Source organism: Choloepus didactylus, chromosome 1 (assembly GCF_015220235.1).
Source record: "Choloepus didactylus isolate mChoDid1 chromosome 1, mChoDid1.pri, whole genome shotgun sequence".
In the NCBI taxonomy this organism is placed as follows: domain Eukaryota; kingdom Metazoa; phylum Chordata; class Mammalia; order Pilosa; family Megalonychidae; genus Choloepus; species Choloepus didactylus.
In genome coordinates, this window is record NC_051307.1 from 125963698 (window position 1) to 126081870 (window position 118173).

Sequence of the window (118173 nt, forward strand, 5' to 3'; positions counted from 1 at the left end):
CCAGACTCCTTTGCCCCTAGGCTGAGGACATGAAATCTAGATTCTGTCATTCACAAGTCAGATTCAAAAGTAAGCAACCTGAATACATAGCATCTGCTTGTTTTGGAGCAGTTGGCAGCTGGGATATGCAGCTTTGGGTGGGAGGAGTTTGTTTGTCAGGCCAGATGCCTATGTGAGTTCCTGATGCTCAGCCCCTACCTTGTTTTTTAGTCTTTCCAGTGACCCTAGGAGCACCCTAATGTGTCTTAACAAATTCCATTCCTGCTTATGTTAGGCAATCATTTTGTTGTTTACAAATTAATTTAAAATATTTAAAAAATTATCAAAATTATATATACATAGGTTTAAAAAAAGTGTTATTATAAACATCAGACACCTCCTCATCTCTCTGCACTTCTAGTCCCATTACCTAGAGATGTTCACTTTCAACAACTTTTGTTGATTCTTCTGGTATTTTCCCTTCCTCCATATCTAAATAATAAATGTATCTCACTTTTTCTTAATTTATCTCACACACACATATATATATATCTATTGACTGAAGATACGGATTTCTCTAATTTACACTCACCTCCCTTCCTCCCCCCGATCTTAATAATACCTTTATAAAATATTTATTTAAGTTAGTGGGCAGTGCTTATTATGCAGATATTGTTTATTAATAAGTCAAGCGGTGTGCTATAATTATATTTATAATTACATTTGTTCATCCTTTTTCTGGAGTTAATTGTCTTAACTTTTTTTTTATTTGCTTGGTTTTCAACATACCTTTTCAGATTTTCTGGCAAATCACTCAAATGCTCATCACTATTACTTTTTCCAATGTTCAAACAAATCTGAGACACTGGAGCCCTTATCTCAGGAGTCTTCCTTCTTTCTGCTTCAGACTGTACTGGTTGCTTTCAAGGTCCAAATTATGGCTGTACTGCTGGGACTCCACTTTGTAGGTTTCTTGTGTTGGATCCTCCACTTTCTGGGAACCATGTCTACCCCTTTATTGTTTTACTGCCGTATTTTCCTGGAGCACATTTTCTAGTAGCTTCTGGAAAATAGGCCCGTGGGAGGTAAATGATTTGAATCCTTGCACTTTTGCAAATTTTCTATTTGATCTTCACCTGGACTGCTTAGATATAAAATTGATTATTTTTCCCTATAGCATTTTCCTATGAGCAATACTTCTTTTTCAATAAGGAGTAATTGTTAATTGTTCGTTCTTTTTAAAATAGTCACTTTTATGCACATAAATTATTTAATTCATGATCATTACTAAAGTGAATATAACTTGTGTTTGTATTTTTAGGTGGGCGTTTTCATATCTGAGTATATTTTGCCAACATTAAAAGGAGCTAAATATTTTACAATTTCAAATTTGTGAAATACCCTATATACCACCAAATAAGGTGGATGTCATTAATTGAGAGCTTTTTGTCTATCTTCTTCAAGGCCTGAGAAAATGTGAACTATGAGCACAATTGGATTCATGGCTTGATACACGTTGCCAGTTGGGAAAATCAAAACTCTGTTTTGGAAATTATCATTTATAACGAAAGCCACCAGGCAAATGCTGAGATTTACAAGTGTTGTAATGACTTCTCTTATGCTTCTAGTCACTGTCAGAAATCTTGGCTTCTCATTAATTCAAATGTTGAAATGAAAAGTTAAAAAACTTGAGCATTCAGGTTGAAATATTAAGATGGAAAAAGTGATATAAAAAGTATTAGGTAACAACGAGTAGTTCCTATGAAAATAAGCAAATAAGCTTAGATCCCATAGAAATCTCTGGGTCAAGTTATATAAACATCTCCATGAAAAATAGCAATCCTTAAGCAACCCTTAAGAATTTTGCAGTGGAAGACATGTAATTATGTAAATTCTACAATAATGATAAATTAGGAACTTCTCACTAAAATTTTCACTCTCTTTTCCTCCTCCATTTTTTCACCATCTTATTCAGGTGTTGAATTTCATGTCTTGTCAGCATCTCTGCCATTTAATTGTGAATTTCAGGAGAATTGGACCTGTGATTGATGCATCTTTGTATTTACCTCAGCAGCTACCATTTTACTTTGCACACAGAAGGTTAGAATGTCTATGTAGTTAAGTCTTTAAGTGAATCTTTGACAATCTACCAGTTTCAACAAAGTGACCTTATTTTTTCAATAAAAGGAAGAGAAATAGAAGTTGCAGGGAAAAAGATATTAAGGTAAACAATGAGATAATAATGTACAGAAAATGTGGGTAAATATAAGGACACAACTTTTAAGAAATTATCTAAAAACTTCACAATAATGTAATGCCTTTGAGATGTTCGGAAAGCACTTTTAAATAACCCAGGAAGGATACTGATTTTGACAAAGCAAGGACTTGATTCCTGCTCTTCTCTTATTAGGATTAAAAACAATACCTTCATAATAGCCATTCAAAGAATTTTCTTTCAGAAAAGCCTTTCTAAACATATAGGCCTTTAAAGTCCCTGTACTCAAATACCTGATTTTAAAAAAGCCTTATAAAATTGGAAAGGTAATTTTTTACCATTATAGCAAAAGATTTAAAAATGAATTGAGGAATCTTACCTGAAACTGATATGCTAATTTGGGGAGAAAGGTAAAAACCAGAATGCCCAAGAATGACTTAGGTCTTGGATCCTTCATCATAGTCAAATACATGAAGTAATTTAATTAATCTGGGAAACCCACTTTGAGACAGGACAACCCTTTCACCATTTCATTGTGTTTGTTCTTCTAGCAAGAGCACTGGGCCTATTACAATGTCTTGTAATAACACTGAACTAAAGCATCATAAAATTCACCTCTAGACTCAGTGTCTACTCAAATCTCCATCTTTTATTGCTTGTGTCTTTCTCTTAATCTCTTTGGCTGTAGGGAGGATGCAGTTTCCTTGACAGCATGGCTTGCTTACTTTGCACAACCCTAAAATCATGTCATGCCCATATGGCATTTAGAAGCATTCTTTGCTATTGATTAAAGTGGGACTTTTTTCTCTTCCTTATGGATTTTCTATTTGATTACTTACAAGATGTCATTATATGTATCAGAAGTTCAGTGGGTATGAAATTATGTGTGTCTGAACCAGTTAGAAGACGACATTTAATGTTGCTCCTGGATCAATTAGTTCAGTTGGAGGATCGAAGCAATGAAGGAGGGTTCAGTTCCCATTATGGTTATTGATTTGTTTTCCCTTCAGAAAGGAAATCTTTTGTACCTTGACATAAACTTCTCCCCAATTCCAGTTAGGTCTGGTGCAAATGTGTGTGAATGGTTCAAACCAATTTATTAAGAAGTCTGAATAAGCAGCTAACATCTCCAGTACCCGACTCTGGATCAATAACATAGCTTTTATAGGAGAACAGCACTTTACCAAAGCCAGTAGTTACTGAGCAACAGGTTGAGGTTTAAAGCTAAATAAAAAATTACCAACTCTTTATTTAGTCTATTGACTGCATCTAAATTTTCTAAACTTAGAAACTAAAATACATTTTGTGTACCCTTAAACTTTTTTGTTTCTTCTCCCCCTGGACTTTAACTAAAAGGGTTAACTGATAGGTACTTATGTTTATTTATTAATAAGTTATTATTTATTTATAAATAAAATCATCTATTGCTAAAAGCATTTCCCTTCATGCTACTTTGTGCAAATTACATAGTTACACTGACTTTAAAAACTAGTTGTCTTCCTTTCTAATTTCTCTGCTCCAATAAGCATGCTGTAATATGTTCAAATTCAGTAGTAAATTATTAATAGATGTCAAAATATCAATTTTTTAAAGATTAGATACTGGAATAATTTAAGTGAGTAGAAAGGAGTATACTGTAGTTCAAATGATATCAGTTGTTTTCAAGTTTAGACTGTTTAATTATATTTCTAGGGGGATTAACAAATTAAATGCTACCTTTCTTTTTACTCATGTTTTCTTCTGATTAAGAAAAGAAACACTGGTTTTCAAAAATTAGAAAATCATTAAAAATAAAAACAAAATGGATAAAATGGTCTCCTCATATCCTGTGATAACAATGTAACTTGATATGACATTTTGGAGACTAATCTGACAATGTCTATTTTTTGAAGCACATAATCTATAGCAAGCAGTCACCTTCTAGGAATTTATTTGAAGAAATAACTGCCTGAGCAAGTCAAGATATGTCAAGATACGTGTAGCAAGAATGTCAACAAAATACCTGCCCATTAATAAGGGTATAGTTCAGAAAATTATGAATGATTGATTATTTACAACTTGACTCATTCAACAAATATTTATTGAGCACCTACTATGTGCTCTAAGTGTACCTACTATGTGCTTTATCTACTCACTTGGATATTGCAGTAAACAAACAAACCAAAAAATCTCTGCCCCCATGAAGCTTATATTCTAGGGTAGGAGACATAAAATAAACACACAAATATGTAAAGTTTATACTATGTTAGGAGGTGAACAGTGATATACAATCAATATAACTATATGTGTGTAGGTATAAATATATACAAATATGTCTGTGTAGACTTAGAAAAACATCAACAAACACCCACCCCAAACTTAGTATAGCTCCCAATCTAGTGTGAGATGTGAGGAAGCAGAGGGAAGGGGAGAATAAACATCAATGAATACATATACACTGTGCTAGAATTATAGGCAATTTCTTTTTATTTTTGTGTTTATTTTCAGTATTTTTCAAATTGAGTAGAAGTATACTCTAACTATTCAGATAAAATATTTTTAACTCTTTGATGGATTTATTTTCAATATTTATTTAAATCTCTGCTGACAATAAAATAATCTTATGGCTCTTAAAATGTTGGGAGTTCAACACCATTGAGTATAAAAGTACAGCTAGGGATCCTCATATGAGAAACATACACACAACAAATTTACAGGAAATAATTTATTATCTGGAACACTTAGGAAATGCTACTATGAAGTAAAAAGACAATTTTCTTTTTTTTTTCTGCCCTCAGTGTTTTTTTTAAATAGAGAAATACATTTTTTTCTTTATTAGAGAAATTGTGGGTTTACAGAACAATCATGCACAAAACTAATTTTCTTTTAAAAAAACAAACAAAAACTACTTTTCTGTTTACTTTATAGTAAGACCATCTAAAATAATCATATTTAACAACACTTTGCAGATAAAATTTGTATTTATTTTTCTATTTGTGTATATTATATTCTCAAATATCTATCCATGATTAAAATACTCAACTAAATCTTGGCTAAAAATATTAATATAGTTCATGAATCATGTTGAGTCTTTTAATGGGGAAAATCGTTTTCTCTCTTTAATATATGAAGAAGTGCTCTATCAGCATTCAGATATTAGGATTTGGTTTGGATTTGATTTATTGATTTTCACACCCTTTTGCGTAACAGGCAAGGTATCTCAAATGTGAAGTACATACAAATGATCAAAACACAAATTATTTATTTAAAAATTATGTAAGACAGCATTCCTTTTGATGATAAGCTAAGGTGTTCTGTAAAGATACTAATAAACATTCCTTTCAAAAATTAGTAATATTTCAAAGATGATAGAAGTAAGAATATTGTTAGGATTCAAAATATAAAAGGTGTAATAAAATGACTCAACCAGTTAGAATGAATTTATGCCTAGAGTGATGGAGGTTGAATAAGACATTAAATAAATTTTAAAATTAATTTCCTTAGCTAGGAATGTCAGTGATCAGAAGTTGTTTATCATAGGCAGGTATCTGATGCCTCTCAGTTGATAATTTTCTAGAAATTTGTCTTAATCTCCTTAAGAATAATCACACCGCCTAATGACACTTCACTGTGCTAAGATGGCATTTTCCAATTTCATTACTTGAGCATTTTAATTTTTGTAGTAGTTTTATTATAGATCCTTGGCTCTACATTGGGAGCTATGTCATCCTCTATTGCTCTGATCATTCAATGGAGAATTTCTATTAATGCTAGAGTTGATAAAATCCTGGTGCAGTTTTAAGTTTGATAGAAAGTGAGGGTCAAAGAGTGGATGTCATCCTTATCAATAATAAAGATGATTGATCTGTGGCAATTTGCAGTGTTTGTGGTAAGGGTAGCCTAGCCTAATATTATAAGGGTTAGCTTCATTGCCAAAAATGAACACCACTTGGGAATAAGTGTTCTTTGGCTTCACATATGCACAGGTGCACATTTCCAATCAATTGATTTCAGGATATGGGTATCAGCTATATATGAATATTAGCCCATAGTTGGGAATAGGTGAGGCAAAGTGATTCAGTCTATTTAAAAGTCCAGTCATTCTGGATGGTTTGGTTTATTTCATGAATACCACTGTGGCTATGTTCATTGGCAGGTGTATTTCAGTTTCACAGTTAACAAATAAAACTTTAAATGCCGTATTCAGGGGATATTTATAAGTGTTCCCTGCTGTCTACATTATTTTCTACACATCATCAAAATTTGACAGGTAGCCTTGTGCTGAATACTTTAAAGGAATGAGAAAGTTCTTTTTCACTAAGAAATGCTACCCACTGGGATGACTATAATTCTGAATAAAAGCCAGAGCTTTAATTATGGATGATATTAGGAATATTACTCATATCCTGATATGACAAAATACCTTAGTTGGCTTACTACTGAATACATTTAGTATGGGTTTACTGAAGAAGATTCTGATTTCTTTTTGGGATTTTGCTTTACTTGATCTCAATAACAGTGTAACAATAATGATAATGAGACCAAACATAAAAAAAGCATATACTATGACAGACTATGCTAACTGGTTTATACCGTTATTTTATTTGATAAACATGCACCATCTTTTGAGGTAGCCAGTACCATTATTCTCGTTTTATATGTGAGGAAATGCATACTCTACTTGTTAGTTTTCTATAGCTTCATAACAAATCCCCACACACTTAGCATCTCAAAGCAGCACCCATTTATTAGCTCACAGTTCTATAGCACAGATGTCTGGGCACAGTGTGGCTTGGTTTCTCTGCTCGGGATAACACAAAGCTAAAATTAAAGTGCTAAGAAAATAATAAAGAAAAAATAAAATTAAAGTGCTGGCTGGGCTGCATAGTCATCTAGAGCTTCTCAAGAAGTAGCCACTTTCAAGTTTATTAGGATGGTTGGCAGAATCTAGTTCCTTGGCTATAGAACTGAAGTCCCACTTCCCTGCTGGCTTTCAGCCAGGGGTCACTCTCAGCTCCTAGATGCTGTGGCGTTTATTGCCATATGGCCCCTCCATCTTTAAAGTGGGCAATGGAGAATGTCCCTCATGTCAAATCTCTCTGATGCGTTGAATCTCAGACTTCTCCGTCTCTGACCTCTAGACTTGGTTTTAAAGTGCTAATGTGGTTAGGTCAGACCCATCCAGATAATATCCCTTTCTTAAAGTTGACTATGCTGTATAAGAAAGCCTAACTGCAGGAGTGACTGTCCTGTCATATTCTGAGTTGATGACCACACTCAACAGGGAGAGAATTCTGCAAGTGTTGGGTCATTGGGGGGTGATGTTAAAATTCTGCATACTACACCTTGATAGCATAAAAAACTTTCCAAGCTTACACAGCTAAAAACTGGTGATACCAGGGTTTGAAACTGAAAATGGAACGAACAATAGTTACACTAACCACCTTGATTTGCTTGAGTTTCTGCTTTATCCAGGGAACCCTGAGGAAGAAAAAGAGGCCAACTGAACTACGTTGACGTAACAATAATACTTTGCAGTAGCAGTGAAGCCCTCTTCCCCTGCAAAGAAGAGAAAATGTGGCAAGCAAGTCAAGGCCAGCAATAAAGAGTGCTGACAATCACCAGGTGGCCTGGATCTTGCACAAACATCCTGTTCCTGCAGCTTGCTGATTAACTGACTGTTGCCTGCCCAAGGACACTCCTCCAGGTTAACCCAAACACTCCCTCCCTCCCCCTCTCCCTCACATCCTGTTCCTTTAAACAGTCATATAAGCTGCTCCCACAGCCCATCCTTTGAGCAGGACTCCTGTTTGGTGCTGCTCTGCACTCAAGCTGTTTTTGCTCAATAAAACCTATATTATTATTTCAGCAACAGAGTCATCTGGTGTTTTTCCTTTTGGAAAGTTGACACTTAGCTTCAGCTGTTCAAAGTGTAACAAAATCATAGCTATCTGACTCTAGAATTTTGCCCATCTTTCCATAGAGGCCCTACATATTGAATTTAAAGCTACAGATTGTGACATTATATTACTATTGAATAGTACAGTTCAGAGTGGTCCTAAATATACTATATTATCTCTTGCCTCATTCTAAACTCATTTTTGTTTTAAATGTCTTATTTTATGACCATGATATATGTATTTACTTTAAAAAGACAGAGGGCATCAAAAGGCTTATTTTTGCTTTTTATTTTGAGATAAAGTTAACTTACAGAAAAGCTTCAAAGTTTTGAAACCCCATTACCTATTACTCAGGCTCTGTAATTGTTAACACTAGGGAATATTTGCCTTATGATTTTCCCTTTATTGTTTAATAAAAGCTTTACTGAGATATAATCTACATGCTATAAAGTTCGTCTGTTAAAAGTATACAATTCAATGACTTTTATTATATTTACAGAGTTGTGCAACAATTATCCTAATCTAATTTTAAAACATTTTCGTCATCCCTAAAAGAAGCCTTGCACTTATTTTCAGTCATTCTCATACCCTTCCCTCAGCCCTAGGCAACCACCAATCTACTTTGTGTCTTCATAGATTTGTCTACTCTGGCCATTGCATATTAATCAATATGTGGTCCTTGTGACTGGCTTCTTTCATTTAGCATAATGTTTCTGAGGTCCATCTATGTTGGAATGTGTGTCAATACTTCATTCCTTTTTATGGCCAAATAATATTCTCCTGCATTGATTTTGTTTATCTGTTTATCAGTTGATGGACACTTTGGTGGTTTCTACTTTTTGGCTATTGTGAATAATGATGCTTTGAACATTTGTGTACAAGTTTTTGCAGGAATATATGTTTTTATATCTTTTGGGTAAATATCTAGGAGTAGAATTACTGGGTCATATGGTAATTCTACATTTAACTTTTTGAGGTACTACCAATCTGTTTCCAAAGTGGCTGTACCTGTTACATTCCCACCAAGAAATGTATGAGGGTTCCAATTCTCCATATTCTCATCAACACTTGTTATTGTCTGTCTTTTTTATTTTAACCATTCTTGTGGGTATGAAGTGGTATCTCATGGTTTTGATTGGCATTAACCCAATGATTAATGATGTTGAGCTTATTGGCTATTTGTATATTCTCTTTGGAAAAGTATCTCTTCAGATCCTTAGCCCATTTTTAAATTGGGTTGTCCTTTGTTATTAAGTTGTAAGTTATGTATATATGTAAAAGTTCTATATATATTCTAGATGCAAGTCCCTTAGCAAATATGTGAATTACAAATATTTTCTCCCAATTTGGGGGTTGTCTTCACTTTACTGATAACGTCCTTTGAAGTGCAACATTTTTAATCCTGATGAGGTCCAATTTATCTTATTTTCTTTGACTGCTTTTGCATTTGGTGTCATCTAAGGTATCATCTAAGAAATCATTATCTGATCCAAGGTCATGAAGATTTGCATCTATGTTTATTTCCAACAGTTTTATGGTTTAGTTCTTACATTTAGACCTTTGATCCAACTCATGTTAATTTTTGTGTATCATATGAAGTAGGAGACCAATTTCACTCTTTTGCTTGTAGACATTTAGTTGCTCCAGAACTATTTTTTTAAAAAACTATTCCTTCTCCATTGATTTGTTTCACAACTCTGTTGTAAATCAACTGACCATAAATGTGAGGATTTATTTCTGGACTCTCTTTAATATTTGGTTCAATTTCTTCTTAGTGTGTATATGGGGTATTTCTATTTGCCCCTCCAGATCCATTCTCCAGTCTTCTCCACCCAGCTCTGGGTCCCGGAATACTGACCCTCGTGGTTTCGGTTGAGTTCTGCCAATGAGGGGCATGGGCAGAGCCCAGCAGCATGGGGGACAGTTAGGTTGAGGTATTTATTTTCCCATCTTGCACCCTGAGAGGTAGCTGCAGGTTGACTGTGTCCCTGTCAGATAGTCTTGCCTGGACTAACTGTTCCCTTTTCTTGTATCTCTTGGACTAGGGATTGGGACAGCTCCCTACTGTTGCTAGCCCCAGAACAACCCACTATCCTTTTGTCAAGCTCACCTAATTACCCAGTTTGAGTATACCATCTTTTTAAAGACGGGATCTTGACTAATATATCATGCTTTCCTTTTTTTCTTGATTTACACTCTCATTTTGGTGGAGCACTTTATCAAAGTCTCAATAGCTTTCTGAAAAACAATATATAGACTAAAATTTTGATAACTGAAAGTTACTTTCTTTTTTTTTAACATTTTATTTTGGAATAAATTCAAAGTTATAGGAACAGTTGCAAAAACCATACAAACCCCATACACAGAACTCCAGCATTCCCTGACCCCCCCGATACCCCCCGATCCACAAACTTTAACATGTTGTCCCACTGCTATTTCTTTCCCTCCCTCCCTCCCTCTCTCTCTATCTATCATCCATCATCTATTGCTCTGTCTTCTGAACATATGAGAGCTAGCTGCACACCTCCTTGAACAAACACTATAATTCTCATATACAATTCCCATGAACAAGAACATTCTTTTATGCAATCCCATTAAACGCAGCTAAAAAGTACAAGAGATTCAACAATTATACAAAGCTTACATTCTATATTTCCTTTTTCCTTATGTCTCAACTATGTCCCTTTGAGCCTCCTGTCCTCCATCATCCGATCCTATCCAGGGTCATCCTTGGCATTCAATTGTTGTCTATTTAGACTGTTTTTTTTTTTTTTTTCTCAACTGTGGAAACATATATACAGCCTAAATCTTCCCATTCCACCCCCTCCCTAGCATTCCATTAGTGGGATTAATCACATTTAGAATGTTGTAATGCTATCACCTTCCCACCCTCTATTGCTAGAAATTTCCCTTCACCTCAAACAGCAACCTTACACTCATTTCTTAACTCCTCATTGCCTCTTCCCCCATTTCTCTTTGATACCAGCTTAACTTCTATAGGACACATAGACTGTGTTCCTATACTCCTCCATATACCCACCTTTATATAGTTCTTGTCAAAAATTACGTATTTTACATTGAGTTCAAAACCACTGATTTGTCCTTAGAGTTTGTGTATTTTAAATCATATAGGAAGTAAATAGTGGAGTTACAATTCAAAAAATTATTGACTTCTATTTGTATTCCATTGTGGTTGGAGTATGTGCTTTGAATATATTCAATTTTCTTTTTTCTTCTTAAATTTATTGAGGCTTGTTTTATGTCCTAGCCTATGGTCCCTTCTGGAGAAAGATCCGTGATCCCTAGAGAAAAATGAGTGTCCTGGTGATTTGGGATGTAAGGTTCTATATATGTCTGTTAAAATTCTCTATATCTCTTTGACCTTTCTTTGTTTCTCTGTCGGTAGGGCTCTCTTTAGTATCTGGAGTAGAGAAGGTCTTTTATTGGCAAACTCTCTCAGCATTGGTTTGTCTGTGAAAAATTTAAGCTCTCCCTCAAATTTGAAGGAGAGTTTTGCTGGATAAAGTATTCTTGGTTGGAAATTATTCTCTCTCAGGATTTTAAATATGTCATGCCACTGCCTTCTCACCTCCATGGTGGCCACTGAGTAGTCACTACTTAGTCTTATGTTGTTTCCTTTGTATGTGGTGAATTGTTTTTCTCTTGCTGCTTTCAGAACTTGCTCCTTCTCTTCAGTATTTGAGAGTCTGATCAGAATATGTCTCGGAGTGGGTTTATTTGGATTTATTCTATTTGGAGTTTGCTGGGCATTTATGCTTTGTGTATTTATATTGTGTAGAAGGTTTGGGAAGTTTTCCCCAACAATTTCTTTGAATACGCTTTCTAGACCTTTACCCTTCTCTTCCCCTTCTGGAACACCAATGAGTCTTAAGTTTGGATGTTTTATTTTATCTATCGTATCCCTGAGATCCATTTCGATTTTTTCAATTTTTTTCTCCATTCTTTCTTTTGTTCTTTCATTTTCTGTTCTGTGGACTTCTAGGACTTTGAGTCTTTGTTCAACTTCCTCTAATCTTGTATTGTGAATATCCAGAATCTTTTTAATTTGGCCAACAGTTTCTTTTATTTCCATAAGATCTTCTATTTTTTTATTTACCCTTGCAATGTCTTCTTTATGTTCTTCTAGGGTCTTCTTTATGTTGCTTATATCCTGGGCCATGGTCTTCTTGATGTCCTTTAAATCCTTTCACACGTTTTCATTCCTCAATTGTAGTTCTTTGATTAATTGAGCCAAGTACAGGGTGTCTTCTGACATTTTGATATGGGTGTTTGGACTTGGGTTCTCCATATCATCTGGTTTTATCATATGCATTGAGATTTTCTGTTGTTTTTGGCCTCTTGGCATTTGCTTTGCTTAATAGGGTTCTTTTGAGTTGTTAAAAAAAAAGTGCCAATCTAATTTTTCAGAAACACAGGTTGGTGGCATACACTTTCTCTAGCTAACCAGCAGATGGCATCTGTGAGCCACCTATACCCCTCAAGTCAGCTCCCCCAACCTTGTCCCCACGGTGTGTGGGGAAATAATTCTTGTGGAGGTTCAGTTGGTGAACTCAGTTTGGGTGTGTTGCTAGAGCCGTCCGCCCTGAATGTGGGGCATGTGTCCGGGTGGCCAGGGAGGCAGGGCAGTCTTAATAGTCAATCCCGCCAGGTGTTCCTGGAGATTCAAGGCCATCACAAGAGTCTAAGCCTTCATTTTGGATCCATCCCAGACCCTCTCTCTCTCGCTGACTCACAAACCACCGGACTTGGCGCAGCGTCCCTGGGTTTTCCAAGTGGGCCCTCTTTCTCAGCTGTGATCTTCCAGGACCTCTGCTGAGGGAGGGCTGTGCTACGTCACAACTGTGCGCCATCCCTCAAGGGAAGCCCCAGGCTGCCCTGCTGTGCTGGGGCGCTCTCAGCCTGATGCAAAAATGGTTAAATGCGGCATCTCCACAACCCCCTCTCTTCTCACAGTTCCTCCTTCCCAGCTCTGGGACAACTGGCGGGGATCTGGGCTGTGGGCACAGCTCCAGGCAGGAGTTTATCCAGCCCTCCAGGGATCCAGCTACAAGCCGCAGGGCTTCTCCCGCCCTCCAGCTCTCCCCTGCACTCCCATGGTCCCGAGGGTGTCTGCTGAGAGCTATCTTCCACGGCCGAGACCAAGAGGCCAGCTCAGCTCGCTCCTGTCATGTTTCGCTGCATGGTTTTCACCATCGGCAACTGTGGCCGCTCCTGGGTTTTTCCCTTTTTTTTTTTTTTTAAAGAACTGGTCTGTCTCCAGCCACCAACCCCCGGCTTCCCCACACCACAGCATGGCTGTGGGTCTTCCAGCCAGATTACTCACTCGTTTTGGAATGCAGACTCCTGGTTACACCAAGTATAAGGCCCCTGTGGTGCTAGGAGGCCTCATTCAACTGGCGCATCGCTGAAACTGGTACTCTGGGTCACCTTCTGGTTTTTTTTCTAATATTTTTCACAGAGATTTTTTTGTCCTGTCTCACCTAGCCGCCATCTTAGGTTCCCCTGAAAGTTATTTTCTGATAACTGAAAGTTATTTTCTGTAAAATTTTGATAACTGAAAGTATTTTCATTTTATTCTCATACTTGATTAAGTTTGACTGGACAGAGTTCTAAGTTGAATATATTTTTTTCTCTTGAAATTTTGAAAGTATATTTCCCATTTTTCTTCTAACGTCTCATGTTGTTATTGAGAAGACCAATGTCAGTTTGATTTTCAATCTAGTTTATAAATTAATTTAATGATTTTTCTTCTCTGGGACTTTTATGATTACCTTTTTATTCCAGTGTTCCAGAATTTTGTAAGTTTGTGCTTTGTGTGGATCCTTTTTCTTTCGCTGTGCTCAGTACTCAAGATACCCTTGTCATCTGGGAAATCTGTGCTTCAGTTATGGGAAATGTTTTTGTTTGCATTAATTTTTTTGCTTTCTATTTTCAAACACTTTTATTTTGGGTGTTGGACTGCTTGCATCAGTAATCTAATTGTAACTTTTCTGTCATATTTTTTGTCTTTTAAAATCTACATCCTGTGAGATTTAGTAACTTTACCTTTTAGAACTTGTATTAAAATTTTTGTTTCTGCTATAATTTTTTTATTTCCCCAAATTTTCTATTATTTTTTCAATATCTCTTTTTAATAGCTTCCTGCTCTTGTTTCTCATTTGATCTCTCTGGGAAAACTGATTAAAATGTGTTTGTTTCTTTTTTCCTTTTATACCCTTTTCTGTTCTCTGAATTGTCTTTTATCTAGGGTTTCATTGTCTGTTTGCTTTGGCTTCTTTGTTTTTACCAGAGGCCCAATGCCTGATGATTCTTTATTATCTGCTCATATTTACTAACTGGTCAAAAATTCTGCATGCCTGGGTGGGGCTTATCTGCAAAGCTTACTATAAGGTGGTCTTCAGGAGTTATCCAAATGTTAGTATATAGAGAATTTTTCCTCCTTGGGCTGTCCCCCTTCCCCCAGAAGGCAATCTTCCTTGCTTTTCCTTGGGAATGAGGCTTACTGCCAAGCAGAGGAAAGGACTTAGGAGGTTTCCCTGTCTTTTACTTAATACCCCTGGTTTTAATATGGTGCCTTCATACATCATCAGGTGCCTCAGCTACAGCTTGTGGACTTGAACACATAGTCTTATCCACCTTACTGAACATTGAATTGTCTACCAAGGAAAGGGAGGATATTTTGCCTGGCTGCACTGGGTGAGAGGTGATATCCAGGTCTAAGTGCCATGTATAATTTCAACAAATCCTCCTGTTTCTAACTCCATCTTGCATTCTTTCCATCTGAGGTAACTGATAACACCAATTTGTGCTTTTTTCTGTGGTTTTGTAGCTTGAATTGAATTGTCTTGTTTCTGGAAAAATATGTTGCCATCTTTTTTTTCTACCTTTGTTTCCTGTGCTGCTCCCTTTTCTTGGAAATGTATGCCTTTAAAAATTTCTAATTATTGTGTTTCTAATTGCAATTTTCCAATTGTCATTTTAATGGGGTTTTAGATATATATATATTCATATACACATAGAGGAAAAAAAGAGAGTGGGACGTGCTCAATTCATTGTGTTTAATCAGAAATTTGGGGGGACATAATACATCCAAACTGGCACAGGTGGTGATAAGACAAATATGTTGATGATAATATTTGTGGTATTCGTTTTCTGCAATTATCCTAGATTTGCTCCAGAGCAAATGTCCCACAAAAACAGAATATTATACTGTAATTTGAAGACCAAAAAAAACCATTGGTTTCAGAAATTTTGTCATCATATAAATAAAAAATGCTTAAAATGATCAGTGATATCATAAAATATAAACATTATAAGAAAACAGTAATATATAAAATACATACTATTTATTTCTGTATATAAAATTCCCAGTATAATTCTAGCATGTCCTCTAAGACCCCTAGGATACTCAAAAGTAAGTGTAGATTCCATGTGATACCAAGGGAAGAGATGGCTAGTTGGTGCATGAGCTATATTTCCTAAAAAATTTAACTTGTACAGTTTGTTCAAATACCATAATTACACGGAACTTTTAATAGGAAGTGAGACCTGGTAGGTTTGCATAGGTTAGAGTGAAATAATTACACATCCTAAAGTAATTTGGGCAGAGAATAAAAATATATATGCAGGGCCTCCCTGAGGAGCTGGGGGAAAATGCAGAGGTGTTGGGCTTCCTCACCTGGATTGTTGCTGATGTTCTCACAAACATTGAGGACTGGTGGTTTGATGTGCTGAGCCCTCTATAACGGGTCTTGCCCTTATGAGGCTTGTTACTGCAAAGGAGAGGCTAAACCTGCTTATAATTGTGCCTAAGAGTCTCCCTCTGGGTGCCTCTTTGTTGCTCAGATGTGATCTTCTCTCTCTAGCTAAGCCAACTTGACAGTTGAACTCAATGCCCTCTCCCCTATGTGGGATCTGACTCCCAGGGATGTAAATCTCCCTGCAACACAGGATATGACTTCTGGGGATGAATCTGGACCTGACATTGGGATGGAGAACATCTTGACCAAAAGGGGGATGTGAAATGAAATGAAATAAAGTTTCAGTGGCTGAGAGATTCCAAATGGAGTTGAGAGGTCACTCTGGTGGGCACTCTTATGCACTATATAGATAACCCTTTTTAGGTTTTAGTGCAGTGAAATACCTAGAAATAAATATCTGAAACTATCAAACTACAAGCCAGTAGCCTTGACTCTTAAAGACAATTGTATAGCAATACAGCTTACAAGGGGTGACAGTGTGATTGTGAAAGCCTTGTGGATCACAGTCCTTTTGTCCAGTGTATGGATGGTTGGGTAGAAAAATGGCGACAAAAAACTAAATGAAAAATAGGGTGGGGGGGATGATTTGGGTGTTCTTTTTTACTTTTATTTTTCATCCTTTTTACCACTTTTTCTGGTACAAGAAAAATGTTCAAAAAATAGATTGGTGTGATGAATGCATAGCTATATGATGGTATTGTGAACAATTGATTGTACACTTTGGATGATTGTATGATATGTGAATATATCTCAATAAAACTGAATTAAAAAAAAAGTAAGTGTAGAAGAACTAGAATGCCAGACCATTTAGTCTCTAATATACCTCATAGTCTCAAGATTCTAAGAATCTCTGACTTCATGTATTGATATCTGTGGTAGTTTGAAGCTGTTATGTACCCCAGAAAATGCTATGTTCTTTTACTCCATCCTTATGGGTGCAGAACTATTGTGGTTGGGACCTTTTGATTAGGTTGTTTCAATTGAGATGTGACCCAGCCCATCCAAGGTGGGTCTTAATCCTTTAGTGGAGTCTTTTATGAGAAGACAAAAGACAGAAAAAGCTCAGAAAGAGTTTAGAGAAAAAGCCCCCAGAGAAGCTGAGAGACAAGGACACACCCACAGAAGCTGAGAGAGTCACTGAAGACAGAAGCTGGAAGCAATGAAATCCAGGGGCAAAGGACAAGCAGACACTGGCCATGTGGCCATGTGCCTTCCCATGTGACAGCGGAACCCTGGATGCAGCAGCCTTTCTTCAAAGAAAGTATCCTCTTGTTGATGCCTTAATTTGGACATTTTCATGGCCTTAGAATTGTAACTTGTAAGCTAATAAATCCCCATTTGTAAAAGCCAGTACATTTCTGGTATATGGCATTCCCACAGCTTTAGAAAACTGAAACAACATCCTAAATAATATCTAAATGTATGTATATACTTCCAGCCATGCCAGATTAACTCCCAGGAATAGTGTGCATGCCTGGGAGCTTTAGTCTATGAAGAAAGAAAGGAAGAAAGGTCCATGGTGCTTGATTTTTAAGCCATCAGTGATGACTTCTTCTTTCATATCTGTTTTGATCAAAGCTCTTTTGTTTGCATGTGACAAAAACCTAGTTAAACTAGCTTAAGCAAAAAAGGGAATTTACAATAAGGATATACAGTGTCTCCCAGACTCACGTGCAAGTGTGATAGTCAGGCCTCTAGATCTAAAGGCAACCACTTTGTGGATGCTTCTGTCTCTCTCTGGCTTTGTCTTGCTTCTACATTTCTCTGTCTGACTGTCTCTCTCTCTAGAACTGCATGATTTTTCTTTGCGTCTTTTTGCATCTATCTGTGTAGCTGTTTTATTGCCTCTCTGTCTGTGGACTGGCTTTCTCTGTTTCTCCCTGGATGTGGTTAGAGCAGTAGCTCAGGTGAGATGTTTTTCAGTTGTCTCGGTTGCTACTAGAATTCAAGCCAAATGCAAAGAGCCCCAATGCCCCATGCACTAAATTCAGAGGCCATCAGTAATTGACAGCAATCTCTTTGCTAGATATTTATTGAAAGCTGCCACTGATACAAGAAGAAGACTGGTGGAGGGTGGGAGGTATTTCTCTGTCCCCAAAGCAAAGAGATATCAAAAGATTACAGTCTTGATCCATCCTGCAATTGCCCCATCTTAGAGAGCCACCTACTGGGATGCCAGCAGAGAGAGATTATGGGGTGGAAAGTCTGTTGAAAAGGAGGAAGAGGTCAAACCCAGGCCTGAACTCCTATGCAAGGGAAGCATAGAGGGAATCTTGACTGCATTATAAAGACAGTATTTACTCACCTGTCTCTGATGGGAATCAGTTGGCCTGGCAGTGTTACAGAAAACAGTAACAAATGAAAAGAGGGCTGCCATCTGGTCCAGAGCCATTTAGAACTTCCACCTTCTTTAATCCACCTCTTGCCCAATGCCAGAGATAAAAATACATGGAAGTTGGAGGGGGACATGTGGGAAGAACATATTATACCTCTCTTCCAAACCACATGAGAAATAAACAGCTTGAAAGGGTAAAAGGAAAGGAAGAGTATTGAAATTAGATGTAAAACAGAATTTAAGAATAATCAATACTGACTACACACCTAAAGACACTCTTTATAAAGAAATTTTTTATAAATGGACTAAAGACACTTTATAAAGACACTCTTTACAAAGACACTTTTTATAAATGGACTAAAGAATTATGGAATCTGGACAAAATATCTTCAAAAGAGTCACTGTCCAGCAGGAAAATAATGTCCAACATGGCACAATTGGAGGCATTTAAAAAAAAATTTATGTTCATATACCAATAAGTTGAGACTCATACATAAACAGGTTTATGGCTACTTTGGAGTTTACATATATTCAGATCAAGAAAAGAGAAAGGATATCAAGGTGCTCTAAATCCTTTTCCAAATCATTTTCAAGTTCTTGGGCAAAATATTTGGGTCAGGATTGGGCTGGTTTATGCCAAGTACCTACCCATAATCCAATCAGATGAAATTGGATTTCATTTCAAATTGAGGATGAGGACGGATGGCATGTGTAGGGGCCCACTGTATAAAAATGACTCTGGAACCATTCATATAGATAGTTCTCAGAATAGATGAAACATGGTCTGAGAAGACATCCTTGAAAATATTGTTCCTACCAAATACCCATTAGTAGCCTGGCAAGGACAGCATCATAATTAAAGGATCAAGCCTATTGGAGGTAGAACTGAAACCAATAAACATTTGTGCCCCTGTGCTAAGCAATTTTGGGATAAAGTGAAAATAACTTAGCAACTGGCTCCAGGAATAATTCCCACTGCAAGCTAAGATGGTGAATCCACTAAAATAAGTTACTTATCAGAACTAATAATGTACTCATAATTACTCATTTAAAAGTCCTCGCCTTGGCTGTGCCCACCCACCCAAAGCTGTCAGGTTACAGACTTTGCCCATCCCAACCTTCTTGCAAGAGACCCCTTAAAATCTCCAGCCTAAAACCTAAAACCCTTGAAATAGTTTTTCTTCTAAGATACTACTCAGCTTCTGTCAAGGTAATATTCACACTCATTGCACTAAATCTAATAAACTGAGCTTTGCTTGACCAATAGGCTCTTCTGGGGGTCTTTTTGTGGTGCCAAGAGCTGACATTAGGTGGTGTGATTTCTGATATTTCTCCTGTTTTGAATTAATTTCCACATTTAATTCCATCTACTTTCCAGAGGGTTATATGGGTTCGACATTTGCAAAGCAATAGATATATGTATAAGTGTGCGTGTATCTATCTATCTACCTACCTATCTATGTATCTCTATATATATTTTTTTTTACAGAAAAATATTGAAAAGATGAATTGGTGACAAATTGTATCCTGAAATGTTGGTCAACTTTACTTAAAATATGAGTCATCCTTTTAGTCAAAATGTAACTTTAATATTCATAAAAATAACAGCATTTTGGACCACATTGGTGATTAAAGAACTTCCCATGAGAAATTTCACAGGGTTAATACCAAGAGTTAAAGAACCACAGTAATCAAAAGCATTGTGAAAGCTGCCGCCTTTAGCAGTTTAATCTTCCATTTAGATAATATCAGAGAACTTTTTACAGGTCTTTTATATTCCTCCTTATCATTGCCTGCCGTCTTAGTAAATATTAATAAAGAGAAAAATCTCTGTAATTTTTCCGTTTTTAATGTGGCACTTTTCATTTTTTACATGTTCCAGAACTCCTACAACAACACTGAATACAAAGTTCAGTATTTGGATGTTGCCTTTATATAAACCTTGTTTTTACTAACAATACAAATATATTAATGGCCATATTTAAAATCTGATGCCAGGACAACAACAAGTAAATAAAGTTTGCTTCAGTTGGTGCTAATATGGGGCAAAATTTCATGTGGAAGTTGTTCTGTGTATATTTAAGGAAGAAAGCTGATGGTATTGCTTCTTCTTATAAGTTATTATCAGCAAGATGAACAGAGAAAACTGTGTGCAGGTCGGATTTTGAAACATATTTCCAAAGCATTACCTAAACCACAAAATTTCTCTCTTCCTAACTACAGCTGCATTGTAACAGCATCATACATTATTGCATTAACTATTACTGACAACTGGGGACCATAAAATATTTAGCAAAAACTTTTTTAAAACCTCAATTTACAGTGTCTGGTTGGGTGACCTTTGGCAATTGAGTAAATTTATTTTTAACCACATTCACCTAAATTGCAATATGGAAAGAATAATATCTACCTTGCAGGTTGTTATGAAAATTAGAGAAAATGCCCTCTACCAAGCCTAGCTCTCTATAAATGGTAATAGTTGATAATCTAGCCAACACAAAAACGAAACAAAATAAAACTCATTTTGCAGGCACACAAAAGCTAGGAGGGGTTGACTCATTTGCCAGTAAAGAATTTGAGAAATTTGTTGTAAACCTGGAAGCTCTGAGTTAACTTATCACAAATGAATTATCTGTATAATGAAAGGCAAAGAAAGAGATGATTTCAGCAGTTAATTCAAGTCAGAGAGAAAGCTGGTAGAAGATGACTATTTTGCATCATTCATTAGGAGAATTTTGTACTGTGAATTTTGCCAATCAGATTTTGTATGGTATGACAGAAAAGGAGATATCAAGATAGAAACTTCTCTTTTCTGCATATTCTTTAAATATTATTAAGATAAAGCTAATTGTGGAAGATAGAGAAAAGTCTAGAAATATAACTTTAAAAATTTAGTCACATAGGACATATAGGAGAAGCTTGTTGCAGAGATTTACAAAGGAATCTTTTTCAAATGAAGGACTTTTTTTTGGAATTAAAAGTTCTTTAAAGGAACCAGCTTGTAATAAAATTATGACTCATAAGATTGAATCTTCTACTGATATGTCAAGACACCAAAACACACTTGTTTTAAAATCTCAGACAGGCATAACAAGTCCATTAAATATTTGTTCAAGGAGGTGGTAGCTCAGATTCAAAATGATTATGTGTGTAATTGGAGTGCCAGCTTGATCTGCAGCTGTGTGCATGTTGGAACTAAGACAAGACCAGGCATGACTGGAGGACAAGTGGGACTGGTTCACCAGAAACCTATTTATATTAGGAATGAGGTGCCTTTTGGAATATAAATCATCCTAAGGGGAAGAGGATTCAGATAGATGGGACTCTGTCCAATGACAAAGCTTCAGTCACCTGACAGGCAATTTCGAGTATAGCTTGATTTATACATCTTAGACTATCTGCTTCCCTCCCAATCATGACTCACTTTCCTGTGGTTCATAAAGGTTCGAAGGACTATAAATCTTTTTCTGAATCCCAAATTTGTTTGTATTAACAGATCTTTGTATTACTTCGATACAAGCAGCCCTTTTGTTTACCCATGTGTCATAGAGTGTATTGAAGTGTGAGTGGGGGGAAATGACCTCAAGCCATCCACCCACTTCCATTTCTGCATGAGTTCCAGAATGCCTTTGCTGAGCTGAGGACTCCAGGGAACCAAGATGCCTTTGGTTCCTCAAGAGCCCCAGGCAGTGGTCTGGTGGGAGTGGCAGTGGTGACCATGGAGATCTGTGTGGGCTTTGAGAATCAGATGTTCTCAGATGTAAGACACCCCTGTGTGGCTACACAGGCACACTAGAGGCCCCAGAAGTGGGTATCAAGGCAGAGTCCAGATTAGGACAGGAAGAAAATTGCTGACATTCATTCTTTAAATAAGTAATTGTTAACTGGCTAAATTTCTAGAATACTTGGATGCTGGGAAGTGAGGCAACTTTGCAAGAGGCCGGAGATCCTTCAATAGACAGTGGAAGGTGAATGCCTGAGAATTATGACATACACTTCTTGATGTCATCTAGGAGGTGGGGTTTTTTGTCTGTTTTAATCACTGCTGTATCACCACAGTGTACAATTGGGACCTACACATAATAGAAACTAACAAATATTTGTCAAATTTGTTGAATGAATATAACCTCATTTATTGTCCTGGGACAATAGTCAGGTAAAATAATATATGCAAATTATGTGAATGGATATTGTAAAGGAACCTCATTTCCTATTGTGAAATTCCTTGAAGTCAAAGGAAACAGAATCTTAAAAGTTATAATGAGATATGATGGAAATATTTCAGAAGACATTCACAATTTTTATGACACTGAGCCACACTTTGAGATAGGTTGGGTGCCTCTGGCATGCAAGCCCAATTTGTACTGAGCATTACTCTGTTTCAAGAAGTAATTTTTGAGTGGATAACAAATTATGTCCATCAAAATGATTCAGTAGTATCCCTGAAACTTTGGAGCCACTCCTGTAAAGGTATATTTTATTTCATAAAACTGGTGAGATTAAAATGGGAAAGACATTGATTTGTATCGCAGTTCTTGAGTCAAAATTGAGATTTATCCTGACTAAGCAGACCTCACACTGAGTAAAATGTTCACTCCTCCTCTATTTTCTGAAAAAAAATTGTGCAGGATTAGCATTATTTCTTCCTTAAATATTTGATAGACTTCACTAGTGAAACCATTTGGGGTAAGGATTTCCTGTGTGAGAAAATATTTTCATTACTACTTCAATACTTTACTTATTATAGGTCTATTGGGATACTCTATTTCTTCTTGAGTAACTTTTAGTAATTTATGTCTTTATAGGAATTTGACCATTTTGTCTAACCTGTCCTTTTTTGCATAAAGTTGTTTATAATAGTCCCTGATGATATTTTTAACTCCTGTAGTACTGTGCCCTCTTTTATTTCTGAGTTTGATAACTTATGTTTTCTTTTTCTCCTGGTCTATCCAATGAAAGATTTATCAATTTTGCTGAACCTTTCAAAGAATCAACCTTTTGGTTTCATTTCTTCTTTTGTGGTTTTTTTAAATTTCCTATTTCATTGGCTTATGCTATGATCTTTATTATTTTCACCATTCTTTCTTCTTTGGGATTTAATTTGTTCTTAATCTTCTTCCAGCTTCTCAGATTATTCATTTTTATATCTTTATTCATTTTTAATATAAGCCTTTAAAACTACAAATTTCCCTCTCTCATAGCTTGAGCTGCTTCTCATATACAATCTTGAGAAATGAAATGGGTATAGTTAAATACTTTCATTTGTGACTCTAGTTACAAAAAGAAAGAAAAGGGGGGGTTCCATATTTATTTGAATAATGTTCCATTTTTGATTAATATCTTATAGTTAAAATGAGCAGGAAGAATTTAGTGGGCAGCATTGCTCATATATCAGTGAATACTGGTAACACTGCAGCCTAGAGCATATGTTATTTTTAGTGCACTGCTTTTGTTTTCATGATCTTCCAGTAATAGCACCTGCAGAACCAAGTCCAGGAAGAAACAACTGAAGAGCGTAAAAACAGTTGTTTTTTATGAAGTCTGCCTTGATTGCTTCTGTACAGGTTGTGGTAGTAGTATCTGGGCAGAGGTAGTAAAATGACAGTATGGATGAATCCGATAGGAAGAAGAGGAATTAAATCGTAAAGCTTCCTTTTATCATGTCATTACTTTACTTTGAATACCATGAAGTTGGAACTTGCTAGTGCAAAATCTTTTTGCACTCTATTTACAACACAGCAACCAGAAGGACATTTTAAAATATAAGTCAGATCATGTCACTGCTGTGCACAAAGCCTTCCAGTAGCTCCCACTTCATGCAAATTGAAGGCCACAGTCTTTACAATGGCCTAGTAGACCCTCCATGTCTGGCCCTCCACTGACTCTTGGATTTCATCTTCTATGAATCTTGCCTTATCCCTCTGCTCCAGTCACACTAGCCAGACACCCTCCCAAATATGGGCTTTTGTACTCACTGCTCCCTATTCTGGATCACCTTCCCTCCAGACATTCATATTGCTTGGTTTCTTACCCTCTTGAGATTTGTTCAAATGCCCCCTTCTAACAGACTCATTCCTTGATCATCTCATTTAAAATTGAAATCACTACTCCCCTCCCAAAAATCCAAGTTCCCCTTAAGTGCTTTATTTTTCTCTTTTGCATTTATCACTCTCTAACAAGCTACTTATTGTGCTAACTTGGTTTAATGTCTATCTCCCTTTTCTAAAATAGAAGCTCCATGGAGGTGACAATTAATTGTCTTTTTTGTACCCTGCTATATCAAGAACAGTTCCTAGTACACAGAACAAACTGAACAAACTTTTTGTGAATAAGTGAATAATTGAATGAATACTGCGATGCTCATTCTAGAAATTAACTGTGTTGAAATAGCTTGTCAAACAGCTGACAGGATAAAAATACTTTTATAAATCTCCTGAAAGGGAAACCTTATAGCTAGCTTCTATTCTATAGAAACTTGAAAGTGTGATAGGCATTCATTTGCAAATGCAGCTGTTCATTTCTCCAAATCATATGTGAGCCTCTACCTAGCCCCAGTGGTTAAAAAAAACTCAATATTATTCCTTGTTGGGTCTGTCTCCCCTTTGCCAGGTAACAACAAAGTTTGACAATAGAGTTGGCCAAGGTGTAGAGCGCTGGTGCCCTGGGTCCAGGCCCCCTGGTTCACAGTGCAGCCATGCCCCAAAAGCCTTGTTCTCTTCTGTGGGTGCTGCAAGAGTGTGAGCCATGAGCTCCTAATACTCACAAAACCCCCAAACACTTTCCCCTTCTAAGTTGTGGGGACTCCCTTTCACCCAAGGGCTTCTATCACCTCTTCCTCACTCCTCTGGAAGATTCCTGCATGATCTTTGTTTAAAAGCCTCTTCAAAGGTAAAAGCTGGTCTTTCTCACATGTGTTGGGAAAAGGAGATAATGAAAGCAGTCAGTTTGTCTCTTTAAAAAAGCCATTTGATAATGATTATCATGGTCAGTTTTACTAAAAGAAAGTTCTGAGGCAAGTTGGGGTCTTTGCTCAGAGTTAAATGAATGGTAGAACAGGATGCATTTGCGGAAGCAAAGAAAACATTAGAGTTTGAACAATGACAATGGCTAAACAAATCTGATTCAAGTGTTTTTTTTTTGAAAAACCATGTAATGAGAAGTGATAATATGGACAAAGATTAAATCACAAGGGGAAACCAATTATTTGTAGCATGAAAGTAAATATAATTTAAAGGAAAAATATTAGTGTTTTAAAGAAAAAAACTTGTTAAATACAGTGCGAAAAAGAAATATGTTTTTTAAAAATACCATCCACATCCCCTTTCTAGAATACTCATAAAATAATAAATATTATGAGGAAAGATGCTACTATATGTGACACTGTTGTTTTCATATGTGTTCAGTTCTCTGTTGATTTAGTACAAACTCCCACTCTGTTCCAGTTTCGTTTTAGCATATGTTAGGTCTGAATGAATAATGGGAATAACAATAATTTGTGTATAGTATTTACTGCCATTACAGTGGTGGACTGATCTAAGTGATTTATAACTATTTTCTCAATCACTTTAAATTCTCCTTGAGTGGGTACAATTATTGATGAGGAAACTTGCCCAAGGTCATAACCTACTAAGTAACAGAACATGGATGCCAGCACAGACCATCTGACTCCAGAGTTCCCTGGGCTGACCATTGCAAATACACCAATCACTAGGTTGTTTCAAGATCATCCTTTGACTCGGTGTTACATATGAAATGATGGTGTGATTAAGCATCAAAATAGGTTCTGCATTTGGTACCAGGGTGCAAACTGTTAGTTATTGGTTTGTAATAAGACAATAAACAGAAAGTACAGAAATTGGGAATAAGTATTTCTAATCTATTTAGCAATTTCTATTCCACAATATCCAAGCTCATGAGCAGTGAACTCTTGTTTAACAGGAGATGGATCACTGCAGATGCTGTTGGGCATGTGTGATGATTTGCCTGTGTTTTGGCTGCATATTAACCAACTGTGATATTTTAAAGTTAGTTTGCCAACTATAACCCCAAAGTGTATACAAATATAGAATATATAAACATTTAATACTTATAACTTGTTATTTTTAGTTATTTTATTTTTTAATCAAGATTTTTTAAGGTTAGGAATTCAGTTTTACAGAATAATCTGTTTTTTTAAACACTTTGGGAAGAGCCTATGCATAGACTTTAAAATTTAGAGTTTAAACATTGCCAGCTATATTGAGAAGTAAAAGTTATATATATATATATATTTTTTAACCCTGATTTATAAATGGCCTTTTTTTAAACCCCCATTCACTAGATTTTATTTTTGGCAAGAGTAAAGACACCTTTTCTGAATGTGGCAATAAAAAGTAAGGAATTCCCAAGAAAGGTAGACCAAAAGATGCCATTCTTCTTTTGCTTGGAGATATCCCTCAGGTATGGAGTTTAGTTTGTGGCCATAATTGACTGAGAGGTGCTGAAACCTCAGTGATTTGTGGAGATGTGTACTTAATGAAGCTACGAAATTATCAAAACTTGCACAGGATTTATCCTCAACAAAATACTAGCAAACTGAATACATCAGCATATTAAAATAATTATACATCATGGTCAAGTGGGATTTATCCCTAGTATGCAAGGTTGGTTCAACATAAGAAAATCAATAATGTAATGTACAACATTAACAGAATGAAGGAGAAAAACCCATATAGTGCTCTCAATTGATGCAGAAAATGTGTTTGACAAAATACAGCACCCTTTCTTGATAAAAACTCTTAGAACACTAGGAATAGAAGGAAACTTCCTCAACATGATTAAAGTCATATATGAAAAGCCCACAGCTAACTTCCTACTTAATGGTGAAAGATTGAAAGTTTTTCCTCTGGGATCAGGAAAAAGATAACGATGCCCAAAGTCACCACTGTTATTCAACATTTTACTGGAAGTTCTTGCCAGAGCAATTAGGGAAGAAAAAGAAATAAAAGGCATCCACCACTGTTATTCAACATTTTACTGGAAGTTCTTGCCAGAGCAATTAGGGAAGAAAAAGAAATAAAAGGCATCAGAGTGGAAAGGAAGAAGTAAACTTTCCCTATTTGCAGATGATATGATTCTATATACAGAAAATCCTGAAAAATCCACAACAAAGTTCCTAACACTAATAAATTAATTCAGCAAACTGATGGGGTACAAGATCAACACCCTAAAATCAGTAATATTTTTATATTCAAGCAATGAATAATTGGAAGAAGAAATCAAGAAAAAAATAGTCCATTCATGATAGCCACTAAAAGAATCAAATATCTACCAATAAAGTAACCAAGGATGTAAAGAACCTGTACACAGAAAACTACAAAACACTGCCAGAAGTAGTGAATGAAGACCTAAATAAATGAAAGGACATCCTGTGTTCATGGATTGGAAGACTAAATATTGTTAAGATTTCAATCCTACCTAAAGCAATTTATAGATTCAATGAAATACCAATCAAAATTCCAACAACATTCTTTGCATAAATGGAAAAGACAGTCACCAAATTTATATGGCATGGTAAGGGGACCCAAAAAGCTAAATTCATCTTGAAAAGGAAGAATGAAGCTGGCAGACTCACACTTCCCAATCTTAGAACTTATTACAAAGTCACAGTAATCAAAACAGCATAGTACTAGCACAAGGATAGATATGTAGAACAATTGAATCAAATTGATAGCTCAGATATCAACCATCATATTTATGGCCAACTGATTTTTTTTTAATTCAGTTTTATTGAGATATATTCACATACCATACAATCATCCATGGTGTACAATCAAATGTTTACAGGATCTTCATATAGTTGTGCACTCATCACTCCAATCTATTTTTGAACATTTTCCTTATACCTGAAAGAATAAGAATAAAAAATAAAAGTAAAAAAGAACTCCCAAACCATTCCCCCCAACCCACCCTATTTTTCACTTAGTGTTTGTCCCCATTCTTCTACTCATCCATCCATACACGGGATAAAGGGAGTGCGATCCACAAGGTTTTCACAATCACATTGTCACCCCTTGTAAGCTACATTGTTATACACTCATCTTCAAGAGTCAAGGCTACTACTGGGTTGGAGTTTGGTAGTTTCAGGTATTTACTTCTAGCTATTTCAATGCTTTAAAGCCTAAAAAGGGTTATCTATATAGTGTGTAAGAATGTGACCTCTCGACTCCATTTGAAATCTTTCAGCCAGTGAAACTTTATTTCATTTCATTTCACATCCCCCTTTTGGTCAAGAAGATGTTTGCAATCCCATGAAGTCATATCCTGCATTGTCAGGGAGATTTCTACCCCTGGGAGTCAGGTCCCATGGTGGGGGGTGGGCAATGAGTTCACCTGCCAAGCTGGTATGGACAACTGATTTTTTACAAGGGAGCAAAGACCAGTCAACTGGGAAAGAACAGCCTCTTCAATAAATGGTACTAGGAAAATTGGATCTCCACTTGCAAAAAAAGAAGGAAGACCCCCTACTTCACACAATATACAAAAATCAACCTAAAATGGATCAAAGACCTAAATGTAAGAATGAGACTATCAAACTCCTAGAAGAAAACATAAGGAAACATCTTCAGGACTATGTATTAGGCAATGGTTTCTTAGACTTTACACCCAAAGCACAAGCAACAAAAGAAAAAAATAGATAAATGAGGCTTCATCAAAATTAAAAACTTTTGGTCCTCTAAGGATGTTATCATAAAAATCAAATGGCAATCTAAATAGTGGGAGAAAATATTTGGAAACCACATAGCTGATAAAGATTAATATCTAGAATTTATAAAGAAATCCTTCAACTTAATAATAATAAGACAAACAGCCCAATTAAGAAAATGTGCCAAGACTTGAATAGATATCCCTCCAAAGAGGATATACAAATGGGAAGAAAGCACATGAAGAGATGCTCAACATTGTTAGCCATCAGGGAAATGCAAATCAAAACCACAGTGAGATACCATTTCACACCTAGTTGAATGGCTCCTATTAAAAAAATGGAAAGTAACAAGTTTTGGAGAGGATGTGAAAAATATGAACACTCTTTCATTGTCTGTGGCAATGTAAAATGGTGCAGCTGCTGTATAAGACAGTCTGGTGGCTCCTCAGAAAGCTAAGTATAGAACTACCATATGATTGGCAATCCCACTACTAGGTATATATCAAAAAGATTGAAAGCAGAGACTCAAATAGATTTTTGCACACTGATAGTTCATAGCAGCATTATTCACAATTACCAAAATATGGAAGCAACCCAAGTATCCCTCAACCAATAAATGGATAAGCAAAATGTGTTGATATATATACAATGGAATATTATTCAGCCATGAAAAGGAACAAAGTCCTGATACATGTAACAACATGGATGAACCTTGAAGACACGTTAAATGAATAGGCCAGAAACAAAAGGGCAAATAGTGTATGATCTCATTGAGTTGAAACAATTAGAATAAGCAAATTCAGAGTTAGAATCTAGAATATAGGTTACCAGGTGATGGGGTGGGGATAGAGAATGAGAAGTTAAGGCTTAGAGGATACAGGGTTCCTATTTGGAATGACGGAAATATTTTGGTAATAGATGGTGGTGATGGTAGAACAACATTGTGAATGCAATTGAGAGCACTGAAATATATATTTGAATATGATTAAAAAGGGAAATGTTAGATTGTATATATGATAGAATAAAAAATTGATTTAAAAAATCCACAGAACTGTGCTACACAGTCAGTGAACCCTAAGTTAATCCATGGTTTTTAATAGTACAACTTTTAAAACGTGCTATCATAAATTGTAATGAATGTTCCACATCAATGCAAAGTGTTGGTGGTGGGTGGTATATGGGAATCCTGTATTTTATTCATGATTGTTCTGTAAACCCATGACTTCTCTAATAATAAAAAAAAAAAATAAATAGGATTTGTCTGCAAAACAAAGAAATAGTTTGAATCTAAAAAAATTCTTTAAGAGAATGAATATTGAAATAAAAAGCTGACAGAAGCAGAGGTTCACTATTTTACATATAAACATTTACCTTACGGGCGACTTATAATGTGGCACTACATACATTGGCTAAAGCTTTGGTAAAGAATAAATTAAAGATCTTTGCTTGGAAATTTTGTGTGACTCTGCAGCAAAGAGGTGGCTTAAATATTTTCCAATGACACTGTAGCTCCACATATTCAGGAAATGGTTAGTGATATGGAAATTCAAGTCAGAACAAATAGAGCTCACAATGTCTTTTTCATTGTAGTGCAACAAATACAGGTATTACTAATGCTAATATGCAAATCTTTAAGCATAGGTGTGGTTTGATCCTGAGGGTGATTATATTATCAACAAATGTGGTTTCAAGTTTATGTTTTGTATGGGGATACATTTTGATGGCATAGTTGTAATGACAGAAAAATAATTTGGAGTAGTTACCCAGTTTAAGGAGCTAGTGACAGAATGTAAATCAACTGGTTTCCAACATTGATAACGTCTTGCCTCTTGAAACAAAAGTCAGCTGAACTAAACAGTGAGCTATGTGGTGAAAATTGTGAATTACAAAAAGGCCAATCCTTTAAATTCAGGATTATTTTCTTTTTTATATGATAGTAAGGAAGCTGATCAGAAACAACTATTGAATGCTGACATAGATGGTTATCAAGGGGAAAACTTTTATCAAAACTGCTTGTATTATAGAACAAATTCAATGTTTCTACAGTGTAAGAATCCAGCTTTGTCTCAATTTTTTAAAAATGTGAATCGGACAGCAAGACTTGTTTGTCAGTTATCTTCGATCTTTTTAATGATCTTTAATTTTTACATACAAGGAAGGAACGCAACCTATTTTCCAATGGAAGATAAGATCAAAGGGCAATATGGAAGTTAGAAGCTTGGAAGAACAGAGTTTCTATAAATTGTTATGGCATGTTTTACAGTTTAACAATTATCTATGAAGTAGGTGATGAAGTGCATCTGCTAGATGAATTTCCATAGATTACTTTTAGAGGTAGAAAGTGAGGAATGGGGCATGTTTGCTTTAGGATACGGATATACATGAATCACACAATCAATTGCTGTTCTAGTCACATTGGCTCTTTGTTCTGCTTTATCTTAATTGACTCCCTTCTGTTTTATTTCTAGAGAGACTAAGTATAGCATAGATACAGAATGCATAATTTGGTATTGGTTACTTTCCTTTGCTAAAATCATTCATTTTGGCATTTTTCTTTTTTGGAAATTCCTATTTTCTTCCACTTCTGCCAAATGTGGTTGGATAATCCTTTGTGAGGATGATGTTGCTGATAATGATGATGGCGAAGCTGATAATACTTCTGTAGATGATTATAATTTACAATTCTAAACTATGTGTTTCTTTTGTCCTCTTCCTGGAATAGCAAATTTTACATTCTCTATTCAAGTGCACCATTTGACTCCTTGTCACCAAAAGTGATGCATTTAATCTTTTGAGATATCTTGGTATAATGCCACAGAAGCTTTTAAAATAGCATTTTAGTGGAGGATGGTGTTCTGGGTATAAGGAACTACATTTATGTACAAATTATGGCCTCAAAATATCATTTTTTATTTTTCTTGTTCTTTCCTCTGAGACCTCCAGTCAAAAAAAAGTTTTATTCATTTAATTATTTAACAAACTCTTATAAGAGTTTGTTACCTATGAAGGTATATACTCTCAACAAAAAAAGAAGAAACATTCAGGCTGATCTCACAATTAGTTCAGGTATTTGATGTCAGATCCTAGATTAATGATCTTTATCAGAAATAGCAGAAATAATACTATTTAGAGATTTTAAAATAAATCATAGTTCTAAATATTTGTTCACTTCTCTGAATTAGAGAATACAGGTCTATCTCCCACATTCATCTTGGGATACCATGCATACTTTTCCTTCCCTCCTGCCTCCCTCTAGCCAGCCTAATGTAAAACAACCTGTCTGGGGGTGTTGGCTTTTACTAGGCTTAAATGCTTTCTGCAATAGAGATGACAAACCTTTCCTAAGATTCCCATTCATTACAAATAATTTTAATTAAAATAACTGAATTGTTGGGAAAATAAACATTATGTATAACTAGATAGATAGTATCAGAATATATTACTCCTCAAGAAAAATTAAAACTATTGAAACATGGAATTATAGTTGCTAATCATCTGACCTTAAATAGAGACATTATCCTGGATTATTTGGGTGGACCCATGTAACCACAAGGGGACTTGAAAGTGGAAGAGAGAGACAGAAGAGACATTTGGAGTGATTCAATGGCAGATAAGAACTCCACTTGCCATTGAGGCTTTGAAGATGGAAGGGGGACATGAGTCAACAATGTGGTGGCCTCTAGAATCTGGTAAAAGCAAGAAAACAGATTCTCCTTTACAACCCCAGAAAAGGAACACAGCCCAGCCGACTCCTTGATATTAGCCTAGTGAGAATTTTGACTTTCACAGAACTGTAAGATAATAAATTTCTGTTGCTCTAAGCCACTGAGTTTATGGTTATTTGTTAGCAGCCACAGAAATCTAACACACTTGTAAGGCATTTTACCATGGGCTATTCCCGTCTGCTTCCCTCCCCACCTCAGTGGTGCAACCAAAAACTGGCATTACTACAGACAATGAAGAGATTTGACTGCTTTTGGAGTGCTGTTAGAAGCACCATCCCCAGAGCACTGTCAATATTTTGTTAGAACTTAAAGCTCCCTGGAAAATCTATTTTCAGATTATGGTGCTATTTGATTTGACTCAGAGTTCAGTTTAGCAAGGAAGAGGAGGAGAAGCAGTAGATTGTGAGTGGGAGAGTAACCTCAGGGGATTACAATAGCAAACAGCTGATAACACCTCCATTGCCTAAGGCTGTAATTTCAACTGGGGCAAAGAGACTGTCCAGGAATTTATAAGAAAATCTGGAGACCATAAGAAACTTCAAAAAGCTCCAACATATTCCATGCGATCTAAAAGTCTGCATGCATTTACAAGGCTAGGCATGTGCCTGGGAAAAGACATTGGAAAGGAGAAGACACCAGTAACTCAACTTTGGCTAACCTTGAGGATCTGGGAAAGCATGAAGTGAAAGGTACAGCTGTCTTGTCAAGTGTCTTGTCAAGAGAGAGAAGCTAAGAGAAACAGAAGCCCAGAAACATTGGGAGAAAGCCATTTTGAAAGCAGAACCAGGGAGCAAAGGAACAACAGACACCAGCTGTGTGACTTCCTAGCTGACAGAGGTTTTCTATACACCAGTGACTGTTCTTCAGTGAAGATATCCTCTTGGTGATGCCTGAGTTTGGACACTTTTATGGCCTTAGAACTGTAAATTTGTAGCCTAATAAATCACCTTTATAAAAGCCAATCCATTTCTTGTATTTTGCATAATGCAGCTTAAGCAAATCAGAATAAGCTGTTATTGCTTAATTAATACAGAGTTTCTGTTTTGAGTGATAAAAAGTTTTGATAGTGGATGGGGATGATAATAGCACAACATAGCAAATGTAGCTGTGGTGGGCTGAAACTGTATGTACCCTAGAAAATCATGCACTTAAAGCTAATTCATTCTTGTGAGTGTGAACCTATTGTAACTAGGATTTCATGAGGCTAATTCAGTTAAAGCATGGCTCAGGGTGGGTCTTAATCTTCTTCCTGGAGTCCTTTCTAAACAGGATGATTACAAGGAGAAAGAAAGCAAGAAACTGAAAGTAATGAATCCTGGGAGAGAAGGGAGAGAACAGCAGATGGTGCCACGAACCTTACCATGTGACAAAGGAGTCAGGATTGCTGGCAGCCTGTCTTCAGGAAGAAAGCATTTGTCTTGATGATGCCTTGATTTGGACATTTACATGGCCTCTAAACTGTAAGCTTGTAAGCTAATAAATTCCCATTGTTAAAAGCCAACACAGTTCATCGTATATTGCTTTCAGCAGCCTAGCAAACTAAAACAGTAATTAATGTCACTAAAATGTACACTTAAAAGTGGTTAAAACGGAAAATTTAATCTTATGTTATGTTACCATGATGTAAAAAATAAATGCAAAAGGAACTTTCACCCCAATTCTTTCAGGAATTCTAGGAGACAATTTTGTAGTCTGGAGGAACAGTACAGGGATCCTCACTTCCCAAAGCTTTATTAATTGCTAGAATTACATAAAATGAAGGGGTGAGGAAGGTTACACAAATGCAAGCCAGAATCGAAAAACACTAGCACAAGTTCTTGAATATTGTGGCTGCTAAATAAATGTTAGCTCCTAGAAAAGTATCTGATTCATATGTAGTGACTCTCCTACTACAGCTCTTCAATCAGAACTAAATAATGTGGGTGCTCTTTTGAGTAGATGACAGAAGTAGAGAGAGTTAAGTATAGGGAAAGCAGAGGCAGGGAGTTGCCATCTCTTTTCCCAAAGATTAGAATTGGAACAATAATGCTTGATAAAAGTAATTTGCTCTTTATAAATTTATTTCCCTCATACCAGTAGGTCATTTCCTATTGTTTGTTGTTGATAATTTACTGAGAGAATAAAACACTGTTTTAGTTTTCTCATTGCTAAGGCAAGCACTATGCAATGAGTTGTTTAAACAACAGGAACTTATTGGCTCACAGTTTTGGGGCTAGAAGTCCAAAATCAAGTCATCATCAAGCTAATACTTACTCCCAGAAGACTGTGGCCTGCTGGGGCTGGCTGCCTGCAGTCGTTGGTCCTTGGCTTTTCTGTCACATGGCAATGCACATGGTGGCCTCTCCGGCTCCCCTGTTCTCTTCTGGGTTCCCATGACATTCAGCTTCTGGCTGGTCCCTTGGGCCTTTCCTGTAAGACCTTCAGTAATAGGACTAAAACCCGTTCTGAGTCAGCTGGGTCACATCCTCACTGAAGAAACCTCATCAAAAGGTCCCATTTACCATGCATTCATACCTAGAGGAAAGGATTAAGTTTAAGAACTTATGTGTTACATAACTCCAAACTGCCAAAGACACAAAGCTTTTTAAAAATGTATTTTAGACAGATAATGGTTTTAAAAGCAGGGGAAATATATCTAGTGATTGAACAGGTGTGCTTGCAAAAGAGAAATAAATGAACATTTTAAAACACAATTTTTCATCAAAATGAGTCACTTCTAAAAACGATGGGCAATGTACCCTGTGAATACTAAATATAAATTCATTTGAGAGGTATTCTAGATCTTTGGGTTATCTTTATTTTCCTTTTAGAAAGCTAAAGAAAGAGTCCATAATTCCCCTGAATAACACAGAACAATATGTAGCTACTTGCTTGAATTTCATAGCTCTGTGTGAGAATAAATATGCATTCTTATTAGTTTCTTTGTATAATCCACAATTTGGGCAACAAGGGTTTGCTATGTTGTTAACTTTCTGTGTTATATATTATGCACAGGAAATATCTTTTGCCTAATGATGACTTTATGGGCAATAGATTAAGAATGTGTATAATTGGGATTATAAATCTGAGTTGAGATTTTGATTTAAGTGCTTATAGTAGAGTTTGATTTAGATCAAATTTGATTTAATATTTAATAAGAAATCTATCAGAATATTTGTATGAATGTATGTATGTGAACACATACTCTAATGCTGAGAGGAGGGTGAGACTGCTATCCTGTTATAATGGTATTGTTGTTAGAAGACCGAGGAATACCAGAATCCATCCCCAGAAAGATCATACCTTCCACCGTTTTCTGGAAGGAGATACGTGAAGAGGACAATGACCAATTAAACAAAATAACATTTTATTACAAATTACAACTCTGCTTATAAATCCATTGACAAAGTCTAGTAAATGGTGCTGAAATATAGAATTTATGCCTGTGCTGGGTATAGGAGTGGCCGTCATTCTACTGAGCCCAGACTTGACATCTGGAAATGAGCATGCCTATGACACAGAAAGCTACACCTGCCAACATTCCACTTGCCTAGCTCTGAGCCACCCTTGATCGTCTGCCACAGACCTTCCCAGATTATTCCAAGCTAGCTGCCAAACAGGATAGTGGGAAAGATGAAGCATGTGTGTGTATGTGTGTGTGTGTGTATGTGTGTGTGTGTGTGTGTGTGTGTGTGTGACACAGAGAGAGAGATAGAGGTGGGGGGGGGTGTTAAGGGGGTGAGGAAGTGTGAGAAACTGGGACTCTTACCATTTCCCAAGAGGAAGGATGATAAGTAAAGGCAAACACAACCTGCCTTGAAACTTCACCAATAGAAAATTCAGCCTAGTCAGGATTTGGTGTCCAAGTGAAGGAAAGGGAGGTCAGAGCTGCTGGTTTTCGTCTGACTTGGTCAGGGGAGGCAGGGAAGGCCTGGCTGGAAAAGAAGCCATGAGCCTCCCCAAGGCTAACATCTGTCACATGGAGAAGCTGATGACTCAGTGAGATTTTTTGGTGTTCACAAAATACTTTTAGCCATTAACATTTATTTCTTCAGACTCATGAGATATAATTTTAAAAAACGTTTTTTTTTTTCCAGCAATAAAAATCTGACCTCAAGGAGGACACACTTAAATATCACTCATCCATTCAATACTCATTGAGAAAAATGCTTAGTACTTTGAGGGGTCATTAAGAGGGATTAAGATGAATCCTGCCCTTGAAGAAGCTTGAATTTTAGTAGAAATTGCAAAAAATAACTAAAATATAAACTATAAAATGAAAAATGCTATAATATCTGTATGTCTCAAGGACACAGAGAGTTTAGAGAAAATGAAGTTTTTCATTTTTAGCAACAGTAGATTCCACTATGGTTTTATAAAGTAATACATTTTGGAGTGACCTTTCAGAAATTCCAAACAGGATTCATAGAATTTGCTTTATTCCAAAGAGGAAAAAAAAAAAAAAAAAAAAAATAGATGAGCAAATATACACCTCACCTGCATGATTCAAATATTGATTCATCTGTTCCAAAGCTCTAATGAGAATTTTTGTTTCATGCTTGCAATTAGCCTTTTACAAAGATGGGCATCCATTAACACAGTTTGGCAATATAATGACAAGCAATTAGTTATAATTGTTTTATTCTGGAAGGAAATAATGATGGGAAATAAATGAGTTCTGAAGGAGTTGAAAAATGAACTTGCTAACTTAACTTTAAAATTTTAGTATCAGGAAATCATTTAGGAATCTTCTTCCTTGGATGTATAAAGGACTTGGAGTAAATAACTTTTTCTTGCTTTTGCTCCTCCTAGTTAACTTTTCCCTACTCTTTCCCATCTTTCTTAACCTATATATTTCCAGTTTAAACATTTATGTTTCTACTGGAATATAAGGGAAAATATCAGTGTGCTTTCAAGAACCTGTAAGTTGAGGAAAATTCTGTACAAGATGGGACTAATTATACTATTTGAGAGATTTGAACAATTAGTTGGAAGTTGCAGAAAGCAGATTGCTCAATATAAGGAAGAACTTTCTAGAGATTATGGCAGATCAAAAGTAGCTTTATCAGATTTTCTGATCTCTCAAATTGTTCAAATGTGAACTGGAAAATCTCTTCTTGGATGTGGTGGAAATGATACAAGGATTCACTGGAGTTTGGTGAGAGGCTGGACTAGTTGATACACAAGGTCGCTTCACACACTGAATGTGTTTCTGTCACAGAAATTATTTTCTAACAAAAGAGCTATTTGCATTATGTTCCTCTCTCAGAAAATTGTAGATTAATCTACAAAAATTAATCCCCATGACAATTTTGAACTGAATGATCCAAATAAACATGAACATACACATATGTGCCATTCAGGGAAAGAATGAATTTGGGGCACAAAATTAGATGTGAGATGCTAAATTGCATAAGGACATTCCTTTTATGCCTATTCCTTCCAATATATTGGAGAACTGAATATTTCAGAACGATGAATTTGACTAAAAGTTTAGAATGGTAGCTAAGGTGTGGTTCTGTTGAGTTAAATAGAATGTGGTCAGAAGTCAGCCATATTTGATGTCTATGCACAAAATTACAAAAAGATATATAGCTCTATTGCTGATTAAAAAAAAAAAAATCCCTGCAGATTTTCCAATGCAGTGTCTGCCATATGCTAAGGCCATGGGAGAGATTGGTTCAGATCTCTGGATATTATAGAACACAAAAATAAAGGTTAAACAGGTCAAATGAGCAGATTTATATGAATAGTAGCAATAATGTTACTGGACAAGTCACCACTAATGACCACTATGACAGCTATCCCAATCTCAGTGAGCAGAAAGATTCAATTTTAGGTTTAATGTTAAGTCCGTTAACCTCCCTCCAATCAGCTCCCCTCTGTCACTGGCAGACATCACCAACTTAAATTACTACCCTCTGTCCACCCTGACTATAGAATAAGTACCTCTTAAGATCAGAGCATCAGAGATTCCAGCCCAACACAGCCTATCTCTTAGGAATAGGGTAATACACACTTTGAGATTCTGACTTATCATTTACCAGTAAGTGTACCCCTTCTACCTCCTTACCTAGTGCAGCAATCCAGCACCTCTTACATGCCACGTATTAAACCCATGATTTTCCTTGCAGTTATGTTTTGCCCATTTTCTGATTGGATGGTTTGTATTTTTGTTAAGTTAAAGGATATCGTAATATATTCTGGATATTAATCCTTTATCAGATATGTGGTTTCCAAATATTTTCCCCCAATGTGTAGGTTGTCATTTTACTTTCATGATAATGTCCTTTGAGGACCCAAAATTTTTAATTTTGATGAAGTCCTATTTATCTATTTTTTTTTTCTTCTGTTGTTCGTGTTTTAGATGTCAAGTCTAAAAAACCATTGCTTAACACATGGTCCTGAAGATGCTTTCCTATGTTTTTTTCTAGGAGTTTGACAGTCTGGTCCTTCTATTTAGGTTTTTGATCAATTTTGAGTTGATTTTTAGATATGGGGTGATGTAGGAGTCTTCTTTATTTTTTTTTGGCAAATGGAGATTCAATTTTTCCACCACCATTTGTTAAAGAAACTGTTCTGTCCCAATTGAGTGGTCTTTGCCCTTTTGTCAAAAATCAGTTGCCTATGAATATTGTGTTAGGGTTCTCTAGGGAAACAGAATAAACAAGAGATATCTATAAATACAAGATTTTATAAAAGTGTCTCACACAACTGTGGGGATGCACTAGTCCAAATTCCATAGGGCAGGCAGCAAACTGACAACTCGGAAGAAGGTGTTGGATGAACTCCTCAGGCAGTGAACTAGCAACTCCAATGAACGTGTTTGATGAACTCCTCAGGAAATGCTTTGCTGGCAAGCCAAAGAAGAAGTGAAGGTCCTCTCTCTGTCTTCCTTAAAAGTCTTCAACTGATTGCATTAAATCCAGCTGATTGAATTCTCTCATTGCAGAATACACTCCCTTTGTTGATGTAATCAGTCACAGCTGCAGTCAATTGACTGATGATTTAAGAAAACAGTCTTCTGATTTATTAACCAGCCACAAATGTCCTTGCAGTAATGGTCAGGAAAGTGCTTCCTTGATCAGACACCTAGACACCGTCACCTGGTGATATGGTTATGGACACAACCACAAATATGCTGGCTGGTTTCTGAGCTGTCAATTTTATTCCATTCATCTATATGTCTGTCCTTGTGCCATACCATGCTGGGTTTTTTTTAAATTTTTATTGAGATTGTTCGGATACCATACAACTATCCAAGGATCCAAAGTGTACAATCAATTGCCCACGGCATCACCACAATTATTTTTTTTTTTCAATTTTTAGAACATTTTCACTACTTCAGAAAAGAAACAAAGACAAAAAAAAAGGAAACTTACATCCTCCCATATCCCTAGCCATGCCCTCTCCTCCATTATTGATTCATACTTTTGGTATAGTACATTTGTTACTGTTGATGAAAGAATGTTGAAATACTACTAACTGTAGTATGTAGTTTGCAATAAGGTATATATTTTTTCCCTATATGCCTCTCTACTATTAACCTCTGGTTATAGTGACATACATTTGTTCTAATTTGTGAGAGAGACCTCCAACATTTGTACGTCAGTCATGGACATTGTCAACCACAAGATTCACCGTTCTACACATTCCAATCCTTCAACCTCCAACTTTCCTTCCTGTGACAGGCACGACTCTGAGCCCACCCCCTCCACCACCTTCACACACCTTTTAGCACTGTTAGTTATTCTCATTACATGCTACCATCACCCCTGTCCATTTCCAAATATTTAAGTTCACCCTAGTTGAACATTCTGTTCATAATAAGCAACCGCTCCCCATTCTTTCGCCTCATTCTATATCTTGGTAACTTATATTTCATGTCTATGAGTTTACATATCATAATTAGTTCATATCAGTGAGACCCTGCAATATTTGTCTGTCTTATTTCACTCAATATAGTGCCCTCAGGGTTTCTACATCCACCCATTTCTTTTAACATGGTTTTGTTCAAACACTATACTTTCCGTCTTAAGTAAACAATCGTTCGTTACCCTTATAGTCACTCTACGTATTTATGTATTGAGCACATCACCACTCTCTACATAAGGGCATTTCTTCTGTGAAGATGGAGGAAGGCTCAAAGAAGGCAGAGAAGCCAAAGAAAAAAGGCGAGAGAAAGAGAGAAAAACAAACAAACAAAAAATCTTGATAGCTAGAAGGTGACAAAAGGAAAGATAGCATTAACCTAAAGTAGAATAGAGAGTCAGACAACATCACCAATGCCAGGAGTCCCATACCCTTCCCCTATTCCCCACCCCCCCCCATATGCATTTAGCTTTGGTACATTGTTTCTGCTACATTAAAGGAAGCATAACACAATGTTTCTGTTAATTCTAGCCTCTAATTTGCATTGATTGTATTTTTCCCCCAATCCCACACTATTTTTAACACCTTGCAATGTTGACCTTCATTTGTTCTACCTCATGTAAAAACATATTTGTACCTTTTATTACAATCGTTGAGCATCCTAGATTTCCCTGAGTTACACAGTCCCAGTCTTTATCATTCATCTTTTGTTCTGGTGTCCCATATGATCCCAGCCTTCCTCTTTCAACCATATTGACAGTCATCTTTGTTCTGTGTACTTACATTGCTGTGCTACTATCTCCCCAAATTGTTTTCTAAACCTCTCACTCCTGTCTTTTCCTTTCTGTCTGCAGTGCTTCCTTTAGTGCTTCCTGTAGAGCAGGTTTCTTATTCACAAATTCAGTCATTGTCTGTTTGTCAGAGAATATTTTAAGCTTTCCCTCATATCTGAAGGATAGTTTTGCCAGATATAGGATTCTTGGTTGGTGGTTTTCCTCTTTCAGTACCTTAAATATATCACTCTACTTCCTTCTTGCCTCCATGGTTTCTACTGAGAAATCCACACATAGTCTTATCAAGCTTCCTTTGTATGTGATGGATCATTTCTCACTTGCTGCTTTAAGGATTCTCTCTTTATCTTTGATGTTTGATAATCTGATTATTAAGTGTCTTGGTGTAGGCCTATTCAGATCTATTTGGTTTGGGGTACACTGCGCTTCTTGGATCTGTAATTTTATGTCTTTCATAAGAGATGGGAAATTTTCATTGATTATTTCCTCCATTATTGCTTCTGCCCCCTTTCCTTCCTCTTCTCCCTCTGGGACACCAGTAACACATAAATTCTTGCTTTTCATTTTGTCTTTAAGTTCCTGGAGACGTTGCTCATATTTTTCCATTCTTCTCTCCATCTGCTCTCCCATGTGTAGGCTTTCAGGTGCCCTGTTCTCCAGTTCTGGAGTGTTTTCTTCTGCCTCTTGAGATCTGCTGTTGTATGTCTCCAGTGTGTCCTTCATCTCTTGTGTTGTGCCTCTCATTTCCATAGATTCTGCCAGTTGGTTTTTTGAACTTTTAATTTCTACCTTATGTATGTCCTGTGTTTTCATTATATGGTTCATCTCTTTTGCCATATCTTCCCTAAACTTTTTGAATTCACTTATCATTAGTTGTTTCAATTCCTGCATCACAGTTGAAGTGCAAGTTTGTTCCCCTGACCGGGCCATAACCTCATTTTTTTTGGTGTAGGTTGTAGTTTTCTGTTGTCTAGGCATGGTTTCCTTGGTTACCCCAATCAGGCCTCCCCAGACCAGAATGGGCTAAGGTCCCAGAAGGAAGAAATATTCAATATCTGGTTTCCCTGAGGGTGTGTCTTATAAAATTGGTACACCCTCTGATGCCTCCGGTCACTGTGCTTTTCTGCCCAGCAGGTGGCGCCTGTTAGCCTATAATTCTTGACTGGTGTAAGTTCTGCATGAAAGGCAGGTAGTAGAGCTGGGCCCCACCCCTTTCCTCTTAAGAGAAGATAGACCCCCTACGTGGAGGTCATTAGCATTTCAGTGGTCTCTCTTTGCCGGTGCTATACCATTGTCTGGGTCACAGTACTGGAAACTGAAAATGGCTGAGGCTTTCTCCACTGAGTCGAAAAAGGAACAGAGCTAGTCCAAGGTGACTCTCTGGCTCTCCAAGGTCAGTCATCACCCAAAGCCTCTGTCTACTTGTTGAGAATTCATACATCATAGTGATCAGTTCACACTCGCTAATTAAAACCCCATTTGGAGCTCAGCTGAGCTATATTGGCTTGCTGGGAGAAAGCTTCTCTCTGGCACCACGAGGCTTTGTAGCTCAGGCTGTGGGGGAGTTGTCTCCCGATTTGGATCCACAGTTTTTACTTACAGATTTTATGCTTTGATCTCGGGCATTCCTCCAAATTCAGGTTGGCGTATGATGAGTGCCATACCATGCTGTTTTGATTACTGTAGCTTTGCAATAAGTTCTAAGACCTGGAAGTGTGGGTCCTCCAACTTCACTCTTTTCCAATATAGCTTTGGCTATCTGGGTCCTTTTCCACTTCAATATAAATTTGATGATTGGTTTCTCTATTTCTTCAAAGAAGCTCATTGACATTTTGATTGAGATTGCATTGAATTTATAAATTGCTTTGGGTAGGACTGACATCTTAACAATATTTATTCTTCTAATCCATGAACAAGAAATGCTCTTGCATTTATTTACATCTTCTTTCACTCCTTTTAGTAATGTTTTATAGTTTTCTGTGTATAAGTCCTATAAATCCTTGGTAAGATTTATTCCTAGATGTCTGATTCTTTTAGCTGCTATTGTAAATAGAATTTTTTTTTCTTGATTTCTTTTCCCAACTGTTCATTTCTTGTGTATAGAAACAGTACTGATTTGGGGGTATTGATCTTGAACCCTGCCTCTTTCGTGAATTCATTTACTAGCTCTAGGAGCTTTGTTTTGGATTTTTCAGGATTTTCTGTAGGATGACGTCATCGGCAAATAGGGAAAGTTTTTCTTTTTCCTTTCCAAATTGGATGCCTTCAACTTCCTTTTCTTGCCTAATTGCTTTGGTGAGAATTTCCAGCACAATGTTGAATTTCAGTGGCAACAGTGGGCATCCTTGTCTTGGTCTTGATCTCAGAGGAAATGTTTTCAGTCATTCACCATTAAGTAGAATGTTAGCTGTGGGCTTTTCATATGTGCCTTTAATCATGTTGCAGAAGTCTCCTTGTGTTACTTTTGTTCTAAGTGTTTTTATCATGAAAGGGTGCAGGATTTTGTCAAATGCCTTTTTTTGTATCAAGATGATCATGTGATTTTCCCTTCATTTTGTTAATGTGGTGTTTTATATTAATTAATTTACTTATTTTGAAATCCCACCCCCCTGCAAATCAGGAATAAATCCTACTTGATCATGGTGAATAATTCTTTTAATGTACTATTGATTTGGTTTGCATGTATTTTGTTGAGGATTTCTGCATCTATATTCATAAGAGATGTTTGTCTACACTTTTCTTTTTTTTGTGATATCTTTATCTGGTTTTGATATGAGGATGATATTGACCTTTTAAAATGAATTAGAGAGTGTTCCCCTCTCCTCAACTCTTTGGAAGAGTTTGAACAGAATTGGAGTTAAGTCTTCATGGAATGTTTTCAGCTGTGAAGCCATCTGGTCCTGGGCTTTTTTTGTTGTTGGAAGGAATTTGATTACTGATTCAATCTCTTTACTGCCAATTGGTTTCTTAAGATCTTCTATTTCTTCTAGAGTCAGTGTAGGTAGATTTTGTGTTTCTAAGAATTTTTCCATTTCATCTAAATGGACAATAAATTAGATTCCCTAATTTATTGGAGTACTATTCTTCATAGTATGCTCTTATGTCCTTTTTATTTCAGTAGGATTGGTAGTATTGCCCCTATTTTCATTTCTAATTTTCATTATTTGTATTTCTTTATCAGTCTAGCTAAAGGTTGGTGAATTTTATTTAAGTTATCAAAGGATCTACTTTTGGTTTTTTTAATTTTCTATTTTTTTTTGTTCTCTTTTATTTATCTCTGCTCAAATCTTTATTTCCTTCCTTATGCTCACTTTGGGTTTAATTTGCTCTTGTTTTCCGGGATCTTCCAGTTTTGAGATTAGATTTGAAGTCTTTCTTCTTTTTCTAATGTAAGCATTTAGAGGTATAAATTTGCTTTTTAGCACTGCATTTCCCACATCCCATAGGTTTTGGTACATTGTGTTTTGATTTTCATTCACCTTAAGATATTTATTAATTTCTCTTGTGATTTCCCCTTTAACCCACTGGTTGTTTAAGAGTAAGTTGTTTGATTTCCACATTTTTGTGATTTCCCATTTCTCCCTCTTATTATTGATTTCTAGCTTTGTTCTGCTGTGGTTGGAGAATATATATATTGTATAATTTCAATATTTTTGAATTTATTGAGACTTGTTTTGTGACCTAACATATGGTCTATCCTGGAGAATGATCCATGTTCTCTTGAGAAGAGTGTGGTTTTCTGTTTTTGTTGGGTGAAATGTTCTATGTATTTCTATTGGGTCTAGTTGGTTTAGAGTATTGTTCAAGTCTTCTATTTCCTTATTGATCTTCTGGCTAGTTTTACCCATTTTTGAAAGTAGTGTATTAAAATCTCTTACTATTAACATAGAATCAACAGTCTCTTCAAATCTGTCAGTATTTGCTTCATGTATTTTGGGACTCTGCTGTTAGGTGCGTATATGTTTACAATTGTTACATCTTCTTGCTGAATTGATCACTTTAACAGGATGTAATGACTGTCTTTGTCCCTTATAACTGTTTTTGATGTAAAGTCTGTTTTATCTGATATTAGTATAGTTATCCCAGCTCTCTTTATTACTACTTGCATGGTATATTTTTTCATTCCTTTCACTTGAATTTAATGGGAGTCTCTTGCAGACAGCATATGGCTGAGTCATGCTTTTTTATCCATTCTGCCAATCTCTGCATTTGACTCGAGAGTTTAATCCATTTACATTTCAAGTCACTACTGATAATGCAGCATTTTCCTTGGCCATTTTGCTCTTTAGCCTTTATAATCTTATACATTGTTTTTGTCTTTCATCTCTTCCATTATGCCTACTTTTATATGTATTTCATTGTGTTGTGCCATATATTGAGTGCTTTCTCTTCTCTATCTGGATATATTTTTCATGTATTTTTCTTAGGGTTACCATGGGATTAAAATTTAACATCCTAAATATATAGAAATCATATTTGGTTTGATAATAACTTGACTTCAATAGCATACACATAGGTTTTTCCTGTACCCATCTGTTCCCCCCAGTTTTTTGAACTTGTTCCAACTTATCAACTTTATACATTGTATGTCACAAACCACAGATTAATCATTACTTTGTATGCATTTGAATTTTAGCATCTGTATATGCTACTAAAATAATACTGGCATTTATAATTACCCAAATTGTTACCTTTACCAGAGATCTTTATTTCTTTATGCCCACTTTGTGCCTCTGTCTAGTTTCCTTTTCATTCAGTCTGAAGACCTAACTTTAGCATTGTTTGTAGAACAGATCTAGTGTTGAAGAGCTCCATCAGCTTTTGAAAGAAAGGTCTTGCTGGATGTAAAATTATTGGTTGGCTGTTGTTTTCTTTCAGCACTTTAAATATTTCAACCTACTGCTTTCTTGCCTCCATGGTTTCTGATGAGAAAAGGCACTCAATCTAATTAGGACTCCTTTGTACATAACATATTGCTTTTCTCTTGTAACTTTCAGAACGCTCTCATTGTACTTTGCATTCCATAAAAGTAATCAATATTTGATGGGGTGTGTTTTTTCTTCATATGTATACTGTTTGGTAATCTATGAGCTTCTTGGATGTGCATATTCATGTCTTTTTGTAAGTTTGAGAAGTTCTTTGTCAGTATTTCTTTGAATATTCCTTCTGCCCCTCTCTCTTTCTTCTCCTTCTAGGACTCCTGTAATGTGTATATTGGTATGCTTGATAATGTTCTAGAGGTGTCTTGGGCTATTTTCACCTTCTATAATCCTTTGTTCTTTCTGCTCCTCCAGCCTGACTCATTTCAATGGTCTTGCCTTCAAATTCACTGGTTCTTTCTTCTGCCAGCTTCAATCTGTAGTTGAAACACTCAGGAATTTTTCATTTCAATTATTTTGGCCTTGAATTCCAGTAGTTTTGTTTGCTTCCCTTTTAAAATCTATCTCTTTACTAAGATCCTTATATTGATCATTGTTTTCCTGATCTACTTAAATCTTTATTTTCCTTCCTCTCCTTGAGCATTTTTAAGATCGTATTTTTAAAGCCTGTTTTTTTTGGTATGTCCTTATTGTGGTCTTCTTTTTTGGTGTTTTCTAGATTTTTATCCTCTTCCTTTTAATGGGCAATCATTTCCTGTTTTTTTTTTTTTTTTTTTTTTTTTTTTTTTTTTTTGCACACTATACATTTTAATATTTTAAAATTTAGCTCTGGGATTTACTTCCTGAGAAACCTGTTTCTTGATTTTGTAACCAGCTGGTGATAAGGCAGAGATTTTCTTTAGATTTAGCCCTCGTATCAGGAAAGTCCACCCAAGGCAAATGTGGTGTGCAGTTTTCCCTGTCTTTTCTGGGCCTGTGTTTTGTTCTAGGTCTGTGCTTGTTAGTTGTTTTGGAGTTCCCCTGTTTACAGGAGTTTAAATGCCCCCATTATTTCCCAGGAGACAGACCTCCCCCGCTGCAGTCTTTGCCCCAGATCATCTGCCTGGATAGTTTCTTACATGCCTTTCATTGTCTCAAGCTGCTTTCTCCTGGAGGACAAATTCTGGTAGTGGAAGCATGCAAAAGAGGAGTTTCCCAAGTCAGTCTTTCCCAGACAAAACAGGACCAGGGAACCACAAAATGGAAAGGGGATCAGGAAGAGCACCAAGAGCTTCTCCTGCAGTTCTACAGAGTTGAACTTTCTTGGCCTGTGCATCAAATGCAGCCCTTCAACTAGTTGTTCCCCACAGCCCTGAGGAAGTATAGCATCCTTAAGTCCCTCAGCAGCCACCTTTGTCTGGGGTGTTTTGGAACAATGGTCCTCCTCAGAGCTGGGCCCCAAGTCACCAGAAGTCACTAATCAAAAGTCATGATCAGCAATTGGCCATGGTCTTGGGGAAGAGAACTGTATGTCCCTTTCTGTCACCACTGAGCTGGCCAGAGACAGGACCCCACAGTGGACTGCCATGAGACTGAGGGTTGGGTGCTAGTAACACCAAATGGAAAGAGCAGTTTACTGGTCTTAAACTTAATTTACCAGCCTCTTCCTTTGCTCTTCCCTGGATGCTGTATAGTGTCCTACTGGCCTCTGGAGTTTCAAAATAGTTGTTTCAGCCAGTTCCTGTCTGTTTAATAGTTTTTCTAGTGGAAGGACTGAACCCTGGAGTTTCCTACTCCACCATCTTTCCAGAATTCTCTCTACTCATACCTAAAATATTTTTTAAGCGGCAAAGTATAAAATTTTTAAAACTTGAGGCATAATAAGAAAATGTGTCATAAAGCAGTTCTTTTTATAAGTACTATGGAACTGCAGAGGAAACAGGACTGATGGAAAAGATGAAGGAAGACTTTTGGAGGCAATAGCATTTGAAATGAGCTTTGAGAGAAAGATATGCACAGGGATGCAAACAAGGCAACAGTATTGAAGGAAGAAGGAAAAACTTGAACAAGGAAGGTGAGTTTATATTCAAGGAATGGTGAGTACTCGGTATGATTAAATGCTAGGATTTGTAATGTGTTGTGGGAGATGAAGCTGCCCCTAAAAACTCAAAAACACACCTTGAGTTTTTAGATTAGAACTACATTAGAAGATGTACCGAGAGTGTTGAAAGATGTTAAAGCTGTGAATCTTGGCTTTGCTATGTGTTTTAGTTTCCTAGGCTGCTCAAGTAAATACTATGTAATGGGTTGGCTTAAACAATGGAAATTTATTTGCTCATGGTTTGAGTCCAGGAAAATGTCCAAATCAAGGCATCATGAAGGTGATGTTTTCTCCCCAAAGACTGTGTGTTCTGGGGCAGATCCTTGATTCCTCTGTCACGTGGCAAGGCACACGGCGGCGTCTCCTGGTCTCTTCCTTCTCTTCTGGTTCTGTTTCAGTTTCTTGTTCCCTATGACTTTCTCTCTCTCTGTATGAAATTCATTCTCTTTTAAAGGACTCCAATAAAAGGATTAAGACCCTAATTGAACATCCTGATTGAAGTAGGACACACCCTAACTGAAGTGACCTTATTAAATGTTCCTACTTAAAATAGATTCACACCCACAGGAATGGATTAAATTTAAGAAAATGATTTTCTGGGGTACATACAGCTTCCAGCCACCACACTATGTAACCGTTGTGTGACCTTGTGTGACATTAAGCACATTATTTAACTTATCTGAGTCTTAGATATCCTTACCTATAAAATGAGAATAATAGGAACTTTATCTTTTTTTTGAGGAATAATGCACATAATGGATCAATAGAACCTGCCAGGTGCTTGATTTATAGTAGATGCACAATTAATATTGATACTATTATATTACTCTTTTTAAGCCATTGTCAATCTACTTATTCAATTTTTGCAGCCAGGTACATTCCTAACTAACATACACTTTCTGATCTTTGAGTCCCTTTTCATGTTGTACCTCCTGCTGGGACAACCTTCTTCTACCTGCTACTTATTGAAATCTACTATTCTTTAAGATCCATCTCAAATGATATTCTTTCTATGAAACCTTCAAAGTGGCCTTCCATATTTAAAATTAAATCTCCCTCCCACAGCAGACACTAATAACACATTTCACTGTATTTTAGGTTTATATGTGTGTGTCTGCATTCCTCAATCCTTCATAAGATTCTTATGGGCTGGGTCTTGGTGCTGTTAGGAACTTTGTTGCATTATTTTCCAAGCAGCATTCATTTATGGCAGCATGACCTAGAGAATATTTCTTGTATTTATTTGAATTTTGGGTCCCTGATTAATAAATATCTTGATTTTTAGTTCTTCTGTAACTAAGTTGATCTTGTAAGTAAGGAAAAAAAGTAAGGTCATAAGTTGATCATTGTTAACCTTTCTCTAAATTAAATGCAATTGAATTGAATTGTCTTCTTTCTTATTAAAATGTAGGGAAGGTAGTTTAAAAATTATGTCTATGAAGTGCTCTGACCACAAAGAAGCTTTTCCATTACTTTTTATTTTCTAAGTATGTAATGACTAGCATATGGCCTAGGGCCTTCCTAAATCTCTATTGCATAAAAGTCACTAATGAACAAGAATGTTTAAAATGAATACCCCAATGCAATGTGTCTTAAGATAATGCAAGGCACTTCTGATGGTCCTTTTCCTTTTGATCAGTTTAGGTATTTAAAACAGTGCTCTCAAAGTAAGGGACTCAAAGCCCCAGGGGTGGAAGGGATGAGTCCCTGAAGAATGGAAAAAGCTTTAGAGAACTTACGCCTATTAATTTTTATCCCATCATTTAAAAATTTATAATTTTCAATGTTTTCAAATACACATTTTATATTTATCTAGTATTACATGTAAACAATGTCTAAATAAAAATTATTAATTAGATGTGTGCTCAAAATACACTTCCTGATAGTGGTATGGAATTTTTTGAAAGCTGGAGACCACTGGTTCAAAGCAAAGCAATACACATATTTAATGGACAGTAATATTTAATCATACATTTCCTGTAGCTTTTAGCAACAAGGTTGTTGTTTTCTTTCTACACAGAGTGCATTAGGATATATTACACATTTTTGAAAAAATACTGACTTCTGGTGGTGAGCAATCTTCTGGTAACTTCAGGATCCCATCCAGCATTTTTAAATTTGGCAAACAGGAGAATACTCTAAAGCAAAAGTTAAAAAAAAGCACTAAATTAACCAAAGAACTTTATATCACTTACTCTGTTTATACATTCATGGACTTTTGCTTTGCCTGTTGTTACAAGAAAGGTGAGTGATTATCACTTTATTCTATTTTTCTTATCCTTGCAGTGGATTTAAAATAAAAGATTACTTGTGTTCATTGAGCTGATGACTCTTCCCTAGCTTGCCCTTTCATGTATCTAATAGATCCTTCAGCAGATTTTAAGTACTGATCAGAGAATTGGGACTGCATACAATCTATTTTTATAAGAGAATTCCATTTCAGTTTTCACAAAGTTCTACAAGGAAAAAAAAAAATCAATGCATGGATTTAGCCGACTATGAGAGGAAGAATGAGATCATGATATATGTGCACATTATAAAGTTATCGAAAAGAAAACGTAAAGTTAGTCCATGTTGTTTAGTGATAGTTAAGGGAAGAATTCTGTCCAGATGGTATAAAGGCAGTTGAGAAATAATATTGTGCTGAGTTATTTTCTCTTGACAAAGGACATTTTTGCACCTCACATTTAAAATTTAGTGAACCACTTCTAGGTTTAGGAAGGGATCCTTCATGTCAATCCAATTAAACAATGATCATATACACAGCAGTATTCTATAGCATCATTTTCCTGCGATTGAACAACTTTTCTAGATCTGGGGACTCTGCAGGCCCAGACCAGAGGAAATGCATGGCATTCTGATTTGCCTGGGATGAAAGATACTAAAACTTCTTAGCAGATGTGCTGAATCAACTAATGATGGTGCTGACTTCCTTGAAAGCTCCCACTGGCTGCATGCTTTTCTTAGTGCTAAATGCTTTCCTCACATTATGTCATTTAATTCTCACAAGGTAGATTTTTTTTTTTTTAATTCTCCATTTTCAGTAACTTATCCAAAATCATAAAGCCAGTAAGTGACAGAGCAACCATTCAAATCTAAGTCTTCTGACTCTGACATTCAAAATTAGCTGCCAGGAAATCCTAACCATTGCTTTTTTAAAAAAAAATCAGGACATGGTGAACTATGATCACATCAATTTCTGGAGAAAGGCAGAGGAGTTTGCCTTTGGGTGTCTCAGGAAATAGGGCTACCTTCTACCTACAAGGACTTACACTTTTAGTTCTAACCATGAAGTCCTTTCTGTTTTGAGCTGTGCTGTCTTCTTATTGGAGGATCAGAAACGAAGGAGGAAGGGAAAGAGTTACAATTCTTGGTGCCAATGAAAAAGAAAAGCTTATACTTAAAAAAACTCTGAGCGTGGTGTAAGGGGTCACTGAAGTATTGGCCCAAATCCTTAAAACAAAGCTATTCAGTGATAGAATGAATGTTGTTATAATCTTCAAAATGTAGATTTTTTGCTGGGTAACTGAACTCGAATTTGAATGAACTTGGAACTTCAGCAGAGTTCCTTAGCAGAAGTGGATGCTTAAATCTTTTCCTCATACTTCAAAATGGCCACATCTTTCTGTTCAAAGAAAACGTGTACTACCTAAGTCAATATAATGTGGCATTTTTACAGCTTAAAAGTCATTATATATATCCACCTTAGACCCAATCCAAGAGAGTTAATACTGGAAAAATAGGGCTTCATTATATTCCTCATTCCCACATAACACCATACCACATCATGGATTTTGAAGACAGATTTATAGTGAAATCTCAGGGCATATCAGATTTCAGACAATCTTAATAGTATTGTTGAAAGGCATTCTTTGAAGGGAGGCAAGTGACTGAGATGGGTCCAAAATGTTTTATAAAATCCCACTTATAAATGAACAAAACTAAAATATAACACAAATAAATTATCCCTATGCCTAGGAATGTGCTTTTTTTAATGAATGATGTAGAAATATCCAGCTAATCTCCTCTGACTGTGGGAAAAGTAATTTTAAACTTTAAAACATTATTATCATTAAATTTTAGTTCAATATTAAAGTAACGTGCTGCTAGTTTTCACTATTATGCGAAAGCAATTTGAGAATTTATTATCATAGAACATGAAACTGCTTTCAGGCAACAGTCTCAGGGGAGACAACTGCATAATGAGATTTATGTAATAACAACAGAGACTAGAATTTTTATTTTGACAAGTTTTCATCGTACTTCAGGGGTTGAAGAGTCTAATATTATATAGACCTCTGGAATTGAGTTGCTGTCATAGGAAAATGACAGTGTGAGAAAAGGAAGTGAGAACTATGTCTTTTAGTAAAATAGCATGTAGATGAAGGACCATAATCATATTACTGGAATGGATCCTAGAGATGACCTAACTCTTTCTGTAACAGATTTGAAAGGAGAGGTAGATAACCTGAGGTCACAGGGTGCCAAATACAGATTCTAGAACTCAATTGCTTGTTTTTAAACTTCTGATTCCTATAAGTACATTTGCAGTGGCGTTGGGAAATAGCTGAAGAAAAATAAAAGTGCATATTACTTAGTACACACTCCAACATTGTTTTGAGTCCACTATTATCATTAGAAATGTTCCCAATGGTGGCAAAGGAATAAAAGTAGTTTATTCTTGGCGTGTTTTCAAACATTTTCAACCGCTAGAGTGCATTGAATCAATTATCTCTTTGTATTCACTTAATGTTGCCTCGTGGCCCAAAGGAGTGAAAATAAACCCAGAGAATAAACAATTTTTGAGATTGTCACATGGAACTGGCTAGGAATTTATGTTTAGAAATAAAAAGAGGTAATGTCTGTTAAACGTTGTGGGAGAAAATGCATAGGATTTGAAAGTCTAAAATGAAACATTTTGCATATGTAAAGTCACATTGCAAGAGGAGCCTAAAATTTGCACGGTAATAATAAATTAACAAAGAGGGAAAAAAGGTATATTAAAGATTTTAGAATTAGACAAAAAGGATCAGTTCAAAGTTCTTTGGGTGAGACTAGAATTGTGAAGTGTTCAGCACATAGACAAGACAAATATTTGCTGAAAGAATATAAAGGAGAGGACAACAACTGCTAAAAAGTATGATATTCAATGAAGTGCAAAAGATGACAAAGTATTTGGGGACTTACTGTTCCCTGTAATTTTGGTGAAACTCACAAGGGTTCCTCTTGAGGATAAGGGATTCTAAAGGAGTGCACCGTAATCTGGAGAGTCCCATTAGAGTCTCAATACAGTTTTCAGCCAAGGATAAATGCTGTATTTGAGGTATCTTTGGCAATTGTTTGAAAGATGTAAGATGGTTTTTGTTCATATTTAAAACTTGTCATCTATCTCCTAAAGAGGATGGATAGGTACCAAATCTTACATAGGGCTAGCATTCTTCACTGAGACCATAACCCTTCAAGAGAGTGACAGTGATGTATTCTACAAATGTGGTTTGTAAAAAAAAACAAGAAATGTTAATATTAAAATATTTAAAGAAAACAAATGGGATACACGTGACTATGAGCTGGCTGAGCATGGGAATCTGTTTTCTTTTCCAATGGAGACGCTCAGTACCGGGCATAATATCTGGCCCATATTGGATTCTCATATGTCTTGAATGAAAGTACAAATGGTTGTGCATAATCTCAGTAATGTACAAAATGCACACAAAGAAGCATAATAACTTGTAAAGAGTGAGTATTGCCTCTAAGTGGTGATATTATAGATATTTTTCTTGCTTTCTACTTTTCTGTTTTAAAAATTCCTATATTAAGAAAATAGCATTTTAAATCAGAAAATAGCTTTTTTTATATAAAAGAAAACTAAAAAGTATCCTTAGGAAAAGTATGTTAAGCATTTAAGTTAAGTACATTTTCCTGATAAATAATGCCTCTCAATATTTTGCCCTGAAACCACAATTGAGCAAGAATCTGTGAGAATAAAGAATATAATTCAAAATCTACCGATGACACCTTGCCTTAAGGAAAAATTCCTTTATGTATAAATTGAGATTTAATACCCTAAGAGAAACACAGGCCCCCCAAAGACATTTGGGAAATAATTACTAATGGTAAAGATGATGCTATTCAGAGAGAGGAATTCTGTTCAGCTCATTAGAAAAAAGAATTCATATTTAACACACTCAAATTTCATTGCAATTGGTTCACATCTATCATTTTCATTTTCCTTGTTTCATTCCAGAACTTCTCCCTAAGTATATTTTACACAGTCTTAATTACATCTTTGATCACTTTGACTTCTATTCTTTTCCAGGAGCACTTACTGACTATGACAGTTTTGAATCTCCAACCTACCCCAAGCAGTTCCAGACCCCTTTCCCTTCCCTCTGCACCCCATTCTCCTTTCAAAACTGTTCTTTACTGATGTTAGTCAGAATACCCTATTGAATACCCTATTATCCTCCAAGTCTCTCAGATTCACCCCATCACAGAGTACCCCAATTAGCAGGATAATGTTAGGTGGGGGTGAGAACAGCAAACCACATAGGCAGTGAAACAATTTTTTTTTCTGGAAGAGAAGGGAAGGAAGCTATGAATATACATGTGTTGAATTTTTTTTTCTCCCTTGACACATTGATTTGGCAGGTACATTGTGAAGTTTGAATTGCAGTTGTACCATTGTGTATATCTTATGTGTAAAGAAAAGAGAGGCCCAGAGAAAGCATCTAGAGGATACTGGAGCTGGGTCAAGTCTCTCTTTTTTTCTTTTATGTTTTAAAGATTGTGATGTTTTTCTTTTTTTACTTAAGGTAGCAAAAATTTGAAAAATGCATTGATCTGGATTAAGTCAAGTTCAGATACTCCAAGTCAGTGATCTTCTAGTTCAGTGTTAATAGTCTATAGACATATGTGACCATTAAAATTGTTTTATAGTATTTTTATTTTAATGTATATTGGAAAACTACAGCAAATGAATTCCTATTGTACCCCCCCCACCTAAATCAGATTTCCCAAATGAATCCACATCAAATGCTATTATTTAAAAAAAAAAAATATGGAGTGATATGAAGTTTTTTTGGAAAATTTTTTAGGCATTTTTAAATTAAACAGTTAAGAAGAATATTAAGTAAATTCAAATATTATGCAAATATGTCAAGTTTTGGAGGGGCTTTGAAAATGACCAAAGTTGGGGATACCAAGACACATCACATATCCTGACACTCCCCTCTGTTTCTTCAACAAATTCCCTCTCGAGTTCAGCTGTGATGGTCTATTTTTGTTGCCCTATCTCAGCCCAGGCTCTGAGATGTATCGTAACTTGTGTTCTAGAGTCCATCCTTCCTACTTATGGCTGCTAAATTAACTTCATCTCCTCGTTCACTCCTGAGGAACTCTGCCTCTCCCACTGCTACCAGAGCTCACACCACCTCCCCATCCCGCCTGGTGAAGCAGGTGGCAACTCTTCACAAACAGGGTTCTCAAGTAATCCTGAGCAAAGAGGCTGGTTATCTTTAATATCAGGAGTTTGGGATCCTTTAAAGTTTGAGTTCATTTCTGTCATTGATCTGCTCACTAACCCCCTCCATTAGAACATAACCCTGAAGCCAAGACTTGCATATTATATACAACTGTGTAACTTGTATAGTTAGCTTTGGCCTATCAAACTGTCTTGTAGAGTCTTTCCCAGCAGATGTTCAATAAATATGACTAATGAAAAATTACTATTTTACAACTATGATGTATGTGTAATGTAATTGCTTTTACCAGTTTGCAACACAAGGAAAATGGCAAGCTTTTCTGTCAATATGGCTCCATGATTACAAATTACTTCTCTAAAAATTGATACTAAAAATATTAATTTGGAAAAGAATAGATTTCCCCTCAAGAGTGGGACATTTTGATATATAAGGTTCTTTTTCCCTTGTCATACATGTTGCTTTAGCATGAAGGATCACCTTTAAGGGCTGATCACATGAGGCACAATGATATGTATACCAAAGGTCATACATATCCAAATAACAAAGATTTGACTTGAACTTAGTAACTGGACATACTAGGGAGCGGATACCTTGGCAATCTTATAGCACTTAAATGCACCAGAGAATTATCCACTAACCAGAGGGTTTGGACTTGAATCAGTCTTTGAAGAATCCTGTCAAAATTTTCAACTTGATAGGGGTCCCCCAAATCCTGAAACGAAATGTTCAAATTCTGAAGAAAAAACAAGTAAGAAGAAAAAAGCAAGTTCTTTGTTAGCTTCTAAAAATATTTATTAATTAAAAGCATATTTTATACATTATTAAAACATACAGCTTTTATTTATCTTTGTCTTGTAAGCATTTACACATCCAAACACTCACTATTATGTTGCAGCAATTTTCAAGGAAAGGAGGGTGAAGATTCTCATGAGAAGTATGGAGTAGCATTCAAGGTTTAGGGAGTAAACAGGACCCTCAAACAGATTCTGAAATTCTCTAGCAGTGACAAATGGAGGGAATAAACCTCTGTTTGAGAATTACTGGTTTAGATTATTAGCTTATCATTAACCTCATTTGGAAATACTCAGAAATCATATTTACAAGAATTGTGTAGTAAGATAACATCATTCACAATGATTTTCCTTTAAAGTAACTAGGGATACAAACCTAAAAATGACTTGGAAATATTGCAAAGAGAGTGGATGTTTTATTTTTACTTTTAATATCAGTCAACTTGATGTAAAAGAAACTAAAACCACTTTCCACAGCAGTATGGCCATTGTAAGCTCTATTTCTAAACGTCAGCTTAACTTTTCGGTTTCTACAATTTTACCATCAAGTTCTGCCAATAAATATTTTTGAATGAAATGGGAATTGCCCTTTGAAAATTCTGAAGCAAAATACTTTACTATTTTTAAGGCAATGTATATATCTTTATCTTTAGAAAGATCATTAATGTCTTGATATTTTTAGAGATTGTGCATTGTAAAATTTCCATTTTCCAGGAGTATAAAAGTTCTTCATTTGAAAATAAAACTTAAGAAATGATAAAAGACTATCTCTAGCATCTATACCCTAAATGTCATCTCCTCAGAGAGGCCTTTGATGGACTGCTATTTCCTAATTAAGTTTTCCTGGAGTACTCTGTTCCGTTATAGTTCTTATCAATTGGAAGGTATTTATTAATTAGGTTTTTATTTTTCTTATTTATTGTCTGTCTCCAACTCCTAGATGGTGAGCTCCATGAGATATAAAACTCTACCTTTTCCAGGTTGCAATTTATCCTCGACCTTACATGCTGCCTAGCATGTAATAGGAACTCAGATATACATCATATAGCATGATGGTTAAGAGTCTGAGCTTCAAAGTAGGAAAGATCTGAGAATGAATACTAAATTCACCATATATTAACTGGGTAACTGACTAAACTAGGGAACTTACTTAACCCTCCCGAACTATTTCCTCCACTGTAAAAAGGGGATGATAGTAATAGTAACTACATAAAAGTTTTATGAAGAATCAAGAAGACAACGCACAAAATGCTTTCAGTGAAGTACTAGCCACAGAATAGTAGGCATTTAGTGGTTAGTGACACTTCCTATATAACGATGGGGTTTGCCCATCACCCTCTTATGAATATATTTCATTTATTTGGATTGTTTCGCTAAGATAACTTCTGTTTGGACTTTCCACTTGGTAAAGGAGGAACTGGCGGAGAAGGGTCATTGTGTTGGCTTGTAGGAAGAAATGTGCACCACGAACCTATTCATCCACTCTCCCATGGAGGATGACTGACCCTTGTTTTGTCTGAGTGTATTAGGTCTGTTTTCAGGTATGTGAAGTTATTACTTTAGGTTAATTCTTACAATCTGGTGAGTTTTATGGCAGCAAATATGTCCATTGTAGTCAATACTGTTTCCTAAAAATGTTCAATTGTTATGAACTGGAAAATAAAGTTCAGAGAATTGATTTGAAAGACAGTGCGGTATAGCAGAAGGAACATTGGCTTGACATCAAAATTAAAAGGTTTCGTATATCATAATATACCATAGAACTATTTGATTACATACTGAATGTAATCAACCAAGAATTAGACACAGGATGCAACAAATATGAAAAAGAAAAAAAAAACCCTACAGATAAATAAACAAATGATATAAAAAAACAAGTCACAGAGAGAACATACAAATTTTCAATAAAATATGAAAATGTGCTCAACCACATGGATAATTAGAGAATTCCACGTTTTCACATGTAGTCTCGCCTGGATATGTCATCATCTATTAGAATTTATTTAGCTATTCTCTTATTTTATATCTAGGATTTAAATGGCAGGTATCAAGAATGAATGTTTATATACACCAAAATGACTACCTCTCAGAAGAGTCCTTAGAGTGGAGATTAAGGGGAACTTCAGCTTTAAGTGTGTGGTTTTAATTTTTTAAAAGTAGAATGTATCCATCTGTTATATATTAATAATTTTAAATTAATTTTAATAAGAAAAAGAAAACACTCATCTGGAAAACAATATTCTATTTCCATCACTAACAAGCTGTGTAACCTTGGACAAATTTACCTCATAAATTCAATATGGATTTTTTGTCAAAAATCTGACTTTTTTATTATCAAAGGGAACAATTTCATTCCTAACTATTCTAAACTTTTTCCAAAGTTCAATGGTACCAGGATAACATAAAATTTAGAATATATAAGTAACAGGTCATGATGAAGAGGGATCAAAAAAAAAAAAAAGACGGAGATACCACTAATTTTAGAGAAAGCTCTAGAGAGATGTATAAAATGTTGGTATTTATGCTGGTGAATGTCCTTTATCAAAAGAATATTAATTTAATCTATGACAAAATAGGATTATTTTCTTTTAAGCTCTCACCATGCAATCCTCCCAGTTTTCCTGTAGCCATGTTTCCCTTTTGCTTTTTTCCATGACTCTTCTTTGGAGGCAAGGTACATTCCTGTCTGAAAAGCAACTCTTCTTCAGAGGGTCCTAGGCAAAAATCTCAAAGTGACATCTTTGAAGTAGGTTTAGGAAAATAGGACTGACTCCTTCACTTGGTATTTGTCCAGTTGCTCTAAACTTCCACTAGATAATAGGATTGAGGAGAGCATGTTTTGGCCCGTATTAAGCCCAAAATAGTGTGAGCATAACAAAATGCCTGCCTAATCTCGTTGAAGGCAGGTTGGGACTTACAGAAGGATCTGGACTTTGCCACTTTGTCCATTTTCTAATTGTTGAAAATCTTTTTTCCTGAAATTTGCCAAATAACTTTCCCCTCATGTGTTCCAAGTGGAATGAAGCTAAACCTTTAATTTGAAAACCACTAACTCAGATTCACAGGTATTGAGAAAATAAATTAATCAGGAGATGAATCTTTTGACCATGCATTTCCCTTTCTCTTTGCCTGCCTCAGGAAGCCTTGTGGCCATCTCTAATGGGCTTTTTCCCTTCTCCTTCTCATCACAAGATGAGTTAAACAAGAGAGAGAAAATACCACATACAAACCAGCAACTTGATTTCTTTTTCATCTGCTTTTTTTTTTTTTTTTTTTTTTTTTTTTAAGTTTACAATAACTTGAATGCAATTACTGGAAAAAAATTAGGGTCATGGATTATTAAAATTTCATTTGTTCATATTTATGCTATCTGTGGTCTAGGTTTCTATAGATGATTGTGAGTTAGTTTTAACTCAAAATTCATCAGTGTATTTATTTTTAAATTTAAATCTAATTTAGCATGTTACTGGAAAAAAAATCTGATAGTTAAAATACATATCTGCATTTTTTAATAGACTACTTTAAATTATGAACATATATTTTGATGTTTGGAGATAATTTGATGACTTTTTTTTTTTTTTTTTTGCCTGATTAAAAGGAGAGGGACAGGACTTCTATCAACTGGAAAAAGAGTCAATATGTAGAGTTAACCTTTAAACCCTACATAAATTATTTCTAGTCCAGACAAGTAAGAAAAATCACCAGTATAGTGGGTTTAATCTTCACATAATTTCCTCTTAGGGAATCTTGAAGTCATTCCTGGCTTTCTCTCTCTTTCATCTCTCAATTCAATTAGCTGCCCAGCCCTATCTTGCCCTTGAGAATCTGTCCCTTCCTTTTCAATGTCCGGACCCTCATGTCTTCCTACCTGAAGTGTAGCTACTTTCTCTTGGATCTCCCTACCTGTAATCTTCTCTTCTCCCATTTTGTCACCCAGCCTTCCTAAAACAAAGTCTTTATCATCTGGCTCATCTACTCGAAACATTCAGAAACTTCTCATTGCATACCAAATAAAGATGGAAAGCCTTAGCTTGTCAAGTAAGGCTTCCTACTATCTTATCCCAATCTCCTTTTCCAAACTCATTTCCCATTATTTTCCAGTCTCATTCGTCCTCCAAATAAGGTTTGTCCAAAATTTCCAGGATTAGGGACAGGAAGCGCTGTTTCCAGTCTGGATTTGGTGCTAGGAATTCTGTGACTAGAAATGAATAATTTTAATTTCTTCAGCTTCACTTCTCCACATGTGTAAAAATACAAGGAAGGCTAAACCCAAGGGTCTACCATGGGCTGAATTTGGTGAGAAAATGTTTGCTTGGAGTGCAAAGTGCTTTACGAAAATATTGATTTTAATACTTTCAGACCAGCCTATGCTTTCTTGTTGCCGTAAACCCCTACTCTTTTTATTGTATTACCCCAGGCAAACTTCACCCTTTTTTGATATCAGCCAGGTCCCTGAAATCAGTCTTTAACTAAATGATTTTCAGTTTCCTCCCAACTTTAGTACTTTTGTTATTTCTATAAGTCATACCTGGTACCATTTGTACACCCTTCCCCCCAATCCATTTTTCTGAAGTGCATGATTCCACTTAAAGGTGAAAAGAACGCAGAAAAGGATCCTGAAAATATCAAGAGCAAATTTTGCTTTTGTGGCAGATTTGTGACTGGGATATGATGGGAAATAATGAGTCTTGTAAAGGATTTATGAAAGGCAATAAGAGAACGAATCCAATATTTCATTATTTTGATGCAAACACCAGTTCTTTCACTAGGTGCAGGTTGACAACAAGTTGTAGTTGGCCTTTTGTGGCATTTTTTTCACAATGGACTATATACATTATGAAGTATATTACACTGTTGCCACCAGGAAAGCACCTGGCCTTGAAAGCAGGACCATCCCAGGCCATTTACAAATAAAATCTTCATTGGGAAATTATCTTCTTAATTGATTAGGATGATTGAAGTTCAAAATCATAGGACTGGAAAAATTTGAGCAATCACCTAATTGTGTGCTGTCTTTAAACCCCCCCTTCCAAATTTGGTGGCTTTCTCTCTGCAATAGGTTCCCCAGAGTTATTAAACTCTGCCCTGTATTGTTGGTTTGAGCTCTATTGATCCTCTGTTGTTTTAATTATTTCTTTTCAAAGCAACTTTCAAAGATTTCTTTGACTTTGGAGACCAAAGGTCACTTCCAGTGAGTCATATTAAATTGGATTCTCTTTTTTACTCAGACTTGGTTGGTAATTGAAGATGTATCTTAGCAGCTGAGAACTGCAGTGTAGAGTATTTGACAGTCCAAGGATGTTGGCTTTCACCTGTGCATCTGAGCTTGTTCTTTGTCCCCTCAGTGGATTTGTGACTTGTGACAGCCATCACTGAATTAACTTGTGGGGGGATTTTCAAAGAGGAAGAATCTTTTCTTTAAAAAATAAATTCTGCCAACAGTTTGCATTTTGCTTCATTTAATTGGAAGAAGTTAAGTCGGACTTGATCTACAATCAAAGCCTTGGGAAATTGCTGTTTACCACAGATTAGATAACCTTTCTTTTCTCAAGAGTTCTTTCTGAATGTGCAACTGGGGCAACTTGAGATCAACTGAAGCAGTTTTGATGGGTGTTTTGGGATCTAATCTAAATAGAGAGTAATTGTTATTAGAATGCTTTGGAAAACACTTGTACTTTAACTCAAAAAATAAACTTAAAATTAAGGGCAAAGAGCAAGGGACATCCGTTTTCTTCATGGGGGTTGAAGTGATGGGAATTTCCAATATTTCTCATCCCCTAGATCATGCTCTATTCCTTTTATGATGAATCACTTGAGAGTGACTGTTTGTTGTTAATGATCATGGAAGGTAAATGCACCTTTATCTCTGCAGAGCAATGACGTCCTCTGCATGAACAGCCACTGTGGTCATTATGTGGAACTGGCTCTGCTGAGTGCTGACCTCAGCACATGACCTGGCTGCTTAAATCAAGGAGAGAGGGAGAAGCCTTTAGACCCTCTTTACATATGCTCATCAGTTTATACCCACTTTTTATTCTTTCTTTACCTCCAATTTCTGCAGTTCTGCAGTTCCCTCTAAACCTCAGTCCTTCACTGAGAATGCCATTTCTTCTTGCCTGTAAGGTATTATGGTGCCACAGTTATTCCTCCTACCCATCATCCTAATTTTATCATTCTTTTCAGTTCCTATGCAAATTTACTACTTCTCTTCCTCTCCCTAAAGCTCCAAAACCAATGATTTTTATAGTGTGGCCCTCACATCATGTGCAGCAGAATCTCCTGTGATAATTTTTACAAATGCAGATGCTGGGACCACTCCATACTTACTGAATCAGGCTTTTGGGAGTAGTACCTGGGAATCTGTATTTTCCACACATTTCCAGGGGATTTGTTCACATGAGTTTGAGAACCAAATTGAACCCTGACGTAGCTTTAGCCCCCAAGGTAATAGACCTCACTTCCTTTTGCTGACAAATTCCCTATACATGTGACATGCAAGGTCTCCCCTCCTGCTGTCCTCCTTCCTTCCTCATTGCCTACCATTCCTCCCTCTTTGAAAATTATTCTAAGATTGCCAAAGTACAACTCCTAATTTACCTCTACTCATAATCTCTACTAATATTTAAAAAAAGGAGTCACAATATGTGAATGTAATTAATAGCACTGGATTATATATTTGAATATGGTTAAAAGGGGAAATTTTAGTTTGTTTATGTATTATTAGAATGAAAATGTTTTTTATAAAAGACATAGGACTTCATAACACAAACAGTGAACCCTAATGTAAACCATGTAAACCATGGACTATAGTTAATAGTACAAACATAACAATATTCTTTCATCACTTGTAACAAATGTACCACACTAATGCAAGGTGTTAATAATAGGATGCTATATGGGAACGTGTTTTTTATGCATGATCTTTCTGTAATTAAAAAAAATTTTCTCTAATAAAAAAGAGTCAATGTTTAGTTGCAAATAGAAATTACATAGTTAAACATAAGAACATATTTTACTTAAAGTTTAAGAAAATAATGCTATCTGAATCTCCCTTCCTTTGATAAATTAAGTTTGAGTGAATGAAGAAAGCTGTCATGTGGGTAAAATAATGAAATTGAAAGAGGGAAATGGAGTAGAAGAATATATCTAAAACCACATCTTCTAAATCATATTATTGCAAGTCTGCACATACAGAAGGAAGATAGCCAATATTTGATGATTTAAGAAGACTAAACACACACTATAGTAGGAACCATGTCTAATATTATTCCATCAGATTATGGAGGAAGCAAAAGGGACATGATAAATGCATAGTCTCTGTTATCAAAGAGTTTATAATCTACTGAAAGCTGCTTAGAGAAATCAAATGTTTTATATATCAGTGAATGCAAATAACAATTCTTTAAACTGTCACATTAGTACTCTTATAAAGTCTGATAAGATGAAAAAAGAATAGTAAAACATTCTGTAAAATTTAAAGTGAATGATAAATATAGAAAATGATACTAGCTGCTTTATTTTGATTCTCTTCCATTGCTTTTTAAAATCACTATAGTACTCAAGCAGCTTAAAATCCTCCATGATCAGGAAATAAAGGAAAGAATCTAAATTTTCAAGCAGCATTGGTTAAATAAATTCAATGATATCCATATAATGGAAAACTATGAAGCTTTGAAAAAAACATGTTTTGGGTAATGGTAATGACATGCAAGAAATGTTCACAGTATAGTAAGTGGAAAAATCAAGAAAAAATATTTTGTTTTTTATAAAGAATTTATATTTTCAAAAAGAAATTTGTAAAGAAAAAATATATGCTTTACAAAAAAGACTAGATGAAATAAAAGTTACAGTGTTATTTATGGATAGTTAGATTATATGCATTTTTTGTCAATAGAGTTTGTGTAGTTTATATCATGTAGGAAGTAAATAGTGAAGTTACAAATAAAAAATTATTGACTTCTATTTGTATTCCATTGTGGTCAGAGAATGTGCTTTGAATATATTCAATTGTTTTTTTTTTTTTTTTAATTTATTGAGGCTTGTTTTATGTCCCAGCATATGGTCTATTCTGGAGAAAGATACGTGATCAATATAGAAAAATGTGGTGTCCTGGTGATTTGGGATGTAAGGTCTATATATGTCTGTTAAAATTCTCTATATCTCTCTCTTCTTTCTTTGTTTTTTCTGTCAGTAGGGCTCCCCTTTAGTATCTGAAGTAGGGCAGGTCTTTTATTGGCAAAATCTCTCAGCATTTGTTTTGTCTGTGAAAAATTTAAGCGCTCCCTCAATTTGAAGGAGAGTTTTGCTGGATAAAGTATTCTTGGTTGGAAAATTTTTCTCTCTCAGAATTTTAAATATGTCATCCACTGCCTCTCGCTTCCATGGTGGCCGCTAAGTAGTCACTACTTAGTCTTATGTTGTTTCCTTTATATGTGGTGAATTGCTTTTCTCTTGCTTCTTTCAGAACTTGCTCCTTCTCTTCAGTATTTGAGAGTCTGATCAGAATATGTCTTGGAGTGGGTTTATTTGGATTAATTCTATTTGGAGTTCGCTGGGCATTTATGCTTTGTGTATTTATATTATGTAGAAGGTTTAGGAAGTTCTCCCCAACAATTTCTTTGAATTCTCTTTCTAAACTTTACCCTTCTCTTCCCCTTCTGGGACAACAATGAGTCTTAAATTTTGGATGTTTTATTTTATCTATTGTATCTCTGAGATCCATTTCGATTTTTTTTATTTCTTTCTCCATTCTTTCTTTTGTTCTTTCATTTTCTGTTCTGTGGACTTCTAGAACACTGAGTCATTGTTCAACTTCCTTTAATCTTGTATTACAAGTATCTAGAGTCTTTTTAATTTGGCCAACAGTTTCTTTTATTTCCATAAGATCTTCTATTTTTTTATTTACTCTTGCAATTTCTTCTTTATGCTCTTCTAGGGTCTTCTTTATGTCCCTTGTATCCTGTGCCATGTTCTTCTTCATGTCCTTTATATCCTGTGCCATGCTCTCATTGTTTGACTTTAGTTCTTTGATTAATTGCACCAAGTACTGTGTCTCTTCTGATCTTTTGATTTGGATGTTTGGGATTGGGTTCTCCATATCGTCTGGTTTTATCATATGCTTTAAGATTTTCTGTTGTTTTTGGCCTCTTGGCATTTGCTTTGCTTGATAGGGTTCTTTCAAGTTGTAAAAAATACAACTTGTAGGGTGAGTGTCTGGATGGTTAGGGAGGAAGGGCAGCTTTAATAATCAAACCTCCCAGGTGTTCCTGGAGATTCAAGGCTGTTGCAAGAATCTAAGCCTTCATTTCAGTTTTGCCCAGATTTTCTCTGCCACTGACCCACAAGTCGCCAGCATTGATGTAGTGATCCTGGGTTTTCCAAGCGGGCCCCCCTTCTCAGCTGTGATCTTCCAGGACCTCTGCTGAGGGAAGGCTGTGCTACATCGCAGTGCACACCATCCCTCAAGGGAAGCCCTGGGCTGCCAGGCCATGCAGGGGTGCTCCCAGCCTGATGCAAAGATGGCTGAATGGAGCATCTCAAACCACCCCCTGCCTTTTCGCACAGTTCCGCCTTTCCGGCTCCAGGACAACTAGCTGTGGTATGCACCCAGAGGCCACTGTCCATGGCCCAATATGTGGCATGTGCGCAGTGCCGTGGGATATACTCTCCATCACACTGGGTTTCCTGGCGCAGCTCTGGGCTGTGAGTATGGCCTGGGGCAGGAGTGTCTCCAGCCCGCCGGGGAGCCAGCTGCAAGCAGCATGGTTTCTTTCTCCTTTTGGCTCTCCTCTCTGCTCCCATGGCCCTGAGGGAATCAACAGCGGGCTATCCTCCATTGCAGACACCAAGAGGTCGGCACAGCCTGCTCCTGCCGTGCTTCACTGCACAGTTCTCACTGTTGTAACTGCAGCCACTCCTGGGTGGTTTTTTTTGTTTTTTTTTTTTTTAAAAAGAACTAGTCTTTCTCCAAATGCCAACCCGTGGTTTTGCCACACTGCAGCATGGCAGCGGGACTTTCCACCAGCTTACTCACTTGTTTCGGAATGCAGACTCCCGGTTTCACCAATTGCACGGTCCCTGTGGTTTTAGCAGACCTTGTCCAGCTGGTGCATCACTGAAACTGGTGTTCTGGGTCACTTTCTGGTTTTTATCTAGTATTTTTCACGGAGGTTTTTTTTTGCCCTGTCTCACCTAGCTGCCATCTTACTTTCACCCCTGGTTTGTTTTTGTTAGCCTGATTATAGGCTTTTTATCTTTATTTTCCCAATATTTAATATTGACTTGTATTATTTATATAATCCGATATAAAAATGTTTTTAAAGGTGGCTTCACTATATCAACAATTCCATGATCTTGAAAAAGGAAATTTTTTAAAATTGATTTTTCCAATGAATGCCTTCTAATTGATTAAAAAAAAAATCTGACCACAGCATGTACACAAATGGCATACATACACACTTGTTCTTTTACCTTCTCCACCCTTGGGCAGCGCAGCTGACTTCCTTGAATGTCATGATGTTCTAATTTGTGCCAAGTAAGGTATTTGAAAGAATCTGATGGAAGCTTTAAAATAAGAGAGAAGACAAATATCATCTGGCAATATATAATTAATTTATTTTTATGTGTAAATCTAATGCAAATCCAAGCCAAAAATTCAGCTATAGTGTGTTAATAGAAGTCATCTCAGTGCAATCTAATTTATATATTCTTATTCAACTTTGCATCCCCAACACCTGCAACTGATTTATGTTTGATGGTGAATAACAGCATGAATAAATATATGTATCCATTAATGAATCTGTTTTATACAACCTCTGATCAATTGCCCTTCAGTATTTGAATATCTCATGAGGAATCTCATTCCACTTTACAGCATTTGCAATTGTTAAGAGCTCTTCATGGAGGCAGGGCAAGATGGAAGCAAAGAGAGGTGTGGAATTTAGTTAGTCCTCTAGAGCAACTAGTAAATAGCCAGGAAAAACCAGTAAATAGTCTGGAACAACTGTTGTGTGGCATCTGTGATTGGACACACATGGTACACCAGCCTGGAATGGGTGAAAAGGAGGGGGCAGGGCCCAGCTCAAGTGGCTGCCCTCTCTCAGCTAACTTACATAAAACTGTAAGTAAAGTTCCCCAAACTGCAGAGCTGGTGCCCCTCCCCCACCAGCATGGCAGGATGAGCTGAAACAATTCACTGTGGAAAAAAGAATCAGGTTACATGGAGTGAGGGAAAGTAACTCAACCAAGTTCCAATTCAGTTTTAATTCATAAATTTGACTACTGAATACAAGCTATAAGCACAGATAAACTTGAAGCAAGCAGGAAAGAAACCTTAGGTTCCCCCCAGCAGAGAGGAGACAGGGCGTGCAGGAAAAAAATACACAAACAAATAAAAACAGAGGCTTTTGGAGATGGCTGAGCTCAGAACACCAGAAAAGAGCTGTGTTCTAAGAAAAGGGACACAGAGAACTGGGTATCAACACTGGTTGACTGGCAAAACTGGGGGGCTGGGAACCGGCTCTGAAAAGGGGCTTTATCTCTTTTTCCTTTTCTTCCCCCTCATTCCAAGTAGCTTATTACAGGAAGCCTCAGGCATTTTCAATTGTCAGCACTGACCCAAGCAAGGGTGAAGTTAACAGAGTCAGAGAGACAAAGGAGGAATTCAAGTGTAGAAGATAACATCTTAAAGGGTGTATATTCCCTAAGAAAAGGAGGGGGCAGGGTCCAGCTCAAGTGGCTGCCCTCCCTCAGCTAATTCAGACCCAAGGGCCTGGGAGAGGGAAAAAAAAAAAAACACAGAAACAACTTGAGCTTGATTTATGATACCCTCAGCCCCTGGCCAGGACAGGGTCCATGGAGAATTAAAGGGCTCACACATCTTTATACCAGTGGGGAGCTGCAGCTTGACAAGTGCCACATGCTTGGCAGGATATGAAAAGCCCAGAGTCTAGAGGCCTCACAGGAAAGTCTAAAAATCTGCTAGGTCTCACCCTCAGGGTACTGAATACAGGATACAACCTGATACTGATACAGCCTGTTCCTGAGACCTGGGCCCATCTGGTTTGGGAAAATCTGACTGGGTTAATCAAGGAAACCAGATGCCTAGACAACATAAAACTATAAATCACACTAGGAAAAATGAAGATATTGCCCAGTCAAAGGAACAAACTTACACTTCAACTGAGATACAGAAATTGAAACAAATAATTATTAATCAAACAAATCTCCTAAATCAATTCAAAAATCAAATCAGTGAGTTGAGGGAAGATATGGCAAAACAGATGAAGGATATAATGAAGACATTGGGTGAACATATGGAAGAACTTGAAAGTTTGGAAAAAAACTGACAATTTATGGGAATGAAAGGCACAATACAAGAGATGAAAAACACAATGGAGACATACAACAGCAGTTTTTGAAGAGACAAAAAAAAAGATTCATGAACTGGAGGACAGGACATCTGAAATCCTACACATAAATGAACAGATAGGGGAAAGAATGGAAAAATATGAGCAATGTCTCAGGGAATAGAATGACAACATGAAGTGTGTGAATGTACTTGTCATGGGTGTCCCAGAAGGAGAAGAGAAGGGAAAAGAGGGAGAAACAATGGAGGAAATAATTGCTGAAAATTTCCCAACTCTTATGAAAGACATAAAAACACAGATCCAAGAAGCACAGCATGCCCCAAACAGAATAGATCCAAATAGACCCACACAAAGACACTTAATAATCAGATTATCAAATGTCAACAACAAAGGCAGTATTTTGGAAGCATCAAGAGAAAAGTGATTCATCACATACAAGGTGTGCCAGTTTGGATGTATTATGCCCTCCAAAATGCCATTATCATTGATGCAGTCTTGTGTGGGCCAATGTATTAGCCTTGATTAGATTGTAATTCTTTGATTGAGCCTTTCCATGGAGATGTGACCCACCCAACTGTAGGTGATAACTCTGATTAGATAATCTCCATAGAAATGTGGCCCTGCCCATTCAGCATGGGGCTTGATTAAAGTACTGGAGCACTATATAAGATCAGACAGAAGGAGCAAGCTGCTACAGCCAAGAGGGACACTTTGAAGAAAGCACAGGAGCTGCAGATGAGAGACAGTTTGAAGATGGCCATTGAAAGCAGACTCTTGCTCCGGAGAAGCTGAGAGAGGACAAATATCACAAGTGCAACTAAGAGTGACATTTTTGAGGAACTGCAGCCTAGAGAGAAATGTCTTGGTAGAAAGCCATTTTGGAACCAGAACTTTGAGCAGACACCAGCCACATGCCTTCCCAGCTAACAGAGGTTTTCTGGATGCCATTGGCCATCCTCCAGTGAAGGTACCTGATTGTTGATGCGTTACCTTGGACACTTTATGGCCTTAAGACTGTAACTGTGTAACCAAATAAATCCCCTTTTATAAAAGCCAATCCCTCTCTGGTGTTTTGCATTCTGGCAGCATTAGCAAACCAGAACAGATTTTGGTACCAGGAGTAGGGTATTCTTGCTGCTGAGTTTGCAAATACCAAACATGTTGGAATGGCTTCTTAAATAAATAAGGGGAAGATTCTGGAAGAACTGTGAGGAGCTTGATAGAAAAGGCCTAAACTGCTTTGAAGAGATCATTTGTGGAAATATGGACTCTAAAGATACTTCTGACAAGGCCTTGAGCGGAAATGATGAATGTGTTATTGCCAACTGGAAGGAAGGTGATCTTTGTTTTAAAGTGGCAGTGAATTTGGCAAAATTGAGTCCTGGTGTTGGATGGAAGGCAGAATTTGAAAGCGACAACCTGGAATATTTAGCTGATGAGATCTCCAAGCAAAATATAGAAGTAGCCTGGCTTCTCCTTACAGCTTATAGTAAAATGCAAGTGGAGAGAGATAAACTTAGAACTGAACTCTTGGGTTCAAAGAAACCAAAAGCTGATGGTTTGGAAAATTCAAAGCTTCCAAGGGGTGGAATCCCAGAAGCTACAGCCCAACATGATGATGTAACCAAACATGGAACCCAGCTGCCATTTCAGTACAAGCCAAGATTGGAAAAGGAGTTAAGCAGAAAGGATTTCTGGAAAGTCCTATTGTCTGAAGGCTTTGACCCCTGTGTGCTTCATGTGAAGCCAACAGAATTTTTGCAATATCTTTATAGACAGAGCCATTGCTGGTGTAGACTGGAGGAGACAGACAAGGAACAAACATGGAGGTTGAGGTCTGGAGTCAAGAGGTCTTGGGCTGGGAGAGTGGAGCAGCCCACATGCATAGAAAGGGTGAGTTTGCCCTGGAGGTTGAGGGTGGGCCTTTCGCATCTATGCTCTGGAAGAGTTTTGCCACCCCAGGCCCCAGAGAGGGTGGAGCACATTCCCAGGGAATTGGGGAGAGCCTGGCTGCCACCACACTGTTCTGAAGGGGTTGAGCATGTGCCCCAGAGATGGAAGGGAATCTGGGTGCTGCCCCAGTGTTTGAGGAGGGTGGGGCAAAAAAGGTGGTCTCCCCAGTGTGTGGATATGTTGCAGCATGCACCTAAGCATTTGGAGAGGAAAGGGCTGCCACAAAGGCCTTTAGGAAGGGTTAGATTCCTGCTCTCTCAAGCCCCAAGGATGCAACGTCATTCTGTAAACGACTCTCAGACTTTGAAATCTAATGGACTTTGTCCTGCGGGTTTGAGGAACTGTTTTGGTCCTGTTAACCTTGTTTTCCTTTCAGTTTCTCCTCATAGCAATGTGAATGTTTATCTTATGAATGTCCCTCCTTTGTATATTGGAAGCATATAACTTATTCTAAGTTTGCAGATCCAAAGCTAAAGGAGAATTATGCCTTAGGACCCACCATACCTGTAATTGATTTTGATGGGATCTTGTACTTAACTTTTGTTACTGAAATGATTTAAGTTTTTGTGATATTGTGATAGGATGAATGTATTTTGTATTTGGAAACATAATGTCATTTTGGGGTCCAGGGGGTGGAATGTGCCAGTTTGAATATATTGTGTCCCCCAAAAGCCATTATCTTTGATGTAATCTTGTGTGGGCAGATGTTATCAGTGTTGATTAGATCGTATTCTTTGAGTGTTTTTAGGAATTCACCCCAACCCAGCTGTGGTGATGACTCTGATTTGATAATTTCCATGGAGGTGTTGTTCCACGCATTTGGGGTGGGTCTAATTTGAGTCACTAGAGCCATGTAAATGAGCTGATGGACAGAGGGAACTCAGTGCAACTGAAAGTGATACTTTGAAGAGGAGCTACAGCCAAGAGGGACACTTTGAAGAAAGCACAGGAGCTGCAGATGAGAAACAGTTTGAAGATGGCCGTTGAAAGCAGCTGAGAGAAGACAAATACCCCAAGTGCAACTAAGAGTGACATTTTTGAGGAACTGCAGCCCAGAGAGGAACGTCCTGGGAGAAAGCCATTTTGAAACCAGAACTTTGGAGCAGACACCAGCCACATGCCTTCTCAGCTAACAGAGGTTTTCTGGACACCATTGGCCATCCTCCAGTGAAGGTACCTGATTGTTGATGTGTTACCTTGGACACTTTATGGCCTTAAGACTGTAACTTTGTAACCAAATAAACCCCCTTTTATAAAAGCCAATCCATCTCTGGTGTTTTGCATTCTGGCAGCATTAGCAAACTAGAACACAAGGGAAGCTTGATAAAAGACAAAATGCAGATTTCTCAATAGAAACCATGGAGGTGAGAAGACAGTGGTATGATATGTTTAAGATACTGAAAGAGAAAAACTGCCAACAAAGAATTCTGACACAACTGTCCTTCAAAAATGAGGGAGAGTTTAAAATATTCTCAGACAAAAAGACATTGAAAGAGTTTGTGAACAAGGTACATGCTCTAGAGGAAATACTAAAGGGAGCACTATAGACAGATAGGAAAAGACAGGAGAGAGAGGTTTGGAGCGCAATATTGAGTGATGGTAGCACAATAATGTAAGTACACTGAACAAAGATGACTGTGAATATGGTTGAAAGAGAAAGGTTAGGGGCATGTAGTACACTGGAAGGAAAGACAGAAGATAAAGACTGGGAGTGTATAACTTAGTGGGAGTGGTCAATGAATGTGATTAAATGTCAAATATGCTTTTACATGAGGGAGAACAAATGAATGTCAACTTTGCAAGGTGTTAAAAATGGGGTGGTATTGGGGTAAAAATACAATCAATGCACACTAGGGTCTATAGTTAACAGTAACATTGTAATATGTTCCCATTAATTGTAACAGAGGCAATACACAAGGCTAAATGTCTATAAATATCCCTTCTGATGTAAGGGAGGATATGGGATTCTTGGTATTGGTGTTGTTGTCTGACTATTTTATTGTATTTTATTTTAATTATAGTTTTTCTTTTGTTCATTTTCAGTTGTCATTTTTTATCTTTTCTTTTCTTTTTTTACTTTTCCTTCCTCCTCCTCTTTCTTTGAGGAAGAAATGGAAATGTTCTTATATAGATAGTGTTGGTGAATGCATAACTGTGTGATTATGCAGGGACCCATTGATTGTTTACTTAGGATAGAATATATGGTGTGTGAATAAAACCATCTAAAAAATAAACAGAAGGACACAAGTGCTAGAGAAAATGTGGAGAAAGGGATGTACTTAATCACCATTGGTGGGGAAGTAGAATGGAGAATGGCGTAGCTCATCTGAAAGGCAGGTGGTGGTTCCACAGGAAGCTAAGCATGGGGTTGCCATATGGTCCTGCAACTCGGTTTTTGGGTCTATACTTGGAAGAACTGAAAAGAGGGACACAAATGGACATTTGAACAGTAGGGTTTATGGTGGCAGGATTCATGATTTGCAGTGGATGGAGGTGGCCTAAGGGCACACCAACTGATGAATGGAATGGTGAACTGTAATGTGTACATACAATGGAATATTGAGCTGCTACAAGCAGGAGTGAAATTGTGAGGTAAATGGACATTGGGAACAGTATGTTGAGTGAAATAAACCAGAAATGAAAAGACAAAAATTATAATGCCTCACTAATATGGAATAACTATAATGTGCAAACTCTGAGAATTGAATCTGAGAGTGTGGGTGGTCAGGGGAAGACTTATTGTAAAAGTTCCTAGATTGTAAGCTCTTACAGCAGTTGCATCTTTTCCTGAGTTGTAATGGCTATATCTAAATTCTGAGGTGCTAAGCTCTTTGTGTATAACCTGATCAGTCCCTGGAACTTTGGCTATCTGTGTGATACCTGAGACTCAGAGCCAGACTACGGCACTTATGAGTGTTAGTATTACCCCATACAGCAAATGTTAAGGAGTCTGAAAAAAGATCAGACTTCAATCAGAGACATGAACAAAATGGACTTGGTTAGGACTAAGATAAATTAGACTAAAGGATAATGGATGGTGTTTTTAAAACTTCAAATTCTGTGTGAGACCAAAGGAAGAGATATCTATTAGGTGCAAAATCTCTATTTTTTGTAACACACTATGTGATTTAGCTTGTATGGTCAGTTTATTCAAACAAAATAATGGCATGGGATGTTGAATAGGGAGTGAGATCGGGTTGGTTTGTACAGGCTAGTGTGGAGCCCCAGTACAGCCCAGAGTAATTTGGGCAGAAAATAAAAATATATTTGCAAACCCTCTTGAGGGACAGGGGGAAAATGTGGAAATATTAAATTCCCCCACCTGGGGAATTAATGATATTCTCACAAGCACTGGGGACTACCAATTTAGAAGGCTGAACCCTCGATCTTGAGCTTTGCCCTTAGGAAGTTTATTTCTGCAAAGGAGAGGCTAAGCCTACTTAAAATTGTGCCCAAGAGTCACCCCCCAGAAAACTCTTTTGGTGCTCAGATGTGGCTTCTCTTTCTAAGCCAACTCTGCAAGTAAACTCACTGCCCTCCCCCCTACATGGAACATGACTCCCAGGGGTGTAAATCTCCCTTGCAATGTAGGACATGACTTGTGGGGATGAGCTTGGCCCTGACATTGTGGGATTGAGAAAGCCTTCTTGGACCAAAAGGGGGAAGAGAAAGGAAACAACGTAAAGTTTCAGTGGCTTCGAGAGCACAAATAGAGTTGAGAGGTCTTTCTGGAGGTTATTCTTATGCATTTTATAATATCCCTTTTTAGCTTTTGGTGTGTTGGAGTGCTAGAAGTAAGTACCTGGGGCTGTTGGGCTGTGACCCAGTAGCCTTGATTCTTGAAGATGATTGTAGAACTAGTTAGCTTACACTGTGTGACAGTGTGATTCTGATAACTTTGTGGCTCCAACTCCCTTTATATAGTTTATGGACAGATGAATAGAAAAATGAGGACAAAAAGTAAATGAGTAATAAGGAAGGATGGGGTATGGGATGTTTTTTGTGTTCTTTCTTACTTTAAAAATTTTACTCTTATTTTTTGCAGGGGGTTAATGAAAGTGTTCAAAAATTAATTGTGGTGATGAATGCACAACTATATAATGGTACTGTGAAAAATTGATTGTACACCATGGATGATTGTATGGTATGTGAATATATCTCATCAAAATTGAATTAAAAGGAAGCATATCCAATATGGGAAAATACAGTTAATGACAACTATGGACTATAGAGAACAGTAATATTGTAATATTCTTTCATCAGTTGTGACAAAGGTATGATACCAATGCTAAGTGTCAAGAATAGGGTGGTATGAGGGGTATGGGATTTTTTTTTGGAGCAATGAGAATGTTCTAAAATTGATTTTGGTGATGAATGCACAATTCTGTGATAATCCTGATGGCCATTGATTGTACAGTTTGGATAGATTGTATGGTGTGTGAATAAAACTGTCTGCTTAAAAAATATTTTTTTTATTTACAAAAGAGCTCTTCATTATGAGGGCCCCAAATAATCTCTCTAACTTGCTCCAATTTATTTATGCCCTACTCTTGGAAGCTACAAACAAGAATCCCTCCACATGTGCTTGATGACAGTTGTCATCTTCTTCCCAGATTGTTCAATTATTACTCACAGGTCATGGTTTATGAATCCTTGAATACCTTCATGATTTCCTCAGGCAGAGCTCCAATTTTTTGAAATTCTTCCAGCATTGAATGAAATATTTCCAGTCTGAACATATTCCCTGTTCTAGATAGTATATTACCAACAAGAACATGTGCTAATATCACATTTGGGCAATTTTACTATGTTCTTTACTCATATTGTGGTTAGAGTCAGTCAGAGTTCTCAATAAGTTATATAGTTTATAATACTTTCAAGGTTGAACAGAAAGGAAACAGCCAAAAAAAAAAAAAAAAAAGAAAAAAAAAAGACATATTACTTGGAAGAGAATATTGTGTTAAATAAAAACACCATAGATTTATTCTTCTGCTAGCCAGTGTTATATAAATATATAGAAAGAAAAACAAACCCAGAATATTTGATTTAAAGAAATGCCACTAAAGTTGTTCAGAATAATGGAGTCCATCTCATAGAGTAGCATTTGGCATAGCTTATCCTTTCCTTGAGCTGTAAATCTGTGTGATGAACACAAATGCATAAAATATTTCCACTATTAAATAAGTTTATGAGGCTCCAGTTTAAATGATGTTAAACAGTTCTCTTTACTTCAGGACTTCTCAGAGCCTTTGATACACTAATACACATAGGGCCCTATATTATAAAATGTTCCCCTGGACTTCCAAGCCATAGAACCTTTTAGTCTTAAAGGAGTCCATGGGACTTAGTGCATTGTGTAGAGCAGACTTTAGAAAAAGCTGCCTCAAGATAAATTGAGAATAGGTGGTTTTTTAAAAAATCTTTTAGCTTTGATTTTTTATCTTATTTACTCACTGAATAACATGGTAACAATGGAACCAGTAATAAAAGTTCTCTACCTTATAGACTGCAACACTAGAAAATTAATGGTTGAGCCATTCCTTGAGATATTCTGAGGATTTACTAACACACATTCAGAAAATTAGCTCAACTTTTAGAACTATGATTTAAAAACCAATTAAGGGAGGCAGGGCAAGATGGCAGAGTGGTGAGGTCTAAGTTGTAGTTACTCCTCTTGAGCAGTTAGTAGAAAGCCAAGAACTGCATGAACTATACACCACTGAGGAATTTGAGATTGGACAAACTCCATACAACACTCATGAATGTGTGGAACAGCTGAGAGCAGTGAAATCTGTAAGTTCCCACAGCCAGGGGGCCTGCAACCCTCCCTGCCAGGCTCAATCCCAAGGGAGGAGGGGCTGTCTGTGCTGGGAACTAGGAGGGAGAATGAAAGCTACAAACATAGATAAACTGAGAGCAGACACTGGGAAATCTGGGAGCAGTCAGCCCAGTGGGGAGGAGATAGGGCTAGCAAAACAGCAAAAAAATAGAAAACAAAATAAAAACAGAGACTTTTTGGAGTTAGGTAAACATAATATGGATTCAAACAGAATCAGGTACATATGCAAATCCAGGGAGGGAGAGCCCTTGTCTGAAAAGCCAGCTTCTCTGCTTTCTTGATTGTTCCTTAATTGCCCTCAACTCTTGGTCTTTTAGCATTTCAATAGCCCATTAGATCTGCAAAGACAGTAAATAGTCCATATTGGGCCCTTCCTTTTTTTTTTAATTTTTTTCTCTTTTTCTACAACAATTACTCTAAGAAGCCCACTACAGAAAGCCTCAAAGACTTCCAATTTAGGCCCAGGCAGGAGCAGAGCTAAGATAGCTCTGAGAGACAAAGCAATAAGTCTGGCAGCAGAGAAAGTTTGCTAAACGCCATAACTTCCCAGACCTTTTGGGAGCTCAGATCCCAGGGTTTGGAATTCATTAACTAGCTTCAGTCAGCCAGTCCCAGACTGTGTTATGGTCACCTGGGGAAGTAAAGGCTCCCCACCTCCTTACACTGGTAGGGGAACTGCTAGGGTCTCATCTTCAAGGAAACTCCATACCATCCTCCAGAGACCTGGGCCTCTCTGGACTAGGAAAACCTGACTCAGGCTGACAATATCTGAGGAGATCAAACAAAAAGGCTACATAGAGGCAGGGCAAGAAACAGAAAAACAAGAGGTGAAAAACTCTGATCAACTAAACACAATCTAAGTTAAAGGTCTAGAAAAAGCTGAACTAAACAACAAAAATTAGAAAACAAAGCCAACCAACAAGAAAATCCTAGGTAAAAGAGTGAAAACAAGCTCCATAATAAACTAATCAAGAAAGTCAGATGCCTAGACAGCTTAAGATAATGAGCCATACTAGAAACATGAAAAATGGATCAGCCAAAGGAACAAACTAATAGTTCAACTGAGACACAGAAGTTGAAGCAAATACTGCTAAAACAATTCAATGAGCTGAAGGAAGAACTAATTGGAGATGTTCAAACAAGTCTAAATCAATTCAGAAATCAAGTCAATGAATTGAAGGAAGACATAGGAAAAGAGATGAAAGATATAAGGACACTGGATGACCATAAGGAAGAATTCATAAAATTGAAAAAAAAAACGACAGAACTTATGGGAATGAAGGGCATAATGGAGATGAAAAAGACAATGGAGAGATACAACAGTAGATTTGAACAGGCAAAAGAAAAGATCAGTGAATTGGAAGACCAGACATCTGAATCCATACACATGAAAGAACAGACGGTGAAAAGAATGGAAAAATATGAGCAGGGTCTTAGGGAGCTGAGTGACAACATGAAACACACAAATATATGTGTTATGGGTGTCCCAGAGAGAGAAGAGAGTGGGAAAGAGGCAGAAAGACAGAACATTAGAGATTCAAGAAGTACAGTGCGCCCCAAACAGAGTAGACCCCAATAGACATACTCCAAGACACTGATCAGATTGTCCAATGTCAAAGACAGAGAGAGAATTCTGAAAGCAGCAAGAGAAAGCAATCCATCACATAGAAGGGACACTCCATAAGACTATGCACAGATTTCTCCACAGAAACCATGGAGGTGAGAAGACAGTGGTATGATATATTTAAGATATTGAAAGAGAAGAACTGCCAACCAAGAATTCTATATCCAGCAAAACTGTCCTTCAAAAATGAGGGAGAGATTAAAATATTTTCAGACAAACAGACACAGAGAGTTTATGAATATGAGAGTGGCACTACAGGAGTAGTGCTACAGGCCAATAAGGGAGTGCTACAGGCCAATAAGAAAAGACAAGAGAAGGAGGTTTGGAGAAGAGTGTAGAAATGAAGATTAGCAGGAAGGGTAAAAAGAGAGGAAAAAATAAGACATAACATATAAAATCCAAAAGACAAAATGATAGAAGAAAGTACTGCCCTTACAGTAATAACACTAAATGTTAATGGATTAAACTCCCCAGTAAAAAGACACAGACTGGCAGAATGGATTAAAAAACAGGATCCATCTATATGCTGTCTGCAAGAAACTCACCTTAGACACAAGTACAAAAATAGGCTGAAAGTGAAAGGTTGGAAAAAGATATTTCAAGCAAATAGCAACCAGAAAAAAGCAGGAGTAGCAATGTTAATATCAGATGAAGTAGACTTCAAAAGTAAAACAATTAAAAGAGAAAAAAGACACATATATTAATAAAAGGATTAATTCACCAAGAAAACATAACAGTCATAAACATTTATACACCAAGCCAGAGTGCCCCAAAATTCATGAGGCAGACACTGAGAACACTGAAAGGAGAAGGAGATAACTCAACAATAATAGTTGGAGGCTTCAGTACACCACTATCATCAATGGATAGAACATCTAGACAGAGGATCAACAAGGAAATGGAGATATTGAATTGTACAATTAATGAACTAGACTTGAGAGATATTTTTAGAACACTACACCCCACAACAGCAGGATACACATTCTTCTTAAGTGCTCATAGAACATTTTCTAGGATAGAACACATGCTGGGTCACAAAGCAAGGCTCAACAAATTTAAAAATGTTGATATTATAAAAAACACTATCTCAAATCATAATAGAATGAAGTTGTAAACAAATAACAGGCAGAAAATCGAAAAATTCACAAATATATGGAGACTAAACAACACACTCTTAGAAAACCAGTGGGTAAAGGAAGAAATTACAAGAGAAATTAGTAAATACCTCAAGGTAAATGACAATGAAAACACCATATATCAAAACTTATGGGATGCAGCAAAGGTAGTGCTGAGAGGGAAATTTATTGCCTTAAATGCCTGTATTAAAAGAGAAGAGAGAGCAAAAACTGAGGAATTAATGGTCCACCTGGAGGAACTAGAGAAAGAACAGCAAAGAAACCCCAAAGCAAACAGAAGGAAAGAAATAACAAAGATTAGAGCAGAAATAAATGAAACTGAGAACAGGAAAACAATAGAATCAACAAAACCAGAAGCTGGTTCATCAAGAAATTCAACAAAATTGATGGACCCCTAGCTAGGCTAAAAAAAAAAAAAAAAAAAAGAAAAAAATAGAGAGAGAGAGAGAGAAAGAGAGAGAGAGCAGATGCAAATGAATGGAATCAGAAACAGAAAAGGAAACATAACTAGTGACCCTGCAGAACTAAAGGAGATAATGAGAAGATACTATGAGCAACTATATGCTAATAAACTGGACAACTTACATGAAACGGACAACTTCCTAGAAAAACATAAACAACCAACATTGACCTGAGAAGAAACAGACGCCCTCAACAAACAAATCACAAGCAAAGAGATTGAGTCAGTCATCAGAAGGCTCCCAAAAAAGAAAAGCCCAGGACCAGATGACTTCAAATGTGAATTCTACCAAGCATTCAAAAAAGAATTAATACCAATCCTGCTCAAACTCTTCAAAAAAATTGAAGAGGAGGGTAAACCACCCAACTCATTCTATGAAGCCAACATCACCCTAATACCAAAATCAGACAAAGATACTACAAAAAAAGAAAATTATAGACTGATCTCTTTAATTAATGTAGATGCAAATATCCTCAAAAAAATACACGCAAATCGAATTCAGCAGCACATTAAAAGAATTACACACCACAACCAAGTGGGGTTTATTCCAGGTATGCAAGGCTGGTTCAACATAAGAAAATCAATTAAGGTAATACACCACATCAATAAATCAAAGCAAAAGAACCACATGATCATCTCAATCGATGCAGAAAAGGCATTTGACAAAATTCGACATCCTTTCTTGAAGAAAACACTTCCAAGGATAGGAATAGAAGGGAATTTTCTCAATATTATAAAGGCAATACATGAAAATCCACAGCTAACATCGTACTCAATGGGAAGAGACTGAAAGCTTTCCCTCTAAGATCTGGAAAAAGACAGGGATGCTCACTGTCACCATCGTTATTAAACATTGTGCTGGAAGTTCTAGCTAGAGCAATTAGGCAAGAAAAAGTAATAAAAGGCATCCAAATTGGAGAGGAAGAAGTACAATTTTCACAGTTTTCAGATGACACAATCCTATATGTAGAAAATCCAGAAAAATCTACAGCAAAACTACAAGAGCTAATCAGCAAAGTGGCAGACTACAAGATCAACACTCAAAAATCCCGTAGTAAGAAATGTTGCTATATTAGGTTATTTTCTTGGGGTAGAGTAGGAACACTGGCCAAAGGGTAAAGGTTGAAACTGACCGTGTGTTAAAACTTCAACTTCCATGTGAGATCAAGGGAAGAGATGTTTATTTGGTGTAGGATCTACATTTTCTAAACAATATAACTTCTACAGTCAGTTTGTTCAAACACTATAATTATATGGAACTTTGAATAAGAAGTGAGCTATGATAGGTCTGTATAGATTAGAATGAAATAGCAACACATCCTAAAGTAATTTGGGTGGAGAGTAAAAATGTATGTTCGGAGACCCCTGAAGTGCTGGGGGAGAATGCAGAGGTGTTGGACTTCCTCACCTGGATTGTTGCTGATGTTCTCACAAACATTGGGGACTGATGACTTCATGTGCTTAGCCCTCTATCTTGGGACTGGCCCTTATGAAGCTTGTTGCTGCAAAGGAGAGGCTAAACCTGCTTATAATTGTGTCTAAGAGTCTCCTCCTGAGTGCCTCTTTGTTGCTCAGATGTGGCCCTCTCTCTCGCTGCCCTCCCCCTATGTGGGACCTGGCTCCCAGGGTGCAAATCTCCCTGGCAATGCAGGATATGACTCCCAGGGATGAATCTGCACCCGGCATCATGAGATTGAGAACATCTTCTTGACCAAAAGGGGGATGTGAAATGAAATGAAATAAAGCTTCAGTGGCTGAGAGATTTCAAATGGAGTCAAGAGGTCACTCTGGTGGACATTCTTATGCACTATATAGATTACACTTTTTAGGTTTTAATATACTGGAATAGCTAGAAGTAAATACCTCAAACTACCAAACTCCAGTCCAGTAGCCTTGACTCTTAAAGACAATTGTGTAACAATGTAGCTTATAAGTGGTGACAGTGTGATTGTGAAAACCCTGTGGATCGCACTCCCTTTATCCAGTGTATGGATGGATGAGTAGAAAAATGGGACAAAACCTAGAAGAAAAATAGTGTGGGATGGGGGGGTTATTTGGGTGTTCTTTTTTTATTTTTATTTTTTATTCTGATTCTTTCTGATGTAAGGAAAATGTTCAAAAATAGATTGGGGTGATGAATGCACAACTATAAGATGGTACTGTGAACAGTTGATTGTACACCATGGATGATTGTATGGTATGTGAATATATCTCAATAAAACTGAAAAAAAAACCCAATTAAGTACAGTAGGTGACTTTGTCATCTACATGGTGATGTAAACAGCTACTGAAAACTCCTCTCCTGAGATTCTATGAAAATAAAGGACAATTCTGAATTGTTTGAAACTCTGGAGGAGGATACAGACTGGAGAAAGACCCTGCAAATGCCAAATTGAAGAAAGAGAAGAAATATAAGGTAGGAATCTTCCATCCCAGACCAGCCATTTTTCCCCCTCCCCCTCACTTTGTTTCCATGTGGAAAAGGCACAGAATCAGCAGACTGGACCCTTCACACCAGGGACACAGATTTAAAAATCTCTCGTAACAGTGAGACAAAAATTCACTGTTTGAAGACCTGGTCGATAGGGGAGGACATTTGAAGGCCCAGGTCAGTGAGGGACAAAGAGACTGAGAAAACATTGACAGAGAGTGCATTTCTAGGCCTGGGTCTGAAAACCCTTCCCCCACCCTTGAGTGAAGCAGCAGCTAGTGGCTGTTTCCTTGCCTTTGGGATGGCTGGAGTACTCAGTCAGCTAAGGGAGTCCTCTGCCACAAGTGGGGCCCCACATTGAGGCAGAGTTTGGCTGGCAAAGTGAGGGCATAGGAATCCAGCAGTTTCAGCTCACCAGTGTAAATGCAGCCTGTGCTCGGAGGCAAAGCAGCCACTGAAGACAATTAAGTTACCAAACAGAGCTATCTGCCAGATAGACTGGAAAGTGCAAGGGAATAGAAACACTTCAAATGATGCTCCAGATCCTTTATTAGGACCACAGGAGCTGTTCTACACACCCTGCACAGAAACCCAGTCCTGTTTTGGCTGAGAAATATGGACAACCCAACTGTTAAAGCAGGGCTCCAAAACAAGTCGAGGTCTTGCTGGCAGGCAGAAAACAGGGCACCACTGGGAGCCAGAAGGTCTATATTACTGCACACAGTGAACTTGCTGGGGCTCCCAGTGCCTACCTCCTATCCCTGTGACAGGCCACGGTGGGTGCCTGATTTTGGAGGAAAACTGGGGGCAGAGACAACCTGACGACTGGCTAGTGAAAGAAACAAAGAAATACAGAGATCAAAGAAAACCAACAAGAAAAATGAAGGGAAAAGAGAAAAAGCAATCTCCAGAATAAACTAATCAAGAAAATCGATTCCTAGACAGCAAAAACTCATGAGCTTCACCAGGAAACATGAAGCTATGGCACAAAGGACCAATCTAACACCTCAACTGAGACTCAAGAGTTGAAATAACTAGTTAAAGATGTCCAAATCTTCTAAATCAAATCAACGAGTTGAAGGAAAATGTGACAAAAGAGATGACAGATATAATGAAGACACTGGGTTACCATAAGGAAGAATTTGTAAGCTTTGAAAAACAGATGCCAGAACTTATGGGAGTGAAAGGCACAATAGAAGAGATGAAAAACAAAATGGAGACATACAATGGCAGACATGAAGAGGCAGAAGAAAAGATTACTGAACTAAAGCACAGGGCATCTGAAATACTATATACAAAAGAACAGATAGGGAAAAGAACAGATAAATATGAGCGAGATCTTAGGGAACTAAATGACAACATGAAGCACATGCATATATGTGTTATAGGTGTTCCAGAAGGAGAAGAGATGGGAAAAGGGGCAGAAAGAATAATAGAGAAAATAATCATCGAAAATTTCCAAACTGTTATGAAAGACATAAAAATATAGGGCCAAGAAGCACAGCATACCCCAAACAGAACTAATTCAAATAGACCTACTCCAAGACACTTACTAATCAGATTGTCAGATGTCAAAGACAAAGAGAGAATTCTGAAAACAGCAAGAGAAAAGTGATCCATCATATACAAGGGAAGCTCAGTAAGACTAAGTGCGTATTTCTCAGTAGAAACCATGGAGGTGAGAAGGCAATGGTACGATATATTCAAGATACTGGAAGAGAAAAACTACCAACCAAGAATCCAATATCTGGCAAAACTGTCCTTCAAAAATATTTACAGATAAACAGACACTGAGAGAGTTTGTGAACAGGAGAATTTCTCTACAAGAAATGCTAAAGGGAATGCTACAGTGAGCTAGGAAAAGACAGGAGAGAGATGTTTGGGAAGAGTATAGAAATGAAGATACCAGGAGATGGAAAGAGGGTAGAGATCAGGCATTTGATGCTGAAGGAGTACAGAATGTTCAACAGGATTGACTGTACAGATCCAGAAGTGGATAGCACAATACTGTGTGATGGTAGCACAATATTGTAAGTACATTGAACAAAGATGACTGTGAGTATGGTTGAAAGAGGAAGGTTAGGGGCATGTAGGACACCAGAAGGAAAGATAGAAGATAAAGACTGGGATGGTATAACCTAGTGAAGCCTAGAGTGGTAAATGATTGTGATTAAATGTACAAATATAAGGATGTTTTTGCATAAGGGAGAACAAATCAATGTCAACTTTGCAAGGTGCTGAAAATGGAATGGTATAGGGGAAAAATACAATCAATGTAAACTAGAGTCTATAGTTAAGAGTAACATGTAATATGCTTCCCTTAATTGTAACCAAGGCAATAAACCAAAGCTAAATGTCTGTAAGAGGGGGATATAAAGAAGGGGTATGGGAGTCTCGGCATTTGTTTTGTTGTCTGACCTTTTTATTGTATTGCATTTTATTTTAATCTTATTTTTTGAGGTTTTTTTAGTTGTCATTTTCTCCCTCTTTCTTTTTCTTTTTTTCTTTTTTCTTTTTTCACCTCTTCCTCTTTATTTGTGGAAGAAATGGAAATGTTTTCATATGGATAGTGGTGTTGAATGCAAAACTATGTGATTATACAGGGAAACATTGACTGTCTAATGCAAAACTATGTGATTATACAGGGAACCATTGAATGTTCTCTTAGGAGGGAAAGTATGCTGTGTGAATAAATCTGTCTAAAAAATAAACAGAGGGATATAAGTGCTGGAGAAAATGTGGACAGAGGGAGGTACCTAATCACCATTGGTGGGGAAGTAGAATGGTGCAGCCCACCTGGAGGGCAGTGTGGTGGTTCCATAGGAAACTAAGCATGGGGTTGCCATATGGTCCTGCAACCCTGTTATTGGATATATACTTGCAAGAACTAAAAAGAGGGACACAAATGGACACCTGCATAGTAGGGTTTATAGTGGCAGGATTCATGATTCACAGCGGATGGAGGTGGCCTAAGGGTACATCAACTGATGAATGGAATGGTGGACTGTGATGTATTCATACAATGGAATATCAAGTTGCTAAAAGAAGGAATGAAGTTGTGAGTTATGCAGCTAGGTGAATGGACATCAAGGGCAGTATGTTATGTGAAATAAAAAGAAATGAAAAGACAAAAATTATAATGCCAGATATGAATGTCAGCATTACCCCATACAGTAAATGTTAAAGAGTCTGAAAAGAGAACAGACTTCAACTAGAGATATTAACGAAATGAACTTGGTTAGGACTAAGGTAAATCAGACTAAAGGATAAAGGATGATAGTGATGGTTTTTTAAATTTCAACTTCTGTGTAAGACCAAAGGAAGAGATGTTTATTAGGTACAAAATCTCTATTTTTTTATAATACACTATGTGATTTAACCAGTATGGTCAGTTTATTCAAACAAAATAATTACATGGAATGTTGAATAGGGAGTAAGATCTGGTTGGTTTGTACAGGTTAGTGTGAAGCCTCAATACATCCCAGAATAATTTGGGCAGAGAATACAAATGTATTTGTAAAGTCCCCTTGAGGGACTCGGGGAAAATGTGGAAATTTTAATAACTTCCCCACTTGGGGAATTCCTGATATTCTCACAAGCATTGGGGACTACAATTCAGAAGGCCAAGCCCTCAATCTTGGGGCTTGCCCTTGTGAAGCTCACTGAAAAGGTGAGGGTAAGTCTACTTAAAGTTGTACCTAAGAGTCATCCCCAGAGAACCTCTTTTGTTTCTTAGATGTAGCCTCTCTCTCTAAGCCAACTCTGCAGGTAAACTCACTGCCATTCCTCTTATGTGGGATATGACTCCCAGGGGTGTAAATCTTCTTGGCAATGTGGGATATGACTCGCAGGGATGAGCTTGGCCCTGGCATCACGGGATTGAGAAAGCTTTCTTGGACCAAAAGGGGGAAGAGAAAGGAAACAAAATAAAGTTTCAGTGACTGAGAGATTTCAAATGGAGTCAAGAGGTCATTCTGGAGGTTTCTCTTATGCATAATATAACATCCCTTTTCAAGTTTTGTTGTGTTGGAGGGGCTAGAAGTACGTACCTGGGGTTGCTGGGCTGAGACCCAGTAATCTGGATTCTTGAAGATGACAGCTATATCGTTTACACTGTGTGACCGTGTGATTGTTAAATTCTTGTAGCTCCTACTCCCTTTATCCAGTGTATGGACAGATGAGTAGAAAAATGAGGGCAAAAAGTAAATGAATAATAGGGAGAGATGGGTGGTATGGGATATTTTGGGTATTCTTTTTTACTTTACTTTTTATTCTTATTCTTTTTCGTGTGTGATAATAAAAATGTTCAAACATTGATTATGGTGATGAATGCACAACTATATAATGGTACTGTGAACAAGTGATTGTACACTGTGGATGACTGTATGGTTTGTGAATATATCTCAATAAAATTGAATTTAAAAAACCAGTAAGCTCAAATACATTTCAGAATGGTGACAAATATATCTTCTGGCCTATTCTTGGTTGTTCTGTTTATATGTTTATGGACGTTTCTTTACCCACATGTTATGTACTTTTGAAATAATTTTCTTTCTTCCATCACAGAATAAAAAGTTCCTGGAAATTAAATTCCTTAAATTCCTGAGGCTGCCACACACATTGCCACATTGCCTCTTTATGCTATTTTGATGAGGTACTTGCTGGGGAAAAAAAGAACCTAAGTTAAAGCTATAGTTGAGAGGATCATTTCCATTTTTTAACTGACATCTAATTTTATACAAAAACCTTTTTAGCTTTTTTTAAGAAGTTAGATTGTTGATTTTGGTACTTCCAACATTGTGGAAAAACTAGCCATTGCATTTCTTTGTTTCTATGCAAATTTGTCAGTTTGGTGCAGTTGTGTGAGTATTGTTTCCTCCTAAAGGAAAATATTTATGTCAGGCCCTATTCTTTTTTCCTTTCTAATTCTGATGGACCAACTGATTAATCCATTGGCTCAATAAATATTTTTGAAGATTCATTTCATTTCACTCATTTATTCAAAAATATATTTTGCATCCCTGTTATCTGACTGACACTCGGTTAGTCAGTAAGGATACAAAGTTGAATAAAATATGGTATTTGTGCTTGAATAACTCATATTCAATAATTTATGAGGCAGACATATTTCATCTTAATCCTGTGGAATAAGCAAAGCATTTATGAATGAAGGGAAGGAGTAAAAAGCATGTTTGAGTCTACTTGAAAGGGTTCAAGAGAATATCTTATAGGTGGTGAGTTTGGAAGAAGAAAACTATCTCGTGGACAAAGGATATTCCAGGAAGAAAGGCAAGTAAATCAACAGCCTTAGTCTAGAGACAGAATTTGAACTCAGAGGGGAAAGGAAGTAATGCCATTTCCCCTTTTTTGGTGGTAATTATCTGTTCTACTCATCTTTCCCTCCTCTTTTGTGTTCCTTCCTTCACCCATAGCTTCGTCCTGTTTCCTTTCTGGGTTGAGACTGAGCATATCAGCCTTTCATTCCCAGTCCCCCACACCCCATCATTACAAAAGTAGGTTTGCTTAAGAAGCTTATATATGTATTAAAAATTGGTAAATATACGATAAAGCATGTTCTATAAACAAGTCATTAGGTAAAGGGGTAACTACAAATATTTACGGGGATGATATTCCGGAATCTGAATGTGTATGAAATGTTCTGCTCCTGGACAAGGTTGGCTGAGTGTGTGTCTCGCATGGACCTGAGCAGTATGAAGCAGTAGATGGAGAAAGCCCTTGACTGCTTGTATTTCCACCTGAGAAGCTGAGTGAAAGAAAATGCTTAAAGTGTTTGTGTATCTCAGTTTAAAATAACAGCAACAAATTATAAGCACCAACTTATCTATTTAGAAGACAGATAAACAGTATCCTAGGAATTTACTTAGATCTTAGAAGGACTTTTACATCTTGTCATAGTCCTAAGCACATTTTTATAGCTAAGAGTCACTTACTGCAAATTCTCCCCAAAGGTAAGTGTGTTTACGTAGACTGCATGCCTTGGAAAAAGAAATCTAATAGTGCACACAAATACACACACAATTAAAAGGTACCAAATGAAGTTCAGCCTGTGTATAGGATTATCTTTCCTAGTGGAGCTGCAGTAGCAGGTTTGGAAGATATAAGAACCCCTAACCTCTCTATTGGGCTTCCCATGAAGCTGGGACTTAAATCCCAACCCCCTCCCCGTTTCCCCCAAGACCTTTTATATTTTTTCCCATTCATGGCAAATAAATTAAAAACTCTGGTTCTTTAATTATGTTTACTCCCTTCGAAATGCTACTCAACCAGTTCATTTAACAACAGTCCAATTCTCTGTATTCACATTTTAATGTTATTGATATAAAATGTGTTCTCTGCTTTTTTGTACTAATTGTCTGTAATAATTATTATTCATTGTTATTCTTACCCTTTGCACTTTCTTGTAACTGATGGCTATGTTTCTCTTTCTGGGATCCTTTCTGTATATTATTTTAAGCAATAATTTAAAAATAATATCTACTATAATTTTTATGGTAAGAAAAATCAGAAATCATGCTTCTTTATTTCTGGTCTCTTTTTCCTTTAAATAGATTTATTTTCTTTTAAGCTCCAAGAATCTTAAGAGAAAGCAATCTATATTTTATGATACTACTATTATGCCACTACAGCAATTTTGCTTACAAGAAACTTCACATCTCTTTTATATTGAGATTGCCTTCATGAAGTACAATATAGAAATGTCATTCATATTTCCTTTATTAATTGAGCTGGTATGAAGGAAAAAAATAGCCATTACATCAATTTTAAAAGACAGTATGATTGTGCCATTAGAACCAACAACTATCAAGGAGAAAATTTTTCCTCTAACTGCCATTAAATAAAAAACAAATAAAGACTTTGGTCTTAATTATGTGAAAAAGTCTAAAAATATATGTCTTTCATATATTTCCCACTTGAACAATTCTTTCATAGTTTGGATATCATTTCTTGAAATTGAAAAGAAGTATCTTGACATAAAAACAAATTAACACAGATTAGAAAAACAACATTAAGTTATTTGAATTTATTATTCTGGAAGCAGGAAAATGCTGCTCTTTAACTGGAGTTTGGCCAACAATTAGTTACAAAAAAATGAAGGAAACTACCATATCAGAATGTGAAGACTTTGGTTTAATTGGCATTTTTAGTTCATATGTCTTTGATTACTGAAATATGCTAGCCGTTTTCTACCAAAAGAAAAACAGTAAAATAAAGATAATGAATGTGGCTGAATATTTAGTGACCGTTGTGATTCTAAATTCCAGTGATACTTGCCCAATGAAAGTTTGGGTTAGCAGAATAACCTGGAAGTTTCCCTCTCTTGTTTTTAATCTGAAGTATGAGAAACGGTCTAATTTTGCTTATGTCATCTCTCCAAAGCAAGGCACAGGGAAAAAAAGATTTACGTAATTAAAAGATCTGATAAGAAAGATCCAGATGGCTGGGTTTCCACTATATTTTCTTGTGAAGTGTCTCAGGTCTACACACATTAGCTGCAAGATGAAATTAAGTTAAAAGGAAGTGAAAATTATCTCACCATCTTAGTTTACATTAGTTTCTATTTTTCAGGTTTAAACTAGAAGACTCTTTTATGCCATTATTCTAATAACCACTAGACATTTATTAATAAAACGAGGTAAGTAAAACTTGGTAACCCAAGTAAGTAGGCAACTAACATCCCCACCATCTCTCTCTCTCTCTCTCTCATACACACACACACACACACACACACACACACGCACACACACACACACACACACACAAGCTCAAGTTTTTTCAGAATGAATTGAAGAGGGGTCAAGAACTTCAGCCAAAAACAGGTCATCGGAGAAGATTCTAACCAGACAACTAGTCTTAGTGTCTTTACTGTGAAATCTCATATTACTTCTGGGCACTGTAACAGAGTGAAATGATAAAGGGGAGTTGTGATAAAACAAAACAAAACAAACAGAAAACTTTGGGTCATTTTCAAAACCTTCATTCTGTTATTTCTATGATAAACTCCATTTGCAATTTTTTCTGCAGTCTGCTTTATTTGGAAAAATCTCAGGAAAACAAGATCATTTCTGATCTTTTAGTTTAAAAAATAAAAGAAAAAATAGAGAATCTTCCATGTTACACACTAACCCAAACTCCTACACTATTCACACCTGCTTTAATGCACATCTCACGGAAGTAAAAGTTACAAGACCCATGAGTCCTAGAATTTGAAAACGGCTACTTCAGTGCCCTTGGACAAAGCACTTAACTGATCATGTTTCTTAACTTTAATATTCAGAAAATGATATGGACTCTGCCCTGAGTGATAAGATTATTTTTTTTGTTGAAACTACTGCTGTGTTGACAACTACTAATACTACTAATGTAATAATAATTTTACACTTAATATTTATTGAGCACTTGCCACATGATAGACACTGTACCAAGAGCTTTACATATATTAATTCATTTAATCATCACAATCATACAATGAGATGGGTACCATTATTATTATTTTGATTATATACATGAGGAAACAGGCACAGAGATATTGAGGAATTTGCCCAAGTCACACTAGTGAATGGCTAATTGTTCTTAAGCACTAGATTCAAATAAGGTACCGTGATACTTTAAACAACCATAAAGCTCTATCATTATTAGGGAGCAATTGCTATTACGGGAGATCATTAGTATTGATTTTTCTTATTTTGATTGCTCCACTTATCCATGTGTAAATGATTACACTAGTTAGGAGAACATGTGAATCAGAGCAGTTCTAATTTACTGAAAACAAAAGTTAAGCTTTCAGTAGTACGACTTATGAGAACACCATTCTAGATAACAGCCATCTGTTTTTAAACTCCTTTCCCTTCTCCCCTCCCAAAAAGAAAATAAAACCAGACAAAGGCAGTTTAGTTGGTGTATCAGTTTACTCATTTTTAATCTTTCTGCCTGCAGTGAATAAACAGCTAATATAAATTACAAATCTAAACCCTTATGACAGAGGAATTAATTTTATTAATGCTTCAATATAAAGCTGCCACGGAGAAGATGTCATGGCTAAAGCCGTGCAGCATTCGTCAGTGGCAATTTATAGTGTCCTTAAGATAAATGGCATTATCTGAATTGGCCATCTATTCTTGGCTTAGAGTGTAGAATGACTAAAAGAAGGCATCAGGTGAGCTAAGACTGCTGCATGGACGACAACAATAATATATAATTCATCAATTCATGAGCACCTTTCGTCAGAAGATTGCAGTGTCCTTTACAATCACAAATTTATAAGCCTCATAAATTGCCTGCTGCAATGGTTGCTGTCTGTTTAATTAAAATGTCAAGTTGGTGATTATGTAACTTTGTAAGGCGAGTGAAGGAGGAAGCGGCAGGTGGTCTAGTTTCTGAGGTGGGGCTGAGCTGCTGAGTTGAACAAGACCATGTTGGGTATACACGGCACAGAGGGCCTGGAGGCTGCTTTAAGACACCTCAGCATTGTCAAAATGGTATTAATAGGACTCAATTTCTAAACACTTCCATATCTATCCATTTCTTCATCATAAAAGCTTTATATTTAGGAAGGAGGGAAAGAAGGCTCAATCTTATTTCCCAATTAGCAATGGACACTTTTTCTAAATCCTAAAACTCCTCCATCCCCCCAAAATATTGAGCTATGTTCTCAAGTCCTGTGGGATCTTGTGAAAGTCAGGCACTTCTGAGATATGGGCTGGAAAAATATTGCTGGACTCCAGAGCACTAAAATTGGATGAAAAGAGATATCATTCCATCTTCTTTAATGTCTCCAACTGCTTTTTATCATTATTATTATTATTTTAAACCTGGAATCCCTGTCCTCCCTATGCCTACATTTTATTCATTTGTAAAATAGGAAATAATTGTGCTCTCTACTTGCTAGAGATGTTAATGAGATAATAGAAAATACTCTGAGTTGAGTGCTTATAAAATCAGGAGAAATTTGTTATTAGTGGTTGTTACTTTATGAAATGGCAAATTAGGTATTACCAGGTTTAAAAATTTAAACTTTACTACCATATTCTAACCGCTGTAAATTAAGTTCATGGAACTAAATCTGTAAATTGAATAAATAAAAAATCTATCAATAAGCACTTCTGAAAAACTATGTTTACAGATAATCCAAAGATGTTTCAGTACAGAGACCATAGGACTTAATGGATATATTTTTAATAATTTAGTTTATTGATCCTAAAATCATTTAATAAATTAGAATTTTGAGAAATGTGCAGCTGGAATTGTTTTTTTTCCCTCTGCTTTTATCTGAATGAGTCAGATTTTAATTTTATGTGAACCGACTTGTATTCTTATGAAGTTTGCATTTCCCTACAGCTCCAACACCATGCACATTTTTATCAATATGATTAGGCCCCCAAATTAAGGTACAACAAAAGTAAAAGAACAAACATCTATAAAACTTCTCTAGAGGTAAAGCTCGTAAACTTCAACAGCCATTAGTGGCTTCACTGACATTTATATAAGTGTAAACATATATTGAAATACCAGAAAAAATGAAGATAAAGGGACTGAGGTATCTCATCCATTCTGCAAGATTACTTTCAGCAATCTTTAAAATTCTATTGTAGCAATATCTATAGGTGCTGCCATGAAGGTTTGCAAAACTTGAAGAAAGTTTACTATTCTCTATGCTGTCACAACTTTTAAAAGTCAACCATATTCAACACCATAAGAGAGAAGAATATAGATAGTAAAGGATAATGTGTGATTGAGGTAGATCTTGTGGACATAGATAAAACTATAAAATCCCAAATGTAATTGTCTGTATTTTAGGAAAATGGTATGAATAAGACTCTCTTTTCATGACATGCAGAAATGAAATAGAAAAAAAAAAAAAAAACTGGCCTAAAAAAACCAACCTTCTTTCCTTCCTTCCTTCCCCCTTCAAAATTCAGAGATTAAGTCTTAAAAAGGGGGGCATCACTTTTTTACCCTGTCTCTAAAATAATTTTAAAGATTTACTAGTTGAAAATTAATAATGCTGATAGTAAAGATCATAGTATCTGTAGCTCCCAAATAAACCTATTCCTAGTATACTATATTAAAGGGTGTTAGCAAGTGTGCAAAAGGGAAGTTTATAATTCTACCCATAACTCCTGACCATTTAAGTCATGCTGTTGTTGTTTTTTTCACCTTGTAGTTTTATGTTTCACATGTTTGTTTCTCCAAATTATGGCACATTTAGTTTTTAACATTAAAATCAGCATAACTACTTTTGAGGTGAACACAGCTGGGTAACAAAGTAGAACTTTTATAACTCCTTTGGCCTCCAAACCCTTACCTAAGCATGATTCCTTTCAACTATAGACCAGAAATGAAAGATGAAAATAAGTTTACTATATTTGCATCAATCATCAATAGTTTAATGCAATAGATGTAGACCACAATGTACTTAAAACTGAAGGTGTAAATTTCATTATTTTAAAGATAACATCCCAGTTATACACCAATTGAAGACAAAATATTCAAGAAATCAGCAAACCTGCTAACTGTACATTGTTTAATTATCAGCATACTTTAAGAAACATTTTTAGAGACAGTTATGAAATTTAGGAGTACAAAGAAATGGGATCGGGGTTTGGCTTCTTATTTAATCTGATTTGTGACTTTAGTGAGCTATTAATTTTGTGGTAGTAATTTCACTTAAACATAACTTATCATTGACATTTCCTTTCAGCTGTCTTGTCAATTACTCCCCTGAAATTCTAAGGCTTTCTTAAAGACCCCTGCATATCTATATATATCAATACTAAAACAGTAAGTCCACCTCTCTCTGTTATAACAATGATCACAGAAGTTGAACTGCGTTTGTAAACAGTCTCATGGTTAGGGAGAGAGTGGCAGTGGGGTTTGCATCTCTATCAAAGCAATCGTAATCAGTAACGCTGGTTGCATGACTCTACCTTTTCAAATGAAACTTAATCCAGTAACGTTATCTACTTTTTTTTAAATTCTCTTAAGTAATGATTAAGTTACTTTTAACATTTTGTTTTCCTACCTTGCAGACATGTCTTGCCGGTTCATAAAGTTCCTCTGGCCTTCATAAAGCTTTTTTTTCTGAAGGCATTTTTCATCATTGTTTCCAGGAAAAGATATGAGAGCTGTCCACCAAGAATCTGCAGCGTCTTTTGAGGGTCTCCCGTGGATTCACTGTGACCAAGGAAACAAGCTGTTACCTAGCAACATGGCCCTTTAGAAGGTATTGTTACCAATTCAGAGTTCATCAAAGGAATTCCTGTGCTCCTGGGGCAGCTGTAACATTATTTCCCGGAGTTGTCTAAACTGTGCCATAACTGAACCTTGGCGACAGAAACATAAATGATAGCAGAGGAAACAAATGTCCAGAGCGTCCCTGGAAAGCTTGCAGTCTTCAGTTACATTATTGCTTAAATTGTTTGCATTTGGCTTTGGTTTTGCTGAAGTGGTGCAATATGTCCCTCAGCATTAGGTTTCTTGCTTCACTTCTGTAGTTTCCAAAACACCTTTGAGTTGAAGACAGGGGATTCATAAGAAAAAAAATAATAGATTTTTACTTCAATGCAAATTTTTCAAAACTTTTCACAAAAAAATTAAGAGAATATCAAATTGTATTGTCAACTCATTTATTGACCCAACAAATCTTCTAGACATTTCTGCTTTGTGCATAGCTACCACTGTGAATTTTTAACTACATGATATGATAAGATGTAAAGTTCTCTAACCTGTGATTTATCTTCTTTTCCCCAAATAGAAAATTGTTAGCTATGTTTTTGAAGACTGAGAAATTATCATTTGCCAAAAGAATGGAATAAATTCTTCCATTGTCTTTATTACTTCAGAGAAAAAGACATTTAGAAAATCACTTGATTCAAAATCTAGTTTCAAACAATATATTTGGTGTATCTAGGAAGGAATATCATATTTTTCCTTTTCTTTTCTTTCCTCTGTCCCATACAGTGGTAATTCATCCTATACTGAAAAAGTTTCAATAGCCATATATATTTAATATCAAAAGATTGAAAACATATCCCCCTCCACATTAAGTTTCTGTCAGAACTTCTATGACAAATTTTGATTTTCCTCAAATTTGCGTACAATAAGCTTTAGGCTGAAACTTACCATACAAACCTTCTATGCTAAAAAATATTATTTGAATTATCTGATAAAGATCTGCAAATTGATCTGATTTTATTGCAGTTAGCATAAAATTTTTAAAGCTACCAACTACCTAAAATAGTATAACTCAATTTTCTGGATATTTTGCTGTGTTGAGGGTAGAGATACAAAATGCCAGACATTTCCTTTACTCTTATCTTTCTTTTCTAAGCATCCTGGGAATTTCCCCAAGTCCCAAAATACTAGATTTGTATCATCCAGAAATGAATGAGATAAAATAAACAAATCCCAACTGGTCTTAGCTCATCTTTCTAGCTTCATAGCCCATAACTCTGGCTCCAAATTCTTACCAGCTTCAGGTATATGCTATGCAACACCCCAGTTGTTCTCAACTCTGCCTTTGCCTCAGAATGCTTACAAAAAACTCCAATGGCCAGGCCCTTACCAACCAAGAAAATAATAGTATCTGGAGATGGCTGGGACACAGTCATCATAATGTTTTGAAAGATTCCTCTCACATACCCTCAACTTCTCACTTTCCTCTACCTACATCTGTGCAGCAGAACATAGTTCAAGAAAAATATATCACCATGCTACTGGTCTCCTTTTAAAATGTATAACCCCTCATGTTCCATACCAATGCAAGGTGTTGGTGGCGTCATGATATATGGGAATACTGTACTTTATGCATGATTATTCCGTAAACCCACAACTTCTCTGATAAACATTAAATTAATTAATTAAAAAATGTATGATCTCTCATCTCAAGGGGTTGCCTGGCAGTCACACTAGATTCCCAGATCCATTCTCTCCCTTGGTCTCCCAGATGATATTTACATAACTTCTCTTCTCTCTTCTAACTTCCATGTTCCCTGGCCCAAACCTACTCTCACCTGAGTAATCAGAAAAAGATTTCCACAGGGTGCCACCAATCATTTTTCCACCTATCTGCATCTACCTGCCCATTTACTCTCCCTTCCTTCTTTAACAAGTATGTCTTATTGCCTGCTCCTATTTTCCCTTGTGGACGAGATCCTATCATTTGATCCCTACTCAAGGCCATTGATTTGGAAATTCTCTTCCCTCTCCTGCAGTCATCAATTTCTCCTCTCTACTGGATAATTCCCACAAGGATACAAACATGTTATAATTTTCCCATATTAAAACAAAACAAGACAAAATCTCTCTTCTGCCCATTTCTCCCTTCAGCTTCCATACCATTGCTTTACTTCCATTTACAGCATGTGGGAAAAGCCTCAAAAGAGATGTCTATGATTGATGCTTCCAGTTCCTCTCTTTCTAGACTCTCTTGAACTATTTCAAATAATGTTTTCACTCCACCACTCTACTGAAACTGCACTTGGCATGGTCACTAATGATCTTCAATTGCTATCCCATGGTCAAATTTTAGTCCTCATATCCTTGATCTTTTAGCTGCATTTTAAACATCAAATCACTCTCTCCTTGAAGCATTCTCTTCATTTGACTTCTAGGACTCCATGGTCTATGAGTTTTCTTTTTTGCTTTATAGTTTCTTTTGCTATTCTCTACTCACCCTCCACCCCCCAATCTTTTAACACTAGTGTTCCCAGAGCTGAGTCTTTAAACTTCTTTTTTCTCTTAATTCACTCTATTAATGATCTTCTCCAGTCTCATGACTTTAAAACCATCTATATGCTAATGACTTCAAGATTTATAACTCTAGTCTAGCCCCCTATGCCATGAATACCAGATATATATTCACTTGCCTACTTGAAATTCTTTCTGGATGTCTTTTAAGCATCTAGGTCTTAATATATCAACAATAAATTTCTACATCTCTGGTTCAAATCACCTCCTTTCAGATCTTCCAACTGCTCAGTTCAAAAGTATCGACTCATCCTCAACTACTGTTTTTTTTCAAATGTCATATCCAATTCTTCATGAAATTGAGTGAATGAAGTCTTCAAAACATATTCAGAATCTGACCACCTCTCACCACCTCCATGGCTGCAAGCCTAATAAGAGACCCTGACATTTCTTAATACTATCCTTATGACAGTCTCTTTCCTGGTCTCCAGCTTCAGACCATACTTCTGTGTAATCTGTCTTCAAACACAGCACCCAGAGTGATCCTGTTAAAATATATGATCCTGCCAGATCATGTCACTCTTCTAACAAACCCTCCAATGGCTACCCATCTCACAAGGTAAAAATCAGAGTCTTACAAGGGCGACAAAGCACTGACGTGTCTCAAATGTCGTATCCAATTCTTCATGAAATTGCGTGAATGCAGCCTTCAAAACATAAAATTAAATTATTTAATTTAATTTAATAATTTAAATTATTTAATTAAAAAATGTATAATCCCTCATCTCAAGGGGTCACACTAGATTCCCAGATCTATTCTCTCCCTTGGTCTCCCAGATGACATTTACGTAACTTCCCTTCTCTCTTCTAACTTCCATGATCCCTGGCCCAAACCTACTCTCACCTGAATAATCAGAAAAAGACATATATATATATATATATATATATATATATATATATATATATATATAAAATGTATATATAATAATTTATATATAAATGTATATATAATAATTTCTTAAAAGTGAAAGATACTTTTGAAATGTCCCCAAAACAAGCAAGGTTTAAACTGTTTAAAGCTCTTTGATAACTTCCAAATCGACAATTATCAGTAAACGACAGCTAAGCCACTGATATATGCTTTTAGACATTTAACATTAAAAAAAAATCCATTTTTTTCTCTGAAGCATCAGGATCAGTTGAAATAAGCCGTATCCGAAAGTTAGAAAGTGACTTATTTTAAAAACTACCATTTGTAAGTATTTTTCTGTGGGTTGGAGGATTTTCTCAATATTGTGAAATCAAAACACAGTATAGAGCTCGTTATTAGCTTAAGACAATGACACCAGCCTAGGTACTAGCCTCCTAATATTTCCTTCAAAAATGATACAAAACAATAAGAAGTGAAAGATACATCCACACATAAACAATGTATGTAGCATATCTTGAGAAAAAAGAATAGTGAAAATTCAAAATATCTGTGAGTAAAAATCCGTGTGTGTCTCTCATGAGCCAGCCCTAGCCTCATGCTACGTAAGACCTTAGGGCAAGTGAAGGCAGACAAGGAAAAACTGGTGAGTACAGAAGAGGGAAGGAGCCTAAAGTTGATCTACAGCTATTGCTGGAAGTCCATTCTAATTTAAATCACTTGAAATAAAAAGTACTATAAAAAGTGTCAGGCAGAGCAGAGAAAGGACTACAGGGGAGACATTTCACAGTATGCGAGATAAAAAATCATCAGCATGATCTTGGAAACATAGAGCTTCTGGGAGAGAAAAAAAGGGAAAAAAAGAAGTCTGAAGTGCTCTTTGGCAATTTGGAGATCAAGGGGAAAAGAAGAAAAAAAGGGACAGTTAAGGTCTTGCAAGCCCAAAGAGGATCACTAAATGAAGGACTCCAACCCCTCTTATGGCAGGCAAAATAACGACCTTCCTAATCCCTGGAACCTATGAATATGTTACCTCATAAGGCAAAGGGGAATTAAGGGAGCAGATGGAATGAAGGCTGCTAATCAACTGACTTTAGAATGAGGAGATTATTCTGGATTATCCAGGTGAGCCAAATATAATTGCAAGGATGCTTAACTGTGGAAGAGGGAGGAAGAAGAGTCAGTTTCAGTGGGATGCAATGTGAGAAAGATTCTGCCTTCCACTGTTGGCTTTGAAGATTGAAGCGGAGTATCAGACAAGGAATTCAGGAAACTTCTAGGAGCTTGATGAAGCAAGAAAATGGATTCTCCTCTAAAGTCTCCAGAATGCAAACCTTCCAACAGCTTGTTGTTCAGTGAGACCTATTTTGGACTTCTAATCTCCAGAAATACGAGATAATAAATATTTGTGGCTTTAAGCCACTAAGTTCATGGTAATTTGTTACAGCATCAATAGGAAACTAATATACCTCTCTACATAGTACACCATTAACACAAACAAACCAAACCTTCTAAAGTGCCTGGACTTTATTATACTCACAAAAGAAGGAATCATTAAATGAAGAATCTGTACAAACACCCAATACCACAAAAATGAACAAGAGTAAAGTCAAAACATCCATACAGAGCTATTGCACAAAATTGGGAAATTTAATTTCACATATATCTACTGAGAAAAATTCCTGCTCCCAGAAAAACAACCATGAAAGAGAAAATAACTGTCATTCAACACTCTAAACAGAATTGAATATACTCAAAATAACATGTGAGGATATGTAAAAATATCTTGATCACAAGTTCAAAAATTAAAACCAGAAATGGACATAAAATAGGGTGAAATGAAATGTAAAAAGAATTGATTGGAACTCAGTAAACAAATGGTAGAAAAAAACAAAATTGTCTCATTAATGAAGACTAAATTACAGGGTGCCTGTGCTTGTTTGAAGCTGTTAACGTATCCCAGAAAAGGCCATGTCCTTTTAAACCATCCTTGTGTGTTCAGACCAGTTGGGGGTGGGACCTTTTGATTAGGTTGTTTCAATTGAGATGTGACCCATCCAATTCAAGGTGGGTCTTAATCCTTTATGGAGTTCTTTATGAGAAGATAAAGGACAGAAAAAAAGCCAGAGAGCTCAGAGAGAGAGACACCCAGAGAGTTTGGAGAGAAAGGCCATAGACGTGCTAAGAGAGTACCCACATATGCTTAGAGAGGAGGCCACTGAAGCCAGAAGCTGAAAGCAACGAGACCTGGGAGTGAAGGAGCAGCAGACGCCGGCCATGTGCCTTGCTATCTGACAGAGGAACCCCGGATACCCGCAGCCTGTCTTCAGAGTCCAGATATCCTGTTGATGCCTTAATTGAGACATTTTCATGCCCTTAGAACTGTAAAATTATAAGCTAATAAATCCCTTTGTAAAAGCCAACATATTTCTGGTATATTGCATTTCAACAGGTTCAGCAAACCGAAACAGTGCCCAAGGGAGAAGAGACTCAAATGAAAAATCTAATTAGTGGCACTGAAGAAAGGCAGTAAAATGACCAAGGGAATGAAAATGACATGAAGATAGATGTAAAAATGGTCAAAGAGAAAATAATGGAAATCAGACATACAAAGAAGGAATAATAGCATGTTATAAAAGTCCCTGAAGTGAAAAAATAAAGCAATGAAACAGAGCATATGTTTAATATTTAAAACTATAACTTTCTCCCATCCTCCCCCCACAAAAAATTTCCAGAAATAGAAAAAGTTCTGAATCTACAAATGAAAGGGTTCAATAACACTTGGAAAAATTAACCCAGAATGAGCAACTCCAAGATTAATCTTGATAAAACAGTTGTATTTTAGAGGTAAAATAGCACTCTCCAGGCCTATATGCAGAAAGATAAAATAACGTGTAAAGGTAAAAGAATTAGAATGGCATGAGGCTTTTAAAAAACAACATACAAATCTAGGTGACAATGGTGTGGCCTTGAAAAAAAATTCAATAGAAGAAATTGTGAACCAAAGATTTTGTAACTGGCCAAGCTGTCTTCAAATATCAAGGATATAAAGAAAATAGTTTTCAGCATGCAAGAACTTAGGAAATTCTGAATGCTCTAGTCCTGCTTGAAGAATGTATTAAAGCATGCACTTCATCCAACCAAGTGATGGCTGGGAAAACTTCAGCAAAAAGTTTAATGGTGAGCATTTTTAAATATATAAATGTATCCATAAGACTAAAGCAAAGGTGAAGACAAGGGTCTAGGACTAATAATGTACAAATACATGTTGTGACAAAGTAGAAATAATGCAACTAAAAATAGAATGAGAAGGATAAGAGGAAAATAAAATTAGCTCATTTTATATAAATCATGCAATAGGTGGACATGAAAAGATACAAAAACAAACCCCTGATAAACCAGTAAACCAGATCGTAAAAGGTGACGTAAGAAAACAATGGAGTAAGGGCATGTCTTCCTAAATACCAAACAAACAAACAAAAAAATAAGTAAAAGAACAAAGGATAATATCATGTAGAGAGAAAGAAAAGACAAATCTAACAAAATACATGTAATTATCATATATTGTGACAGAGCTGAGAGCAAACATTCTAGTCATATCAATAAAAGTGAATGGGCTTAATTCACCTATCATATTGGCTCACAAAATAAGACCCCCTTCATATCCCTTGTGCTAAACACAGTAAATGAAACATCATAGGCATGAAATAAATATTGGTTAAATAAGCAGATGAAAGTGCACGGGTCCTGCCATCCTGCTGATATGGAAGATGGAGATATTTCACAACTGAGAAGTGGACATTACATTGGAAAGTACTTCACAGTACAGCTGTTGCAAAATGTTTGTGGGTTTACGTATGCATTGCTCATGGAAAATATTTCAAAAGGCTTTCTTCAAAAGTAGAAATTCATTTTCGTTCCAAACAAACTGCCCTGGAAGCTTCAGAAAAAGAGGTGCATGTTTTCCTATAATAGTATGAGCAACAACAGATCGGGAAATAGAATATATATGTGGATACTGCCTCACTTTGCATTCCTTGGGGAGAAAATAGTCATGGAAAAGACTTTTTTATTCTTCCTGTAAGATTAAATTGGAGACAAATTGAAGTTTTGCCCTTTCTTTTCCCTGTGGTGTGAACAATTATAGACTCAGTCTAATGGACATTCCATAGTTGGCCCAAGGCCTGGAACATAACAAGCACTCAACAGTGGAGTGAAACCAGTGAATTGGAAGTGCTTGGACAGATTGACTTTACTAATTAGGGGAAAACAAGATCTTACCTCCAAGGACAAATCAAGGACTTTAAAAATAGGCTAAGAGAGCTCTAAACTTAAACTGGGAGAAATTATTAGGCAATGACAATTGACAGAAAGTATGCGATGGATCAGGTTCATTCATTTTATTTTTAAATGTCCTTGCTTCATATGGAGTATTCTATCATAATTATAATTAAATATATATAGTGTGTATATATTTATGCACATAATATGCAGTGATGTATTTTTTAATCTAAAATTTATTAAGAGTAATTCCTATTACAAAGTCAGATTGTAAAGGAGAACTTTACAATGTCACTTTAAAAACTCTATTATATCATCTTTATTTTCCTTGTTTGCCCTTGTCTTTGCTGATAGTAACCTTGGATGAGTTTTTGGTTTTGGAAGTTATCCTCTGGAGTTCATTCTAGAAAAGGGAACAAGCTGCTAGTGTGTGTGTAAAGGTGTAGAGACATTCCATTTATTCAGCAGATTTATCATCCCTGAAACCCACAGAGGGCCATAGGGCATGTCATACTGATATAACTCATGTATCATCATATGATAACATCATTACACAAGGGATTTATGTGAGAAATGAAGATAGGTTTTCTTGCTTCCAGATAAATAGTGAGATGAATTAATAACAGCTCTACTCTGGAAACCAGAAAAAATATGAATATAGGATTGTTTTGATAAAATGTGCAAAAGGATAAACCAAATGATATTTGATGTTATAGCATTCCTGATTCTTGGAATATTATAATTTTTCTCATATGTATCATCTTGTTTAGCCTATCACAAGCTAACCAATATGTCCTATAGTCATTACTCTCTACAGTGGAAATAGCAGCTAGACAAATACCAATGAAATTCACTTTTTAAAAATTTCTTTTGCATAAATATGATGTAATATGTGCCAAGAATACCACTGTGCTTCACCAAAGGCTGTTAAAATTACTGATGTTCCCAGCCATAATGAGTTGCTTCTTTAGGAGAAGGGAGATTAATAAAACTTCAAGTCTTTAATGAAGTCACTGTATACTCTATACTTCTTTATTGCACTCTAGTTTTTAATCTCCAAATTTTGGTCAGTATAATGATGTTGGCATCATATTAACCTTAGAAATCCATATTATTCTTAAACACTTCTAATGTACTGGTCACTTTCTTCTTTGAAGTCAATTAACCTGTCATTAACAGTAAAATCACTGTTAAGTTCTTATTGACAATCACTACAATGAAACCCATTTCTGATTTACTGTGTTGGAGTCTCTTAGACAACTAAGTGGCTTTATGCTTTAACAATAGGCATGTAGTTTGGAGGAAATAAATCTAAAAGTACCAAGTAATTTTACTTAATCTGAAATCATACTAATTACCTGATATATGATGCAGCCTGGAAGTCCTGAGAGAAGTGAATTAAAAGGATTATTATGATAAAAACTAAACAAAAATTCAAAATTACATTTTAAACCATTTAAATATTTTTCTTCAGTGAATTACAGGCTTCATCATTCATTCAGTTTACCAATGGCAAAATTTGACAGCATTAATTTGGTGAATAAGATCAAAATGTTGAATGGTCATTGCTTATGAAGTCATAAGATAAATCTGTTTTTATAAAGCTTTGATATAAACTTAAAACTATTTTTCAGATAGAGTAATAAAACTTTTATCATAATTCATCAAAGGGCAATTTAGCTTCTGCTGTGTAAGCTAGGCATGGTGCTAGGTGATAAAAATTCGATAGTGAAGAAGTCAGATTTCTTCAAGGAAGAAGTTTTCATTGAGTAGGGGAAAGAAATAATAGGAAATTATTCATTAGCATGAAAAGTGCTGCAATGCAAGTAACCTTAGAACAGTGTGGGATCACTTTGAAGGAACACAATCCATTGTGGTGGAGGAGGGTTGGAGAAGCTTTTTGGGAAAAACTGCCATCTAGATTGATGCCTGAATGGTGAGGAGGAGGCAGGTAGGCAAAAAAAGAGCGAAGAGTGTTTCAGGAGAAGAGACAGCACTTGTAGAATCCTGGATCTGAGAGAGAGCACTGAGGGTCTGGGGATCTTTGGTAGTTTAGTTTGGCTAGGATTTAGATTGAAAGAAAGAATAAGAAGAGAGAGATGAAGCTGAATACAGAATAGAAATCAGATCATGAAAAGCTCTATGTATAGGGTGACCATGTAAGTTACCATCTAAACCAGAACTCTTAAAGGGAGCCCTATCAAACAGGAGAACTTCAAGCATAAACTGGGACCATCACAGTCAAATAGGGACACATGGTCACTCTATTTTATGGAGTTTAACTTGGTCTTGATAGGAATGGGGGACCGTTGAGGGCATGATGTGAACAGCTTTGGGCTTGATGACTTCACTGTAGAGAATCAAATGGAGGGAGCAAAACTGGAGGCAGCAGGACCACTTAGGAGAGCCTTGCAAAAGTCCAGTAATTGTTCCAAGTGGATAGACTGTGATGGAAGAATTTGAGTAACTCTAGAAGTTATCAGTGACAGGACTGATTGCACATGGGGTCATGGGGGAGGAAAAATCAAAGATATCTCAGATTTCTGGCATTGACAAACAGAAGCATGGTAGTGTCATGCACTGGGATAAGTAACCACCAGGAGAACAAACATGGTGGGGGGAAAATAAATTTACCTTTAGAATATATTGGGTTTGGAAAGCTTCAAGGACATCCAGATGGAACTATTTGGTAAGCAGGTAATAACATGTATTTGAAGCTCAGGAGAGAGAGAGGCAGAGTAGACATACAGCTTTGAGAGTTTTCAACAGATTCTCAATAATTGAAGGTATAGGACTGGATCAGATTTCTCAAAGAAAATGTGAAGAGTAAAAAAAGAAGAGAGATCATTGCAAATTCTGAGGCATGCTAACCTTTAAATGACAGGCAAAAGGAAAAGAGGAGAGCATATAAGATGGAGAAGGACAAGAGAGATAGAAACAAAGTAAGAGAGTGTGTGAGGTGCCTCAGACACTGAAGGAAGAGTGTTATAAGAAGGCATCAAAATCTGCAGATGGCATTAATGTAAGGTAATCACTTCTAGTGATCTTGGTAAGAGCACATGTAATGACATTAGGACAGAAGCCAGAATGCAGGAGGTTGAGGAATAAATGGTAAGTTAAGGAAGTAAAGATTGAGAAAACAACTCTCTCAAGAGGCTTAGCTATAAAGAGGAAGTGATGCAGAACTTATTGCTGACTTGTGCCTGTTCCATGATGCTAAGGAGCCAGTACAGAGAGACAGGGCATTGGCAGGAGGGGGGAAAGGGTAATAGGTGGAGATGGAAGGAGAAAGATAAAAGTTGTAGGATTTCACCTTAGTGACCCCCAAGGAACAATTTTATTGTAACAAGAAAAGAGAAAACGAAACATACAAATACATGCAAATTTGTAGACAAGACCAAAAGTTGCGCGCGAACCTACCTACTCAAGGCTTCTATTTCCCCTGAGAAGTAGAAGGTGAGTTTCTCAGCTGAAAGAGATAAGAGGGAACACTTACTAGGCATCAAAGAGGGTCCATTGTTGAATACCAATAATCTGAAATAGCCCTGTGGGCAAAGTAGAATGGGCAAAGTTTGGGGCATTTGCAGTGGTCCAGGCTAGGGAGTTTGATGGGCAGGTATTCAGGAAGACAATAGGGAAACTTTTAAGAAATCAACAAGACAACTGTCAGGGAAGGAATCACAAAATAATGAACAACAAAGTTCATAAGAGTCCATGTTAAGGAGAATTCTGTAAAAAGCCTCAAACAAATCAAATCAATTATAAACTATTTTTACAATGAAATATTTCCATTTTGGCCATTTGATATTCAGAATTACTTTTAAGTTACATCTCCTAGAACATCATTTTCACAAATCAATTTGAAATACTTTTTCTAGAACACTTTATTTCAACAATGAAAAGAGCAGTCACTCTTCCCTGTATTTCAAAAGATGGTCTGCACATTAGAATCAGCTGTGGGAACTTTAAAAATAAAACAAAGCTTGACTTCTCCCTGGAATATTTAAATCAGATTATCTGAAGGCAGAGGAGCCCAAACATCAGAGTTTGGTGATTCCAATGTGCAGCTGTATATGGTTGAGAATAATTGAACTTAACAACAGAGTTCAATTCTTTTCAATTTCTTATTCCTAAAAATTTTAAAGCTTTGTTGCATTTTTTTCTTTAGTGGAGACCATCTGTATATCACAACTGGGTTGTAAGGATCTTTATATGGATAGGTGTGGCAAGGACAAGTGATACCAGAGATACAAGAAAGAAAAGTTTATTATACTCAAAGGTCCTAGAACAGAGAGGAGCAGCATGCCTCACAGGGTACATGGGGAAACATGTCAGGGTATAAAACTCTTCAAGATCTGATTTCTACACTGTCTTCAGCTTCATCTCTCACTTCTTATTCTTTCTTTCATTCTAAACACGTAGGTGTAGAGCAAAGGGTACAGTAGACCTAGGGGCTGTGCCTGTTTAGTGTTACATGGGTGCAGCTGTAGCATTTCTTGGGCAAGAGTGAGAATTGAGGAGCTTGTGTTTAACTTTCTGGAGGATGCAAACCCAGGTAGGGCTGGGGCAGGAGATGAAGAAATTGTTTATGTTGTGTAAGCAAGTGTCAGAGTGGTCACTTAGGAAACTAACAACAGGTTCTAATATGCTGAGGTGTTATGATAATGTAAAAGTCCCTAGATTACTAATGACAGGGTTGGAGATGTTGAGGCACCATGACAGTATAGAGAGCTCCTATTTTATTTTAATTCACTACAACAACAAACTTAACAGTAAAATGAAGTGAATTATTTCTTTCAGTTATGTAATTTAAATCTTAACGTTAGTTTAAATAGTATACTTCTATAGCAAGTTTTACACTTAGGTATTATTTTCTAATTTAAAAAATGAGATCCTCAGACTTTCCAGCAAAGTCCACACAGACACACAAACACATGCATGTGTACATATACAAATATACACACATGCACATATTTTTTATTCAGGCTTATTTAGGTATAATTTACAGAAAGTAACTTCAAATTTTGAAAATCACATACAGTCATGGAACCACTATCACAATCAAGAGGAAAACAGTCCTATTATCCCCAAAAGATTTCTTGTGTTCAACTGTGATCAATTCCTTCCACCCACCTCCATTTCCTTGCAACCACTGATCTGTTTTCTGTCCATATAGTTTTCCATTTTCTACAGTGTTATGTAAGTGTAATCCTACAGTATGTTTGTACCCTTTTGAATCTAGCTGCTTTCTCTTAGCAGAATGCATTTTGAGGTTTGTTTTGGTTTCCTAGGCTGCTCAAGCAAATACCATGAAATGGGTACCATGAAATGGGTTGAGTTGAGCAATGGGAATTTATTCGCACATTGTTTTGAGGTTAGGAAGAAGTCCTAATAATCAAAGTGACACTTTCTTCCCAAAGGCTGTGGTGTGCTAGGGCTGGCTGCTGGCGATCCTTGGTTCTTAGCTTACCATGTGGCAAGGCTCATAGCAGCGTCTTCTGTTCTCTCCCTTCTCTTCTGGGTTCCATTGATGTTTAGCTTATAGTTGCTCCCATTGTGACTTTCTCTCTCTTTCTGTCTGAATTTCATAAGGATGCCAGTAACAGGATTAAGACCCACCCTGATTGAGGTGGGCCATACTTTAACTGAAGTAACTTCATCAAAAGGTCCTGCTTACAATGGGTTCATACCCACAGGAATGGATTAGGTTTAAGAACATGTTTTTCTAGGGTACAATCAGCTTCAAGTCACCAAAAGGTTCATTCATATTGTTGCATGCATCAGTAGTTGTTACTTTTCATTGCTGAGCAATATTCCATAAACTTATGGCTACTAAAGTCATTACATGTGGGATTATTCACAGGTGATAATTGGACTTAAGTTTAATTTAATTAATTGCCATGATTTTTAACAATTGTCTCAATAATCGTTGCCTTCCCAAAGGTGGAAATTATGAGTAAGATTATGCATGTATACAAAAGAACAGACTGCATTAAGTTGGAAATTACAGGGAGATATTTTTTCAGACCAATAATTTGCACTGAGGAGAGAGATAGAGGAGGATGACCAGATACTAGTTGGGGAGAAAAGCAACAGGGTATGGATGGGACTCTAAGGGACAAATTCAAAGGAGCTTGGAGAATCCACTCCATGAGGTCTCTAGTGGAAGCCTGGAGGTGCTATGGGAAATAAGGATCAGGCAAGTGTTAAAGGGATAATTTTCAAAAAACATAAAATCATGTTTCTCATATAGACATAAAAACGAACATGTGTTTAAAAAACATTTAACTTGTTAATGAAGAAACTGGTAAAATGTAGCAATCAGTTCAAGGAGAAATCCAAAGAGCAGACCTATTTATAAATCAGGAATTTTTAAATGAATGTACAAATGTAGGCAAAACTACCTTCTTCCAGAGTAAGGAGGGAAGTCAGTTAAACTTGTGTGGAATGTAATTGGCACATCTATAAATGAGAATTATTTACAGTTTACACAGTTGTAAAATACCTCCCACTGAATTAGAATCAGATAAGACAGAAGGGTATGCTCTAGACAAGGGGCCTGGCAAATGACTACTGGGCAAATCTAATCCACAGCCACTCTCTGTGGGACCTGGCTTTTACATTTTTAAGGTTTGTAAAAAACAAAGAAAACAAACAAACAATAGCAACAACAAAAGAATATGCAACACAGATGTATGTGGCCTGGATAGCATAAAATATTTACTATCTGGCCCTTACAAAAAAAAACATTTCTGAACCTGTTTGTTAACCCTTCCTCTAGTCCTGGGGTCAGCAAGATATGGTCAGTGGGCCAAATTCAGACAGCTGCCTTTTTTGTAAGTAAAGTTTTACCAAGACATGGCAACATGAGTTTATTTATGTATTATCTGTGGCTGTTTTTTTGTGCTACAGTGGCAGATTACAACAGAGTAAAGCCAAAAATAATGACTATCTGGCCCTCTACCGAAGTTTGCCTGCTTTTCTCTCAACACATAGTTCTCCACTGAAACACAAATTTATTCCTCCTTTATAGACTTTTATATTTTTATATTTTTATTTTATATTTTCCTGTTTATTCCCTATTTTTAGCTCTATTTTTTTGCTTGATTTACCTCATTTTTTCCTTCCTGTCATTCATGATGCTTTCATATGTTTTCCCCCTCTTCAGCTCACTCTTTCTCTTTTATATAGCCATATGTAGAACTAAAATATATGTGCCAGTTTGAATATATTGTGTCCCCCAAATGCCATTATCTTTGATGTAATCTTGTGTGGGCAGACGTTATCAGTGTTGATTAGATTGTAATTCTTTGAGTGTTTCTGTGGAGATGTGCCCCACCCAACTGTGGGTGATGACTTTAATTACATAATTTCCATGGAATGTTGGCCCACCCATTGGGTGGGCCTTGATCAGTGGAGCCATATAAATGAGCTGATGGGCAGAGGGAACTCAGTGCAGCTGCGAGTGACATTTTGAAGAGGAACTACAGCCAAGAGGGACACTCTGAAGAAAGCACAAGAGCTGCAGATGAGAGACAGTTTGAAGATGCCCGTTGATAGCAGACTCTTGCTCCAGAGAAGCTGAGAGAGGACAAATACCCCAAGTGCAACTAAGAGTGACATTTTTGAGGAACTGCAGCCTAGAGAGAAATGTCTTGGGAGAAAGCCATTTTGGAACCAGAACTTTGAGCAGACGCCAGCCACGTGCCTTCCCAGCTAACAGAGGTTTTCTGGATGCCATTGGCCATCCTCCAGTGAAGGTACCTGATTGCTGATGCGTTACCTTGGACACTTTATGGCCTTAAGACTGTAACTGTGTAACCAAATAAATCCCCTTTTATAAAAGCCAATCCAACTCTGGTGTTTTGCTTTCTAGCAGCATTAGCAAACTAGAACAATATACTTTTAAAATAATTTATTGAATGATAAAAAAATAAATAAAATAAAATAATTTATTGAATGAATTTCTAGGTTCTTTCTTCATAAATTTAAGGAAAAAATGTATCTTCTTTATTCTCATCACCCTGCAGACTCGAAGAATCTAAAGTTAATTGTAAGCTACTCTGTACCATGTTGTAAACTTTGACTAATATATATCTGTGGGTCAATGACCCTGAAAAGAAAAAGGGCTCCTTACCTGTGAAAAGAGATTGGAGGGGCCAGTTAGTCGCCATCCCTATGCAGGGCAAAACAAGGGACATTTGTTTAACTTTTAGTAAGTGAGAATTGAGAAAGTAGCTTAGTATAATCTTCACTTAATGTTTCTGTACTCCTACTTGTTTATAGGTAAAGCAGTATGGAGATGGGGATTGACTACTAAAGGTAATCAATTAAAAATATAAATTTAAAAATATAATATAACATATAGTATATTACATAATAAATATGAAGTATAATATTAGCATTTTTAAAACCACAATAAACCCAAACAATGAAGAGAGTTACCAGGAAATAGTTTCTGTCACTTGACTCTGCTGGTTTTCTTTTACCTCTTTAATTCCTTCTTAGTCTCCTATATTTTACCTTTTTACTCCATGTTGGGGATTAAATCATGTCCCCCACAAGACATGTTCAAGTCTTAACCCCTGATCCTATGGGTATGAACTCATTTGTAAATAGGATCTTCAAAAACCTTATTAAGATTCAGCCAAATTGAATCAGGGTGGACTTTAATCCTGTATGACTGTTGTCCTTATATGCAAATGGGATGTGGAGTTAGGAGAACAAGCCAAGCCACAGGATGTGACAGAAGGAGACAGTTGGCCAAGTGACAGAGGTGGAGACTGATTGCCAGCAAGCTACCCCCAGAATGCTGCAGAGTTCAGAAAAAGCATGGATTGCTGATATTTTGATTTTGGATTTCTAGTCTCTAAAACAGTGAGATGATAAATTCCTGTTGTTTAAGCCAACCAATATGTGGGATTTGTTATAGCAGCCCTGGCAAACTAGGAACCACCTGATGACTCTTGGTCTATATCCCTACTTGTGAAATCTAGCTAGAGTTACAGATATTATATGTGTATATAACTCATATCAAATTGCTATCCCTGAATCATTATTATCTTATCTAACTCAACACAGCATTTCTTAGTCTACCCAATACTTTTCTTTCTACATTCCTCCTTATCAAGCATAAACTTAAGAAACAGCCCATTCTCCTTTACCCCCATTTTCAATCTTAAAATGTTATCATTGCAGAGAAGTATACTGTTGTTTGCAACTTATATTGAAATGCATTAAAAAATAAGATATATAGATGAATAGATAGAGGGATGAATAGATGTATAGATAAATGATCTAATAAGGGTAATGTAATGGTATAAAAGAAATTATACTTGGTGCCTCATCATCCTATCCAGCTTAGTTGTAGGTTTCCTTTTGAGGGAGCACCTCTGTCAACCCTGCCCTGGGCATAACCACAACTAGCAGGGCCTATACCTCCAAACGGTTTGGATAATAAGAGCCACCCTTACCTTCTCCAAATTGCCCTTGCCACTTCTTCTCTGAATGGCTCGTTGCCCTTTCATGCAGGATAATTTACTAGCAAGGCCTGCATCTCCATATGGCTTGTATGATAAGAAGCTGCCCTTTAGCATATCCACATGCCCTTGCCCCTGCTGCTTTTCATGCCGTTAGAAGTTTGTAACTTCTAATCTCCAGTGTTCTGTTTTGCTAATGCTGCCACTATGCAAAATACCAGAAATGGATTGGCTTTTACAAAGAGGGTTTATTCGGTTACAAATTTACAGTCTGAAGGTCATGAAAATGTCCAAATTAAGGCATCAACACAAGTATACCTTCACCGAAGGAAGGCCAATGGTGTCTGGAAAACCTCTGTTAGCGGGAAAGGCACGTGGCTGGTGTCCGCTGATTCCAGGTTATGTTTCAGCTCCTCTCTCAGCTCCTGTGTATTCTCCAAAATGTTGCTCTTGGGGTTTGTCCTCTCTTAGCTTCTTTGCTTTCAATGGCCATCTCCAAAGTGTCTCTCTTAGCTGTAGCACCGAGCTCCTTCTGTCTGAGCTCTTATAAGGCTCTAGTGATTTTATTAAGACCCACACTGAATGGGTGGGGCCATACTTCCATGGAAATAATCTAATCAAAGTTATTACCCACAACTGGGTGGGTCACATCTTCATGGAAACAACCTAATCCAAAGATTCCAACCTAATCAACACTAATATGTCTGCCTCCACAAGATTTCATTAAAGAACATGGCATTTTTGAGGAACATAATACATTCAAACTGGCGCACCCAGTATCCACGCAAAGCCATACCCCTCCCCCTGGGTTACAATAAAGTCAAGAGCCTGGGACAAACATGGGCTCTTCTTTGCCCCACTTTCTCCACAGACCCTTGCAGAAGCCTAAGTTAGGCAAGTCCAGTGAGCCCCTCTACCACCCTCATTCTCCCCTTTCCCCTCCAGGCCTTTGATCTAAGGAAGCTGTTCTTTGAAGCATTCTTGGCCAGCTAGCTGTCCATGTTTGCACCTCATCACCCAAAGAACTTTCACATAATATCTCAAAAATGTAATAAATGTTAATCATAGAATCAAGGTGGTAGGTGTATGGGTATTCACTGTAAACATCTTTAAACTTTTCTATACGTTTAAAATTTTCATTAAACATGTTGGGCAGAGAGGTAGAAACAACTCAAGTGTCCATCAACTGATGAATAGATAGACAGGGTGTGGTATATACATACAATGGTATATTATTAGGCTATAAGAAGAAATGAAGTCCTGATATATGCCACAGATGGATGAAACTTGGGAACATTGTGTTGAGTGAGGGAAGCTGGACACAAAAGGACAAATCTTGTATGGTCTCACTAATATGCACTAATTAAAATGAGCAAACTCTTCAAGCTAAAATCTAAAGTATAGGTTACCAGGAGATAGAAAGAGGGTAGAGAATGGGGAGCTCATGCTTAATTTGTACAGAATTTTTAATAAGGTTGAGTGTAAATGTTTGGAAATGGATAGAGGTGATGGTAGCACATTACAGAAAGGATAACTAACACGGTTGAATTATGGATGTGATTATGGTTAAAAGGGGGAAGTTTAGGGTTGTATATGTTACTAGAAGGAAAGCTAAGGGATAAAAAATGGGACTGTACATTATACAGTACTGAACCCTGTTGTGGACGATGACTTTGCTTGATTTTACAAATATAAGAATGTTCTTACATGAATGAGAACAAATGTATGTCGCTATTACAAGATATTAATAATAGGGTGGACTATGGGGAAAAATGCAACTAATGCAAACTATGGACTATAGTTTACAGTAACATGTAATATTCTTGCATTAATTGTAACAAAAATACTTTACCAATGCTAAATCTCAACAATAGAGAGTCTAAGGGATACAAGGGTAATTTTGGGGAATAGGGAGCATTGAGAATGTTCTCAAACTGATTGTGGTGATAAATGCACAACTCTGATTATACTGAAAACCATTGATTATATACTTTGAATGCATTGTATGGTATGTGAATAAAGCTATTAAAAAAAAAAGAATAGTAGTTGCTTCTGGGTTGGAGGTTGACTGGGTAGAAACATGAGAAAATTTACTGTGGTGATGGAAATCTCCGGTATATTGATAGAAATGTGGCTTATACAGGCACAAACATTTGTCAAAACTCATAAAACTAAGAAGTTAAAATATATGCATTTCATATATATAAATCATAGCTCAATAAAACAAACTTGATTAAAACAAAAGCATGTTGGACAAGTCAAGCAAAAAATTATTTCAATTTCCCCCTTAAATATCTCCAGTGACTGTCACTGTTTTGGCCTAGGCCCTCGTCCTCTGGTTCCTGAACTTGGTATCCCTGCCATCATGCTTGTCCTCATAGGATATGCCTAAGAGGGAGCACCCTTGTTGATACTCCAAGTGTGGACCATAGACCAACAGCTGGCACATCACCTGGGATTGTGTTGGAAATGCAGGCCCCGTCTAGATACACTGCAGTTAGGAAGATCCCCAGAAATCTGTGTGAACCTACAGTTTGAGAAGCACAGCTCCATTTGACATGTCTATTCTAAATAATTCTCTTGCCTCAAACCCTTTGATGGCTTTCTGTTGCTTACTGGATTATGCCTAAGTTCTTTAGCATGACACATAAAGGTCTCCACGGTTTGACTAATATCTAGATCAAATGCTTCATTTCTTACCTCCATCCCCAACAATATACCTAACTATTTTGGTTGCCTATTATGAACATTTTAAATATTTCTAAGGCACTTGTGTTTTGTTTCATTCTGTTTCCCCTTTCTGTAACACACTCCCCACACCTCAGCCCTTCACATGACTCAGTCCTGTTTGTCATTCAAGATAATTTAGTCCATATCTCTCCCTTATTTTTTGCAGACCTTTATTGTATCTCTGTATTATAATTATGTTGAAATTATGATTTATTTCTTAGTTTTCCTGCTAGGCTGTGAGCCTCAGAAGCTAAGAAATATGTCTTGTTCATGATTATATTTCCAAGATTTAGAACAGTACCTATCACATATGCTGTCACATATGCTAGGTATTTAATAAATGTTTATTGAACTTAACCCAAAGGACTTAACCATCCCTGAAAGTATGTAATTCAATGTTGAGTGCTGGTTCAGAAAGAGAGCTACAAGATAAGCAAACAAGTAAAAAACAAATTATCTTATAACTATCCCCGTTTAGCTATATTTTCCAACTTACCTATCTATCTTTAGTTCTTAATTCTATTGTCCAACTCTCTGAATTTATACATAATAAAATAGCTATTTTACTAAATGCATGTACTCTGAATTACAAATTAAAAAGACATGCAAATGCACTCACTATGTATTTACTGAACATCTATTTGAATTAGGCTAGTCTCATTGAGATGTAATGTTGCTTTTCTTGCACTTAAGGAGATCTTCCAAGAGCTTGTTTTCCAAAGGTTATAGTAATTAGATTTTTCAATTTTCATGCATGATAGATGAAAAAAAGTACAACATCATATTTTATCAACAAAGGCAATGTCGTGTCATTAGATATTCATAGGGCAATCAGTCATCCATCAACAAAGCATAATTCAAATTTCAATTTGATTTTTGCCTGTGAGATTATTAAAACTATTTAGAGAATTAACTATTTTGTCTAAGTGCATTTCTTAGTAGAATAGATCAGAGCTGAAAGTAAAAGAACAAAAAGATAAGAAATTCTTGCAAGGTAAGTCGTAATCCCACTCCCCCTCCAATAAAAAAAAACAAAAACAAAAACAAAAAACAAAACAAAAAACAAAACAAAAAACAAAAAAACATTTGCAGTCATATTAGTAGAATAAGATATATATGTTTTTAAACTTTAAGTGAATACATCATTTTAACTTTTTAAATATACAGTGTTTTAGTTGGCAGGATTCATCTAACTTTAAAATAATATTTTAGATGGAAATCACATAGAAATAAATGAATTACTGTAAAATGTTGATTCTTCCTTTTAACCCTCTTCCTTACTTCCTCCGACAATATTTATTGAGCATATTGAGCAGTTGTATTGTGCAACACATTACACTATGCTAGGTTCCAGAAATACAAAGATAAAATTTCTTTATTCATTCCACAGATTTTGTTCAGTACCTTCTATGTGTTAGGCATTGTATTAAGCCTGCCTGGAAGATACAACAATCAATGAACAAAACCCCTGAACTCTTGGTTGTATTCTAGTTCATGAGACAGAAAACAAGAAAACAAATGAGAGAGGAGCACACTACAAATAGGTGCCCTGAAGAACATAAAGCAGGGCGATGGGATAGAGCATGTAAGATGGGGAGCAGAGCAAGGATGCTATTTTAGAGAGAGTGGCCAAGATAGGCTTCTCTGACAAGGTGACATTGAGTTAGTAACTGAATTACCCAAAAAAGTGACCAATTTGAAGATTGGTTGTGGGGAGAAGTGCTCTAGGCAGAGGAAACAGAAAGTATAAATACTTGAAGATGAAACTGAGCTTGGGATGTTTATAGCAAAGAAAAGGCGAAACTGGTTGTGGTATAGAGGCTAGTGAAGCATGACGGGGATGAAGGCAGGGCATAGGCAAGTTCAGAGCATTTGAGAGCGCTTCAGACCATGGTGAGGAATTTGGATTTTATTCAAAATGTGCTGGGAAGACATTAAAGAGATTTAAACAGGGAACACTTGTGCAATGATTCTCATCTTAGACAATCACTCTGGCTGCTGTGTGGAGAAAAGAACCATAGAGAGACAAAATGGAAGCAGGGAGGCTGGCAAGGAGGCAATTACAGTCACCAGGCAAGAAGCAGGTGTCTTGGGTTTCTCCCAAAGTAGGTGGTTGAATTGGAGAGAAATTGTAAAGGTAGAGCTGACAGGATTTGTGTTTAGATTAGATCTAGGGGGTTGAAGAAGAAAAATCAAAGACTCTTATGTTTAAGTAATGAGGTGAATAATGGATTGTTAGCTAGGGGAGGCAAAGGTTCATAGGGGAAATTGAGAGTTGGTTATAAGATACCCATTATAGATCAAAGTGGAAGGGGTGGACAAGTAGTTTGATATGTACAACTGGAGTTCAGAGGAGAGATTGGGGCTGTAGGCCCAAAATTTGGGTGTAATCAGTACATAGATGGTATTTAAAGCTCAGGGATTAGATGAGATCACCTAAGGAAGGAGTAGGATAAGAGACGAAGGCTTAGAGGTAACCACAGCAGACAATATCTAGAGCCCATGGGGAAGATTGAGAAGGTGCAGCCACTGATACAGGAGGTGAATTAGAAAGCAAGACAAGCTTGACTGGCATTGACCTGTGCAGTCATACAGGGCCCCACACTCAGAAGGGCCACCCCTCACCATTTGGTTTAATGTTCTGCTCTATCCATTTTGAAATTCTTAATAATTTTTTTCTTGGAACTTGTTTTTGTAAGTGAAGTCCAGTGGGATAATGGAGTATGCGCATGAGTAGAGAAGATTTGCTCAGGTTATGAGTATATGATTTCTTGTGGCCCCATTCACATAAAATGCTCACGATGCTCTGTGAGCACAGAATTCTTCTGGACTAACGATGTTTGGGAGTTCAATGAAATTCAAAGCAAATAAAGTGTTTATGTCAACAATGTAGTAAATGGCGGCTCTGACAGCCCCAAAAGACCACACTTTCCATTCAAAACGGAGCTTACTTTTTATACAGAAAGAAGGCAGTGATATTCTAAGATACACAAGCAACCAAGGAACCCTATCATATCTTTATTTACTTATGTCACTTCCCTGTATTAGCCAACCACTTACTCTGAAGAAAATGACATAATAAGAAAGGGAAGGATAGGGCAACCTACAATACCTTTTCTTTTTTTTTTTTTTTTTTTTTCATTTTTATTGAGATTGTTCAGATACCATACAATTATCCAAAGATCCAAAGTGTACAATCACTTGCCCCTGGGTACCCTCATACAGCTGTGCATCCATCACACTTAATTTTTGTTCAATTTTTAGAAACTTTACATTACTCCAGACAAGAAATAAAGTGAAACATGAAAAAAGACAAGAAAACTCTAATCCTCCCCTATCCCTAACCAACCCCCCTCAATTGTTGACTCATAGTATTGATATAATACATTTGTTACTGTTTATGAAAAAATGTTGAAATACTACTAACCGTAGTATATAGTTTGTAATAGGTATATAGTTCTTCCCTATATGCCCCTCTATTATTAACTTCTAATTGTATTGTCATACATTTGTTCTGGTTCATGGAAGCGATTTCTAGTATTTGTACAGTTGATCATGGACATTGCCCACCATAGGATTCAGTTTTATACATTCCCATCTTTTGACCTCCAACTTTCCTTCTGGTGACATATATGACTCTGAGCTTCCTCTTTCCACCTCATTCACACACCATTTGGCGCTGTTAGTTATTCTCACATCTTGCTACCAACACCCCTGTTCATTTCCAAACATTTAAGTTCATCCTAATTGAACATTCTGCTCATAC

The 118173-nt window shown here is 36.6% G+C and overlaps 1 pseudogene; it reads right to left on the minus strand.

The window, feature by feature from the left end:
* Nucleotides 1–51468: 51468 nt before the first annotated feature.
* On the minus strand, nt 51469–94573 carry LOC119523042 (annotated as a pseudogene).
* Between the last annotated feature and the right edge of the window lie 23600 nt (nt 94574–118173).